The following is a 144,179-nucleotide window of genomic DNA, read 5'->3' on the forward strand; positions in this document are numbered from 1 at the left end:
TTCAATTAAAATCACTTGAATGAGCAATAAAATCATTAAAAATCATGGAAGTGACCAATGTAAACAGTTACACATGATATACCGGCATTCATAATTCAGCCATTGCGTAGCGCTCATCTATCAGAGGAGACGTCAGCATGTTATTCAAGCATAGGAGCAGCAAGGCCCGCCTACTGGAGCGGCTACGTATGCGTCGATTTGGGGAAATTGTAATCTATGATTTTACAGAAGAGCTATGCATTCAACAAGTTGGAATGACGCACAGCAACTTTTTATGAACTATGATGCTGTGAGAGGTCTGGTGGAGCCTGTTAGAGATTTTTTGGTATTATCATTTTATTTTCTTACTCTAGTTCACATTAAGTCTATAGATCTTTGTGAGTTTCGGTTTAAAGTGTTCTCTTCTTTAAATGACCTGGAGGTCACTACTGTCTGTTCAACTTTACGAGAAATAGATAACACTGAGTTTCTCAGACTTTAAACCCTTTTGCAAGAACACCTCCTAATTTAGTAACCACCTGTGAGCAGTCGTATTTTGTTTTCTTGACAGTATTGACCGAGATTTGAACCGGGCTCAGACCTTTGATCAGATATCACATCTGGACCTGGGTTGTTAGATGTTTGGGTTAGAAGCTTTACGACCTCTGTTGTTTTTCCTGACTGCCCCCTTGCCTGTCCTTCTTAGACAATAAAAACAGGAGCCGTTGTGAGGGCAGCCCAGAATGCTCTGTGGATTCTTCGGAGGAAGAGTTCTCAGAGCCTTCCCTTTTGCAAAAGCTCCACGTAAAATTCATATACGTTGTCTGTGGTTCTTTCTTTTATTTAGGTTCGAAAGGAAAATACCTATCAGAGCCAGTGGCACACAAACCATCATCCTCCTACTACTTCCTGCCATTGTCTTCAGCATTTCCACCAGTAGTAAAATCCGGTTATTGATCATGTGAAGAGAGATCTCCCCATTTTTCCACCTTTGGCTGCTCAGCTGGTAATATTTTCTTTTATTGCAAAAACAAAAAAAAAAAAACTGCTTAAAACTTTTCCACTGACTGTGATAATAGTGGTATAAATGCTTCATCATTCTAGTAGCGTATTATTTGAGAAAACAAGTAGAGCCTGTGTCGCTAGTAAATTATCCGCTCCTAATTATCAGCGAGTTTGCTCGATTGCGACCCCGTAGTAATTTGCACTCCACTCAGTAGGCTGCGTTAGTGATTATTTAAAACAGCGAGAGTGTGTTCAAAGAGCACAGCAACATTAGTGGATCATCCACAGAACCCATCACTACTATGTGCATCTTTTCTGGATCGCAACCTCACCTTTTTAGAAATCTCTGTTCTTCCTGTGCCGATGTGCTACATCAAGGTATGCTAGCAGTAGATTGGTAAATAATGTACAGCTGTGTTTGTTTTAGAAATGATCAAATCTGCAGTTAAGATTGTGCATATAAAAGGCCTTACTATAAAGAAAATAGAAAAGTATTATGGCATGCAGTTTCATTTTGCAATTTGATTCAGAACAAATATGAAATCTGCCTTTGCCAGCATTTTAGTTCACATGCAGAAGCTGATTGTCAGCTTTTGTGTGTTATTGAATATAGGCCAGTCGAACTAGAAGCTTTATCCAAAAGTAAAGTTTTAAGCATCATCTTCAGAGTAGACAGGGTGTCTACCTCACAGACTAAAACTGGGATCCAGGGGAAACGAGCAATAAGATCTGCCTCCCATTCTATGTTAACACGTTCTAGGAACCAGCAATAAAACCAGCAGTGTGAGAGCAAAGTGCTCTGTTAGAAATCAGATCTCTGATGTATGAAGGAGCTTCATATGTGAGAAGAAGAATTTCAAATTCTTCTCTGAATTTGACAGGTAGTCAATGAAGGGAAGCTAAAAAAGGAGAAGTATGATTCCTCATTTTAATTTTCTTACTGCAGCATTTTGGATAAGCTGAAGGCTTTTAATATTTATTTTTGGCAACATTCCAGGGTGACAGTTTTAAATCCTACAAACCTGTTTAATGGGTCTTCATGACATAGCCCGGTAAAAGCCAGCCCGTTGTCATGCACTTCGCTTCTTACAGAGGGTCTGGACCTATTTTTGCTTGCTAACATAGCCAACTGTTTGTCCATGATATATGTAATGCACCACTTTGACATTATAAAGATTATCGGAAAATGCCTGAGCTGCAAACGACCATCCTCCACTGCGAAGAGAGAAGTGCCGAGCTGAGCGACGTGGCTGTCAGCATGAATTCAACATTTGGAAGCGTGGTCAACATGGACCGGACAACTTTGTTCACTTCCCCCACTGAAACAGCTAAAACTACCGAGAGACTCCAATTCTAAAGAAGCGCAGAAAATCAACGTCATCAATAAGAACCTCTTCTGTATGGTGATTGGCTTGGTATTTTCCTCCAGAAATTCAATGGATTCCTCCAGCTCAATGGGAGAGAGCTCACAGTGAAGGGGAAGAGAATCGAGTGGCATTGTGCAGGAAGGCTAGGTCAGAAATAACACTCAGATCCTTTACTGTATTTCCAGAAGACAGTTTAAGTTGTTGACTCAGAAGTTTATTTTTCAAAAACTCTCTTAGTAATAAAATCTATTGAATACTATGTCTGTAATGTGATAAAATAGTTCAATGGGTAGGAATATTTTTTTAAGGCACTCTTTAAGTTGCTCTCATTTTCAACAAGGTTCTGTCTTTCTTAAAGTCATTTTCATCCAACTTGAGACCAGGGTGTATGAAAATGAGTTCTCTCTGTGCTCAAATCAGGTTTAAATCAAATTAGCTTCATTATAAAGCATATTTATAATAAGCAGAGATGACCGAAGTGTTGTAAACAACATTAATCCACGGTGACAGCAGCTACACACAGCAAAACAGAAGAAACTAAATTACCCTAAAGAGAAACGGCAGAGACATTAAAGTTTGCAAAAAGAGAAAAGAACAGAAATAAATCCTGGTAAAGCAATGAGTCCCTAAAAGGAATAGTAAAATGTTAATATAGCCAGAGAGTTAAAAGGCACAGAGAAAAAAAATCTGTCTTCTGGAGAGTATTAAAAGTGTCAGCAGAGAGGACGGATTTAATTGGCAGTAGAAAGCTGTTCTGCTGCTGTGGAGGCAACACTGCAAATACCGCGGCCTTACGAACAAACATTGATCAACAAACTGCTAAAAGCTGTTTTCTTAGCTAGGAAAAAGAAGTCCAGCAGTGATTTCAGAGAAGCACTCAGGTTCCTGACTGTGCAAACCTAAAACTCAAGCACACTTCTACTGTGAACAGCATCACACAGGGTGGCCAGATCGTTGCAGCAAATCTCCTACTTTTATTGGCTTTTTCTCTTTAAAACCTTTCTTCCTAACTTTTCTTACCGTGCTTAAATCATATTTCTGCATGCGCATTTTGAAGTAAGACTTCAGAAAAGGCTGATGGTCAAATTCTAAACAATTTCCTCAATTTTGCAAAAAATATTTTTACTCTCACTTAAGGTGGTTGTTGGTTCTTCCGAAAGAGTTAATGCGCTAAAGAGACAATGGAAACATGGTACGTTGTGACGTAGCACACACTTACCTCACTGAACTGGTCTTCTGTTTCCGCTGCTGGGATGTCTGCATCTGCGATCATTTCCACACGTTTGAGTAGCCCGGCTGTTTCGCTCCAAACCAACAGATGGAAATATGACTAATTCACATTGGTTCTGTTTTTTTTTTTTGTTGTTGTTGAGAGAGAGAGACTTTAAAGGTTTTCATAAACCATAGATAGTGTTAGTATTCCTGATAACAAGTGAGGCTCCCTGATAGCACATTACTGGCATTGAACTGAACTGCCTCACAAATGCTGTGGCACAATCATTTACAAGGTTTTGGAGGCACTTAAAGGTCCAGCATGTTCAGGCCAAAGCCAACCTGTCGACGTGCAGCCGCGTGGTTTCGGGACGTCCGCTTTCGCACAGACTCTCCACGATCCACGGTACCCACCGAGCCGAGCTCCTGTGACACCCCTCGTGGTGTTCTGTCATATGTGTGGCAAAGGACAGAAGAGAAGAGTTACTATTACGAGTTCACAAGTTCGGAGAAGGAGAAAAGTAATGATTGACAAGTTGCCAGATCACTTTTTATTTTCCATGAAATCAAAAAAACAAAACAAAATAAAAACAAGATGAACAGAAGGCTTCGCTGCGTACAACCAGAATCATGCAGAGGAAGTTTATTGTTTCAGTATGAAGCCTACTTCTTCTCCACCACAGATAGTTCCGCTGTAAGGAGCCCAAGAGTCTCTGGCGTACTTCACCCAGCGTACTCAAGGTGGACTATTCCGCCAGACATGTCTGCTCAACTGTATATTTTTTTACAGCGGCGTACTCAGTGAGCCACTGTAAACTACACATTGAACTGTTTTGCATAAAACACCGAGCTGATGAGGTGGAGAGTCGGCTCAACCAGGCACAACGTCGTGCAACTAGACTGTCACGACGTTCCGCAGAGGGTTGCGTTTTGGCGAGTTGGAAACGGGGTCCAGCTAGCTCAACAAATTTGCTAGTATGCTTTCGTATTGCAGGAGAAGAATGAAATAAGCACGAAATTCCAACCGTGTGCGGACAGTCAAGAGTCTGGCAGCTAACAGAATGCGCACAGTATGAGGGGGCATTGAAACTACACATCCTGCTCTCTGGCTGAACAACCGACTTCTGCTTGTTGAGTAGTTGGAGCTGGTTTTTCCATAAATAATTCACAAAATTCTGACCAGTCACCCAACAGTTTCATATGGAAAAGAAAGTGGGGTGCAAAGTTCGCCACAGGGTTTATGACAAGACGGGGCAGATGAAAACAAAACGACTCATTTTTTATCATGCCACTGTGACATCGTCATCGAGAACAGATTTCGGCGGTTTGACTCGACCTCGGAGGGCAACTTCAGTTGATGATTGTTTTTCTCTTTTGCCTAATACATATCATTTTAAAAAAATATCGTTTTGGCTTTTACTTAAGTCACAGGTGTCAGACTCCAGTCCTCAAGTGTCGCTGTCCTGCAGTTTTTAGATGTGCCACAGGTACAAAACGCTGGAATGAAATGACTTAATTACCTCCTGCTTGTGTAGATCAGTTCTCAGAGCCTTAATGACCTAATTATTCTATTCAGCTGGTGCAGCAGAGGCACATCTAAAAGTTGGAGGACTGCGGCCCTCCAGGACTGGAGTTTGAGACCCCTGACTTAAGTCTTCTTTTGTATTAAAATCAACTCATAAGTGAGGGTGGAAATCAGTAAAATCCACAGCACCATAAATTCTCAGAACACATTAGTAGTCCAGCAGCCTTTTCAGATTGAGTGGGACGTTGTGTTCAACCTCTACAGCCCAAACAAACCGCAGGCTGCCAAAATGGAACAGCGTCAATCTCACTCTGTGTCACCTGGCCCGGCAACCCTGACGCCGGTGTTGAAATGCATATGGTGGCTCCTGAACAGATGGGAGATTTCATTCCACCTGTCGGTGTTTATCCCTCGCGCCCGACTCAGACGCTCGCTCGCGCGCACACGTGGTGGGCGGCGGTGCTGTTGTTAATTAGAAGTTAACATCTCAAACTGCGTGTTTCGCCGTGACTCGGAGTGGGGGTGGGAAGAGTGGTGGTGGGGGGTAGGTTAATTGTGTGGGCAGAATGACTAGCATGGTGGTTGTTTGTGTTAAACTCGACTCAGAAACACAGGCTATGTTTGGGAAACGTCTAATAATAGAGCCACGGACAGATTGGAAAATCCTCTGGCCAGGCAGAATGAAACTGCATCTCGAACTGCATCTCTGAGTAAGCAAACAGGCAGCAGGAGAGGAGGAGGAAAAGTCGAGAAAAAGAAACAGAGCAAGAGAAGTAACGAGGTTTTTTTTTTGTTTTTTTTTGCAGAGTGTTGTTTGGACTGTGTTCTCTGTGTTGTTGTTTTTTTTGTTTTTTATCAGTGCAGCGTTTCTCTCTCTGTGCTCTTTGTGCGGACTTTCTGCAGGCCTCCCAAAGACACAGCTCTTTAATGAGCATATCGATCAGCGTTTCTCACACCATCGGTCCCCCCACAGAGAGAGAGACAAGGGGAGGAGGAGGAGGAGTGGGGTGAGCGAGGAAGAGACGAAAGCCTCTGAAAAAGCTTTAGACTCACAAAGTGGAGCGTTTTTTTTCTCTCTCTAAAGACCGCAGGGGAGTCGGCTTTGTGCCTGTAAAATTCAATTTACCTTTTCTTAGATGGGCTATGCTGAGCGGCTGGTATTGAGGTGCACATCTCATAAGCCGCTCCCAATGTGTGTGTGTGTGTGTGTGTGTGTGCCTGCCAGACTTTGCCCTCCCTACTTGGGTTGAAAGGTGAAAAATATGAAGAAAACATGGATCACTTACTGCCGCTACATTAATATTCATGTCCATGGTAGAAACGATGCCGAACAGCTCCACAGCAGCTGCCGATTTCTGCTCCATTTCTGAAGCTCTAAAACGGAGAGGAAACATCAAACATCAAAGTTGAAAAGAAGTTCAAGAAGCAGCAGGAGATCCGTCTGTCAGTAACCATCTCCCTGACTTTGCTTCAATAACTTGCTGTTTCTTACTGGCAGCAGTTTTTGTTTTACTCTATTGAAAAATGTATCGAGACAATCCAACTCACGAGTAAATTCAGGTGCTCCAAGGTTATGTTTTGAGTAATACACTCTTCATTGGACAAATTAACTGGTCGTAGCTCCAACTTAGTCATATGAGTGATGTTGGACCGCGTCACATGAACAAGGAAAAACCAAAACATGACAGTGGCAAATACTGCTGGATAGACCTAGTCAAATATATCTAAAAAAAAAAAAACATCACACAGAATGATGCTAATTATTAGGACTGAAACTCTTGTGTTAGTTTTAATCAAAATTTTAATGCATTAAAGATTTTAGTACAATTAAGCATATTTTTTTATATACAAATAGTCTAACAGGAACTTTGTTATCTTCATGCGTTCCTGGTACACCGGTAAAACTGACGCACAAGCGACATCCACAAACAACATGGATGGACAACAAAACCACTTCTCTTATCCCAGTGGTGGTCAATTTCTGCTTCAGAAACCAATCTGAATTGGACACTGGAAAAGACTATTGTTGTGCTCAAGCTATGCTAAACAGAGTTAGCCTGTCAGTGAAGCTATTCAAGCCTAAAAAAGCATCTCAATGCTAAACATGTAGCAGCAGCACAGACGTCCTCAATGCTAATGTCAGCGTCCACCATCCATATTTCTGAAGAGGTTCCGTGATTTATCAGGAGTTCCTGAAACACTGGAAAGATGATGGATAGAGTAGAACTTTGCTCCCATCGGATGGTTTAATAGCGTATGTTATAGATTAAAACAATAAGTATCTGCTGTTGTTTGTCTACAAACAATTATTCTTCTATTTGTCACAATTATTTAGCAGCAAAAAGGGTTTTTGAATTGCAAATGTTGCTTATTTTGTCAGTATATTGTTTTCAATTAAAATGTGATTAATTGTACTTAATTACAGTCCCAACAATTAACTCTCTTAAAAATGCTAATCGAGTCCCACCTCTCAGTTGGATCCATTTTTCTATCTGAGGCTCACATTTGGCAATTTATCTTTTAAGGGATTCAGACCCAAAACATTTATCTGATAGCACAAAACAACTTTTTCAGAAACTCATTAAGTTGTTTGTCAGCGCCGAAACATTCACTAGTTATATAAAACAAGTTGGGACTGATTCTCCTCCTGAAAAGTCTAAATTTGTTGGAGTAAATCAAAGGTGTTCTGTTGTAACAGGTGTGACATACAGTAGGTGGAGTTTATCTGTTCACACTTCCCTGCTGGTTTCTCATTATTTCTGATTGGCGCTCTTTAAATTCTGTTTTCCACTGTGACTGTGTAAAAATGAATGATGTTAGGCGTCATGGTGCAGTTAGCAACCATCTGAAATACCATCTACACACACCAGCAATAATATGGAGGCAACTGAGTGACTTACTTCTGATGTCCATGTGGAAAAAGGCAAAACCACATTTGCCAACCAGTGGTTGGCATTTATTTGCCTAATTTCGCTATTTTATTTATCATAATAAATTCCAGTCAACAATGTCTGACACCCTCAAAACTGTCCACATTGTCAGAATTGTTTCACTGATTGTTCAATGAAAGCATCAATAAATATTAATATATTTGATTAAATGTCATGACTACTTGCAGTTTAATGAGATAATTCACACTTCTTAAAGTGACCATTGTCCTAAAGAAGCGTATTATAAATCCAAACTTTTTCAAGAGCAGCCTTTGTGTTTGTAAGAGTGTTGGTGTCTTCACACCAAACGCGTTTTGAGCGTGAGGCGCGTCTGGTTTATATTCAAAGTCTGTTTTGACGCGTCAAACGCTCCATACGGTTCAAATCGCGCCGCGCTACTCTCTCAAAACGTGCCACGACGGCGCTCAACACGCCTCCACTTAGACTTTGAATGTAAACCAGACAAGCTTGATGCTCAAAATGCGTTTAGTGAGAACGCACCATTAGACTGGTGTGACGCACAACTGCATCCATAGTTACCAAAAAACAGAAGCAATAAATAGTTCCTAGAGTCACTTTTGTTGTTATCACTACTGTTCCACAAAATACTGTGATAAAACTTTAGGTCCATATCACCAGTTCTGAAATTACTTTGACGTTTCACTTTTCATCCTCTATGATCAGGTTGACTTGTGTGATGCTTCCTTTAGTCGCTCCAATAGCCGCTTTTCATAGTTTTAGAGGGAAATAAATGCAGTTTTTTCCACCAGACTCATTTTTTCTCATGGATTAACAGCATCATCCTCAAAGCAGGTACAGAAGTTCAATTAAGCCACAGTTTGTTGCTTTTCAAGCTTCATCCACACAATTCCCAACACCAAATAAACTCGAGGTCACTATCCGCAGGATTCATCCGTTCACGAAGCAGGTGCCGACTTCCTTTACTCTCTACACATTCCATGTATAGATGTACTATTTTTGATTCAAACTTGGCTAATCAGTTTATTAATTGAGCCTCAAGATGTTGTTTTTCTCGTCGCTCCCTTTCTGTTTGGGGTCATCTGATCATGTGTTGCCATGGAAGCGCGCCCAAAAGCAGCGCTGAAAAGTAACTGGTGCGTTTAATCTGCTTCACTTGGAAAACTGCAGAGAGCAGATGACTGGGACTGTGTTTGGGTTTAGTTTATTGTTTGGTTTTGAACTTGAGCAGTTCCAGTTAAATGTAATAAAAGTGTATGTTTTCTAGACGTTTACCTGGTGAATGCAGTGTATGTATGCGAGTAAAGAAAGTGCACATTTTGGCTGTCATGCTTTTTAATCCGTGTGGTCTGAAACAGAATCTCTGTCTCTGCTGGTTGACGAAGTCCATTTGCTTTCAAAAATGTAGGGTGAATCTTTTGAAAAATATAAAATATTAAAAACTCAGAGCTATGTAACTTTTCATCCTCTGCGATATTTTTTATTTTTTGTGAGTGTATTTTAGTGTAGCCTCTTCTGAGAATATATGTTTTTACTAAAATGCGTTTTTGGTAGGGCTTCCTTCCCATAGCCTGGCTCCTAATAGCTGCGATGCTCATGTTTAATTGTAGATTTTATTTTTACCTGGATCTGGACACTGGCTTAATTTTTTTCCTTGTTTCATGCCATTCTTTGATCCATCAGAATAGTAGTTTTCTGTTTTCTTCCATGTCTTCTGTGTGTGGTTTGCATTTTGAAGCGTATCAGTTTTTTAATCAAAGTACTTTGTTCTGAGGTAACATTGTTCTGAGGTTTATTATTACTCAGTAATAATAAAACCGTCATGTCCAACATCTGCTGCCTTCATTCTTAAACAATGGCCACATGGTTGATGCCATTTTTCTTTTTTTTCTTTTATAAAGAAATGATAATGATAAAAATAAATGATCTCGTTGACCGAACTCCACTATGCTTTTGCTTTGCTTAAGCTTCTGTCAGTTAATTGAAAGAGAAACAACAGGATGCATCTATCACTGTTAGCATGTTGGCTTTTATTATTCTACTACAGATAGCATTAAAAAGTGACACACATAGCAAAATAGCTTGTCTGTATCTTCCTAGTGATGTCATACTACAGTTTTTAACAATATGCTCAATATGTATTTTGGAAGGTAACGGCCAATGCCTGAGAAAGATGCCACGTCTCCTCTGATGAGTGCTAGCGTCATGGCTGAAATACGAATATTTCATGTGAGTGTTTATATCCATCACCGCCAGGATTTTTAATGACATGTGAACATGCTTATTCACATGTGATTTTAATTTCATTTCCTCTCTAACAGAAACATCACAATTACAAAATTATTCTTTTTTTAAAAAGCTTTATTGGATAGGAAAGTGGGAAGACACGCAGCAAAGGTCGCCAGGCCAGGAATCGAACTTGCGACAGCCGCGTCGAGAACAAAGGCCTCCTTATGTGGGTTGTGCTTAACCCCTGTGCCACCGCAGCACATCCCAATTATTCGTTTTTAACATTAGCTGAATATCAAAAAGGGTTTTGTGCACATTGGTAGTGGAAGCAAAAGAACCTTAAAGCCACAACTTAGAACAGATGACACTGATGCATCAATAACATAACCTTAAAGATGGAATCCAATGAAATATAAAGTTAATGTATTAAAAAAAAATTCTAATGGTATTTTATTTTGTAAAAGTTTGGATGCAAATAAATGTATGTTAAAAAAAACTAACTGGAAATTGTCCCCAACTGTCTCCAATGGGACAATCCATCAGAACCAGACTTGTGTTACAAAGACATGAAACAGAACAGCCAAACTTTAATCAATCAGCATATTAACAATGCATTGCTAATAACAATGCTTATGGTTTTATGTTATGAAGCTGAGCAGCAGATCTTGGTCTTTACTGCAGGTGTGTCATACTAAAGGAGCAAACAGTCTGGACGTGCTCATCATCTGCCACCTCTTTGACCAGGTCAGCAAGTCTGGTTTTATTAACCAGAAATTACCCAAGTAATGATACAAAAAACATTTATACAGAATCAGTAAAACATTTGAACAAAAAAAGAGGGTCTCCATTTCACATGAAACAATAAGAACTCTACATTTCCTTAAAAAGTGGTAGAGCCCCTTTTTTGTTGTTGTAGGAATTTGTGAGTCAAAGGATAAAGCATTATCAAGTCAGTGACCATGTTAGCTTTCAGTTTGAACTTTAAAAAGGACCGATCACACCGGTGAAGCTAACACGTTAGCCGCTAGCCTGGCACACTGACTTTAGCGCTAATCAATTCAACAGAAAACAGACAAAGCTTCAGCTGCTAACATTAGAACAATGTATTTTGGACACTATTAAATAAATGTTGATCGGGTATCAAATGAGCAAGTTTTATCTTGGACCTTAAGCGTTGCTGTAGCTTATCAAGGGCTGCATAAAAACAACATATTTCCATCAGTAAATCACTCTAGGGCAAAATAAGACTTGTAAATACAGAAGGCAGTAGAGATTAGTTATGGGCATACTGGTATTATGAGCCCACAGTGCAGTCATTAAACTCTGAGGTGTTCTGGGTATTTGATTCGCTGCAGTATTTGCTTTTAATTGAATTTAAAAATAAAGAATCATTTAGGCTGTTGTAAAAATTCCCATCACAACACGAAGCAAATAACTTTAAGTAACTTTTATAATAGCAATCTTAACAGGGGAAAAAAGCAGCTGACTGATGATTTCTTTGAAATATTTCTGTCCTTTTAATAAAAATGAGGATTTTGTTTCTCATAAGCACCTCCAATATTTTCCATGATTACCTTGAAAAACATAGGTGTAAGTAACATATTTTGTTTTCTGGGGACTGTGTGGCCACTCGTCAGCTGTCTCTGCTTTTTACAATAAAAATAATCAGAAAAGATATTTGCATTTTAATACCTCTAAAAAAAAATTCAGTTAAACCAAATCACTGAACTGTAAATAGAGTCCTGTGTGTTTTTTTGATGACAATTATTTTCTGGAAACAGGACAGGAGCAGACAGCTCAGAAAAGGTGAGTTTAAAGTAGAGGTAGATCCAGCCTGGCCGTCGCCCTCCTACACAGCTCCACTCGATTCTCATCTCCCTTCAGTGCTTCGTCTGGGATTCCTCCAACCGAGCTTGATTTCTCAGGATGCATTCCTTCCTGACCAATCAGTGACCAGTAAGAAAGGTTGTAAACGACGACGCTGAGTTTGTCCGTTGTTTTAGAACTGCACTCTGCCTACACAAGGCTGCAGTTTGCCAGTGGCAGCGGAGGAAGCGAACGGAGCCGTTGGTCCCCGTTGTGCCGCGCTTCCAAATGTCGAGCAATTAAAGTCGGAGCAAAAGGAACGTTTAAAAACATTTTATTGCTGGCAAAGATGTCATTCGTCTCGACACTGGTGGGAACGGTTGTGTACAGCTCGGCCAATTCCGGGTACGAGTTACAGCACAGCTTCCAGTGGGAGGTGTCCCATTACGGGGAGCATCTTGACTTTTCATCCAGAAGGTTACAATGGACCTGAGGATAACAGGGATGCAGGTTAGACTTGTCTTAATTATGATCAGGCTTCTTCAACAACAAGACAGAAACTGGGTAAAAACTGCATCTACTAGAGAGTTAGGAGGCAAAAACCCTTGATGTTCAAAAATAACTCTTAAGGCCCATCTCACATCTGGACAATCCAAAAGACTGTAGGCAAAATATTTATTGGACCAATGAGACAAAGCAGAAATCTTATATTTACACATTTCATAAAAACAGTTGGACACTGGGGTGGGATGGTTTTGGGCTTCTCTTCTATAGCTTGCCATAATTTACGGAGCCTGTAATTCTGCTCTGCAGCAGAAAATACTGAAGAACATCTGATCTGGCTGTCAGTTCTGGACCTTAACGATCTGAAGGACACCAGCAAATAACCCTGTAGGTAGATCGAAAGAAGAACAAAATTAAGTTTTTTTCAGTGGCCTAAAGTCTTCAAAATAACAAGTGTGAAATGACCATTAGACAGCAGTCAGTGTCTATACCAGGGCTGTCCAAGCTTTTTGTCACGTGTGGCAAAAAGGCCATTAAAGTAGTTGAACATTTTTGTTTGTTTTTGTACAAAATGTTATTCTATGCAGGTACAAAACTTAAAAAGGATTTTGTATGCTTGTTGTTTTAACGGAAAGGCATCTAGTTTTCAAATTCTTTTGGGCTCAACTCAATACATTTACTATCAATTTGAAGAACGGGATTTAGGTCACTTTCTTGCTAGTATTTAGCCAAGTTTAATAAATTAAACAGAAGCAAATTTGGCTGCAGCAAAGTTGCCTTTTCAGTAAAAATCTCGGGATAGACTTATGTCATTTCGATTCCCTTGTATGTCTGGACATGTAAGAGGAATTGACAATAAAGCTGATTGATTGAAAACTTATTGTAAAACTTTGGTAGTGAAAAGATGAATACATTGGCTGGTACTTACATTTTTGTCATTGTATTAAAATAATGTCAGTAATAATTTTGTTCACAGATCACCACCTGTGCTTGATGGGCCAAATTTCTATCACCTTGAATTCCAGTTGGCGGGGCCTCACAGACTCTGTCCAAGGGCCACAAAGGACCCCTGAGCCACACTTAAATCATCATCATCATCATCAATCAATCAATCAATCAAATTTTATTTGTATAGCACATTTCAGCAGCAAGACATTTCAAAGTGCTTTACATCATTACAAACACAGAAACACAATGCAATATAGAATCAATCATTAAGTCAAGTTCCATCAATAAATTTGTAATTGATTACATTTCAAATACAATTCTACACAGGTGGGTTTTTAGTTGAGATTTAAAAGAACTCAGTGTTTCAGCTGTTTTACAGTTTTCTGGAAGTTTGTTCCAAATTTGTGGTGCATAGATGCTGAAAGCTGCTTCTCCTCGTTTGGTTCTGGTTCTGGGGATGCAGAGCAGAACCAGAACCAGAAGACCTGAGAGGTCTGGAAGGTTGATACAACAACAGCAGATCTTTAATGTATTGTGGTGCTAAGCCGTTCAGTGATTTATAAACTAACAGTATTTTAAAGTCTATTCTTTGAGCTACAGGGAGCCAGTGGAGGGACTTTAAAACTGGTGTTATGTGCTCTATCTTCCTGGTTTTAGTCAGAACGCGAGCATCATCATCATCATTCATGTGTTAAACAAAACAAATCTGTAAGGATGCCAGTACTTTTTCACAGCACTGTGCTAATAGCTAACAGTATCAGATTTTCTACATAAACAGTGAAACATGGCGGCACTTTAACTATGTTGTCTCATATGCGTATCTTTTAGTCATTTGTTAACACATATAAATGTTTCCGCAGTACTGAGCAAAGCTACCAAATAAGAAAAATAAACTGAAGAGAAAATGTCAAATGAGAAGTACATTTTTTTTCTTTTTTAATTCTATGAGGATTTAAACTATTATATTGCCAAATGCTTTTGCGCCATATTGCACAGAGGAAAGGAGAATAAATCAACAGGAGAGCAGCTGGATCTCATTTAGACTTCAGTCCATTCACCTGTTCCCCCGGCGCCGTGGGAACGGAGAGGACAAAACCTCATTAACAGGGACGGAGTCCGCCCTGGTGTTACTGGAGCAGCAGAGACACCGTGTGGCGGCCAGAGGTACTGCAGCTCAGTCAGAGCTTTGATTTTCACTTTGACACTGATGCAGATTGATTGATCCAAATTCTTAGTGATTCAATAAAGATTACCAATCCTAAAACCCTGAACCTGTCCTCAGTCTCTATGACGCTTATATCAAGCTACCAATCTGCAGTGCGTGTGTGTGTGTGTGTGTGTGTGTGTGTTTGCATAACGGTCACACTCTGACTCCCCATGACTGTTATCAAAGTCAGGCTGCCTCTGTTATCCTCTTGCTGCGTCAGTCCCCCGAAGCGTTGCCATAGATACCCAGACATCAGGCCAGAGGGGGTTTCCCCTGGGAGATGAGGCGGCTTGATGGCCGACTTCATCACAGCAGCTTTCCAGCCCAGGATGAGGCGCCGCGCCGCGCTGCAAATCGTTCTCCATCACTAGAGCTGAAGGTCAGAAACTAAAGTTGTCTGCTCTCGTGAAAGGAGATTAAATCAAAACGTGACTGGCGTTCACAAACAGCGTAGCCGCCATGGCTGTCTCCCTTGGATCTTATTTAAAAGAAGAAAAAAGAATACACATACATCACTTTGCAAAGTATTCATACTTAGTTTTTTCACCTTTTGTCAAACATAATGTTCTTCAGCTGATTGGCCGACTTTGTAACTGTCTTTATGTGGCTCTGAAGGTTCAGGTCAGAGTTCAACCTGATCTCTAGTGTGAGCATAAGTGAGATGTGGAAGATAAAAACAATACCTGGTTTTATAATGTTCTACAATGTTTTATAAAATAAATATGTCATGTTTCCATATAAGAACGGCATACAAAATCAATACAAATCAATAAGGTAACGTGAAAAGTGTGATTTGACCAATATATAGCTCTGTAGTTAGTTTCAACCAACGTCCAACTCTGATTAGCTGTTCAGAAAAAACACTCCCACAGCATGGTGCTGCCACCACCAAGTTTTAAAGTTAGCTTCTGGTGGCTGGTTGCGTACGCCAAACGATTTGATTCTGTTCTCGTCCAATCAGAGCTCGTCTTCCCCATGTTTACTGTGTTCCATACATGAGTTGGTTTTCTTTCGAAGGTTTTATTCTATAGTGATCAGATCTGTGGAGTGGTCAACAGATTCTCCCACTTTGTCTTGTGAGTTTGAAATTGTTCTTTGCTCTTTTTTTCATATTCAGATGGACTGAGCTGTGCTCCATCATTCAAAGTTTTTGATTTTCTTTTTTACTTTGACATTCGCATGTTTCTGGTACGCTCGGCCATGTGACGCACAAGCGGCGTCTGCCAGCAGCAGCAGTAGATGAAAAAGCCACCCTTCTTGGCCCACTGGGGGTTCATTTTCTTTCAAAGAACCGATTGCATCGAACGCTGGAAAAGACTATTGTGTTGATGTTGTGCTAAAAGGAGTTAGCCTATCAACGAAGCTATTCAAGTCTAAAACAGCATCTCGATGCTAAACATGTAGCAGCAGCACAGAGGTCCCCAACGCCACAACTCAATTCAAAGTTTTAATGGAGTCTTCTCACTAGGAAAGTAAACTAAAGCTGAAGTAGAACTAGACCCTGCAACATGCCAATGACCCAAAACATATCAGTACATTCACCAAGAACTGGATGAAATTAACAAATGATAAGTTCTGGACTGAGGCTCAGCCTAAATATAGATCTCAGTGAGATGTGGTGGAACCTGAAACAGCCGTAACATTCAAGACAACGCTCCAAACTCAAACAGCTGAACGTCAGGAGCGGAACAAACGATCTAGAGACTGGAAGAAACATCTCACTGAAGTGATGCTACTAAGTAGATAACTATATAGCTATGTAGCTAAAATATGTAGTTATGTAGCTAAGATATATAGCTAAGTAGCTAAAATGCATAGCAATGTAGCTAAATATGAAGCTAAATATGTAGCCAATGTTTTGTTCAATGAGTAAATATTTTTTAATTTGTCATTTACATGCAGTTGAGTCACTTTCTTTTCCAGAAATATAAAAATGAAGATAACTTTAATATGTAAGCATTGAACATTGAAGAACTTTATTGACTGAGACGTTTTAGGTTTTTCAGATGAATGCATTCTGTGAGTTTAAGGAGGTCATGGAATCTCCTGAGACTTTTCCAAAGCTTTTGCAGTATTTCAGTCATGTTCTTGTTACTTGCACAGCGACAGGGACGCAGGATGTTTGCAGACCTCTTCCTCTGACAGCCAGATCCGTCAGCCTGCGGACGTGGCTGATATTTGGATTTTATTGTCCCTATTCTCTCAGCTCTGTGTCTGTTGCATTTATTACGACGTTGCACCGCTTGTCACACTATGGATTCCAAGGACATGGAAGAAAAGACAGCCTTGGTAATGGCTGGCTCTGTCCTTTGTTCCACGGCACGCCCAGAGAAAGGAGATTTCACTGTCTCTCTAATTCTGATGCAATGTCTTATTCATTACAAGACCACTGCAAGCCTTTGGAGCGTCTCTGGTTTCTTTTTGTTTCCTAATCCCTTCAGGCAAATCTGCATCTGATATAAATTTTGGACTGGATTTTTAATTTTTTCTTCTCCATCTGATGATTCTGTAGCGTTGGATGTGGTTGCGCTCGTCTTTTAATGCGTTAAAATGGAAACCGGTCCCCAGTGTTTCCCTGGTACCTGCCTGTTGTTCCCCCCGCTCTTTCATCGTCCCTCCGTTGTGCTGAGCGGCCTCTTCTTCCATCCGCATTTCTGTTTGTTGCGATAACCTGCCCGTTGAGAGCGCAGCAGAGGAAGGCAGGAGAGAGTGGAGGGATTCTCTCAGACAGGAGGATCCCGGTGTTTCTCTCTGGCCTGTTGCTAGTGACGATCAAGCTCCAGCAGTCTGTCTGTGATGCCCGACTTACCGTGAACTGAGTAGCATCGTCACACGTTTGCATAAATGCTTCTTTACTCTCATGCCAAATAGTAAAGACACATTTCCTCAAAACAGACGGTTATTAAATTGTGATTTAATTTATTAAAGGAAAGAAAGCTATCAAAACCAACCTGACTCAGTGTGAAAAGGTAATTGGTTCATGTGTTAAATGACTAATTGGCTACATTTTAATAGACTGATAAAAAGCAGTCCCTTGTTCTACACTTTGTACAAAGGGTCTGGACCGTTTTGAAGTTTTAAACTGATTGGATCGGATTTTAAACAATTGCTAACGTCTGGGTAAAATCGTTTAGCGTGTAACGCGCCAGCTCGACCAGGGAGGAAGCTATGCTATGTAGCTTGCCTGATATTGGGTGCTCTGTGAACAACCATCCCACAACCAACTGTCTTTAATATTGTTCTAGCTCCGACTTTAACTGCTCAATTATCGGAAGCATGGCCAACACGGACTGAAAGCTTCGATCATTTCCTCTGCTGGTATTGTTAAAACTACAGGCAGACCACAATTCTAACACACAGTTGAAACTCAACCTCATCCTTCACAACTCCTCCTTCTGTGCGCTGTTTGGCTGGGAGGAAATGCATCCTGAGAAATCCAGCTCAATGGAAGAAATCCCAGACCTCGCACAGAAGGGAGATGAGAATCAAGCAGGACATTTATGACTCCAGAAAGAGTAAGAAAGCTTTTCTAATGCTAGGCTGGACCAGACGTCCTCCAACAAACACACAGATGGACTGATGAGACAAAAGTGTGATTCTGTTGAAAGGTGTAGAAGACCTCTTTTTTCTTTTTTTTAAAGTTGATATCAAAAGTCAAGCATGGTGGTGACAGTGTGATCATCTGGAGCTGTTTTGATCTTTCAGCACCTGGGATTGTTTGCAGCAGTTGGTGGAACGATTATCTTGGTTTAGGGAGAAATTACTTTAGTTTTTGTTTTTTTTTGGGAGGTGGTTTCGTGTGAACTCTGGTCCAGCTACAGGTTAGCTCTCGGTTCATTTGATGTGAACTTTGGTGTGGTTCAAATGCCAAGCGGACCACAGAAAGCAGGAAGCAGACTTCAGCGCAAGGCATACAGGGTAAATACAACCAAAGCAAACCTACGTATTGCTTGTGGTCTTTTGCCAACGATAAAGCAGAAATCCTCAAAAAAAAAAAAGACCGTTAAAATCTGACGCCACTCCATTTGTTTGCATTTCGTGAAGAAGGAAGTTGAGCTCAGTGTCTTCTTCAGAGGTTTTTGTGTCGTTTCCTCCAGTGATCCTTGTAACAGCGCCACCACAGGCAAGGGGAGGAACAGGTTTTCCAAAGGGTTTGGTTTGATTGACGCGGTGCAGTGTGAAAGCGAACCGCAGCAGTGTGAAAACCCTCTAAAACATTTATGGCCTGATCAAAAGCGTGACAAGAGAAGACGTGAGTAAGGCGGCCGAACGCTTTTCTTCACCACACTGAATGGCGCTATGTTCATCTGTCAGCTCGGTGGGGTTGCTATGGGAACAACAAAGGGTCCGCTTAAGCACCAAAGATCCTCTAAATTGTTGCGAGGTCACCTTGTGAGAAGCCCCAGCAGCGAGTGAGGGGCAACACGGCCAGTTGCACCGAATGTTAGGAAACTGGTTCATCCGACATTCTCACCAGTTCACGCAGTTTATAACCTTCTATGTTAAAACTTTTCCCAAACCACTCAGCTGTCATCAGCAGATGCTCCCATCAAATATTATAAACACAGCCCTCTCCCTCCCCTCACCCCCGTCCCGGTAGGAGGAACTGTTTTCCACCCAGGAGCTCGGCAGAGTGCAGCTTTCCACGCTCCCTGTTTAATCAGAGGCTGATGGAGTGGCGGTGAAGCCAGGTGGAGCCTCCCTCTCTCTCTCTCTCTCTCTGGGAAATTAGTGCCATTAACCGATCACGTAAAGTAGCTGAAATGGGTGACAGCAGCAGCTGTACCGCGTAATGGAGAGAAACTGCAGATAACTGTGTTCCTGTGCAGTTGTGTATCTCCCCCACCCCTTCTTGTGCATATGGTGTGTGTGGGGGGGGTGTGCGTGTGTGTGTGAGTGTGTGCTCATGTCATGGTGTGACAAACCCGGCCGTGTGGTGATGAGGCCTGGTCCAGCCTGGCAGGGGAACTGATGTGACCGGAGGAGCAGAGCCACTTGGAGAAACGGCCGTTGGTTTGTTTAATGTCAAGAAATATCCACTTAACACTGATCCCCGCTCCTCTTTATCTTGTTCAGGTTGGCCTTGTGTGCAGGTGTGTGTGCGTGTGTGTGTGTGCAATCAAGCGCCGTGGCTTTATTGAACGTGCTGCACTCTGCTCACCTTTCCCTCCTGTTTACTCTCTTTAATGATTACTCTAACAATGGGGGAGCAGAAGCTGGTCGGCGTGCTTTAAAATGGAAATTTGCCAGGAAGCCCTCGTTGTGTGAAGGTCAGGAGGCATGTGATGAGAAGAGAAGGGGATGGATGGGGGGGAAGGGGAGGGGTCAGGGAGCGGAGAGCGGGAGCGCAGAGAGAGAGAGGAGAAGAAGAAGGAAGCGTGAAATCCCACGATGGGTTCCGCTCAGCATCCGGAGGATTTGCAGCAGCATCTGCTTCCAGAGAACGCTGCTCCCTACCTGCACAGAGGAAATATACAAACAGTAAAACATAGTTATGAAGAAAAAAATCACGGAATCACCTCAGGGTATGGAAATGACCGCATAATGTATGCTGTAGAAGTATATTCCATTATAGTTTAACGAAACTACAACTAGAACCTTCACCTTTTGTTCTGACTTTCTTTTTCTTTATTTCTGACTTTATCTCTTTCTGTCTTTCTTTCTTCATTGCTCTTTCTTTCCTTCTGTCTGTCTGTCTTTATTTCTTAATTTCTATCTGTCTTTCTTCCTCTGCATTTCTGTCGTTTTTCTGTCTTTCCATCCGACTTTTTTTTATGCTTTTTACTTCAAACAACTAAAAATTGCAGCAAAACAAATGCAGAAAAAAAAGATTAAAATATAAGATAATGTGTAAAACAAAAACAGAATGTGTTTAAAAAGGGGAGCAGGAAGAAGCGTAAACCCATCCAACCCTTTCCAGAGGAACATCTGATCCTGATGAACCTGCCGCGTTCAGACGCGCTCCGAGTCTAAAGGTCATAACTACCAGTTTATTCAGTTTCATCTCCGCCTGAGGGAGAAAAGCTGCTATTGTAATATTATGATCTTGCTATGCAGCCATGTATAGTTCTAAAAAAAGAAGAAGAAAAAAACATTTTTAAAAACTTCTGAGGGTTTCTTTGAACCAACACTACACTCCCACAGCAAATTACCATACAAAAGTCTCAGAGTGTGTGATGCTGCAGCGCACAGAGTGGCTTCAGAAACACAGCTCTGCTGGATGATTAAACTCTGCATTCCCTCTGACCACTTCTGTGATCAAAGTGGGTTAAGTCAGTCAGTGAGGGAGAAGGAGCCAAATGCGCCTGAAGCTCATGGGTCTTTGCATCGAAGAAGCAATAAATATATATATATATATATATATATATATATATATATATATATATATATATCGGTATTGTTTTCAATGTACATCGCAACGGCTGTTTGCTGTTATATTGCAGTAATGAATGTCGAGAAGTGGGAACAGAGTTAAGGAAACGCTTGTATTTGCAGCGTCAGAAAGATTCAGCAGCCATTCAACGAGGGATTTTTCACCATATTGTCTGAAATATGGCGCCATCTCTGGCTTAATAGCAAATATCAACTTATTTTCCCAACATAAAGTCGTCAGCGACAGCCTGGCACGTCTTGCTGTGGACAAACACAACATTTTACCAAGTAGTTCTGGTCTGCTTTCTAGTGCAAATATGTTAGTACACCTCAAATAAGACAAAACTAATTTACAAGTAACTTTTCAGCAAGGTATAGGAGCTTGTTTTCAAAAATTACTTATTGATGAAAAATGCTACTTCCATGCAGTTTATAGGCACTGAATAAAAATACACCTTTTCTCCTCACTGTCTAAAGTGAAATCAAAACCAACTTTTCTTGTTTTAGGTCAGTTAGAACGATTTCTGTTTGCTAAATGCCAGAATAATAAAAGAATGTGTCACAGATTTATTTATCCTTATCTTCAAAATCAAATGTTAATAAATAGGATAAATATATTTAATGATAGTAAGGCAAGGCAAGGCAACTTTATTTATATAGCACCTTTCAGCCAAAGACAATTCAAAGTGCTTGTACAAAAAAGTTAAAAACAACATACAACAGATTAAAAATAAACAAAATAAAAATAAAATACATTCTTGTATTTACTATTTCTTTAAACAATTAGGGGAAGCTTGGAGATATTGAAGCAACATCTACAGCATCATATTGACTCTGGAGGTGCAGGGCTTTTCCTTCAGACACTGACTGGTTTCTCTAATCATCCCACCAAACTGAGGAGAATGATCTGTTGGAGGATTTCCAACAAAACAAATCAGCCGACAGCCGACAGCGTCAGACTTATGCTCTCCCTCGCTGTGCTTACGGTGAAACATGGTAGCGTCAGCATCATGCCGGGGATGAGCAATTTTTGTGGAAGAAGCCTTGATAGAGGCAGCAGCAAACAGGCTGGGGCAACCCTGAACACACAGCCAAATTCACTATGGCAACACTACTGGCACGCTCTGGCAAGACTTGAAAGCTGATGTTGACAGACGCCCCTCGTCCAGTCCGGCTGAGACGGCGAATGTAAGCAGGACGGGCAAAGATTTGAGTTCAGAAACATACCAAAAGTAACACACAAAGTGTGGCTCTAAAGAGAGTTGACTGAAAGCGGATGAAATCAAAGGCATGCCACCGGAGGTTTGTGATACGACGCTTTGGTATCGAGCCGATTCCAAATAAAAACACGATACCGATGCCGATGCTTTTAAATTAAATGTTGATACGCTGAGCTGTTTTTGTGACTTTGAATTATATCGTTAAACCCTTAGAGCAAATGAAAGACTTTGACAAAAAAAAAACTAACTTTAACAACATATTAAAAACATCAAGAAAAACAACAAAACAGATTTGTGTGCTTTTTCCTCTAAGTGCAATAAAATTATAATTTGAGGGACAAAACAAAAAAATTTTTTTCAGGTAGAGTTGAGAACCTGAGACTAAACGATACAATGCTCGTCTATATTATCGATATTTTGCATGCTACATCATTCAAGTGCTGCATTGTGACTGATGACGGTTATGGATGTGCAGATTCAGGGAGGAGAGACTGTCAAACTGAGGATGTCTTTGTTTTTTCTCTTCATTTCTCAAGGTTTTCCTTCATCATTAGACTCGTAGACTTACATTCTTGTATTTGCTGCAAACTAAAGCTTTTTCTGTAGCATAGACACAGCCACATCAATTACTGGACTGTGTAATGTGTTGTCCTCCCACCAGACCCAGTTACTGGTAACCCCTCAAACATTTGCAAAGTCTGATTTGCTGCAAGTTTGCCCAGTAAAAAAAAAAAATCACCTGCTGCCTAAAGACAGTTTGAGTCGGACTTGAGTTATGGATGGACCAGCAGATTTCTTTCTCAGGTCTCTCTTCTTTTCCAGTGGAAACATCTGTGATGGGGAGTGACATGTCAACAGCCCAATTATGTGACTGGCCAGCTGTCATTGGCGAGTCTCCACAGTCGGCTCGGTCTGACATTCTGAGGGTTCAGAGAGACAGAAAGCACAGAGACAGGAGGAGAGCAGAGAGGCGCACAGAAATGCAGGAGGCTTGGAACATAATAAAACAGTTGAAAAGGCATATCTGATGAGCTGCAAAGAATAGATGTGCACCAAGAGAGCAACTGTGTTGGTCCAGGGCTGAAAGAAAGCAAACGATGATGCTGTAATCAGGCTAGGTCCCCAGAGGTTGGACAGCAGCGCTCACAGCAAATTGGTAGCCATCCACACTGCTGGGTTTCTGGGCCAGTGTCCTCGCGTCTGGTTCTGAGAATCAACAGGGTTGGGGAGGAGGGAGGGAGAGGACAGGGCGGCATTTATTCACTTATCTACTGGAGGGTGTAGGTGTATCTTTTTTCAGTGGGGCTTAGAGGAACTGAGAATCTGGACATCACACAGCAGCACTGAAGGCTTTGGAAGGAGACCGGGAGGATGTACAGAGTTACCAACGCTTGGTGTTGAGACGGAGCATCCAGAAGGAATGCTCTGATCTGTATGCAGCTTGGTGGACATGCTGGGAAGCAGCGGGTTTGTACATGATTGGATTTATGAGGAGTTGGAAGCTCCAGAACGGCCACCAGAGGGAGGGAGGTGACACCGTCAGGAGTGTGTAAGAGACGTGCTACAATCTGGTAGGCGCTCAGTCCGGACGGTGAGGGGAGGCCAGCAGAAAATGAGTCGCAAGCGATGGAGATAGGATTTATAACCAGTTTAGTTAAACTTCACAGCAGCTTTGGCAGTAGTTGCATTTCCATTTGATGATATTCCGCTCAAGTAATAAAAAAACCCACAATTTTGCAATTGTGGTGTTTCTGTTCATAAAGAAATGCAATTAAAATCACATGTGAATAAGTTTGTTCTCATGACAAATTATTAAAAGCCCACAGCACCACCACCTTCGTACCACTTCCTGTCGTCTCCTTCATCATTTCCGTCAGTAGCAGCAGCCGGTTGTTGATCACATTACTCGTGAAATAACCACATCTTGTGAACATTCAGCTTCTACGTGCCACAAATCTGGAACAAACTCCCGTAGAGTTCCTTTGAATCAAGGCTAAAAACTGACCTGGTCAGAGTTGTTTTTGAACCACAAGGAATGAAACGCTGACCAACATTTTGATATGTAATGACAACATGACAATGTTTCAATTGTTGATGACTTTGTATTTTGGTATCAAAGCCCTTTGAACTGCCTTGCTGCTGAACTATGCCATACAAATAATGACTTAATATAATTTATTTATGTGTTGAAGTGTATTTATTGACTCATAAGTTTATTCCCAGCAGGATATTATAAATTAAAATCCATTTAGACAAGGACTAAATTATCCATGTCTAGGCTAAAATGGTTATTATTGAGAAAAATATGAATATTTTAGAACATCTAACATTGTTTTAAAATCTTTATCTGAAGTTTAAATGTTGACCAGTTCAAGTCAAGGTTGACCAGAGCTAGAAGAGTGAGAATGACCAGGCTTCAAACTTCTGATTACTAAGAGAATTCATTTTAATATTTAAATACAGATAATATACCAATGATGCTTTTATTGTTGCAGGTAGATGTAGTGATGTAACCCAGTTCAGTTCAGTTTGACTTTTTCAAACAACCCCAATTCACCACATATGTTGTCTCAAGGCACTTCACACAAAAACAATTCAATCACACACACACACACACACACACACACACACACACACACACACACACACACACACACACACATTCCAACTGATCCTGGTTATCAAACAGTGAATTAATCTCAGCCAATTGTTAAAATCAGTTTAAAATGTTTTCTAAGGATGAAAAGTTGCTCACCACAGTGCTTTCAGTAATAACGCCTTCATAGTAACTGAACATTTCGTCTGATCAGGTGGACACTTGTGTTTAAATTTATCACTGAAACCGAATAATTCAAACTCTAAATTGTGAAGCTTAAAAGCAAAACTATGATATCCTCTGTAGCAAACCCCTGTGGTTTATTTTTATAAATTCTCTCTCTCTTCTGTTACTTAATGTCTGTGCACCTAATAAGCTTGTTAGCAGAATACTTTCTTCTCTCCAATTATCTTTGTCCAGTTGCTGCAGATTCCTGAGCTTTATGATTCTTCGAACCGTGACCCGACAATCAGCAGGCAGTGGCTCCTTTAAGCAGCTGCCTAGCAACACATGATTATGCCACAGGAAGCAAGCGAAGCAGTCTCTCGAGTTTGTTATCTAATTAGGAAATGACAGTAAACAAGAACGGTGAAGGTCGACTCGTGCACCTCCAGATGCAGAAGGATTTGTGGGAGAAACGCTCAGGAGGTTTGGAAAATCAGTCTATCCAAAAAGGATTTATTGGACTGAAACACCAGAAGTGTGTTTGAAAAACAAAAGTATCTGGAAAAGCATCTCCCTGTCAGCACCACGAGATAAACGAAGAGTGATGAACTAAAGTTCAACGAGCAATTAGTTGTCCAATCTCACACATCAACCTTATCTAACATTTATCAAAAGTTTCTCAGTTGGTTTACAGTCTAGTTCTGACTTCACATGCCTAATGTTAACCTAAAAGCAACAGAAGAAAAAGGAAGCAGTTCAAAGTCTCGTGAGTGATATAGGTTATGATTTATTTTTAATTGTGTGTGAGGGAACGACCGTGTGACCGATTTGAAATGTTTCACAGTGCCTGCTTTACTACCTCCACTATACCAGGAAACGTTTGCCAAGTTCAAACCTGCTTGTGTCAGATACAAACTCTCTCCAGCGAGTGTCTCTCATCTGTTCCTGTTCTGCTCTGAATCAAAGAGCTTCTGGGCGTCCATCCATCATCCACCTGCTGCGCGTGCCAACATAAGATATGAGCCAAACTGAACTCCGTCCTGCGGTGGAGACCGTCTGCAGCGGGGCCGCGCCTTGGACAGATCGTCATACATAGGAAAGACAAACTGCAATCTGAACTTAAGCTAACATTTGTTTTGTTTTTGGACTGTGGGAGGAAAGTGGACGATTCAAGGATGCATGGGGAGATCATGGAAACTGGAGGCAGAAAGTGTCAGCTGGGGTTTGAGCCAAACCTCCTGTGAGGTGACCACTATACAAATCCAGAATCCTTTCACAAGTCAGGCACTCCAACTTTCACTGCTCTGTTTATGTCAAATTTATTTGTGTAGCACATTTCAGCAGCAAGGCATTGTGTGAAAAGCAATAAACATTACATTTTGTCAAATACCATCATCAAAATTATCAATATGCACCAAATATGTTAATCAGTTTTCATTTTAGCCTTGATATAAAGGGGCAGTATTATGTATTTTCTAGGCACATGGTGCCATTCAAAGCATACTCAAGGAACTACGTTTACTCCAGTTGTTATAAAAACGCTACATGGATCAAACATGACTTGAGAGAAATTTTACTTCCTTATTTAAAGCCATGAAATTGAGCCTCAAGAAACTCCTGCGCTTTCAGAAGCTCCGCCTTCAGGAAGTCATCACAACATGGCTCCTCTGTTAACCCTTTAACAACGATTTTACCAGCGTTTCACTGAGAAGCATAATGAGTCCAGCAGATGCACAGTTCCACCAGGTGTTTGCTAATTGCTGCTGACTAGTCTGAAGGAGCTGAGTGGGGGAGACACAGGGGAGGGCTGCTCTGGGAGGTGGAACCTTGGAAACTGCAGCTCCGAGGAGGAGCTGCGCCTCGGAGGCGGAGCTAAGTCCACCCAGGTGCTTTGCACCACTGAATGGTTTCCATGGGGATGAAAGGATTTCTTTGACATGCATGAAAGAATTAAAGCGACACTCCAGGTTTGTTTTAGATGAAGGAATAACATTATAATGTGATGTAAAGATTTAAAAAAGTTGATTTTACATAATATTGCCCCTTTAAAAGAACCGAGTGTTTCAGCTGTTTTGCCGTTTAAGTTATGCTTTCAAAATGTTTCAACCACAAAGCAAAGGAGCCAAACAATTATAGAATGGATGTCTGTACCAATGAGGTGGAAGGACAGATCCGCTCACATGTAGAAGATGTGAGCTAAGGACTTGTTACCTCATGTAACACAGGAGAAAATCTGCTGTTTCACATGAGCGGTTGCACTTACAATTTTTTTACTCCACATGGCATTAGATTCTAACTTTATGCAAAAAACCAAACAAAAACACAACACAGTAGACTTCAGGTATTGGCCCCATGAGCAACACAACCTAAATTAGTCGACTGGTAACAGATTCATCTTCAGTATATTCTGTTTCGGTTCTGTCTTTTCTCTCAGTGTACTTCCCCTCTTCTCCTTTGTGTCTGAACTTAAGCAGAGTGTTTTATTGGAGTTATATAACTTCATACTGACTCTTATATAATGGTACAATGGAGAGGATCAGGCTTCGTTTGAGTGCCTGGGTTGATGCAGAGGTTCTGAGATCTCACACCGCACTGGTAGTCTGTTGTTCTTTTGACAATGCTTCATGCTAAGTCATGTATGATTGCACTACAAGTATTAATGAAAAGAAAGGGACAAAATATTATCCCAGACCTCAGCCATTTTTAGATCAGTGTCAAACGCTTTGGCTCTCATGACAGCGGACAGCGTTAAATGTAAAAGGAAGTACACTCTATGTCAGTTCTGGAAGTCGATGAGAAAAAAAAAAGTTTTCTACAACCTAAATTCAAGCACATAAAATATTCCACACTCTTTATTTATTGGAAAAAATGAAGCTGAAATGGAGAAGCCATGAGAGGAAATGCAAAGTGCCGGTTGTTCCTAAAGGATTTAGGATGTTGACAATGAATCCAATTCACTTCATTGACTAACATCAGAACGTGTGATGACCCCCGTATCAGCTGTTTGCTTGATTTAGACTAACATTGGTGGAAATGGCATGATACTGAGGAGGAACGTCCTAAACAAAGAACCATTGCTGCCCATCCACCTGGAAAGACTTGTGAGCCCACTTCCAAACTACGACACTCTGCAGTGATGATTCAGAAGAATCTGATGATTCAGCAGAGTTGCTGATTTTCCCAGGAGTGGTCATTGTTAAGGAAAATGATTATTTTAGTGCTAAAATACACTTAATCTTACAACACGTGTAAAGTTATATTAAGCACTCTTATTTGAAAAACAGGTTTTGTGTGACCCTTCAGAGAGGCCCAAGGAGACAAGCAGACGCCTTTCACTGTCTGCTTAAGAGACAAGGGCCATAAAATTTGCATCTCCATGGAAACGGCAGCTGGAATGTGGGAGGAAGAAACTTCAGGGGAGTCGGCGAGATTTATATCAGGACTTCGGTGTTAGGAACTTTCCCCTGTTTGGTGTGACAGAGAACAGATCACATTTGAGTTGAACTGTAAGGAGGGGTTTCTCTGGGGCCGAAAACAGGTCTCTGATTGGTTGAACAACGGAACGCCTTCTTTGCATATATTAAAATACGGAAACTCCTCTTTGATATAAGATTACTTCACGGAGCACGTCGAGAGAGTTTTTTCCATCTTTTTTCTCTCCACGTTGGGCGCCTTTGTCTGTCTGTGTGTTTTGTGTTCGTTTGTCTTCCCCTGGTGTGTTTTTATTTTATTTTTATGGGAAAATGCATATCTCTGTATCTCTGCAGCTTTGTTGTTCATTGCTTTGTTGATGAATTAAACTCTGTGATCTGTGACGTCAACACGCCTTGTTAGTTTCGTTTTACAGCTGGCCGCCGCTCGCCGAGAAGAACCCGGCTGTGTTAAGGAAGAGACGAGCCAAACGTTTTGTTCAAAGTTTTAATAAATTCTTCCTCAATATCATCCAAACAAAATCCCTCCTGTGGGCGCCGCTTACACACGCTGTTGGTTCGAGTCTTCAGGGGAAGCGGCTGTGTGTTCTTGCAAAACAAAGAGTTTCTAGGAGTTTCGGTGTTCCGGTTGTAAGTCAGAGGATGAGTGGGATGTGCTAACAACGTGCGATCAGACTTCTGATGTGAATACAAGCGACCTGTGACTTGTTCCTCAGCCTGCTGCAACATCCAAGCACTGAATGAATCTATTTTCAGACAGAGGTTGTGCAGCACCGTTACGTCACACAATACTGAATGAGATTCTGATCATTAAAGGAGCAAACATTTAGCTTTTTACGTCAGTCGTTTCTACGCGCTACGATCAAATCGCTCTAATGACAGTTGTTTATCACGGCAAAGTAGATCTACATCTACTGACCTCCATGAACAATTTCCAATATTTTATGAATTATGGAAGAATGTGCAGATTTAGTAATGTTACTGTTTTATATTTTCTGGTATTATATAGCTTTTACCTAAAGCATGTTTTTCAACCCTGGTCCCCGAAGCATGTTTTAGGTGTTTCTTGCTTCAGCACCCCAGATTTCAATTGACGGCTGATTCAGAAGCTGAACTCCAGTCAACTGAAACTTGTGCATTAAAGCAGGGAGACGTCAAAAACACACAAGACCATAACTATGTTTCCACCCAGTTGTCATGCTAATTTTAAGTTACCTTGGGAAATGTCGCAAAAATAGAAAAAAAATGAAAGTAAAATGTCACTTACGTGTGTTTCCAACGACTGGTTTGGAGCGAATCAACCAGGCTACGTAAAGTGTATTCTTTGTCAGATGGTGATTTTAGGTTTGGCTGTAATACACAGGAAGTAGAGGTTGCAAACTACCATGTTCACTTACATCAGAACGTATTGGGTAAATGTGTTTCCATCTCCTGTTTTGTGCATTGACTCTTTTTCAGAAAAGCCCAAAACGAGAATAACAACCTTTTTTCTAAAGCTTTACTTCAAAATGCGAATAAAGAACGTTGATGGAAACCCAGCTAGTGTGCTATGAGGAGCAGGGTTGGAAAAAAAAAAAAAACACTGACCCAAAAGATGCAAATTAAAAAATGTCAGCAAAATATGAACAGGGCAGTTGTTGACTAAAAGAACCCTAAATGTTTACTGTCTACACCTGAATGTTTCCACTGTGGGATGATAAGGTATATTTCTATTCCATTCTATTTTGTTGTCTTTAAATTGCCTTCAGGTGTGAGTGTGTGTTCATGGTTTGTGTTGCCCTGGAACGAATAAAGAGTGAATTGATTAATTACACACAGACTGACGTTTCTAAGATTGTATTTCTGTTAATGGTGGCTACAGCTAATGAAAACACGACATTTAGATGATAGTATTACATCAAACCAATTTTAACATAACGATACTAATAAAAACGTGTATAATACAGAATTGTGGGCTAATTGGAAAGTATGCATAATACCTACTTGAAGGTGATTTTCATTATTCAAGCTAGCTAGATAAAGTTTGCATTGTTGCTATTCACCGGTATTTTTTGTTGTTGTTGTTTTGTTTATTTGTTGTTGTTGTGTTTTTTCCCCCGGGAAATAACATAATAATAAAACTTTATTATGTATCAAAATCTCCAAAGAGCATAATAATCCTGTGACCTCAGCAGAGCAGTAGACACTCGCTCCGTTTAACGACAAGAAGCATAATCTCTCTCTCAATTGGCAAATCTTAAAATAGTGTCAGTGGGCTCCTCTTTATCAAATATAGGTTATCCAAACACTCCGGCTCGCTCCCCCTCTCCCCGGGTTGTACCATCGCAGGCGGGGAGTGAACGGGAACTTGTGCGCCGGGAGCCGGAGATGAATACTTCATCCCCTGACCCACATAATGGCGATATATGAGGCTCGGTGAAGCGCTCCCCGCTGCAGCGGCGGCTCTCCGCGTCTCGACTCCCATCTTCCTCCGCCTGGATCCGACTCTCCTCTCCTCGCCTCTGCTCTGCTCTGCTCTCCCTCTCTCCATCTCGCTTTCCAAAAGGCAGAGAGGAGGGAGGAACGGAGGAGACTCCTGCCGAGGAAAGGGCGACGGAAACGGAAAAAGTAAGTAGCTCCAGAGGGAAAGTAAATGGAAACGTTATCGCTCTCCTTGATAAGCCTCGGTTGTTATTGGCCCTTCAGCCGGCAGAAGGTGAGTGGAAGCTGTGCTCTAAACTTAGTGGCTGAGACTGACGTAATGGGAAACCATATGGTCTGTTGACACTAAAACTATTTCAAAGAATACCATGAATATGGTTTTACTTTCAACTTTTAAAAAAATAGAGTGTATTTAGTTACTGTGTAACTCAGGTTAAATGGCATAGCTAGTATAAAGTAATTTATGCATTAAAAAAGTAACAAAAAGAATCACAAAACAGAATGCCACCAAGAAGATGAAATATTAAAGTAGAAAACTAAGTAATTCTGTGTGATTTAACATGTCAAATATGAAAACAGAAGGCAGCAAACAACACGAGGCAGAGAGCTGCTACTGCATTTATATTTTTTGGCCTATTGGCAAAACAATAAGTGTAAAAAAAAAAACAAACAAAGCAAACAGGATGCAGAATGCACAAACATGGTGGCGACAGTAGCATACCGTAACTGGACAAATTTTATTTAAATACTGCCGGAGCTAAATGCAGAGCAAATAGTGAAATGAAATGTATTAGAGGCTACAAAAGACTTGAGACTGGGGTCAGGGGTCACCTTCTATCAGGACAGAGACCCTAAATGTACAGCCAGAGACACAACAGCATAGTTTGGATCAAAGCATCTTCATGTGTTAGAATGGTCTAGTCAAGGTTAAGAATCAATCTCAGAATCTTACTTTGCTTAGCATCTTGTTTACAGATGTGAGCTGACGGAGCTAGCAGAAACTATTTTAATGTCTTGCAGCTTAAAGGGGCAGCATCATGCTTTCCAGCCACATAGAATCATTTTGTAGCACAATCAAGTAACTATGTTACCTTCAGTTGTTATAAAAATGTTCTATATATCAAACATGACTGAAAAGAAATTTGACTTTGTATTTTAACACCTTAAAATCAGACGCCTGTCTCTTTAAAAACTCTTCCTGAAACTCCGCCTTCAGGAAGTCATCACAACGTGTCTTCTCTATCAACCCTCTAACAAAGTTTCCACCAGCGTCGCTCTGAGAAGCAGCTCCTATAATGAGCTCAACAGATCTGGAGTTACACCAGATGTTTGCTAGTTGATGTTGGCTAGTCTAGAGGGGTGGAGTGGGATAGGCTGCTCCAAACTGCCGCTCCGAGGAGCAGCTTCGCCTTGAGGGCGGCGCAAGGTCCACCCAGGCGTTTTGCACAGTTGAATGGTTACCATGGAGATTAAAATATTTCTCAAACATGCATGAAAGAACCATAGCAGCACTCCAGGTGCGTCTTTCATGAGGGAATAACTTTATAACATCAGATAAAGGCGAAGAAAGGTTGATTCCATGTAATGCTGCCCGTTAAAGTTGCAGCTAAATGTGACTGAGTTGAGCTATACACACTTTTCAGATTTTTATTTGTACATGCTAAATAACATTAGTCTATTATTTTCAGTATGTCAATTTTATCTTTTGGGTAAAAATGAGGTAAGATAATGCTGACGTTCATTATAGTACACGAAATCTCAATAAAATGCTAAGACTTATTGTGACATAACAAGAAAACATGTAAGGCTTTTAAATACATTTTCAAAACACCTTTGTGGATTTAAGACAGATTTTTCATGGTGATGTGATCATTTGTGAGTGGATGAAAAGAAAAGAGTCGACTCTTCTTCAGTTCTCGTGTTCTGGATATCATAAACTAGGTCCTGAATGGCTCTTCGGTTTTGAAATGCCTTAAGTCTTACATTCATTTCTACCAAAACACACAACAGATTTCACACTGTAGTTTTATTTACTTTTTGTAATAAAATAAGGTGTAAATTTCAAAAACTCCACACTCCCTCTAATTTCATAAGATTCAGAGGGAAGCAGCAGCCAAGCTCTGGTAAACAAGCATATAGCTGTGAAATAATACAATCCCAAGGCAGACTGTCAGTTGCTGTTGCCAGTTAATCTAATAAAGCTTTAATGTATGGTTTTAATGAGTAAGAAATGAACTCACCAATGGTGGAAGAATGTTAACATATAGAAGAAAGTATCAAGATGGACTGTTTTGGGGACAAAAGTTGGAATTCCTTAAAGCGTTTAGAGCCATTCAAGCTGTCAGAGAGCAAATGGGAGTGAGCCATCGAAAGCTAGCCGGGATGTTTGGATGCTTGAGTCGACTACTTCTCATTAATTTAAAGCGTAAAAGCAAAATGAAGTTATTGAAGCGCCTGCTTTTGGATGGGGAAGTGAATACTTTAAATTCTATTGTGTATCTCAGCTTTCAGTATCCACAAAGATTCACCAGAGGCAGAACCAAGTTTAGCACAAGCAACAACCTGGTGAAGACCCATTGATTCTCTCCCCCAGGAAACACAACAGGTCTGCAGACCTCAGTTTGGCTATTTAACGTTAAAGTTTATAACAGAACATTTATAAAAAGGTAAAAGCCATCACGTTGTTTGAGGAAACCCTCACAAAGCCCATCAGCAGCGCCTGAAGCACGGTGGTGGAGGGTGATGACCTGGGCTTGTCTTGCCATCACTGAGTCAAAAATGTAATTCGTTGTATTCCAAACTATTTCTAGAGTCAAATCTGAATCTGTTGTGGATGAGAGAGAAGAGCAGAACCCACCCACCTCACTGTAGGAAGCTCTGTCAGACAGGAAGTGATGACTTTTCAAAACAAACTGATTCTAGCTCTGGTTTTGCTCTGGTTTTGTGATTTCTTCTGTTGAGGTTATAGTAGATTTAAATCATCAAAAGACGTCAATGTACAGTACGTCTTGATAAATGAACACAAGCTGTATTCTCTTTCTAATCCTAGTTCCACTTCTGTAAACTTAGCCTATATTGGAAAGTTGTTCTATGAGGTTACGTTTAAAGCTGATTGGACTGTTTATGTCGTCTGCCACGGCCTGTAAGAAGCTCACGGGCTCCTTACAGGCCCCTGGCCAAGCATGAAACCAGGATTGATGATGATGGACCTATTGTTGCAGTCTTTCTGACGGTGATGACTCTGAATATAAATACCTTTCAAGCCTTATCAGAAAGGTCACTTTACTCAATATTCAGCGCACATGCCTGACTCTGATGTGCCGCGGTTTGAGTTTGTTGTTGACGTGACAGAAGAAGAATGACATTTCTGTTACATCCCGTCTCCCTCGGGAAGATTGGCTCAACCTTCCCGCCCGCCAAGTGGCTTCATTTTATTCCACAAATTTCAGAGTGCCATTCGGATCAGACGCAAGTTGTTTCATTTCTACAATAAGACTGAATAAATTCATCGATTTGGTGTTTATCAAGAAAATTTGGGATGATATGAATTTCACTTACCACCAGCCAAGAAACCTGCAATCTGTTTTGGTGGGGGAGGTTCCTGAAGCAATCTTTTACGTGGCAATGAAAGTGCCACGTTTGGCACAAAAAAGTATGTAATCTGTTTGAGGTCATGCTCTAAAAAATCATAAAAGAAAAGAAATATTGGTAATGTTTACAAATACGCTCGACATATTAATACAACTTTGACGTGCAAATACTTATGTGATGAACTTATGCTTAAAGGGGGACATTATGCCATTTTACACAATCAAGTAACTATTATAAGTTATACGTATATATATATACGTATATACTGTATATATATGTGTACATATATATATATATATATATATATATATATATATATATATATATATATATATATATATATATATATATATATATATATATATATATATATATAATGTGACTTAAAAGAAATTTGACATTGCAAATGCCTTGAAATTGGGCCTCTGTCTCTTTAAAAACTCCTGCTCTTTTTGAAACTCCGCCTTCAGGAAGTCATCACAACATGGCTCCTCTGTTAACCCATTAACAACATTTTGACCTTAACAGAGGCCCAGGTGTTTGCTAACTGCAGTCATACTTTGGGATTTCCTGATCTGCCTGCTGATGGATGCCGCTACTGACATCTGAAGGCAAACAGCCAGGTTAGGGTTAATACTAGGTTTTTATTGTATTTTTGTAAATGCAAAGAGTGTAGGAGAAGTTTGGAATTAGTGCAAAACGTTTGAGAGAACATTCTAAAATGATCTAATTGCTTTTATTGAAAACAGAAAAGCACAAAATCTTTCCCATTGATGCTAATATATTATAGCAAACTGACCAATACAGTTGTCCATAACATATTTGTTGTTATTTGGATTCGTGTGTATGTAAACTAAACCAAAAATATAAAATGAACTCCGGCTAAATGTAGTGTTAAATTGTGTCAGAAGGTATGAAAATCTCATAATGTTTCTTGTCAAACTGAAGCCGTTCTCATGAAGCGCTAACTGCTGCTTTACACTCCACTGCTGGAAAGGAAAGGCATTGTGCAAGGCTCTTGTACAGTTTGCTGTACTAAGTCTGGGAGAATAAAATCTCCTCAAATGGTTTCTAAATGTAAGTTTTAACTGTCAATGCGCACACTGTGGTTAGAAGAGGAATTACAGAGCACCTCCCACCCCCAAAAAACAAAAGTTTTAAAGTAGCTTATTGTGGTAAGAGACTGTCAGCAGGTGTACATTCATCCTTCTCAAGTTATAGGAATGAAGAAATAAAACAGGATATTGTAGATAAAAATCTGAAGATGAGACCAGTTGGACTCTTTAGCAAGATGTTGGTCGCGAACTCATCGGCAAGGAAACAAAAGTGGACACCCCAGATGATGGTTGCTTCCAGCATCTGGTTTGTATTTCATATCAATAACATAAGAAATGTTTCGTCTACTGTGAAAAAATATTGAGGCGTTCAATGCTTCTCGTTCCGGCTGTTGTCCGACAGTTTTTATGTCCGCCATTTTGTGCTGTGGAGAAAACGTGGAGTAGCTTTCACACTCATCAGATTTGTGTTGGCGCTAAAGCGGGACTTTGGTTAGACGTGCAGCCCAGAGCGCTAAAGCTGTGGGGGAAAGAAACGCTGCAGAACGCAGCAGGGAGGCATTTGTCTTCATTTGTCACTATACGATCACTCCGCCACACACATGGAATTCTTTATTAGTAAGTAAAAATAAATGAAAAAAAAACATGATCCAGCATATGTGGAACAATGTTTATAATGGCCAATTTTCTGCCTTTTCTTGTTTAGGTAAAGAAGGGATCAAGGCTCACCAGGGCTGGATTGAACCTGAAGGTACAGTGTTTTTTGGGGGGTCTTTTACCCTGCTTCACCTTCCCATCCTCTCTTGTTTCAACCTCTATTGATTACTTGTGTCCACACACTCATGAACACAATTTGAGCCAATTACTATGCATAGTGTGCGATGGTTGAGGGAGCTAAATCAATACCAGCCTCATTCTAACATTATCTTGCTCGTGTGCTCGTGGGGAGGCCTCTCCCTGTCAGTCTTTGAAAAGAAGTTGAAACCCAACGCTGTGTCTGCGTGTGTTGTTCAGATGATGGACCATCACGTCTTGGCAATGCTGGTGTCATTTAAATTGCTCAGATTGGCAGCAGCGTTCCACACTAACAGTTTGTTTGACAGCTGGTGGCAGCATTTCATCCCGTCAGCAAACAGAGAATGACACAGCGGACCTTTCTTGGCTGCTAACGATTCCAGGGCGGACGGTTTATTTCCTTGCTTGCTTTTATTTAAATTGATTTGAACATCATTTTTTAAATTTTATTTTATTTGTGGTAACTATAAAAACAAAAACACAAGGAAATTCAGGCTGGATTTTCCTCTGCTGGAAAAGAGGCTAATGTACTGCAAGCTAACTAGCGAAGATGATTCTAACGTTGGTTTGTCTTGAGGCGTGTGGGGTTGATGTGGGTTTTATTGTTCAGTCAGATAGCATAACACTAATAACACAAACTGAAGCTGACTTACTGTCTGTTTAAGACACTGGAAGCTTTTTATTTCTCTTTCAGGACCAGTTCTAAAAAACAACTGTCTTATCTTTCGATAATATTACTTTTTTTGCTTTCCAATCTATGAAGTGTCCATTTTTAAAACATTTAACAGTTGTTTTGAGTTTCAATAATTCAAACTAGAGATGCATTGATTTGAATTTTGTGTCTGATTTGTGGTCTTTGGATTTTGTAAAGGTTTGACCAAAAGATAAAGTGCCTGTTGATGATCATTTGTTGGGAATTGTTGCAGTAAGAAGTTTCTGATTTGGAAAACTTGCCTTGGATCTTTTGGAGGAATTTTGCTCGCTCTCCATGCGTGTGCCTGTGCTTTCTGTCAGGGGTCTCCAACCTGCGGCTCCCGAGCCACATGTGGTTCTTTAGGACTCCTCCACTTCTTTTTTGGCCAACTTCAAAACTTTGGCCAAAAAATGATAAAGACCTGAAATATGCTTTTAAATATAAAGGTAAAAAAATCTAATTGTAGAATTCACTGAGGGTGCTTTCTCGAACAGACTGTCTGTCTATGTGACGTGGCACAGCCAACTTCACAGGGTCCATACAAGTAAAGAAAAGTTCTACTTTTTGCTACAGAGAGCTGCTAATAATCAATTTTATTTATAAAACCCATCAAATTGAAATCTCAAAGCTTGCCGCAGACTGATAGTGGCTGCCGTCCTACGCCATCAGCCCTCCTGACCAACACTAGCAGATAAGGTGGGTGAAGTGTCATTTGCACAAGGACACAAGCGAACCGGGAATCAAACTGGCGATCCTCCGATTAGAGTGCTAACCTGCTGCCGCTCTTGCCACCGGTTACAGTAAAGCGTAATCCTAATCCCACTTTCCTTTCTAACATCAAACATCTATCAGCCTTTACTTTTCAAAGGTCTGCAGTGCCACTCATTCAGTCAGAGTCCAACCATAACCTTCACTCTATCGTGTTGGGATTCGACGTCACTGACCAACACAAAGTGTTGCACAATTAAAGAGTTCAGCTAGATGAACTCTATTTATGAAAGTCTCAGTCTCAGTTTGCCACAAACTGTTCAGGGAGAAAGTTGTCTGGTCAGATGAGAACAAAAGCAAAATGCCATGACAACAGACCTGAGCCTGAATATCTCCCACAGTGAACCGCATAGGAGTGGTGCCGTCATGCTGTGGGCGATGATGCATTTCTTTTGAGTACCGCTAAGAGTTAATGGAAAGATGCCGCTAGAACCAAACGGAATGGGTTGGATCAAAGCGCATCCATGTTTTAGAACAGTCCAGTCAAATTCTAGACTTCCATTTAACTGAGAACCTGGGGAAAAACTTGAGAATTGTTATTGACAGACTCTTTCCACTGAGCTGGAGCGATATCTCCAAGAACGACTGCTGCTATTCCTCGTTTAATGAACAGAGAGTTAAACTGGTGCATCAGTAAAAAAGAGGAACACAAATAACAAACCAGCTTATTTCCGCTATAGAGCCAAGGTATGTCTCCCAATACATCTAAAACATAACCCATGTGAAGTGAGGACAAGTTGTTTGCTATAGTTACAGTTTGCGTACAGACCGTGATGCAGTGCTTTAGTCTAAATGGAGGGCAGAAGACGATGTGCTGCTTAAACACCTCATGGTTTATGAATTCTTGCTGAGGAAGTACAAAAATGGGTCCAACTGGCTCAACTATAACAAATTACAGAAAGGTAAACAAACTTTAATTGGTTCAGGTCAGCTTCCTCAGTCTGGAGAGTAAAAATTGCTTCTTGTGCACAACAAATTGCATTCTAAATGACTGGGACCCAGCAGCAGCGGCGCTCTCCAGAAACACTCAGAGATCGCCGTTTATCTTCCTCTTCTTAACAATCTGAAGGCTTTCAGGTGAGCGGACTGGCCTCTGTGCACGCCTGCCCTAAAACGACCAGCATACACTCCTGTCCAGACCTCCTGCCGGCTTGGAATTCACACACACACACACACACACACACACCATTCACGCGCGTCTATAGAGTCCCATAAACGCATATCAGTGTGTGCTTTGGAGGCATGAAAAATGCCCTCAATATCCACAAACACTGTCCACCCTCCATCCCCCCCAAAGTCAACCACTCAGATCTCTAAAGGGTAGGGGCGCAGTAAACACACACGGTCACACACACCAACATGAAGAAACCATTAGGGAGATAATTCCAATTCTGCTGACAGTAGATAGGTTTTACTACTCACTCTCCCTATCACATAGTAATTACTTATAAGGCCACAGGGATTATGATGTCCCCGGCTCCCCGCTGTAATAGAGCCTGCGCTCCATATAACCCTTTAGCTTTGCTACCCAGTCTTTATCACCAGCCTAATAGAGCTGTCCCTCCCTCTCATTATCCCACCATATAATAACCTCCATCCATTAACTTAGCGCTCTTCTGCTGCTCCTCACCATTACTTCCCTCTCCTTCATCTTTTATTGCTTCTTTCCTCCGCTCCTTTTCTTCACGAGAGAGCCACGGCAGGGGCCCCGCGGTGGTGTTGGAGGGGGGCAAGGAGGCCCGCAGTGGGCACAGCCCTAGCCTAATGTGACTTCTGCACAGCAGTGAGTGGAAGGAAGTGGGGAGTGTTAGCACAACGGCTGGAGCGCTCAGGAACGTCCCGGCGTTTAGAGCAGCAGAGCTTGAGGGGAAGCGGTTCGCTGTAGAGCTAATTGAATACACACAGGTCTTATGTAATAAGAGATGTTCTCTGGTGCATTGTGTACGTCCTATTTAAGTCCACATCGAGCGTTCTCCTGTCAGCTCCGCCAGCATTTTTTATTTTTCTAGGCCTGTATCTATTTCCGTCTCGTCTCCTCGGTGCAACGACGTGCAAACAGCAGCCATGTTGGGTGATTAGCATGTCGCGCTCTCGCTGAATCTAACGTGCTGCAGAGCACAAGACTGTGTTTCCTTAACAGCCTTGTGCAGGTGGACTTATGCAGGGAACAGTGGCGTGAAAAAGTGTTTTTTTGGGGGTTTTTTTTGACTTAAAGGGACAGTGTTTTCTGTTTTCCAGGTACATAGTTCCATTTTATTGCACAATCAAGTAAGTCATATTTTCCAAAGTCATATTATCCAAAATGACTTAAAAGAAACTTTGTACTTTAACACCTTAAAATTGGGCTTCTGTTTCTTTAAAAACTCCTGCTCTTTCTAAAACTCCGCCTTCAGGAAGTCATCACAACATGTTTCCTCTGTTAACCCTTTAACAACATTTTTTACCAACGTTGCTCTGAGAAGCAGCTTCTTCAATGAACTCAGCAGATGCTCAGTTCCACCAGGTGTTTGCTAATTGCTGCTGGCTAGTCTGTAGGAGCTGAGTGGGATTTCTCAAACATGCTTGGAAGTATCAAAGCAACAGTCCAGGCTTGTTTTTGATGATGTAATAACCTAAACACATGATGTAAAACTCAAAAAAGCCGATTTTATTTAACACTGACCCTTTATTTCTTCTGTTTAACTGCTTTAGATCTTTAAACACGTTTTAATATCAGATAACGATGAGCTGTGTGAAAATACAGGCCGTTTTTACATAATGATTTCATCTGCGATGTCTTATTGTCTGCTTTCTGTTTTCCTTGCTGTCTTTGCGTGGATCTGCAGGCTTCTGCTTCTGTTGGCCTGTTACATTGCTGCTGAGTTTTCCCACCGAGAGACAACGGAATATTTTTCTCTTCTGTTCTCTGAAGGGGAAAGAGCAATCCAAACCGACCCGTCTCCGCAGGAAAACTAATAAATCTCTGAATAATTTTGGTACAGCGAGCTTCTCCTTTGAAGGTTCTGGATTGTATTTTATTTGTGAGTCAGAGTAAAAGCAGGCTGAATATGATGAAAGATTCCAGTTGTTAACAGTGACTAGAAAATAAAGACATAAAGTCATACACTGTAAACGGTTTTACATAATCTACGGTCAGACTGATTTCTCTGTATTTTCAATAACTAATCACCAGGCACACCAATGGACAGCTTGACAACTTGACACACGATCACAGCTCACAAGTGGAGAAATCACAGAGCCAGTAGAACGATTCCTGGTGAGATGTTCCGTCAGGCTTATGGTGACAGTCCAACGTCCCCGGTGTCCTTCTGGGGACAAAGTCCCCACAGCCTTCGAGTTGGGAACTCGTAGCAACTTGTCGTGCTCCGCTCGGCTTTCAGAATATTCCTCCTGATGTCCAGAGCTCCCGGAGGAGGGAATGTGCAGCGGGTGATGAGGAACCGTTGGACCAGATCAGTTCCAGAAAACATATTTATCACAGAGAGTCTACGCATCCGGTTACAATGCCGAGTTTCTGTGATTTAAAATGAAACCATGATAGATCGTTTCAAAAATTTGTCGATTTATGCTGTATAGTTCAAGTGAAAAAAAGAAAACAATCAGTTTAGAGAAAAATGAAAAGCGGCAATAAATTAAATCCTTTGTCATTTAGCAAACAGAAACCATTTTGTTCATTCTAACTGGCCTGAAACAAAAGGCGTTTGGTCAGATTAAATTCAGACCGTGAGAGAAAAAGAATGAGGGTCTTTTTGTATGTAAACTTCTGGTCTCAACTGTATTGTCATATTTTGAGGCTAATCTTTTGACCCACATGCAGAATACACTTCAGGATACAGAGAATGTCAGTTAAATAAAGTTTATTGTAAAAAGAGTTTGAATGTATCTTCTTTGCCCGGGGTATGGGACAGCTGGAGATCTGGATTTAGTGAAATGGAACTGATCCACCAGGGGGAGGTATTCTGCTGGTGCTGAACTTGGTTTCTAGGGTGAGTGTCGGGTCCAGGTGGGGTTGGAACTGAAGCCAGGAGATCCAGAGAGAATGGGCGGCGATGAGGGTTTGTTAGTTGTACTTCATTGGAGGGCGGACAGGTTGTAGCACAGACTTGAACAGCCAGAAGAACCAGTCGTAGGGATTTATGAACCAGGGGTTTCTTTATGAAGAATCTTGGAGGTGAAACGATAAAACTCATAAGGCACAAAGGTAACAGCCGCTGAGAACCTACAAGGAAAACACAAGGGAGGCTTGAGTAAAACACTTAGAAAACTCAGCGAGAGCACACTGAGGGGCACAGAGTACCATGAACGGCAACACTCAGGCATCGAAGGACTGGTGACAGGCTTCTCTTAAACACTGGCTGATGACAGATAGGCTGCAGGTGTGATGGCTGAACACCTGAGACCGCCCTCTGGACAACACAGCTTCCTGGCTCCATCTAGTGGATAACTAGAGACAAGAAAAGCAGCCCCACAGAAACCAAAACTCCAGCTTCCCAACATGTATGTTTGAATCTTTTTTGGGGGGGTTTTTTGCTTCATTTTTCAGGTGCTCAACATTGAGGATAGAAATCCGCAAAAGTACCTCTAGCTTTGTTTATGTACATTTTACATAAAGCTTAGACTAGTAATCAGAAGTCGCATCCTTTATTCTTGTGAATGTTTGTCACAAGCCGTCAGAAATGGGAGGATGATATGTTTTTTTTGGGGTTTTTTTTAAATACTCTCTGTTGATGTAGGACTCTGAACTTTATGCTTGTAGAATAATAATACCGTTGAGGTGAAGCTGTTGCACCATTTTGTCAGACTGAATGCGAGCCGGTTGGCAGTCCCTGCAGCTTTAACAGAAACCTACATAAATATGGAAATGGGTCAGTGGGAACTCTCCAGTTTTACATGAAGGCTTTTGGAAATATGCCATTATCATACCGCTTCCTTCTGATCACCACTCTGTGGAGTTTTACTGAGATGTGTGGAGAAGCAAAAAAAAAGCTTAAACCTCAAAAGCACCAGCACTTTCTTGCCAACGCTGTTAGGTGTCTGCGATGCATTTCATTTGCACGCATTCACCACAGAAATGCACAATTTGACATTTCAAAAATGAATGTAGACGCACTGCAATTTCAAAAGAAGTCATTTTTTCACACAAAAAAAGGTTTGCTTCCATTCGCAAACCTGCAATGGGAACACTTTTACTGCCTCACTGGAGTCACATGATCAATGACCAGCTGTAGCTACTGGCGGAAACCACAAAGAAGACGACAGGAAGGAGTTGGAGGATGATGGCACATCGTGTTTTTTAATGACTTATCATGTGAAGAAACTTATTCATGCGTGATTTCAATTGCGCTTCTTATGTAATGGAAACACTGCTAGTATAAAATTCTGTTTTTTTCAACATTAGCAGAAAATAAATAAGTTAATATAAGTTTTCACATATTTGAAATGAAAACGCAGCTTGTGATGCCTGTGATATTCCTGCTTGACTTTCTATGTAGCATTTGGATCTTCAGCTTTGCTTTGTGTTATCCGGTACTTTTTTGGACAGTGAAAAATTATTACAATTAATAACAACTGGAACTTTGTGAAGTACAGTCTGTCTTTCAGCCTGTTGTTGTTTTCCATTACTTTGCCTCCACAGTGGGATGGGTTTTTTCCCCCTTATCATATAAAGCTTTGAATTGCCTTGTTGCTGAAATTGCACCATACCAAAAAACCGCCTCGCTTCACCTTGAATCTAATAACTGATTGAACCTCCACCGTTTATCACAACTGCTAACAAACATCAGAAAGATTTTGATTTTTGGCCTACTCTTATTATTATTTGTGATGTTTTTGCAGAAGTGTGTGGAATCAGCCACACTGGAGGGTCAGCTGTAACGACTCTTTAGGATTAAATGTTACATGGAACATTCTCCCTTTCTCCAGCGACTACACACACTTGAGTTGCTACGGTGACAGTGTTTTTGCTCTTGCAGCATCTGCCAGCTGAACACACAGACACTGAGCCACACACACGCTCAAAATACTAGACATGTAGCAACACAGAAGGGAATCCAGGCGGAGGAGGGAGGGAGAGAGAGGAGCGGTGTGAGCTGTTTGCCTTTTAAAGGCAGATAAGAGAAACACCAACTGCTCCACAACAGCCTCGGCCAACAATCAGCCACAAATGATTTGGTCTCAGCTGTCTCATTAGAGGGCCCGGAGCCCGCGCTATCAGATTAAGTCTGTTAATGCACTTCATCAGCACCAATAAAGACAGAGGAACAGCAGTGCTGATGCATTTGCCATTTTGGCGTTCAATGCTCAAATGGCAGCAAGTCCTGGCGAAGAGACACAGAGCAGCCATGTTTCACCAACCGTAGCCTCAGTCTGCAGCGTAACTCGTTGGTGTTTTCATGTGCAGGCAAGTAGCTGCGACCCAGCAGAGACCCCATAGCTAAGGTGAGCATCTGTTGGCAAGACAAATATTCGTAATACATGTTACAAATCTCACCTTTGTGGAAGAGTGTCGAGTACAAAGCCACTGCTGGATGAAAACCACAGTGTTTCCCAATCAGGCTACATTTATGTGCTGTTGGATGTTGACTGGAGAAAAGTTCCACGATTAGACGGCACCGCAGAGACACCGTGAGTCAGCTGCGGTTGTCATGCCAGGCCACCGGATGGCGCTGAGAGTTTAGCATGTAGTTGAAACAGGCATGAGCTTTTGACCCTTAGCTTCCGCCTTCTTTAGAAAACAGTAACCAAGTGCTCATGTAACATATCATTTCTTCTCAGAGGTTGTGTTATACTGAACAAGTCGAGTAGCACACCCAGCACAATGCTAGCCGTCGTTGTTTTTGTCGTTTTTTTTTGCCCGTGTATGCGTAAAACAAACCCTGCAGCCGGGCGTTCTGCACTGTGCTTCATAACTCCGCAGGAGGTTTTCCCAAAAATGTTCACTCTGAGACTTGGTTTCCAAAGGCTCCCATCACAGGAGATGTGTAAAGAAATGGCTGAATCATAACGAAAATTAAACACTTTCACCACGTAAACTGTTTGCCACGTAGTGCTGCTTAACACCTTCTGCTAACATCTTCAGGACACATGTCAGCAGAGTGTGTTCTGGTCAGATGACACCAAAACGGAACATTTGGGTCAACATGCAAAATGGCGCTTAGTGAAAAGATAACACACCCCCATGAACACTCCCCTACCACTTTGAAACTTGATGGTGGCAGTGCATGTATGACGCTCTGGGGATGTTTTCCTGCAGCAGCAACAGGAGTTGATGGGTTTATCAGTGCAGCACAACCCTGGAAGAAAACCTCACAGCAGATAAATGCGAGCCGAATCCAAATTTTTTTGTCCAAATGTGACCTTTATTTGATCTTTTCACAGCAGCTAGACAGCATAATTCTGATCTCGTAAGCCCTCAAAAATGTGATTTGAGCCACTTCCAATCCATCTGATAGTTTCCAAAGTGTCTCAACAGTCATGTTGCATTTTATCCCATTTTTAAGTTGTGCACAAGATGTGCGACACCTTGGAAAAAGCTCAGACTGGACATAAACAATGGCTGAAAAAATAATATTTATGAAATTATGAAATAATTCAGTGAAGTCAGTGAAGTGAATCACTTCACAGCCCCAACACTCTTGGTGGGGACTCAAGATGTAGTCAGAGTTGTTCTCATCGAACATCTCTGACTACATTCAAACAGACTTTTCTGGAGAATGGGCAAAAAAATAAAATAAAAAAGCGTCTTTGTCGCTTTGGGATTGTTAACCGTTCCGCACACAGAGGTCTGATTGTGGTCACGTCATTCAGTAGTATGAACAACTATGCAAAAATAAATAAGTAAAAAACTGGATTTCAGCAAAAAAAAAAATTGGAAATGAAAACCAATACCTTCTGTGTGAATTTGCCCTTAGAGCCGGTTAAAGTCCTGACTCCGGACCTGACGTTCACCTCCCAGCAGGACAACAACCCTAAACATGCAGCGAGCGCTACAGTAGAGTTGTTTAGGTCAAAGCATATCTCTTTGTTAGAATGGCCCAGTGTAAATCTCATTGAACATCTGTGGCAAGACTTGTCCATAGAAACTGTCCATCCCATCTAACTGAACTGGAGCCATTTTCCAAAGAGAAATCTGTAAAGTTTCTAGAAGCAAACACTAAACAACCTGTTCCTGTAACTAGAGTTAAAACCTTTCACATTTGAATTTAAAAAAAGACAAAGTTACTCATGTAATTTTCCCCCCACTTCAAAATGATTCTCTCCTTTGTGTTATATAAGTATCACATTTGTTCTGTGGGAAGGCTCCATGAAGGGAGCTCTGACCTCAGCAGCTGATGAAGCTGTTCTCGTGTAGCCATGGCAGCATTGTTAGGTCTCTCTGTAGAGTTTCTCTGCGTTTGTTCCTTTTCATACGTGATGTGTTTGTGCTGTGACGGGAAACAGGCTTCGTGGACAGAGCGGCACAGGCTATTATTTGTCCAGAGACCGGCTCAGCTCTGGCTCAGCTCCACAGGAGAGTTTTAGTGGAGCAGCTCTCTGCAGCCCACTGGCTTTCTTCTTCTCCTCTCTGCTAGCGCAGCACTTTGGCCCAGCCCTGTGAGGAAACGTAGATCAGCCGGAGCCTCATGTTATCTCCAGGCTGGATGTCTGAGCAACTGGAACAAGCTGAGCTGTTGGTCTGTCAGCCAGGCGGGCTAAATATGCTAAGGCAGGAATGTTCACAAGCAGAGGAACAGCCTCTGCTCCTCCATCTAACACTGCTCAGAGGCTGTCTAAATGTCATGTACAATATAACAGGTTGGGCTTTAGTAAAGTGTGCAGCAGGGTCTGCTGTCCGGATTTTTTTTTTTTTTTATCCAAAACCGTTCCTTAGATACCTACAGTAATCATACCTTTTGAGCTTTTTCACGTGTATTGAAAATTGAAGTGATTTTTATTTTTTATTTTTTTGTAGGATATTACTTTTGTTTAATTAATCATCCATACATCCATTTTAACAAGTTAAACATTTTAACGCAATTAAACCTCCCTTCAGAGTCCTGCCCAGAAACTCCCCATGCATTTTGATTAAAGGGGCAGAATTATGTAAAATGTACTTTTTTTTAGCTTTATATCATGTTATAATGTTTTTTCCTTATTAAAAACATATCTGGAGTTTTGTCTTGATTCTTTCATGCACAGGCACAGCTTCTCCTCAGAAAACGTCCAAGCTTCCGAACTTCTGTCTCACAGAGCAGCCCTGCCCAGGATTCCTCCACTCAGCTCCTTCAGACTAGCCGGCAGCAATTAGCCGACTAATTTGGTGGAACTTTGCATCAGCTGAGCTCATTATAGGAGCTTCTTCTCAGAGCAACATTGGTAAAAAATGTTGTTAAAGGATTGTTAGAGGAGGGATGTTATGATGACGTCCTGAAGGCGGAGTTTCAAAAAGAGCAGGAGCTTTTAAAGAGACAGTAGTCCAATTTCAAGGCTTTAAATTACAAAGTCAAATTTATTTCAACAAAAACAACAACTTTGAGTTGTTTTTAAGCATTGGCTTTTTAGGTGCTGCGGTTTCATCCAGTGAGGGATACCAATTTGCTGAAGTGTGAACTAGGTGTCCATGGCTTTATGTAAATATTCCACAGCTGTGACAGGACATTAGGAAAAAGATGCAGCGCACGCAGAATATTTGAGAACCTTGTGTGTGAGAGGAAGCAAAGAGAAAGGTGTTAAGATGAATGGTAATTATCTCAAGGAAAGGAGAGCGCTTCCTGAGTCTACGCCAGTGATCGGTCTGAAAATCATTTTCCTGTGGAAGCGTTAATTAATGACCATCAAGATGGACTGCCCTGCTGCCACAGCAAACCCCGCTGTGAGCTGTCTCCTCAAATTCAGCTCTTTTATTTTAAACCAAATTCTTCTGCTTCCTTCCTAAAGTCAGGTGGTCCAGCAGCTCAGAGTAATGAGATTTTAGGTTGGCGTTCATGTTTAATCACCATCTGTTCAAATGTACAATATGCAGGGCGTTTTTTGTTGTTGTTGTTTTGTTTTATGCAGGTTTAATAAAAAAATTACGTTTTTATGGAAGGAGAATTTTACCGTGATGATATTCTAGAAATTAAATTTAAGACAAATATTTATGTATTGTGTTTGTATTTTGAGCATCACTCCCAGTGATTGTCTACAGTTTACTTTAAAAGCAGCCTCTTGTTCTACAGTCTGGACCTGCAGCTACTCAGACACATTCGCTTCCTGGAGGTGCGGACTCTGTTGAGGTTTTTCCCAGTCCCTTACGTTTGGATGTGATATATGTAACGCTCTAGTTCAACACTACACTTCGTGAACCCATTTATTTCATCTTTCTCGTGTGAAGGAGCATTGTCCAAGGGCGAGGTGGGCATGCAGGCGCTGCCTGGGGCGGCTGAGTCCGGCTCGGGATGGGAGGTGGTGGCCGATTATGTGAGGGTGGGCCATGGATGGTGAGCTCTCTAGCTTGGCCCAGTCCTGCTGCTGGCCAGTGTGGGTGAGTCTGGGCCAGGTGCTGGGTGTCTGTATGGGGGGGTTCGCCTCCCAACTGTCCCTCGCATGGTTGAAGGGGCTTGATGGACTGGTGGTGTGAAGCCATGGATGGGAAAGGGGAGAGAAAAAAACTAGATATAAATGAAGGGTTACTTTTATACCACTGAGATTAACTTTACCACCATATTTTTCGGACTATAAGCCGCTACGTTGTTCCCACGGCTTATAGCCTGGTGCAGGTTTTCTGTTGATTTTTCTTCAACCACCAGGGGGCTCTTTAGCAGGAAGTGAATCATCGGAAGTCAAAATTGGAAATCAAAGACGAAAGTGCTAATTTTCATCTAGAACAAGCACATGCTAGCAGCAGGCACGATGGAGAAATTTCTTCAAACTCAGATAATGCAGCTTTTAAGTTGAGGGCTATCGATCTGGCAGTACAGAAGAGGAATAGAGCCGCTGTACGTAAGCTCGGCGGGAACGAATCCATGGAGACGGAGGGCTGCGCCTTAATAAATCCAGCAGGTTTATTAGGACGCTGCCCTCTGCTGGGTCCTTATGGAAAACCGAGAGCGGCGGAGATACCAGCGGCTTATATATGTAAGTTTCCAGTGTTTTTCAAAGAAAATTGTAGGTGCGGCTTATAGTACGGTGCGCTCTATAGTCTGGAAAATACGGTAGTTTTTTTTTTGTTCTGTAGTTTTGCTTAAAAGGGCCGCATTATTTAAAAACAACTTTTATTTTAGGTTTATGTCATGCTATGCTGGAAAATGTCACACTGCCTCTTTAAACTCAATTATCAGAGCAACAAGTATCTAAAAAGCAATAAATTCACGACTTTTAGATAACACTAAATCACTTAATTAATCAGGAAAGTCTTTGCTGTTTTGCCCAGTGTTTGGCCCAGATGGTGTATAATTTCAGTTGCAGAAGTGAGCGGAGATCTTTCGCTGTCTACACATTTTCTCAGTTCTCACATAAAAAATTACCTGTCTGTGTTTTACAGAATCACCCGCAGCCCTGCCCAAGAAAAGGTGTCTCCATTCATTTTTCTACGTGTCCACAGTCTTATCCTGCAAAATCTTTATTAATAGATCGTGACCTATGCCGAGGAGCTGAAGCAGTATAAAAGAGAGGCGGTGATATCAAACGACGGGCGAGGGACTGCCGGTGGGACTAATGTGGCATTATTAAAACCAGTCTGGTGTGAAACGCTGTCCGTGTGATAAAGCTCACCGTCCACACAACCGCACACGCGCGTATGCACACACACCCAGGCTCCGGACAGATTTTGGCAACTTTAGTTGCGCAGCGAGGTCAACTACAGACTGCAGCACAGATGCCCGATTTGAATACTGCAGACTAATTAAATAGAAGCCAATTAACGATCCCTTGCTGATCTGTGTGTTCCCAAAAAAACCCCAAAAAGCCCGGTGAGAGAGGGAGCCGAACAAAGTACACCAGGTGTTTTATCTGACCTCTGCAGGAGGAAAAATAGGTCACCGTGTTTTAGAGTCTGACAGAGAAAGTTACTGCAGCCGTTTTTTTCTTCAAAGCTCATCCCGCATTCAGACCTGTACGACTGGCTTAAAAGGAAGATCGCTGGGGATTTGTTTGGGTTTTAAACCATTCAACATTCGGCAGGGTTTACAGGTTTGCCCTGAAAGGAAAAAACAAAACAAAAAAACTCCCTTACTTTCAGACCTCAAGCTATCAAAAAAAAGAAGAAAAATGCTCTCTAAGCTTGACTGCAGAACTTCCTTACCTAAGCAGGAGCTGGACGAAATGGACACATGTGAGCCACATAATTTCCCCTCAAGGAATTTTTCTATTCTTATGCTTGCATTTTTTTTTAATTAAAATGGATTTTTGTAGAGGTTGATATGTATTGATTTAGTAAACACACCTGCTTCTTTGAAGCTGTAAAACCTTGATGTGAGCAGCGGTAGAAGACAAAGTCGATGCTAGGCATGGCTATTTCTTAATCTCGTTTACAGCGGCAGGTCTCTGGGGGTTTGGCTCCGCTTGGCCTCGTTACCTCAAACAAAACTCAGCCTCCCTCTGCAAGAACCAAGCCATGGACAGCTTGCTGTTGAAACCAGTGGTTTGTATGCACAGAATAAAAAAAAAAAAAAAAACCACACATGCACATTTTGAAGTATGGCATTAGAAACTGTCAGCAGGGACACTTGGTGATGATGGTGGCAACAGTTGTAGGCAATCTGGGGGTTGCCTGTTTGATTGCTGCTCTGTCCGTTTCAGGCGTTGTGTCCGTTGTCTTCCATTTGTATTCACCGACTGATCAGAACTAATTCCTAAGCATTCCTCGTCCTGGAGACATCCCTGCCAAAAGTCCCTCCTAGAATAAAACTCAGAGCTGATCAGATACGAACTGATCCTCGCTACAAAATCAAGGCCTGAATCCCAAAGCCTCGTCCTTGGAGTCGGCCTCCAGCCGCTTTGAGCCTCTTCCTTCCAACCTGCTGGTCAGGAAAAAAATTTGTTTAAAACCCTTTGACGTATTCACCGGAGAACCCGTAGAAATGCTCTGTGTACCCCACGTTTCTGCGTTCCCATAGAGACGGGAGAAGTCTCTTGATGCGTCCCCCGGCAGACGCCTGCTGTGGCAGCCTCTCTGTTCCTCGACGTTCTGCTGAGAAACTCCAGCTGGGATCCCAGTAAGCTCACGCCTGCCTGAAGAGAATGAGTTTTTTCTGTTCCGTTAATTTTTGGACTTTAGGACATTGCTTTGACCCGACTGACAATCAACTCAAAGTGAGACCTTTCCATTATCTAAAGATATTGTCAATTGCCTTTCTGTTGCATGCTCGCCTTATATTTTCCTGATTATAGGCTGTGAAATTCTTATGCTATGAATTTCACAGCAGAAATCAATGGTTCCGCCGAACCATTGATTTTATCATGGTAAAAATGATTTTATCAATTTTTATTCTAAGAGGGTTTGATTTTTTCAGTGCTGCTGGCATTCATTCATTAGCTTTCTCTCAGCCAATCTCCTCACGTTCTCCCTCTTGTTCCCATTTCTCTTCTTTTCTTGATTTTCATATCTACGTTCTGGTCATAAAAGGCCTAAGACCACCTTTTTTTGTCTAGCCTAAACATGCAGTGTTGTTAAAAGGTGGTGGGCCGGGGTGAGTTGGTCTCTGTCTTTCAGAGGTGTGTGGTCCGAGCTAGTTTGCAACCTCAACTTCCTGTTTATTGCCATGTCAACATCTGATGAAACTGTGCTTTGCGTAACCTGGTTGATTTGCTCCAAACCGTTAAACGGAAAAACACCTAAGTCACATTTCCTTTGTCTTCTCTTTTTGTGACATTTTAAAAGTTTGCTCAAAATTTCCACGATGATTAGATGGAAACAAACATTATAGTGCCAAACGTATTCACTCACCTGCCTTGACTCACATATGATGCAACAGATGGGCGACAGTGGCCGTGTGGGTCGAGTGGTCGCCTTGGGATCGGAAGGTTGTAGGTCCATTTATCATGTGAATAAGTGAATAAGTGCTATAAGTGCCCTTGCAATTTGCCTTCTGGGAAGACTGTCCACAAGGTAAAGGAGTTTGTTTACGGGTGAATTAGCATTACCTTTCACAAGAATGAAACAAAATGATAAAAATAGTAGAATTACTTGACTTTGTGGCCAGAAACTAGCTTCTAAACAATATCTCCTATGTAACTAAATTGACCCGAAGTAACCTTAGCTAACTTTTTCATACTGCACAGTTTCATAATGAGAGAGAGGTGATGAGAAACCAATGTCAGAGGGGAAGTGCATTACAGAGCAGAGGGTTTTGTGTCAGTCAGGATCAGAGCTGGAGCTCATGTTTAACTATGCTATAGAGATGCTACAAGTCAATATGCTGAATATATATATATATATATATATATATATATATATTCAGATCACATATGTATTTTCTATTACACTAATAGATCATTTATCTTGTAAACTTTTAATATATTGACAGTTTGTACAAATCTGTGATAGCACATTGGCAATATACTCTTGAAAAATGTGAATATATTGAATACATAATGTCATTTATTTCACCGGGAAAGTGTGTTATAATGGATCCTCCTGTGTTCTGGTAGCCTGATGTGTTTGCAGTACTGCAGTGTGTATGAAGCACGTAATGTACAAAGTGGCAAAGCAGAATAATAAGACATTAAGTAGCTAAAAAGTGTACTTCATTAGCAATTATAATAAACTAAACGTGTAATTGTAGCATACTGTAACCTCACTACTAATATATAAAATGTATAATGCTCAAATATTTAAAAGACATTCTAAGTATATTTTAAGTGTAATTATATCACAAAAAAGTACACTTAAGTGTACAAAGTATAACTTTAGTTGTTCAAAATAGCATGTGACAGTACACTTAGTATACTGTGATTTACTACAATTTAATTACAATTAAAATACATTAAGCACAAAATTAGTTGTTTCAAAATAACATACTTCAAATTAAATAATCCTTAACTAACTTAACGTATGCTGATGATTAATCTGGCTTCAAGTATGCTAAGATTTAATATGCTTAGTATATTTATTTTTTGCACAAGGGAAAGACTTTTTAATTTCTATCAATTTCAGATCTAATTGATGGTCTGTAAATACTGAAACAGTGTGGCTGCATCACAGTTTGAGGTCTTCTAAGGATAAAACAGAGTTTTCTAACTACAGCTGAAATCATCATTATATTAACTAGTATTAATAGTAGTAATAATTACACACATGTTTATTATGGGGTCTCTAGTGGTGCTGAGATTTAACAAATGACTTATGACGGTTTAATATCCCGTCCTCTGATTTGCTTCATGTAAGACTCTATTGTCTCTATTGTCCCCGGTTGCCTTGGTAACACTCTAGTTGTGGCGGGAACTGCTTGTCTTCTCTCTCTACATGCAGATGGTGTTTTGTCACAGTCTAGAAAATGTGACGGTGAGGACTAAACTCATGTCCGCTTTTTGTTGCACTTCACAAAAATCACCAAACTGGATCAAGTCCTGAATCTCTCCCAGTACAGTGGCTCCTCACGGCTCACCCTGACTGGCCTGCTGTCTGGAGAACAGAGACGCTGGAACAACTTTGATTCAAAATGGACGAAGTCAAAAGAAGGATCCAGTTCCGTCAGTTTAGCTATTCCAACACATTTGTGTCAAATATTGTCTCTCTCACTGAACTTTTTCAACTGCTTCTCCTGGGTAAATAGGTAGCATAATCAATAACTGTTTCCATTATTTGAGGTTTTTTATACACTGATAGTGGGCTGGTCCCTCATCTACCTCCACAACAGCCCCAATCTGGTCTGAGTACAAACCTCGGTTTGGGTTCGGTTAAAGTGAACTCTGGTTTGGTTCCAACGCATGTGAAAGCAAACTGACCAGAGACCGCTCCAAAGGTAGGAAGCAGACAACAGCGCCAGGCATTCTGGGTAAATACAACCAAAACAAGCCTGTGTTTTGTCAGGAGCGTTTTACCAAAGACAAAAGAGAAATCCTACAACCGCTAACATCTGACGCGACTCCATTTTTGCTTGCGGTTTGTGAGGCTGTTGTGTCTTCTTCAGATGTTGTTGTGTTGTTTCCCTCACTTGGTGCATCCATTGCCACCACAGGTGAAGAGGGGAACAGATTTGTCAAATTGTTTGTTTGGTCTTGACAGTCCAGTGTGAAAGAGAACCCCATCAGCTGAAAGTGTAGCAAATGTTGTAACTTCTCGGCCTTTTGGCTAAGACAGCGGTCCCCTCCTTTGGGTGGTGATAGCGGTAGTCTTTGTGACTTGGCTGTTGCCACTGATTTAGAGGTTCAGTAAATCTTGTCCCCGGTTGAGATATTGACCACTAAGTAGTGGAAAATATCTTTTACCTTTTATTTGTATTTATTGGTGTTTATTAACTATTTATTGTTTTTAGTAAAGGTTTTAAACCTTTAACTGGTGGTGCCTCCACCATGGCGGCTAGCCATGCCGGCATGCGGAGGCACCACAGTGTTCGATTTTTATTTAAGGAAAAAGAAGAAGGAAATAGAGTAACGAGATTGGACTTTTCCAGGAAGCTAATTCAGCAGGTGCTGAAGTTTCGGCCAGATGACCTGAATTGTATCCTTACCCTGCCTTTCAATAAGGGATATGACGTAAGTTTTTGCTCTGCCGCACTTCTTAAGGAGTTTTGGACACGGTTTGAAAATGCTAAGACCCAGTTTTCAGCTTTTGACGTCGAGAAACTGACTGACAACTCCCTGAAAACGGTGATTGTCAGGATGTTCAATGAGACTGTCAGTGCTGAAGACATCTGTATGTGGCTGGGTAGACACTGCACTGTGAGAGGCCAGGCTATGAAGGTGCGGGATGTGGACGGCATCTGGAACTGTGCTTGGCGGGTCCCCATTAAACAATGGGAAGACCCCCAAGGCTTCCAGGGCCTGAAGCATCTCCCCTCAATGATAGTCCTGGGGGAGAACAGGGGCTACATTCACTATCAAGGCCAACCCAAACTGTGTCGGAAGTATGGCGAGCATGGTCATCTGGCCGAAACTTGTGAAAAAGTATTCTGTGGAAAATGTCGAGAAGTGGGACACACGTTTGATGAATGTACGAACGGGCGGAAATGTAATTTGTGTGGTGGACAGGATCATTTGTTCAGAGACTGTCCAAAATCGTTTGCGAATAAATTGAAAAAAGGAAAAGAGACGCTAACGGAAACGGTTAATGAGCAAGTGGACGCAGCTGGGTCGAAAAATTCAAATCTCCCACCAGGTCCTCTGATTGGAGGAGAGGAGGAGAGGGCGGGAAGCGGGGAGGGGAACGAAGCCCCCCCCCCAGACCGAAACATCCAGTGAGGGGGGGGAGATGCTAACCGAAGGCGGAGCTAGCTCGGACTCTGAGGAAGAACAGACGGACAGCAGCGATGATGCCCCCCTCCCCGACGCCCAGCTGGCTAAGAGGCCGGCATCTGAGTCACCTCCCGACCTTACCCCCAAGGTAGGGAAGAGAGGAAGGCTGGAGGAACTCTTCGGTTCTTTCGGAGAGGAATCCAGAGCCTTCCTTGCTGGCTCATCCAATGAGGTCTCGTTCCTAGACTTTGCTCACCAATCAACCCCGGAGGACCCAAACAAGGTAACGGCTTTAGAAAGACGGCCGACACCGAGAGTCCGAAGGGGGAATGGAGCTCCAACCCGACCTGCACCACCATGTGGGAAGGAAGAGCTCTGTTCACAGGACAGTCTCTGAACCCGCCTTGTTTTAAATAACCGCCCGTTTTTTAGCATGGGTTTAATTTAGTATTATCTTGTTTTTAATCCTTTAAAATGTCGTACTCGATTTTAGCCATCATACTCATGACTCTCACTTTCTCAACCATCAATGTTAGAAGTGTGAAGTCGCGAGTTAGAGCCCAGAGTGTTTTATCCTTTTTAACCTCCGTACAGTCAGATGTGTTTTTACTACAAGAATGTTCACTCCCGTTTTTAAAGAATTACACCCGGTGGCAGGACTTGTGGCCACGGCCGTCTATATGGAGCGGCTCCAATGAAAATAAAAATGACGGCGTGGCCATTTTAATAAACAACCCGCACATCTTGGTGAAGGGGAGCACCGTGGTGAGAGAGGGACGAGCACTTTTAGCAAATCTGACTTTTAACGGACAGGATTTTAACCTCTTAAATATTTATGGCTTTAATGACAAACACGACAGGTATGACTTTTTAGAGGAACTGCAGCCCCACATGCTGGGAACAAAACCTTTAATAATTGGGGGGGATTTTAATTGCATTTTATCTAGAAAAGATAGGAAAAGAAATAGACAGGATTTTAAGGTAGACAAAACATCACTTTTATTACAGAGAATCGTTAGGGATTTTAAACTAGTGGACTGTTTTAGAACTATGCATCCTGGAGAGGAGGGCCACACCTGGTTCAGTGGTGATGGCTCTATGGCCTCTCGCATTGATTATTTCTTCATCAGGGATTGCGCCCTAACTGATGCTAGATTGTCACCAGCTTTCTTTTCTGATCACCTCCTTCTGTCCTGCACGCTTTCACTTCCTTCAGGTGCGACGACCGGGAGAGGTCTGTGGAAACTCAACCGCTCCCTGCTGGAAGACCAGGTTCTGGTCGGCCAGTACCGGGAGCGGTACCACGAGTGGCAGACCCTCCAAGACCTGTACGAAACACGAGCACAGTGGTGGGAGATGGTGAAAGGTAGGACCCAGACTTTCTTTCGACAAGCAGGGAAAAATAAAAAGAGAAAAGAACAGAGATGCATGATGGGGCTGCAGAAAAGATTACAAAGATATTATTTTCTAAATCAAAAGGGAATGGATTTTAATAAAGAAATAAGAGAAGTAAAAAAAGAAATGAGCATTTTAGCAGAAATAAAGAGTAAGGGAGTAATATTAAGAAGCAGAGAGAGAGAAATAGAAGAAGGAGAAAAATGTAACAGATACTTTTTTAAGAAAATTCTAAACAATCCAAGTTTTATCTCTGATTTAAAGTCAGAAAATGGAAACATTGCTTCTAACATAGAAGAAAAGAAAAAAGTAATTGAAAAATACTATAGTGATTTGTACTCAGAAAAAATGGTAAAAGGAAAAAATATAAAAGAAACTTTAAATTTCCTTGAGAAAAGTATAGAAGAAAGTAGTTTTTTAGAGCAGGATTTTACCCTTTTAGAGCTTTTTCAGTCAGTGAGAAGTTTTAAAAGAGGAAAGTCTCCAGGCTCAGACGGACTCCCTATAGAATTTTATTTAACCTTTTACGATATTTTAGCACCGGATTTACTTACTGTTTTTACTGATTTTAGCAAACTAGACACACTCCCCGATAGTTTTAGAACAGGAATTGTTACACTTTTATATAAAGACAAAGACAAGACAGATCTTAAAAACTGGAGACCGATTACCCTTTTAAACGTTGATTGTAAGATTTTTAGTAGACTTTTAGCAGCCAGGATGCGTCGAGTGTTGGGGGATCTAATCCACCCGGATCAAGCCTGCGCCGTCCCGGGAAGGAGGATCACGGACAGCCTGGTACTGATCCGAGACACCATCTGTTTTGCGAGAGACAGACACATTCGGCTGATAGTCCTAAATCTAGATTTCGAGAAAGCGTTTGATCGGGTCTCGCACCAGTACCTCTTCCAGGTACTGCAAAAAATGGGTTTTCCTGGGAGGTTCGTAGCGTGGGTGGGACTGCTGTACCGAAACATCTCCAGCAGATTCATGGTTAACGGGTTTCTGACAAAAGCAGTGAAAGTGAACTGCGGTGTCCGTCAGGGTTGTCCGTTATCCGCCCTTCTCTATGTGGCCTGCGTCGAGCCGCTGGCGCAGATCTTGAGAAGGGACCCACAGATTTTAGGTGTAACGATACCGGGGAGTGGAGGGCAGGTAGCGAAATGTCTTTTATACATGGATGATTTTAACATTTTATGTACAGATCTTTTATCAATAGATAGGATTTTTCAATTAACCGATTGGTTTGGGAAAGCATCAGGGTCAAAATTAAACAAAGAAAAAACAAAAGCAAAATTTTATGGACCATGGAAAGAGAATGAAAAATTAGGATGTCAGTTTCAAGTAACGGAAGAAGAACAAAAAATACTGGGAGTAAAATTTGACAAACATGGAGAAGGAAAGACAAACTGGATTGAAATAACAAGAAGAGTAAAACAGCGACTGGGATTCTGGGGGATGAGGAACCTTACGATAGAAGAAAAGATTTTAATAGTTAAAGCTGTGATTTTACCAGTGTTTTTACTCACCAGTGCTGTTTTTATCCCTCCTAAGAGAGTGTTTTTAGAACTACAACGAGCCATTTTTTATTTCATATGGAACTCTAAATGGGAAAGGATAAAAAGAGAAATCATGTACAAACCCAAAGAAAAAGGAGGAAAAGGAGTCCCAGACCTTCACTTGTTTTTAGGCAGCCATTATACGAGCACGCACCTGAAACAAGCAATGAACCTTTCCAGCAATAACAAAACAAACACGATGACCAGATTCTGGTGTGGGTCCTATCTTAGAAAACTAAAAATGATAAAAAGTGATTTTAGAACTCCAGTAGCTTTTAACCTTCCTCCAGCATATGCTTTTATACGGAAATTTTTAGAACATTTTAGATTGGAAGGAGAGGAGAGCAAGATTTTAACAAATCATCGTCTTATTATTTCTGTTGTGCAGGGCCGGGAACCAGTGACTCCAGTGCGCGGCCTCCTGTATGGAGATGCCTCCACCGTTTGGCGCAACGTGAGCCATCCCGTCCTTTCAAACAGACTCCAGGACCTGTCATGGATGGTGGCTCATGGGATCCTGCCAGTCAGAGCCGTTATGCACTCCCGCGGCATGTCTGCAACGTCCATCTGCCCCCGACCCGGTTGTGGCGCGCCGGAGTCGGTGAGGCACCTGCTGTGGGAGTGCAGCGCTGCTGTGGACCTGTGGGCAAAAGCCGGCTCCTTGCAATTCCCACACTTGCCAGCAAAGGAGGTCCTCCATGGGCAGCTAGTGCTGTACGGGGTGAGCCAGCAGAAAATAACGAAAAAGGACTTTGCTGAGATCTGGCTCACCCTAGCCACCATCAAAGACGCCATTTGGACCTCCAGAAACTTGCTGGTGAGCAGGCGCAGGCAGATGCCCCCCGTGGCTGTGATCCGGATGGCGGCAGCAAAAAGAACAACATCAAGGGCTGCAGGTGGCGCGCCAAGGACACAGCCACCAAGAAGAATCGCCTGCGCCTCCGTGGACGAAGGAGCCGGCGCTCCACGAACAGAGGTCCAAGCAGCGGCGGCCTGGCTCTCCGGGTGAGGCAGGAGGGAAGGAGCTTCAGGGCAGGTTTCCCCTCTGAGCACCAGCGCTGTTTGGAAGGACGGGACGGCTCCGGACTTGGGAAGGGGTCACCCCGGTCCTGCTCAACTTTTAACGCACAGAGATTTTGTGTTTTATATTCTTGTTCTTAGCTTCTTTTAGTCTGAACTGATGATTTTGTAAGTTATTGAAAATTTCTGTATAACTGAAATAATGTAATTTTTTAAATGCTTACAGTAACAATAAATACTTTTCGAAAGAAAAAAAAAAAAAAAAATGTTGTAACTTTGCTCCCCAATCGAAGCAAGTCTACTGGACTATCAGTTGTGAAAACAGCCTCAGACTAGAGTTATCCCTCAAGCCGGTTCTGCTGCTCATCAAACCTGGAGAGACGGTTATGAACATAAAGACGCTTCTCGCTGTGCTCCGGTTTCCAGAGCGGGTCTTCCCCGTTTAGAGTGCGAATCGCAGGGAGGGCGGAAACACAGCCTAATTAAAAGTTGTAACTTGGAAGCATGCTGATTGTGAATCACTTCAGAGGATGCTGGTGGGCTTACTGTTGATCTCAAGCTGCTCGAGCAGCTAATTAAAAGAAAGAATAAATAATGATACGGCAACCTAAATTGGTTACAGATTGCCGATTAACGCGCCCTGCGAGCCGGCTCCCGCTCCTGAAGCCAGCTCCGACAAGCCGGGCTCGGCTTGTCGGAGGGCGGCTCCTCCTTTGGTTTCCATCCTTGTTCCTTATTAACAGGGAACCGAGCGGTAAGCAATCATGTGCAAAAGAAAAAGAAAAAAAAAGACTTGTGTGGGGAAAAGAGAGAGGAACCCAACTGTTTCTATGGCAACCTGTCCTCGCTCTTTGGAAAAGAAAAAAAAGAGGGAGATTTTATTTTGAAGGACGCTCTTCTTTGTCTTTCCTCTTTGTTCTTTATTCGGGCGCCTGCGAGGTGATCAAAGGTGTGACAGGTAGATGAAGCGCAATAATAAAGCAGACAGAGTGGGGGTGCAGGGGAGATTGGGGAAGGGGGGATGTGGAGCTCAAAAGGAAAAACTGCTGAAATACTCTTCTGTTTAAATCACGGAAGTCCAATTTGAGTCTAAAGTCCTTCCCGCGTCCTGAAAAGCCGCCCGACTCCAGCGGTCACGGTTAGTGTCGCTCGCCGTCTGCGTGACACAGAAGGTTGTTTTCACGGCCACAATTTAAGGCAGAGGCAGTGGCAATAAAGCCCCGCGATGCATTGTGAGTTTATTCTCCAAGCTTCCTCCCTCTAATCAGTGATAAACCTCCACCCCCGTTCCTCCCTGGAAAGGAAAACAAAAAACAAAAAAAACATGCATGAAGGCACCAGAAGTGGGTTACGTGCAGGAAACAGAAAGCTTTGAGGGATGACAGGGCGGGAGAAAAAATATAATAATAAAAAAGAATACAGGCGCCTGACATCACAGCAACAAAGATAGGAGATTTAACAGGAGAGATGGCAGATCAGTCTGCAAGGCCACAGCTGCTTTTTATGAGGAGGAGATGAAGAGTTCAGGTTGGAGGAAAACAAACAGATTGTTGGTGAAAGGTGTGTAAGGACAGCTGCTCCGGTCTGTCCTGTGTTATGGTAGGTTGTGTTAACTTTAGCTGTGTGACAAGTTGGTTCAGAGTAAAAAGAACGATACCTAAATTAGCTGGTTAAATAAAAGTCCTCAAAGTAATAAAGTTTTCCTGGAGTGAGAACGGTGTGTGAGTGGAAACTCACAGAGTTTAGCTGGAGATCTGACAGTCAGTCAGCCAGTGACTGTATCTGAGGTCAAATACTGAGAAATTGGATTTTCCTGTGTTACCAAGCTGGAAAAGGATTCATGGTTTTTGATTTCTTCTTGCAAGTAAACATCCTCCCAGCACTGTGGCACGCTGTTTCACTCCTGCTGCTGCAAACTGAAAACCAAAATACAAATTCACAGCAAGCTGCTGCATTCAGAGGTTTCCTACTTAGTAGAATTCAGAAATGCTTTATTGAACCCAAAGAGAAATTAAATGATGTCATAACTCTTACACTGCACTGCAAAAACTGAAAATCTTACAAAGAAATTTGGGTCTATTTTCTGGGGCAAATATCCTAACACTGAAGAAGACACTGAGTGCAACAACCTTCTGAGGAAAAATGTCAGATTTTAACGATTGTAGGATTTCTCTTTTGTCTTTAGTAAAGACCACGAGCCATCTCTACTGGCAGCGCTAGACTGGAGCGTTTGTTTTGATTGAATTTATCCTGGAAATGCCCTGCGTTGTAGTCCACTTCCTGCTTCCTGCTCCAAAAGGAAGCGGTCCAAGCGTGTATATGATTACTTGGCGTTTACATAATGCATTGGAACTGCACCAGAGTTTGCTTTTTTCGGTCCACATCACAATTATATCTTGCATTCACACCTCCCCAAATAAACCGAACTTTTTAGGCAACCAAGCTGGATATTAATGCCTATTTTGTCTCCTATAGCTGCTAAAATGCTCTAAAGTATTTATTGTAATGGAACAATAAATCAGAATCACTTTGTGTGTATACATTTTAAAGTTTTGAAATGTTTTCAAAACTTTAAAATTTTAAAATCTAACGTCTGCCCTTAGCTTCCTCTTTGTACTCATCACTATGCCACTGTCATCTAATTAGATTAATTGGGGTCATGAGGATGTGTGTGTACTTCATGACACATAAATGACGTGACATGAAGAAATGATGCCACACCCCCGTGAAATCGTTAATATTGCTAATTCTTGTTCAATATATCACATAAGTGTGTTTGGGGGGGGAAAAGATCAGCAGGGCTGAAAACACAGGCAGACGTTTTCAATTTGATTGTAAAATTCAAAAGTGGGAAACAGAGGATGGTGAGCAGAGCGTGAAAAAAGAACTATTCCCTCCACTGACAGATAGCTGACAGCCCGCATCACAGCCGGATGGATGAAGAGTTCCTCCAATCATCTGTGGAGAGACAGGCCTCCGTCTCTGGGGTGAGCGCTAGATGACACAGGCCAGCGTTTCTCTGGCTGACTGGATCAACCTGCTGAGCGTCTGCAGGAGCAAGAAACCAAAGAAAGAAAAAAAGAATCAGTTTCTGTGCTGCTTTAAAAGGACTTTATAAAAGGCTGTTCTGCTTAAAAGATTAAGTTTAAACATTACTTTAATTTATATTGAATAATTAAAGGGGCAGTGTTGTGTCAAATTGCCTTCTTTTGTTTTTACTTTACATCTTGTTATGTCATTCTCTCATCAAAAACATAGCTGGAGTGTTGCCTTCTCTTATGCATGTTTGAGAAATTCTTTCATCTCCATGGCAACCATTCAGCTGTGGAAAAATGTCTGGGTGGATCTAGCACCGCCTTCAAGACGAAGCTCCTGCTCTGAGCTGCCCTCCCCCACTCAGCTCCTTCAGACTAGCCAGCAGCAATTAGCAAACCCCCGTTAGAACTGCACATCTACTACATTATAAGAGCTACTTCTCAGTGAAACGCTGGTAAACATGTTGGTAAAGGGTTAATACAGGAGCCATGTTGTGATGACTTCCTGAAGGCGGAGCTTCAGAAAGAGCAGGAGTTTCTTAAAGAGGCAGAGTTAAAATACAATGTCAAATTTCTTTAAATCCATATTTGATTAATACAGCATTTTTATAACAACTGAAGGTAACATAGATACTTAATTGTGCTTCAAAATGGCACTATGTGCCTGCAAAACGGATCATTTTGCCCCTTTAATAATTGTAGATACTGACTTGTAACTTTTTTTCAGAATATTTAAACCCTTTAACATTTTCTCATATTTTTATCCCATAGAGCAACACAGTGGAAAATTACCCAATAATGTACTTCAATGAAACCGGACTTCACTCTTCACTCCCACTGTTCACATTTTTTGATGCTTTTTTCCCCCCCAAAAAATGTTTTCTACAATTGAGATCAATATGTAAATTGATTAATGATTTAACTGCCCTGTCATTCAAATAATTACAGGGCCATAAAAGCAGTTTGACAAATAAATGACTGTGCCAGTAAATGAAACAAAATAATAAAAAGAAGAGATACGTTTAATAATTGATCGATTAATTGGATATAAATATTTATTTCTACTTTCATTTTTGAGTGTTGTAATTTATCTTTTATGCTTTAATTTTTTACTTAAACCAGTATTTTCATGTCACACTCTTATTCTTGAGTGCTCTGGTTTTTCATTTGTTTATTTATTCCAGGTAAATTTTCCACTGTTGATTTTTCCAAGTCCTTTTTCTTCCATCCAATATTTAAAACATCTTCATCCCCCTAAATATACATGTTATTTTTTCTAATTATTTCTCTGTCCTTCCTTGAACTCTGATGTATAATATACATTTTTATTTATTTTAATTTGCTTTGTTATACCTTTGCTGCCATTTATGGTGTTGTTTTAACTGATTGTTTTCATGGGAAGCATTTTGTAACAATTGTTTTAAAAAGTACAACACATACACAGCATTATTAACATTAGTAATATTTTTTTCTTTTCCTATACTTCTGTTGTGTTTTTTTTTCTTTCTTTCTTTCTCGCCAATGATTTATCACAATAACAAAAAAAATCCAACGTTGTCAGATGACCTCATGTGAAAAAGTTTCAGTGGTAGTTCGGCTTTTGAAGGCTGAACTACCACTGGAGTTCACTGGTAGTTCAGGCTTCCACTGAACTACCGCTGTTCAACAGGTGTGGTGTGGGTCAGTGCTGCAACCTTATGCTTTTTAAAATACATTTATTGCTTCAGATGAAGCAACAATTAGACTGAAAGGAGAATGCAGCATAAAGTTGGAGCTCAGACAATGCAGAGTTTACCGAGTCATCGCTTTTGGACCTTGGTGTGTTGCCGTGGAAAACGCTCACGTTGCATAATGGGAGGAGCCAGAGCTTCACACTGTGCCGGGATGCATGTGGAAATACTAACAGGCTTCTTCCTCCTGCTGCTCTGTTCTGCAGGGCCCAGCAGGCTGAGATGACAGAGCGTCCAGGCGGCCTGAAGTTCCTCTGACTCCTCAGCAGAAACCTTCAACAGAACCTGAGGTCCAGCTTCTCCCGCTCCTGTTTCCTCCACCCCACCGTTTCCTGAACCCCTCCTCTGGTCATGGCGCTCCCCAGTGCCAACGAATTCCACTGGCAGAGCCTGGCGCGTCTGCCCTGCGGCCGCGTCTACCACTCTCTGTCTGAGGTGGGGGGGCAGATGTACATGCTGGGGGGCTGCGACGCTGCGGGGCGGCCGTGCCCCGGACTGGACCTGTACTCTCCTGAGGTACCAATCAGTACCACCTGGATGCTTATGCTGCATAATTAGACATATTTGGCTTTTTTTTTTAATGTTCTCTAGAAATGAAGTGCGCCGTATTAGATGCTTCGGTATGATAATCATATTAGGAATGATTTCTTTTTTTTTTCTTTCTTTCTTTTACTAAACTTGATGGGTTTTTTATGCTTTTTCTTTTTTTTAAATAATAGAATGTGTACAGTACATTCTGAAACTTCTGCACTCTTACTCTGTTAACCTAAAATCCTCTGGGTGAAAACTACAAGCCCAACATTCCTACATGTGAACAATTTCTGGCAGATGGTAAAAATATTGTTATAAAAGTAAACCTTAACACTTTTGATGTGATAATATAATTCAGTAACTGCTGCTGCCTTAAACCACAAACAGCAACATGAGAAGGTGACCGTTAGGAAATGCAGGGGCGTAGCCGGAGGGGGGTTTGGGGGGCCTGTCGCCATGCCTGCCAAGGGATTGGTTGTTTCCACAACTGTGGAACAAGCAGTTCCCCTCCAAAACAGGTGGTGGCAGCAGTGACAATATTACTCTATACTCTTATATTTATTAACATAGCAACACTTTAAAGAATATAGCATTTGAAAAACAAAAAGAAAATAGTTATTTTGAAAACACATGTTTGGAATCAAAGTGGCTCAGTCTAGCCTCCACAGGAAATCTTTCTTATTTTATTATTATTCTTATTATTATTTATTTATTAATTAGGGAGAAATGATCCCCTCGTTACCTTGTGTTTTTACCGTTTTTACCGTTTTGTGTGTTCAGGGGGACCGCTGGATAGGCTTGGCCCCGATGCCCACCCCCCGCGCAGGCGCGGCCGTGGCCGTGCTGGGGAAGCAGATCCTGGTGGTGGGCGGAGTGGGAGAAGACCAGCGCCCTCTGAAGGTGGTGGAGATGTACAACACGGAGGAAGGCAGGTGGAGGAAGAGGAGCGCGCTGCGGGAGGCCCTGATGGGCGTGTCCATCACTGTGAAAGGTATCCGCGGTTACGCAGTAACTCCTCTGGATTTATCTTCTTACTAGTTATGAATCCTGTGAAAATAAAACAGTTTCCAAAGAAGAAAGGAGCGCAGCTCTTCAATCAGATAATAGTGAAAACAAAAGGAAAGATGTCCACAATTTTCTCATTTTGTCTAATTAAGGAGCTGCTTTAATCAAGTCCAATTTGATATGATTAAAATCAAATTGCCCAAACAAAAATCACCACCAATCATCTCACATTTGTTCAATGGGCTTGTTGCTCATCAGAAATAAACTTTGTAACATGGTAATAACTGCCATGCTAAAGTTTAGCCTCTTCTGTTCTATAAAGAAAAGTGCAAATGAACAGGTTTATGTAAAGTGATGAGAAAAAAATTAAAGGGGAAGAACTGGATGAAATATGGTGCAGAAGTGGCAGGCGCTGGAGGTCTTTGAAGCCCCGCTGGCAGCAGTTAAAGCTCTCAGTCTTCTCGGATGAGCATGTTGAGGCTTTTCACACCTGCAGTTTATCCCGTTCATCCCAGCAGATCCTCCCAGACTCTGTCGCTCCTGTGAAGCTGCCATCTTCAATTCATGTCGAGCCAAACAACCCAGATTTAGCTCCCGTGGAACATCTGTGGACTGACCTGGATGGGAGGGATGCTTTAAATTTTTTTTTTTTACAAACGCTTGTAAATCTTTGATGAGCTTAAAAAAAAAGAAAGAAAGAAAAAAAAAAGGAAGCGTAGGCGTAACATGTAACGATGGGTCAAATCCTCCTGACCACAGAACCGTCCGCCGTCTGACCAAACGATCGGTGCAAACAGATGAAAACAAATACTCCTTTTCGTGTTGACTAAATGAAGCATTTGTTATTAATATTTTTGAGAATCTTTATTTATATTACATAACAAACTCCAGGTAATTAGGTATTGTTTTTGTTTTCCCCAAATAAATCTAAAGTGTTAAAACTTCTCCCGCCCTGTCAGTTTATGAAAATGTGTCGAGGTTTCATCTTCATAGTTAACACCTTTTCCCGCCGAACGCAGAGACACTTGAAAAATGAGCAAAGTTAAAACATAACAACGCAAATTCTTCCTTTCCTCCGCTGTCTGATGATAAATGCTGCGTCCTCTCTTGCTCCAGCCCTCTTCCCGCTTTTCCGTTCTCGTGCCTGACGTGTCATTCCAAAGTGCCAGACGTTTGACTGTTGCATTTTTATTCGGCAGCAGAGCCTCCTGTCCTCCTCCCGTCTGTCACAGGCTCTTGCTTTGTCACGAGCCAACTCACCGTTTCCACCGGCGAGTTGAAATTTATAAAAAAAGTTGGAAGCGAGGGAACAGGTTTTGTCCGATGTTAAGTATTTTCATATTGGCCTCCGGCGCGGTCACCGGAGGAAAAACCTGCTGAAAACAGCCTGTTCTTAATTTATTTATACTTTAGCGTCCATGTGACCAGAACCGGATGGATTTCAAGACAACGCAGCAGACCTGCTGTGTCCAAAATGCTGTTGCCACAAAACGCTGCGAGACGACATGCAACGGTTCCAAAATCTCCTCTTCAGCCATCTGTAGTGTGACCAAGTCAGAAAAATGTGAGAATCCTTCAGGACGCAGCAAAGAAAGAAAGAAAGAAAGAAAGAAAAAGAACTCTGGATGTTCACTAGGGTACCAGGAGACCTGGGCCCAGTTAAACTGCTGGCCTTTAACTGGCCAGCAGGCCTTTAACTGGCCACCAGTGGAATCCACTAAATTCCACTGGTGAATTTAGTGGATGAATTTGTTGAATGTGGACAGGATGGACAGGTTCTGTGCCAGTGTGGGAATGTTGAGCCGTCTGTGTTGACAAGATGAGAAATCCATTTTTTTTTTTTTAGAGACTTTGTGTTTATTACTGCAGATGCAACTTGTGCAAACCTAAGAAAACATAAATCTAATCCACAAAGTTCAGATGTTCAGTGGTTCAGCATATATTTTTTGGGATTAACTGATTAATAGCTGGACTGAAAAACATGCTTAAAAGGACATTTTTGTTTGTTTGTTTACATGCCATATTTTCCGGACTATAGAGCGCACCTCACTATAAGCCGCACCAACAAAGTAAAAAAAAAAAAAAAGGAAACGTACATATATAAGCCTCACTGGGTTATAAGCCGTTGGTATCTCTGCCGCTCTCGGTTTTCCAAAAGAACGCAGCAGAGAGAGCGTCCTAATAAACCTGCTATTAAGGACACACGATTATTTTTGAGTTATCAATTAATCAGTATTAATTGTTTCAGCCCTATGCAACACTATGCACCATCAGTTAGAGGCAGGTTGTCCAGGTCCTGAAGAAAAGGTCTTTGACCCGGCTCAGTGCAGGCAGGTCAACTTTATTTCTAAGGTACCATTCATACACAAGGCAATCACTTACAGAATATCAAAAGCCAAAACATGACTTGCTTTTAAGAATGTGCCTTAAATAGATCTTATGTCAAATATAACATTGCAGAAAAAACAACTTACTGTTACAGGAAAACCATTTATCTCCCGACATCGATGGCCGTGCTAGCTAGCAATAGCATTCACAACAGGCTATGCTAGTTACTGCGTAGCAGAGACCAAAAGGAGCAAGGGGAGCGACTGCGATTGTGATTGACAGCGCTAAGACCCGCCCCCTGGCTCTGATCGGTTGCTTCTAGGTAGAAGGCAGAGGAGCTCGATTGTTTTGTGTCATTTATAACAAACCATCACAACATGGTGACAATTTCAACATGTAAACAGTTTTTTTTGTTTGGTTTTTTTTAAAAGTTACTTTACATCAAAAACAACATCGCAGAAAAACCAACGCTGCTGAATTGTCTTTTCAATATTTTAGACACGCTCCATGGAAACATTTGTGAATACGTTGATCTTCTGGGGGGGGGAAATCTGCGAATCCGTGAATCTGCCAATACTAAATAGGGATTTGTTGTACATTAATGTTGTTGCATTCTTTTTTTATTATAATGAACAGTTCTGATCAACTAAAGAGAAGTTTCCTAAAACGTCTGTCTGTGGTAGATAGCCGTGCTCTGGCTGTTGGAGGAATGGCCGCTGACCTGCTCCCTCGCAGCGTCCTGCAGCAGTACGACCTCAGAAAGGACGTCTGGGCGCTACTTCCTCCCATGCCGACTCCTCGCTACGACGCCAACTGCCACCTGCTGGGCAACAAGCTTTATGTTGCAGGTAACTCTCCAGAATAAACCAACTTTCTGCTCTGTTTTTGGCACCTTTTCCAGAAAAGAAAAAAAAACACGCACTATTGTTTTCCTGCAGGTGGTCGCCAGTGTAAGCGACCAGTGAAAGCTTTTGAGGTGTACGACACAGAAGCACGCTCCTGGACCTCGCTGCCTGTTTTGCCGTGTAAGCGCACCTACGGGGGTGTGGTGTGGGATTCTGCTGGGAGGCTGTGTCTGCTGGGAGGATTACGGCAAGGAGGAGGACACCAAAGCTCCAAGTTCACCAAGAACGTCAATATTTTTGATACCAATCAAGGTACAGAAACACATGTGTTGTCTTCAGGGGGTTTTGTTTGCACCCATTGCAGTGTTTTGGCCAGTCACCAATCTTTAAAAAAGCCTGACCTTTAAAATCGCCAATTCTGATTTTGTCCGATACAAATATTTTTTTTTGTCTGAAATGTGGCTAAATATAGCAATAAAGCCCCTGAGTTAACAACAGTGGGGCGACTGTTGTTAACTGCAAACATGCAGACATGACCTGGTGGGCGGGGCTAACAGTCAAACCTGTCAGGGGAGCAGAAGAGGACAGTGGTTGATTTTTAGACCTTTACTGAGTTAAATAAAACCAGCTTCACACATAAGTATCGGTCGATCACCAGTCTCCCAAAATGAAGGAAATTGGCACAGATAAATCAGTTGGCCAATAAATCGGTGAACTGCATATGTGCCATACTGATCATGCAGTTAACCCCCAAATTATTCTTACATCCTGGAAGATTCAGTGGTTAAAGTAATATTTCAATTTTATGAATGTATATATTTTTAATGACCAGAAGTAATATTAATAAAATGTCCCGGTTTGAGTACTTAGAACTTGAACCCAAGTAAGAGTAGCACTACTTTAGCATATTTTTACTCTGATCTCTGGTGTTAATACAGTATCTATGACATGATGAAACAAAAATCGTTTCAAAAAATATAACTTCTTAACACAGAAAACATGTTTGTAGGTCATCTGAATTTAACAGCAGGTTTTGAACACATCTTCACCACTTTTTCTGTAATGTTCAGTTTGAATCGACTGGAGAAGTGGGATCGTGTTGAGCATTGTTGGCGTTTTGCGGCCGGCCGTGATAACCACGTAGAGCAGCAGAGTTCGATCAGCAGGGCTCCACTTCCAGGAGTCGGTTAGCTTGCTGAGAAGTTGTGGGTGGCAGCCTGTCTCCTTCGGCGTTTTCTCCAGAAGCTCAATATAAAGCCTTCTCCATCACTCTCTGTTTATTCTGTGCAGGGTCTGAAACTGACGTGTTGCTGAGAAACGCTGAAAATGACTCTTGCCTTGTGTTTTCTTTTTATTGACAATTGCAGAATCTTTGGGGCCTGCTGACGCACACAGCATCATCTCAGAGTAGCTTGTCAAAATTGTGTTATAAAATAGCTGACCTTAGCTGGGGGCTCAAACATCGTCATGTTAAGGCTTTTTTGTTCATGGTTGTAGCTTCATTCAAATTCTTACAAACGTTTTCAGAATCCCCAAGGTTCCATCTGTGACTCACGCGCTCACATCCAGGTTACCTTGTGCGTCTCTGGGTCGGTAAAATCCTCTGAAGTGCATCAGCAACCTGCTGCCCAGAAGGTGCCACATTTATCAGCATTAATTCCACAGAAGAACAACTGGACGGCCGCTGCAGTCCCAGAGAAACGTCAGCTCGAGTTTGGGATTTTCAGTTTAACTGCACGAGACGCAGGAGAGGTGGAGACGACGTGTCGGCAGCGGCTGAGGATGCCGGAGGCACATTTACATTGTTCTGCTTAAAGCTGGAGGATGTAGCAGAAGTACTGCTAAATATGAGGAAAAAATATATATATAAAAAATGTGGTTTTACATATTTGTTAAAATGATCATTATGTGGTGATAGTTTGATTTAAGACAGATAATCTGAGAAAAAGTGGGGGGGGGAATCAAGCTCCTCAGTCAGAAACAATCAATCAGAGCCAGGGGAGGGGCTTAACGCTGTCAGTCACTCTCATGTTCATCGCTCCCCTTCATTCCCCCACTTTCACCCTGCTTTCTGCTACAGCTGCTTCACCACAACATAGCCTCCCACCAATGCTAGGCTAGTTAGCATGGCCACCGATGTCGGTAGATAAATAGCTGTAACGGTAAGTTGTTTCTCCAATGGCACAGTGAACACAGTGTAGTGTACTCAAGTTTGATTGACAGCGCTAAGCCCCTCCTCCTGGCTCTGATTGGTTGTTTTTGTATTGCATTTCTTCAGATAGCAATAGCAGCACTAGGAGGAGGTGGAGGAGATAGATTTTTTTCACAAATTATCTGTTTCATAGCATACTGTCACAACATGATGACAGTTTTAATAAATATGGAAAAAACATATTTTGGTTAAAGTTATATACTGCGACGTGACACACATGTGCCATCGCTATGCTTTGAGTCTGAAATATCATTGGTAAAAAACGAGAAAATGACACAAACACACAAAGAATATTCATAACGGTCATCATAGCGGATAAAATATCCAGTATAAAATGTCAAAGACAGAGAAATTCATTTGGTGCTCTTGTATCTTAACAGGGATTGACAGAAACAAACCATTTGTAGATTTGTATCTGGGGAGGGATTACAGTTTACGTCTCCAAACATCCACAATTTTGTCACCTCTAACTTTGAGAAATAAGATAAGAAACAACTGTCCTATGAACATTTTTGCAACAAATTAATTCACACCCTGCTTTGGTGCAATCTGGTTTTGTAGACACGACTCAAAGCGTAGTAATGGCGCCTGCTGGTGGACGTCACTAGCTATAGCAGCTCGTAGGCGCTGTCCAGTAACAGATCTATGCCTCATTAGACATCAGGGACAAAATTGAGACAATTATACGCCTAGCGATGACAACATGCTTCTTACAGGAGGCTACCTCCATTCTGGAGCTCTGTTATTAATAATAGTCTGGCACCAGTAACTAAATGGTCGGTGTTGGCAGATGAGAAAGAAACTACTAGAGTAGATAAACCACTTAGTATTGGAGAAGGTAGCAACTTAATGAGGAAAAATGGCTGGTCACCCGCTGGATTGCCTTCTTCCTTTAGTGGCTATTAGCACAGAAAGGCTAGCATTAGCATTGGCGAGGCTAATGACAACGCAGATATTCAAAACACTGCTTCTGGATTTTAGGCCGATCCTGTTCACTTTACTTTGGTTGTATGGTTTATTCTCAGTCTCATTCTTTTGACCTGTGATTAAAATGTTGTCATTTATATATTTATATATATTTATATATATATATATATATATATATATATATATATATATATATATATAAATATAAAACCTCAACAGTCAAAGCTTTAAGCTAGATGGTTGAAGGAGTCACTTCAACTTTTCCTTCTGTAGCTTTTTTAATCCAGGAATGGAGGCATTTTTTTCCTTTTCTTTACATCTTCTGTCCTTAAAGAAAAAAAGTCAAAGAAGAAATGGGCTTCTTTTTCAGTCAAAGTGTATTTACAAATAAATTTGACATTCTCCTCTCTCGGTAACGTTTTTAACTCCTACTTACCGTACACGAGGAATGAGGAGAAAATCCCAGAGGAGATGACATTGATTAGGACTCACATAAATCTGATTAATGAGTAAAGCTCTGGGCACAGAGCCGTATTCAATTATTTAGCCGAATGTGCCACCGACTCCAACAGCTTCCCGTCCCTCTGATCCAAACCACGAGCTGCATTCATGCCGTTTGCTGTCAGCGTCTCCCCCAGTCCGGCGTCATCAGCTTTTTAACATTGAGTTTTCCCACCGTCGTTAAAAACGGCGATGCTTTGAGCATAGAGCAGATTGAGCCCACGCAAGAGAGTGTGTGCACACTGTTTGTACACAACAGTAGTGGGTGTGTGTGTGTGTGTGTGTGCGATGGGGGGGAGCTCATGACTTTTCTGCTTTGCAAGATTTTTGCGAATTGAACGTGACGTCATCTCTGGGAGGCGTCACTGTGAAGCTAAATATGTTTGCATTGTTCTCTAAAATAGCATTCTGCATGTACTGTAATAAAATGAATATATGGTTGTAAAAAAACGCTATTCAATCATACATACATTATAATTGATCCTAGTTATCCTAGTAATCTGAATAGGCTTGTTAACACAATAAGTCGTTAAAAAACATGCAGAGCCATCTTCCTCCTACCACTTCCTGTCCTCTGCTTCTTCATTTCCGTTCCAGTAGCAACATCCGGTGGTTGATCATACGACTCATATGATGTAAAAAAAAGTATCTCCATTGCAGTTTTGCAAAATACCCTAATTTTGATATGAACAAAAAAAAAAACAACTTCATCCTAGTGCAAAAGATTTCCATCAAAAAATTAGTTTTTTGGGGGGGTTCAAATTCGGTATGTTTTCATTAAGTGAATTTATTTTCGAAATGTCAATTTGCACAATTTTAAGGTTAAGGTAAAATCATGGCTGCGACAGACTGGCGACCTGTCCAGGGTGACCCCTCCTCTCGCCCGAAACGTTCGCTGGAGAGACACCAACACCTCCTGACCACTAGGGACAAGAGTGTAAAGAAAATGGATGGATGGATGGAAAAATCATGGCAACAACGAATGTAAACAGTTACATAAGATATATTCGTTATTCGGCCATAGTGCTACTGCTCATCACCTATCAGCCAATCAGAGGAGACGTCTGTGTCTCATTCAGGCATTGGAGCGTCAAGCCCCGCCTCCTTGGGAGCGGCTGTTCATGCAACGTTTTGGGGAAATTGTAGCCTGTGATTTCACAGAAGTTGTGGAGCTATGGGTTCAACGCTTTCAAATGAAAACTCAAGTTTTGATGAACTTTGAGAAGCAGTGAGAGTTCTGGTGGAGCCAGCTGCACAATATCCAAGGAGGCCAGAGCCGACACATAAGCACATTGCTGCTGACATGATGTGAAAAAAGTGTTTCTGTTGCAGTTTTGTAAAAAAAAACAAAAAAAAAACACACATACACATTTCAGTTGAAGAAAATTGAAATACCACCTAAACTAAACACAAAAACTTTGTATCAAAAAACTCCCAATTTGTGCAATTTAATGACCAATTAAAATGCACCTAAGAAAGAAGGTCACTAGAATCATTGACAAAGCTCAACTTTATACTTAGGCAAGGTTAGAAACGTGTTTGAGAAGCTTTCACATTCATAATGTTATCATAGTGGCTCACAAACATTCTGCAACTCAGCTCTAGTGTCAAAGATAAAGACATCTGTTCATTTTGCTTCGACCTGACACTTTCTCGCTGATAGTATTCGCCAGCGACATAGCTGTTAGCATTAGCCTCATGGTAAAGAGCGAGAGGTTACGGTGCAAACAGGCTGGTTCCTTCAGACTCATGCCTCCCACCACCCGAAACGCCCCGGAGTAACAGGTGGACAAATTGAGGGGGGAATGGAAGAAGAAATGGGAAAGAGAAAATCAATAAGTCATTCCAGACAGCCGGGCATCCAGTCACACTTTGGGATCGGCCGAATGGAAGCCGAATAAAGCAGAACACGGCGGCGATATCGTTAATATATGATAATAGGGGGTGGGGGGGGGAGATTGACTTGTGTGTTTGGAGAAAGAGAGAGCAAGAAAAACGGAAAGAGGAAACGCTTCCCAACACACACAAACGTCCCAGCATGCCCGCTGACGAGCGCACAGCCGCAGTCGCTTTCTCCAATCTAATTCTGCCTGAGATGAGATGGGAGATGAGCTGCTGGGGGATGAGGACCGTTTCAAATTACAAGATCCAGAAACAGATTACTTTATTATCCATCTGCAGCCATATTCCTCCACGCAGACACACTGCCGTGCAATCTGCCGTGACACATTGATATTGTATTACTGTTCCATCTCTAAGCATTAAGACGCACGCCTGTTAGCGGATGTTGTATTCTGGGTTACGCCCAAAAAAAACAAAACACCCAAAGTCTATTTGTGGAGAGGAAATTGTCGCACTTTTTGCTTTTTGAGACCAAAATCACAGTGGAAATGTTTTCCGATTTTCCTCTTCTGCAGCTTGTCTACTTTATGAGCTTAGACTGGGGGAAAAAAAACAACAACTATAAAACACTTTGGTCATTTTTGTTTTTTTACAGCAACTTTTTCAGAGACAACTTGAATGTTTATTTCCCGAAGCTTACTGTTTTAAATTCAGCCAGTAACAGCTGAACAGTTCAGAGATGAAAATGAGTAACCTTCATGGATTTGAGCGCTTTCCCGTCAGCAGGAAAATCGACTGCTGAAATAATCACTTGTACTCAGTTGGAGGCAGACGGTGATAGATTTGGAGAAATTGAAAAGATTACATCACTCGGTTCAGCGTAAAGAACACTGCCCAGCTTGAAGAAAAACTGTTTATAGATTAAACTGCATAAGACCATTCTGATTATTGTCACCAAAAACACCCAAATCTGCTTAAGTCATTTTTTTCCGTTAGATTAGTTTAAAAACATGCATAAAAAAGACGCCTTTGTTGAATAAAAAATAAATAAATCTACAGTTAAATAATTAATACAATTAAAAAACTTCTTACTACAAATTAGTATGTTAAAGAGAAAAAACAACCCACACATCTATATGTAATCAATTATATCTAGATAGAAGTGAATGTTGTTCTATAGATTTAGCTCAGACTAATGAGAGAGAATCAGGTGACACTTTACATGAAGTGGTGTGCTTAAGTCTGACAGGAAACTCATAAATATGACATAACGACTGTTATGAACATATAGGAGTCTTCATGAATGTTCATGACTCTGGTCATGAAGTGTTCTTTGGTAAATAATGGCACTTTTAATGCAAAGTTGTCATTTTTTATTGACTTTTAATGCAAGTTTTAATGAACTTTTGCATTAAATATTTCATTATTTACTGAATAATGCCAAGCCGACACTTTTAATGCAACTTTGCGTTAAAAGTGTCATTATTTGCCGAATGGCACTTCATGAAAACGTTCATAAAGACTCCTTCATGTTCGTAACAGGTGTTATGTCATGTTTATGACAGCCTCATGTGAGGCTTATGTACGCCCCTTCAAATAAAGTGTTACTGAGAATCGTTTCTGATGAGAGGCAGACTGCAGAGCAACAGGTTATCAGTGTGTGTAAAGTCTCACATGGTCAGTGGGTTGACCGGAAGTTTTGTCTTTCGCATTGACCTGCGCTCACATGGATCCCACTGCAGAGTCTGAAGGTTTTTATTGTGTCTAACTCACTGACACATCCCTGAAATCCGAACCAATCATCTGCTCACCAGTTTCTTTTTGTCGTCTTTATGTCCTGAAGGAAATAGGATGAGTGGCTATAATTTGTTCTCTTCGACAACAACAACAACAAAACTCTGAAAAGCTTCATAGTTAGTGAGCAAAAAAAAAAAACATTCCCATATTTAATATTGTATTTGTATCAACTATGAAATGGTTAAAAAGGACAACAAAGAACCGGACGAGAAATGAGAGATTACAGCAGTCTTTCTGTACCATTAAGTCATAAAAACCCCACTGAGGTCGGAAACATTCTGTTCAAAAGCATCATCTCTCAGTCAGAGGTATTTGAGATTTCACATGTGACAGGCACAATCCATCAAAGCTCAAGAACTAATCACCATCCTTCTCTAGTTTTAATCACCAGGGAGAATTACAGAGGAGAGCTGCGGACGAAATTAAAACCAGGCAGACTACAAAGCCCGGTCTTCAGAGAATTCCTCATCTCCTTCATGCTTTTGTCTTACCTTCTCTCTGCCATCATCCCCCTTTTCCTGCGCTTTATCTCCATCTCTCTGTTCTCCTCTGTCGTCTCTCCTGTCAGAACGGCGTCATGCATGCTGCCGTTTGGCCTGCGTCACACAAAGACCGAAGATCGTAATGTGAAGACCTGTGTGGTTCTTGGTCCTGCTTAGCAAACTGATGGAGCTTAAATTCTAGAAGATTTGGGACATTCTTATAAAATAAAGATTTACGCAGAGATTCGATAGGATCAAATGGTTTTTCAGACACGTGGCAGAAATCCTGTGATTTACAGTATTTTCCGGTCTATAGAGCGCACCATACTGTGAGCCGCAGCTACAAATTAAAAAATAAAAACTGGAAACGTACATATATAAGCCGCTGGTATCTCCGCCGCTCTCGGTTTTCCATAAGGACCCAGCAGAGGGCAGCGTCCTAATAAACCTGCTGGATTTATTAAGGCGCAGCCCTCCGTCTCCAAAGCCGAACCATGGATTCGTTCCCGCCGAGCTTACGTACAGCGGCTCTATTCCTCTTCTGTACTGCCAGATCGATAGCCCTCAACTTAAAAGCTGCATTATCTGAGTTTGAAGAAATTTCTCCATCGTGCCTGCTGCTAGCATGTGCTTGTTCTAGATGAAAATTAACACTTTTGTCTTTGATTTCCAATTTTGACTTCCGATGATTCACTTCCTGCTAAAGAGCCCCCTGGTGGTTGAAGAAAAATCAACAGAAAACCTGCACCGGGCTATAAGCCGTGGGAACAACGTAGCGGCTTATAGTCCGAAAAATACGATAATTAGAGAATACAAGGGAGGTTTGAATACTACAAAAGTGGGTTGATGTGCATGGCTGTCATACTAAGGTTGCCACTCGAAGTACTTTTATACCAATTTAGTGGTGGAAGTGTGATCTACGCGTTGATAATGGAAGAGCGTAATCGGCCGATGTTATATATATATATACAGTATATATACAGCTCAAAAAAATAAAGGGAACACTTAAACAACACAATATATATATATATATATATATATATATATATATATATATATATATATATACATATATATATACATATATATATATATATATATATACTGTATACAGTACAGACCAAAAGTTTGGACACACAGTTGTGTCCAAACTTTTGGTCTGTACTATATACAGTATATATATATACAGTATATATATAGATAACGAAGTTACTTTAAAAAAGGAGACATTTGTTTTATTTGGATTAACAAAACAGGTTTTTGTACAAACCACTGACCAGAATTCAATACTCGTTTCCTGTGTCATTCCGATTTTTTTATTTTTTTTATTTTTTTACCCATTAATGAATTTGTGCAGTTCTTTTGGCTCGGTGTGTATATGTATTTGGGTCGCTCCGACATGTGGTGTCAGTTAAACGCCGGTGACCCCGCGCCGTTAGGATGCCGTGTGCAGATATTCTGTTTTAGAGCAAGCTGCCCAGCTTCTCCATGTGCTGTGGCTGACACAGTGGAACAGGAAAGGGGGAGAAAATCGAGGAAAGAAAGAAAGATTTGAACGGTTGAAACAAAGTCATTGTGTTCAAAACTCACTTTACCTGCTGCATCAATTTGCACTAAACTCTACACCAACAAATCAGCTCTCATTACAAAGGTAGAAGGTGGAAGCGCTGTTTGCCGACATTACACTCATTCACTGAAAGCGCCTTTCAGTGCTACAGATAATAAGTGCTGATTTTCATTCAAATGCGTCCACTGATTGCACATGACATCACAAAGAGAAGCAGCTTTTCCCCGGAGAGGAGCGGAGCAGACAGCCAGCTGGGAGTTCTTCTGGTTCTCCTCGGCAGAACCGAACCAGACTGGAAGACTCAGGGACGACTCCCCATCTGGCCTCTTATCTCTCTCTCTTTTTTATTTTATTGTTTTCATTCCCTCCACACTTTGTCTGCCGCTGCTGTTTACTCTCTCGCTGCTTGTTTCAGCAGCAGACTAGAAATTAATCAACCGAAAAGAGGGATGGATCGCAGAAAGAGGTTAGAAGAAAAACAAGGACTGAAGAGCACGAGTGAGATAAACACACAAAGAGGAAAATCTTCTCTTTTTTCACTCCTGCTCTATCGTTCCATCATTCTAATTCTCACTGACTCCCTTACATCCTTAATGAAGTTATCTGTCTTCCCTTGTCACGATTTTCCCCTGCCTGGCTTTCCCTCAGATAAACAAGATTTGGCAGCAGCTATAAGTCTGAAAGTAGAAAGAAAAACTTTCCACCGGATCTGTTGGGAAAGGAGAAAACTTCATTTTGATGGCTACATTTTCATTTTATTAGTTTTTTTTTTTTGGTTTTTTTTTATCATCTGGAGCCTGTCAGCTGGCCGTAAAGGAAATGTTTTGTCATTGTTCAACGATGTAGACTTAAGGAGATTAAATATCAGATGTAATATCTTCCACACCTGCGGCTCTGTTAAATATTTTTAATGGGGTTACAGGCATGTTGGGATTTTAGCGTTCAGTAGCTGCTTCAGCGTACGACAGATTTCAGTCATGCTTATGACTGCACCTGCGCTTTGCTCCCATTAGTGGGGCTGTGGCAGCGTAGCAGTACCCTGCTAATGCTTCTGATGATAGCTGGTCTTACTAGAGAAGCAGATTCACCTATTTGTGATTTTTCTTTTTTTTTTTTGTAGAGTGTATCTAAAACATTCTGAACATCGGAACAAGGTACGGCTTGGGATGAGGAAATACCTCAGTGCAATGCTGTATATGGTATTATATTGGCGAGCAATCCAGGAGGGCCGTTCATTTTTCTCCGCTTTGTCCCCAGGAGTGGACATAAGGCAGACTGTAAATCACATGTCAAACTCTGAAACTTTCGAGGCCCTCCAGCAGTGCCGGCCCAAGCCTCCATGGGGCCCTAAGCGAAATTTGGTGTTGGAGCCCTTTATTTCTGCTAACACTGTGGATTGCTGGAATCAACTGTTAGGTCTTTCACACACCTGCTATAAACTTATTGCATCTCTTTTAGTGCCGTTTACATTATTTCCTATGCATGCATAATATACGTAGGATACATTTATTGACTAGTTGATTTCTGGGCGCCGATTTTCTTAATTTTCGGGGATCATGATCGGCCGATACCTACATGTGAAGCCCGTCTTATCCCCTAATCTCATCTTCGTCAGCAAAGGTTTCAAAATCAGCCTCTGTCCTCTTCTGCTCTACAGTGAAAGGTTTGACTGACAGACCAGCCTACCAGATCAGATCTGCACATTTACAGTTAACAATATTCACCCCACTGTTGCAACTCAGTGACTTTCTTGCTATATTTAGCGACATTTCAGACACAAAAATTGGTATCAGCCAATAATCAAAATCGGCAGGTCAGGTTTTTTAAAGACCGATAACCAGGGATCGGCCAGAAAACTGCAGTCGGTGCAGCCAAACTTAAGATGGAAAACATACACACATATTCATGACATTCTATGATCATATTAATTTCTCTTAAACATATAAGCTAAAAATTTTTATTTACACCAGGTTTGTTTTTCTCCCCTGAGAAAGTGGACCGGTACTGGGTTGATTCTGAGCCTTGAAATGATTTTAACAGAAGTTTCACATAACTTATAAATTGATGTAAAAATATTGTTTGTTTCAGTCACATAAACGATCAGCAGCAAACAACATATCACCAGATACAGCTTAGAGCAGCTCATTGATATATTAATGCAGTAGCCATGTAGCCTGATGGAAAACATTTCGCTAGACAATATTGAGAAGTTTTAATTATTCGTATCAAACATTTTCAAACACGCCGTTTTGAAGCCATAAACCTCCAGAAATATACAGAGCCGAGCGAGAGAATCAACTGCTTTCAAGTTAAAACTCAGCTTCACACTAAGACGCTAGCACAGATGTTTGGCTGTTGAAATGAACCGTTCAATAAAGCAAATTTTGTATTAGCAGATCAAATCAATTCATGATGAAATTGTGTGTTTTTGTTATTATAATGACATAGAAATCGGTACTAAAAAAAAAAAATCAGCTCCACTGAGAGGCCCCCTGTGTGGCACTGGGGCCCTAAGTGACTGCTTAGTTTGCTTATGCCTTGGACTGGCCCTGCCCTCCAGATGAGTCAGCTCAGTTTTACACAATCAGATCAAATTCGCGCAAAAAATCAGCAGACCTCTATATTTTTTCAAACTAATGCATAATTGTGAGATTAATGAAAAATGGAAAAATGTTTAAACCCATCGGGTTTCAGTGACTGCTGACTCCCACCTGGAGGTGGCAGTATTTCTTAATTCTACTACACTGCTGCTGATATGACAAGTAACAAAAGTCGTACGCAAGTGCAAACGTGGCAAAACTCCTTGCCAATATCTCTGCACCTTAAGATCTGTGATTTTGATTGCAAAAAAAATATATTAAAAATCCCAGAAACAATCACAAAAAAATTTTAAAAACTCAACGATTTGAAACGATGTTCAGTATTATTTGATTTTAAGAAGATCTTATCCAATGCAGAGACAGCTGTTAATACTTTACTTTAGTATCTAGTTTATATACTTTGGATCAATATTATTAGACCACCTTTTAGACTCCTGTTCTTCCAACCCAGAAATGGACTTAGACCAGAGGATTCTTATCTAACAACCCTGAACAGCAGCACCTAGTTTACATACTTTAGATCAACATTAGATTATTTTTCTTCTTTTGCTCTTTCCTTCGGTTTGTTATTTTGTTTGTGTTTCCTTTTAATTCCTGTAAAGCACTTTGTATTGCCTTGTTGCTGAAAACGTGCTATATAAATAAAATGACCTTACCTTTACCAGTTCGTTGAAGGGTTCTTATCAACGCATTCTGGCACAACTGGATCTTGAGAACATTCATGATTTTGATTTGGCCCAAAATAAAAAGTGAGTTTGACATGTCTGCTGTGGAACGTATGAGTGAAAGCAATCAGGGTTCTCGCTTGTAGTCTTGTTTAGGGCAAACAGCTTCTACTTAAACTCAGCAGAATGGGAAACCTTTGTTGCTGTTTTAGGGAACTCTGCCAAATCAAAGCTCACAGATTATGAAAACAGAAAAGCTGCCCACCTTGTAGCACTGTGCTGCCTACGTCTCTGTCAAATTTTAGTCCAATTTATGCTTCATGGACCATCCTAGTTTGAAGTGTTGTTCCTCCAGCATAGTCCAGACGCGTTCAGCAATCTCTCAACAGGCATCATCTTCACCACCACATCGCCATCTTTGACTTGACCTGCTTCCTTCCTTTGCCTGTTTGTTCTAACCTTTTTTAGTACTTGACAGGTGTGTGTGTATATATGTATGATTGTGTGTGTCTGTGGGAAACAGAGTGTGCACACCTCTTCTAACTGCAGCTGCCTCCTGGGTGACCTGTTTGTGCAGGTCACACTGAAAACTCAGCAGCGTCCTGTCTGGCTGAAGGTGGACTACACTGCCTCAGGAATTCACCTCGGCTACTTTGTGTGACCTTGCACATACACACAGACACACAGACACACACGTGCCACATGTTTGCTCACTCCAGCTGTCTTTTCTCTCTCTCTCCTTGTTCCATTCCAGGCGCCTGGCTGAAGTCCGAGGAGACGGTGGCGTTGAAAACTAAGAGAGCAGACTTTGCTGCCGCCTTCTTGCGCGGCAGGATGGTGGCTGCAGGCGGACTCGGTAAGACGGAGACAGAAGCTCTGCTGCTCAGCCATCACCAAAATCACCGAACCACGATTGTATGGAGAGTTACCATAAATCAATAACTTGTGACATAATTATTTAGATGTGTCAATTTGCTAAAACTGGAAATAAATACAGAAATAATTTATTAAATATCAATACATGTGCATTGAATACATTGAATGTTTCAAGTTCAGTTTAAAATCTAGATCGAATTATGTTGGAGTTGAACCTGGTTCTAACTTTTTTACAGAACAGTGCAGGGATTTTCCCCCCCTCCATTTTAATAACTTTGCAGTTTGTGTTTCTTTGTGTTGTCTTAAACTCAAATTGAAATTGGTTTGATGTTCTAAAACACAAAAGTGTGACAAACATGCAAAACAACAGGAAGTCATGAAGGGAGTGGACAAGTTTTCACACTACTGTACTGAAACGCAGTGAGTCAGAATCTACAATAACTGAAGAAACATTTTTTGTCATGAATAAAGTCTCCATTTTTACTATTAAATTGAATTGAACAGAAATAAGCTGGTAATTAGAGTCTATTTGTTCAGGTTAACCCCAGCCTTAAACATATGTATATATATATATTGCAGGCAGAATTCACACATTGCATCATTTGACTCAGGAAGGTGGATAAAGTCAAAACAGCAAATGAGCTCTGGCACAGCTTCCTCCAAACTTTCACAATAAGAGCCTGAAGTAAAATATGCTGCACTCTAATTTTCAAGTTGGGCTGCACAGTGGCGCAGTTGGTAGAGCTGCCGCCTTGCAGCAAGAAGGTCCTGGGTTTGATTCCCGGCCCGGGGTCTTTCTGCATGGAGTTTGCATGTTCTCCCTGTGCATGCGTGGTTTTCTCTCCGGGTTCTCCGGCTTCCTCCCACAGTCCAAAAACGTGACTGTTAAGTGTGTGTGCATGGTTGTTTGTCCTGTATGTCTCTGTGTTGCCCTGCGACAGACTGATGACCTGTCCAGGGTGACTCCGCCTCTCGCCCGGAACGTAGCTGGAGAGACACCAACACCTCCTGACACCACTAGGGACAAGGTGTAAGAAAATGGATGGATTTTAAAGCTAGTTTAAATGGATTACAGCATCCTCTCCTAAGCTCATAACCATCATGAATTTACACACAAAATCATGAATAATAATTAGATGTTTTTTTTGTTGGCAGATATGGACGCATTAATAAGCGTTTGTCTCTACGTGCTACCTTTAGGTCACGAACCCTCGGCGTTGGACACGGTGGAGGCGTTTAACCCTCAGAAAAAGAAGTGGGAACGTTTGGCTCCCATGAACTTCCCCAGATGCTCCGCCTCTTCCATTGTCATCAGAGATCGCCTCCTGGTGGTGGGAGGAGTTAACCAGGTTAAAAACAACTCCACACACGCTACACTCCAACGTGTGTGTATGCTAAAGGGATCTTCCTGATTTTTTTTTAAAGTAATGTTCTGTGAAGGTCTTAACAGTAGAAGTTCCCGTTTCTTGAATAGGAAGACATTTTGGAAAAGTGAGTAAATCTCACAGAGCAGGAAGGCCAACAGCCGGGAGGATTAAAGCCATTTAATGCAACGCAAATTGAAAACCTTAATAAAAGCTTTGTGATTTAACTGGCTTAGCAGCTAAACTTTAGCCATATGCAGTATTTTCAATAGTGTGACGTAAAGAGAAACATGAAGTGAAGAAAGTGTTATGGATTTTAAAGGTCCAACATGATATTACTGTAATCATGTGCACACTTCAACATATTGCACACGCGGTACTATTTTGGGATAAATGATCTTACTAAACATTACATTAATGTTTTCATCATTATCTAACATTAGATTCAAACAGAATTGGCTGAAAACTTCACCTTTTTCCCAGCAAAGCATAAAATCTTCCTCATAATAACCCCAGGGAGCCACCAGGGAGGGTTTCTGTGTCTCAGTGGGGACTGGATTTATAGTTCAGGTATTCTTACACTGCCATGTCTTCTTTGGTACACCGGCCAACTTTGGTTATTTTAAAATGCTTTTTTAAATTGTATTAATCTTAATACAGCCACTTAATGTTGCTGAAAAATGTTATTTGAAAACTAACGTTGCTGAAAGAATCACAGATTAATACAAATATTTCTTTGAGCAAGGCTTGAAGCAGAATCAAGTCTTCATGTCCTGACGCGACCGCGTGCGCGCCGCTTTTCTGGATTTCTGGACATCCGATGTGACGCAACGCTGTTCACGATTTCAATAGTTCTACTTATTTCTGTCATTATTATTGAGCTTTTTTTTAACCTATTGTTTTATCTGCATTTTGTCCTCCTGAGTTGTCGCTGTAAGCAGAACAGCTGAGGGAGAACGCGGCTTTGGTTTGGTGAAAACTTCTGGTGTTAGTTGAGTTTTGAAGACATTGCTCCAAGAGGACACATTGTGCTGTTTCATGCTTGTTGAGGGAGGCTTAAATTCAGTTTGCAGAAGAAAATAAACAAAATGGAAAACAGCAGGCGAGCAGCAATTACCCTCCTTCCCCAAATATGATTATGAATTACTACAGATAGTTAAGATAGATTTTACAGAACCAAAGTCATATTAACTGATCATTTTTGGCTTTTTTTTTGTCATGCTGATCAGCTCCTCCTTATAAATTTTCCTTTATGGCCATTAAGAGCGTTTTTCAAAATTAAATAGGATTGCTTTGTTATAAAGAAGTTAAAACACATTAATTAAGTTGTTTTTATGATCTTTCATTGAATATTTTGTGATTATTACTTTCATTTTGTTTACTTTTTTTCCATGTGGGTTTTAATTCTGCTAGTTTAACCTGATGCCAGAAGAGCTGAGTCTCAGCAGCAATAAGGACACTATTAAGTTTAACATGCAGTACGTTAGAAAAGCATAGTTCTTCATATTTTGCCCTGGCCTATTTGACGCCCATCTTAATTTATGATTATTTTATGTGATTTACAGTGCAAATCTTTACAATTATGTGTGGTAGCATGTAAAAGCGGGATGCAATATGAAAACGTTTGTTGGGTAGGAATACTTTTACAAGGGCCATGAACAGGGAGGAGTCATAAAGTAGAATATTTTACCTACAGACCCATTTTAAGAAATTTGAATATTATAGAAAATCTCACTAATTTATTTATTAACTAAAATGCAGCTACTGCGCTATATAGGTTAATTCCATACAGATTCATGTTTCCAGTTCTTTATTTTTGTTCAAATTAACAACAACAACAAAAGAATAATTAAAAACGATGAAAGTCATCATAATTTAATGATGATTTTCTGCTTCTGAAATTGTTTAAAATCAGATCATTACATCAGAGCAATACTAAGATAAAAAATTCTTAAACATATTCAAAAGTTCAAAATTATTTTAAAAGCACCTCGTCTGGACACATATTGGAATTTATTGAATACTGGTTTTAAATATATATTATGGCAACATTCATATGTTTGTTTTTCGGTATACCTTAGATACTTTGACAAAGTAGCCGATTAGTACTTGTGTCACTACGAAACGTTTTCCGGCCACGACAGCAGACAACCTTTAACTCCAGCTGGAGCAGCTTGTCGGGGACTTCAGCGAGTCTTCACTCATTACAGAGCCGAAGTATCGACCGCGGTGTCCGTGGGGAAATATGCGTAGCCCCTGACTGCCCGTCTTTTTCCTCATTTCTGCCTCCGTCAGGTTCCCAGCTCGGCCCATGAGATCCTCTACGTTAAAGAAGAAGAGTGTCTGTAGCGCGGTGCGACCGACGGCAGGTGATTGCTGCGGAACTCCGCCTCTTTCCTCACTCAGACTCCAGTGCACAGAAAGCAGCATGCGATGTAAGAGGTAACACTGCCCCCTGCTGGAAGTAGCTGAGCAGCGCGTCTGAGCGCACAATGGAGCGCCTGACTCCATCTTTGGATGGAGATTTAATGCCTGTAAAAGTGGAATTCTTCTGGAAGTTTCTGCCCCCCCCCCAATGTTTGGTCGTGTAGACAAACCAATATGGGAGATTTGTTTTACTGCTGATATGTATTTCATCTTGTGTCTTCGTTCTTTACTTTATGTGATTTAGGAACTATAGATAAGGTGGATTTTACAAAATATTGTATCTTAGTGAGATGATGTGACAACAATATTTGTAGATTATTTAATCATACAGATAATACAGGGCTTTTTGTTTGTTTGCTTGTTTGTTTAAGTTACTTATAGTACTGTGAAAGGGGCAGTATAATGTAAAATTTACTTTTTGGAGCTTTATATCACGTTATAATGTTATTCCCTCATCAAAGTTATACCTGGATTGTTGCCTTTTTTTTTTTTTTTTTTCATGGATGTTTGAAAAATTCTTTAATCTCCATGGCAACCATTCAGCTGTTCAAAATGCCTGGGTGGATCTAGCCCCGCCTTTGAGACGCAACTCCTCCTCAAAGCTGCAGTTTCCATGCTTCAAGTTTCCACCTCACAGAGCAAGCAGCCTTCCTCCGACCTCCCCCCACTCAGCTCCTGCAGACTAGCCAGCAGCAATTAGCAAACACCTGGTGGAACTGTGAATCTGCTGAGTTCATTACAGGAGCTGCTTCTCAGTGAAACGCTGGTAAAAATGTTGTTAATGGGTTAACAGAGGAAACATGTTGTGATGACTTCCTGAAGGCGGAGTTTCAGAAAGAGCAGGAGTTTTTAAAGAGACAGAGGCCCAATTTCAAGGTGTTAATTTAAAAGGTAAAATTTATTTTAACGATTTGACATATATAGATAGAGAGAGGAAGAGCATAATCAAATAACATAGTTACTTGATTATGCTTTAAAATGGCACTGTGTGCCTGGAAAACACATAATACTGCCCCTTTAAGTGTAGTATTATAGTCTTAGTTCCTTTAAGATAGCGTTTTCTTATGATATGACTCCTGTGTGGTGTACTACTTCCTGTTTGTGAGTTATGATCATGTATATGAAATTAACCATGCGTGAAACACTGTTCTTTTCAGAAATTTCATTGTGTATCATTGGGATTTAATGTCATAAGACAACATAAATCAGTGGATAATTATTTTGTGGAATGAAAGTGATATGCTTTTTATTATCATTCACGTTTATAAATCTGAAAAGTGTGGCGTGCATTTTTATGTATCCATTCTTCACGGTGGATATCATCTTACTAGAGGTCAGAATGTTACACTTTAGTGTCATCTGATCAGAACATCGTCTTCCACACTTTTGCTCTGTTCATTAAGCCACATGTCTGTCTGCAAACTGTAAATTTGGACTTTTTATGGCCTCTTCTTTGTCTTTCTTTCACAAAGACCAGATTTGTGAAGTGCACAATTAATGGTTGACCACTGAGTGTATTTTTCCATCTGACCTATAGATCTGTTATTCACTATCTGCTGTTCCATTACAAATGTGCGACAAACTTTGTTGCTACTCTGCTAATGTCGGAAAAAGACCAATTTCGCATTTGCGGTGTTTACATCAAATAAGAAACTCAGTTAAAATCACACTTGAAGAAGTTTGTTCATGAGATTTAAAAAACATGCTGTGTCATCGTCCTCCTCCCTCGTTCTGTTGTCTTCTTTGTCCTTTCTGCCAGTAGTGAAACCCGACTGTTGGTCGCGGCTGGTGTGATGTGAAAAAACTATTTTCATTGCAGTTTTACAAGACAAACAGATTTCGATGTGTTTGAAAAACCACTTCATCCAAACGCAAAAACCTCTTAATAAAAAATGTGACGATTTTTTTTTTTTTTTTATCGGCGTTTCCATTAAGCAAATGTATTTTTGTAACTCCAATTTGCGCAGTTTTAAGGTCAATGGAAATGCAGCTACTAAAAACAAACAAAAACTAAGATATTCATTAAACAGCTGTGTACATACAGAGATTAAATTACGCATATCTGGATTCTGTACACTAATGAGGTGACTTCAGAAGACAGCTGCGGCTGCATTGAATTTTCTTTGGGGGCATCACAGTAATAGCGTCTCTATTGAAGTCCCTGCCACACTTTGCAGTTTTTTATTGGTAAAACAGCTGCAAATCAGACATCCTTTTCCTTTAAAGTTATAACTCAGCACCGCTCTGTGTTGGTCTGTCAGATGAAATCCTAAAGACGTGAAAAGGTTCATATGGTGGGTTTGCCTGTTCAACTCGTGCCTGTTGGATTTTGGACTCATTTCCAGGCACCAACTTGGATCCTGTTTGACTTCCAGGTCATTTTTCTGCCTACAGCAATACGATCCCTGTTCAACGCTGTTTACATCCTGTGTGCAAGAACTGCAAGACAGTTCTTCTTTTACTGCAGACTTTGTTTGGGACCCACTTAATGGTGTGCACTGTCAAATGTGCATGTCTTTTTTTTATTTGTATGTTTATTGTGCTGACACACAAAAACTAAGCCATGTTTTCCTCTGCTATACAATGACATGTAATGCTGACTTCATGACTTTCTTTGTAAAATAAATTTTCTTATTGCACTTAGCTTCCACTAGATGGCAGCTACACCCATCCATCCATCCATTGTCTGTTCACCCTTGACCCTAATGGGGTCGGGAGGGTTGCTGGTGCCCATCTCCAGCTACGTTCCAGGCGGGAGGCGGGGTACACCCTGGACAGGTCGCCAGCCTGTCGCAGGGCATGGCAGCTACACACGAGTCCTTATTGGTCTTTGTTGACTCCCCAACACATTCTGGCTCTTTCACAGTTGAAACTACTCTTACTTGAATACCCGACAATTGCACTCAATTGAGAGGAACGCTACTTTAACATATTTATACTCTGGTAAAAGTAAAAAGTAGCCGTTCAAGACAAGAGGAAAAAAATAAAAAGTATTTGGTAAAAAGTCTACTCAACTGATCAAATTATCAGTCACTTAAAATGTAAAAATTACGTCATCAGACAAACCAGAATATAAAGTTAAGTGGAAATTTTGGTATTTTAAGGACAGAAATGTCAATAACTAAAAAAAAACAAACAACAAAATCAGACAAAAGAAAACCTTTCCAAATCAGTTTATTTCAATATAAAACTTATGAAACTTTAACACAAACTGTGTCTGGTGAATTTTTGGCTAAAACATGTTTGTTTTTCATTCAGTCGGTAGAGAATCCAGACATTTTAAAAGTAAAAAGTACAGCACAGTAAAATTACTCCTTCGAGTACTTTTTTTTCTTTTTCGAAACGTTACTCAAGTAAATGTAATTGAGTTAATGAAATGTAACACAGTGATGTCAATAGCGCTGATCTTTTCTTTATTGTGTCACTTGTTGATGTGTGGGATGTAGAATGCAGCAAATGAAATTTTTTTTGCCACACACTGACTCAAATGTGCGAGCACAACTTTTCCAGAGAATCCGCAGAGCTGCACTTTGTGTTACATTCTGCATCAAAGGTGATGTGTGGAAGACTCAGTGACTAACCTGCTAGAAGGTGGGGAGCTCAGTCCAATTCACTGCATGTAGAGCTGAACGGGTGGCCATTCTGATCCCTGACCAGCAAAAACACGGTAGGTATGAACAGTTTAAAACAGATATTTACAACCCAAAAAGTTTGACCCAAATCATTCAGTTTAAAAGACAGTTGTTCCTGTTACTGACCAAATGTATGCAAACTTTTGAATATGAGGAAAGTTACAAAAAAAGAAAAAATAAATCAAATAAAATTTTCTTGCGATGCTTTTTGGCATTTAGCATATAGAAATAATTTTGTTAATTTTAATAAAGCTAAAGCAAGAAAAGTTGAGTTTGATTTAACTTCAGACAGAGAGAAGAAAATATGTCTGTCTTTTTATTTATTTTATGTAAATATCTGCTTTCAGCTGAATGACTCCTTCTGGTTGCCCCCCCCCGCCCTCCCACCCCACCCCAACCCCCTAACCTGTAAAAGTGAAGGAACTTATCTGTGAGGTGGGATCAGTTGTTTGTTTTTTTTATTCTGCCAATTTTTTTTCTTTCAACGTCATCCTACAATATAGGCCATTTCATTTAGTTTTCCACAAATATGTTACTTTCACTTTAAAACATATACTTCTCCTTTTTTTCTAAAAGGTTGCTGTTGTTCCAAGGTCAAAAAGCTTGAAATAGAAATAAAATTGTGATTGTCAAACTGTTTGTTTTGTTCTTTGAAAGAATTTTGGGGCTTACGACAAAATATTTCAGTAGGAACAAAGAGCGGGGAGAAAAAAGTAAGTGGTTTAAGTGGATTTGTAGGTTTATTTTTCTCTCCTTCAAATCCACATGAACGTTAACATTTGTGCAGAGCTGCTCTGTCGCTGATTGATCAGACAGGATGTGAGTTTGGTAGAATATCAGCAAAGATTTACAGCTAAAATGTTACCGTTCTGCAATCAGTGTCAATCATTTCAGTGTGACACAGATTTAAAATCTTTGATAAATAACTGACACAGTTTGGATCTGTCAAATTATGTGAGAAGCACCTTGTTGAACAGTTTGTACAGGGTGACTGGAAACATGTAACCGTTATAAATAATTAACTGCGATGTACACTGAACTTCCTCCAGAAGCCATTAACAATACTTCCAAAAATAACACATGAATGAAACTTCCATTTGCTTCTCTGTGTTTTTCCAGCTATCAAATCATTGTTGAGTTATTTTAATCAAACATTTCATCATTTGACCCTAAAGAAACTTTGTACAATTTTTTTTTAGGTTGTGAGATCACTAAAATCACTACCTGAATATTTTTCTGTACATTGAATAGTTGATATGGCGTGAAAACACACCAGCAGTGTCTGGTGTTGTGTCCAGACCAGCTGATATCTCTGACTTTTCCAAGATTTGGTGTTCTATTAATCGTGGAAATTGAATTTGTCCACTTAAAGACATGATTGATACTGCATTCTGTCTCATTCTTTCTAGTTTTCCTCCTTATAAGGAGAAATTATTTTAAAGGGATTGGCCCACGGCTGACGTCACGATTCAACCTCAAATTGCGTTGTTGAAACCTTTTTTTTTTTCTGTGGAAACATGCAACACCGGTTTGAAAACCCGATGGGGAACCATAGTAGCACCTGTGGTTCGGCTGTACCCTCTGTGCCTGGAGATTTTCCTTTGAATAAAAAAATAATAATAATAATAATTAAAACAATAAAAATAAATAGTTATTGTGTTTTTCTATTATCTAAGACTCTTTACTATCAACAAAATTGTGGAGCAAAAAAAAAAAAAGATCTTTCATGTAAAAACATGTTGGACGTAGCCCACATCAGTGTGAGTCTGTGGGGGTGGGCAGTCAAAGCCTAAATGTTATTGGTCAGTTTACGTTTGCTTATTTGGCGGCATGGCTTTTTATTTTTCCTGTAAGCTAAAAATGAATGAGCAGATTTTGAGTTCTAAAGGCGGAGGAGCAGACCCCGCCTGAGCTATTTGTGTGTGGTGGGGTCGCCGGTTTATTCCCTTTTTTTTTTTTTGTTATTTCACAAACTGAAGAGCTGACTGGTCACCCGGTTGGCCGACCGTGACATCTACATATCTGCGAGCATCGCGATAAAACTGCTGGGGAGTTAAACAAATAAAATTAAGTCTAAACGTTTGCCAAAAGAGTAGAAGTTAAGCAAACATCATTGCAGCGTAATTGTTTTAGTGGGCCATGCACATTACGCCCAGGTAACCTGTATTTGTGTGGTTTAGTTTTGGGCTGGTTTTGTGGGACATGCACATGATGCTCGTTGGACATGTGGTTGTGATCTTGTGGGTCAGGTTCAGTGATAGTTTATTGCGTACCCTCCGATAACATCTTTAGGCGCACCTGGGGAACCAGAATGAGCTCCGAACAGCGTTGACGGAAAAGGACTACAGTGACCCCGTTTCATGGAACAGGGGTCCTCAGACTACAAGCAGCTAGCATTGTTTTAGCCCGGCCTTGCTTGCCAGATCGTTGGCTACTTGGTTCTGAGTCCCATGTCTTCCTCTGGATCTCCCTAAGTCAGACCAAAACTCCACCAAATCTCTGAAAAGCTCCTACGATTGGTTACCACAAGGCTGCCCTTCATCTTCTGCTCTACCTCTCTGACATCCACCGCTCATGTAGCTCCATCAGATTCTCTGCCCTCCTAAGCCTCCACTGCTTCCTCATCTCCCTGCCACCGCACAGACCAACGCCTCCGGATCCCACTCACTCCTCCCTGGAGGTCATCGCCATCACACTCTGTAAGAAATGGTTCTCTCACCTTTTAGGAGGCGAAGTCTTTTGGTTCATCTCATAACTCCAGTGCTCCCACTCCTCCACACCAGTTGCTTCCCCAGATCAAGACCGTGCTCAGTATCCACCTTTGTAAAATCTTTTTTAAAAATGTATTTTTTTGTTTCCTGACAGCTCTTTGGGTCAGAATGCGTTAAAACATGCTCCATTATGTGCAAGGTAGCAGCTGGAATCAAATGAGTAGTTCTGAAATCACATCACAAACACTGTAGACCAGAACTTTTCAAGTTATTCAATGTGATCAGCTGTTCAAGAACGAGTTAGGAACCTGGAACCATGTTCTTTGGCTACGTGTAAATCCCATTGAGAGACAAAGTGTCATTTTCAAGAGGGACCAGTTTTAACCAGACATAACCAATGTGTTGAAACTGACAACAGTCAGTCAAATTCACACAACAAAAAGAAATGAAAACTCCCTGGACTTGTTCCCGTAGAATTCCAACCGGGCCCATGAGCAAACAGAAGAAGTTGTGATTATCGATTTTCTGCTCTGTTTTAGAGTTGTAGTCTGCTTGTATTTTTAGCAATGACAGAGGAGGAAGTGAATGAAGCCGTTCAGTCTGTGTCGGCCACTCTTCCAATTACTGAACATCAACAACCGCTTCGTTCAATGCAGTACTTCTCTCTTCACAGTGGAGGATGGTTGTTTACAGCGCAGGCAATTTCCAGTAAGTTTCTTAGCATCAAACCTGGGCATTAAATATGTCACAGACAAACCTTAGCGATTGGGTAATGTTTGAAACCTCAACAGAGTCCACTCTTCCAGGAAGCAATCGCTTCCCAACGGCTGAGGTTTTTTTTTTTTTTACTATTTCTGTAAAGGGTCCTGAGTGTTTTGAAAGGTGCTTTTAAATAAAATGGATTATTTATATTGACCTGACTGAAAAGCTGTGGTGTGAACATAATGGAGAAATATGTGTGCAAACATCTATGAATGGAAGCAATGTTATTGAAAAAAAAAACACGAAAATTTTTTAGAACAGTGTTTGAGACTGAAATAGTCAAAAAGCAACTTCTGCTAAAGACAAAGGAAAAAGTCCTTCAAAATACCTTCTTTGAGGTATTTAAGTTATTCTTGTGAGTATATATGCAGTTACTTCTTTCTTTCTTTCTATGACTATATAAGAAATACGGACAAGATTTGTTGAAGAACCTGCCAATGTCATTAAGGACAGTTTTTCCACAGAGACAGACAGAAATACAAAACAGAGCATGGAGTTGGACATGTGGAGCCTCTGCAGGTTGATGTTCCAAACCAGGAAGTGAGGTAACGGAGAGAAAAAAAAAGGCCCTGTGAACACCTCAACAGAGTGGCTGCCCTTGGCAACACCGAGGCGGTCTGTGCCAGTTTTGGGCCACTTATGTCCTCAGGCTCTTTTGAGCCCAGAAGAATGTCAGGGGGGCAGATTTGGAAACCTTCCCTGAGCTCAGGATGAATGGCTGTCCCCAGCTATTTCTCCTGAGCTCTCCATGTTTCCTCCTCTGCACTCAGAGCAATGCAACTGGTAGCTGGGGTTGGTTGGAGATTTCGCACCGACTAGTCAGAGCGCAGTAGGCATCATCCAATCCCCTTCCTCCATCTGACTGACGAGAGTAAATGATCGTCAAGCTTCAAAACGATCTTCAGAATTTCATTATTTGAGGATTTAGAATAAATCAAAAAAATGTTTTATTTTATTTTATTATTATTATATATTACGGGCTGCACAGTGGCGCAGTTGGTAGCACTGTTGCCTTGCAGCAAGAAGGTCCTGGGTTCGATTCCCGGCCGGGGTCTTTCTGCATGGAGTTTGCATGTTCTCCCTGTGCATGCGTGGGTTCTCTCCGGGTACTCCGGCTTCCTCCCACAGTCCAAAAACATGACTGTTAGGTTAATTGGTCTATCTAAATTCTCCCTAGGTGTGTGTGTGTGAATGGTTGTTTGTCCTGTATGTCTTTGTGTTGCCCTGCGACAGACTGGCGACCTGTCCAGGGCGTACCCCGCCTCCCGCCTGGAACGTAGCTGGAGATGGGCACCAGCAACCCTCCCGACCCCATTAGGGACAAGGGTGAACAGACAATGGATGGATGGATGGATGGATTATATATTACAGATGTTTCTAAAAACAATTCCCCAGTTCCAGTTTTGATTTTATAAGGCAATGTTTGACATTTCACAACTTGTCTGAGGAGGAAGTCCTTCTCCTCAGACAAGTATATATATATATATATATATATATATATATATATATATATTGTCAGATCAAAAAGGAAAGTTTTAAACCTAATCTTAAGGTTTCTGCCTAACAAACCAAACTGGCAGCGGGTCCCACAGGAGTGTCACTTCTGTTAATACGTGAAATCATGAAAGAATTTCTGCATTCAGCATTTAAACAGCTGTAAATATGTAAATAAGAAGCCACATCAAAACAGTGTTTGATACTGAAGGTGCACGAGAAAACAAAGGGACAACATCCGCTCGCCAATGCTTTCTTTTGGACATAAGCAGTACAAGATCTTGTGATGGTATCTAGTTGTAACTCACAGACTATGACAGTCTGACATAATGGTGATCCTAAATTGATTAGCCAAACAAACATGTGCCTTGCAAACTACGCAACAAGTTGAAAAACCTTGAAAAACAAGTTCAGATCCAACATGACCTCTGGCAGACAAAAAAGTATTTATTGTTGCACCACTACATGGTGATGTAACTACATTGAATAATAGTTATTTACAAATGATTAGCAGTCAGAATATATATATATATATATATATATATATATATATATATATATATATATATATATATATATATATATATGTTTTTTTTTACTAAACTAGATGTATCTGTATCAAAGTGCAACAGCAAGAACCTGAACTCAGAAGTTCTTTAAGGAGAAAAACCTGAGAATTCGTTCCTATTCTGCTCTAGTTTCCTGTCAGTCAGGGATTAGGCATGTCAGGGTAATGGATCATTCAAAACCAGCAACAGGAGTGGGCATGCATGGCTGTCAGATGCTTGAAATAAAAATAAAAAATCCCACTTATGTTCTTCAGGTACATTCAAAATGTTCATCTTACCTGAACGGCTAAATGGGTTTAACTATTTCAGGTGGCTAAGCGCCCCTGACCCAGACCCCACTTTGTTCCTCTGCTGCTGTGCCAGGGTAAAGTACTTTTACTGTGTTAATGTGGAAAAAGCACAGTGAGGTATAAAGGTTTGAAACACTTCCTGGATGCAGTCAGCCATTTTAAGACTCCATATCTAAAATAGCTGTACGTGAGATTTATAGTCCAAAACAGGAACTGCAAAATGGCAGCAAAAAAAAAAAAGGCTTCACAGCAGCAGAGAAGAAGTGTTACCTAAAGTGCATCATTAGTGCTTACTAAGCCTGCATCCGGACTGTAGCATTTATTGCTGTAGGACATTAATACTTTATGAGCCAGAACAGGCGGGACTCCTCACATATTCAGGACAAGTCTTTACTCACATTATCATTTCTAAAAGTGATTCACAGAAAGACTGTGAAAGAATTATAATCTGCAACGGACATCAGTGTTGATACTTAGCATACTCACTTTCTATATGCTGAGTGCAAATCAGAATGCATTATAAACCTGGGCTCATATTCACAGAGATTCCCAGACTCATGTCAGAGCGCTCCCATGTTAGCCTAACAATTCCTGCCAAGGAGTCCTAGCTTTAGAGTGATTCACTTAGCTGCTGAGAAATTCCCATCTTAGTGAGGAGGTGTGGTTGACCCCGTTGCTGGGTGTGGTTGACCCCGTTGCCAGGTGTCACACTGTTTTTTACGGGACGTGATTGGTTCCTTGTCACCTACATTTGTTTAATGACAGTTGGCAAATAAACTGCCAAATATGTAAGACACATACTTTTTTACAACAGTTACATACATGCGGCTTTAAGTACATATGGGTAAGAAACAAGTAGGGGATGAAATTAATGTTGATGCATTAGTATTCAAAATAGGACTCCTGACTACTGAAGGATCAAAGTTTCTTTATTTCAATTCGCATATAATAAATGCTATGAATATGACACTTTGGCGCCGATGATTAAGATATTCTCTCAAATCTAGAACTTGGTGTTACACTTGTGATCTCATTCTGCCTCAAGTTGCAGCTATCTGATCGAAGCTGCTTCCTCAACCGGAAAATAAATGATAGCAAGTTTACCGTCAGACTTCCTGACTTACACCAGAGAATCTGATAACGAGGTGGAGTTCACCTACACACACATGCGCACCCCCACACACAGCCACCCACACACACACCCTCCAGTCTGCTCCTCTCAAATCATACAAAACATTTTTTTAATCAGGTTATAATCAGAATATGAACAAAAGATTTCTTAGCGCTTAAACCACAGGAAGCTACTTGATGTCACTGCTGAGGGTTCAAACATTCAGCTGAGATGGATGGATTTGCATGCTGCTGAAGCTGAGTAAGAAGGCTTCTGTGTCGCAAGAGGCAAACACAAAGCCACCGACTCCCTGAGGATGAAGCAATTACTGATGATCTCCAAGGAACAACACAAGACAACAGCAGGCAGTGAAATCCAGCAACAGTAGTGCAACAAGCTGATGAGGCACCTTTTCCTGTCTTGTCTATTCTTAAGACTCTATGTGACACACCAACACAAAATAGTGCCTAACTGTGAAGTACAGGAACAAGGACACATGGTTTTCAGTCAATACTTGAGGGGATCCGTTTCGGTGGCCTTAGGATCTCATCTCTGCTTTCTGCGGATGACGTGGTCCTATTGGCTTCATCAGGTCGTGATCTGCAGCTCTCGCTGGAGCGGTTCACAGCCGAGTGCGAAGCGGCCGGGATGAGGATCAGTGCCTCCAAATCCGAGGCCAGGGATCTTGAGCCGGAAAAGGGTAGAGTGCCTTCTAAGGGTCGGGGGAGGAGGGGGGGGGTCCTGCCCCAAGTGGAGGAGTTCGAGTATCTTGGGATCTTGTTCACGAATGAGGGAAGAAAGGAGCGGGAGATCAACAGGCAGATTGGCGCAGCATCTGCCGTGAAGCGCCCGCGCTGTACCGGTCTGTCGTGGTGAAGAGAGAGCTGAGTCAAAAAGCGAAGCTCTCGATTTACCGGTCGATCTACGTTCCCACCCTCATCTATGGTCATGAGCTTTGGGTCATGACTAAAAGAACGAGATTGCGGATACAAGAGGCCAAAATGGGTTACCTCCGTCGGGTTTCTGGGCTCTCCCTTAGAGATAGGGTGAGAAGCTCAGTCATCCGGGAGGGACTCAGAGTAGAGCCGCTGCTCCTTCACATCGAGAGGAGCCAGTTGAGGTGGCTCAGGCATCTGGTTAGGATGCCTCCTGGACGCCTCCCTGGTGAGGTGTTCCGGGCACGTCCCACTGGGAGGAGGACTGACAGGAGTCTCTCCATGACTCTATCACTCTCTGTCCACAATGATTTGGAATTTCGGCCCAGTGATCCAATAATAATTTCTTAGTGGATAATTGGTTGTCCTGTCCCCATCTGTTTCATGGATCAGTAGGCTTCCAAACATGTCCTCCGACGGTTTTTTAGGAAATCCTGTGTAAGTATGAGGTGCCAGTGATACTTCTGAGGACAATTGGCATCCAATCTGCCATGTAACCTGCTTGTGCTCCTTTGACAGCATAAATAAAGGTTTTGGAATGTGAGAACTTACAAAGTACAAATGGCTTCACATTTCACAACAGCATTAAAGTGTAACAGGGTTTCCTCCAGTGTATTTTAAGCCTGGCGGGCCACCAGGCTCCACTTGCTGCCCCACCAAGCTAAGTGTTGTTTGTATACATTAATAACTGACAGAAAATACGGATCAAGCTAGATATATAGCTGACGCTTTGAACTGGGTGCAAGGGCGTGCGTACCAACTGTAGATCTGCCCGCTGGCCTGCACACACAAATTTTTTACAATTATGATGCCTGCTTGTGCATCTTTGAATTTTTGAAACTTTTTTGAACACAAAAAACACAGAGTGCCTTTGCTGGACTGCCCTATTATCCCTACCGAGGGGCTTAACAGGTTTTCTGGAGTTAACTATATTAACGTGTTTTATTTGTAACTAATGGGGAGGTTGTGTTATGTTTCCTCTAAAGAGGATGGTAGAAATTTAGATAACAACTGTATTGAACTCTGACATTATCTACGGGCAAAGTCATGGCAATTCAATTTTATTTGTATAGCATATTTGTAGCCACCAGGCAATTCTTTGCATGATTAGATGGAAAATAACATGGCAAACTAGGGAAAATGTGAGGTCACATTTTCTGATAAAGGTTGTGTGACCTGCCGTTGGTTATATGACGGTCGAATATTATGCTAAATTAGATTCAGATTGGAATGAGGAGACGACAGAAGTCTAGCAAGCAGCTGTACTGAAACTCTGACGTTATCTAAGCAGCTCACGGATTATGATGGTTAGCTAGCTAGCGTTGCTATGATACCAACGGCTGCTCGACTCACCATCACGCGCCCGACAAGCGCTCTAGCCACCTCGAAACCCCAGAAAGGTTCGCTTAAAAGTGTTAAAACGAGCTAAAGTTTCGTTTTTAAGGAGCTTTACAACGAAACGTTCTTCTAATCATGATGTAATGCAAATATTTTACATTGCCATTTGATTACGCCAGTCTGCAGGCTTTTCCGTGACGACACAAAACTAACCTGAGATCGAAGAAGGCGAACTGAGGCGATGGCGGTGTGTTGTCAGGTATGACCCATAAACACATGACATGAGATATTACTTATGCTCACCCAGGGTAGGAAAATATGGTTGGAAACGAGTTCGACCATGCCCGCTGTTTCTCTGTCGCCCACTTCTCATTTCATGACTTTCTATCATAATTATCACGTAACAAAAATCTAAATTCTAACTAAATGTGACTTTGAATCTCATATATGACTTTGTATTTGATAATTATGACTTTGAATCTCATCGTTATGATTATGACTCTCATAATTATGACTTTGTATCTCAGAATTATTCAGAAAATTACATTTTTAGTCAGAAAATCGACTTTTGTTTCTCGGAATTATCACTTAGAAAGTCGAAATTATGACTCTGTCTCATAATTATGACTATCTAAAAGAATTGACCATCTCAAAATTATGACTGAAAGTCGAAACTGTGCTGAATCTTTTAATTATGACTTTCATCCATCCATCCATTTTCTTACACCCTTTCCCTACTGGGTTCGGGAGGTGCTGGTTCCTGTCTCCAGCTAACGTTCCGGGCGAACTAATTATGACTTTCTATCTCATAATTATCACATGTCACTTAGAAAGTCGAAATTATGACTTTTTATCTCATAATTATCACATGTCACTTAAAAAGTCGAAATTATTACTTTTTATCTCATAATTATCACATGTCACTTAGAAAGTCGAAATTATTACTTTTTATCTCTTAACTATTACTTTTACTTAAAGTCGAAATTATACTGAATCTCATAATTATGACTCAGTCTCATAACTGTCACTTATAAAGTCGAAATTATTACTATGAATGTCGAAATTATGACTTTGTATTTCATCATTATGCTTTTGCATATCAAAATTATTTTTTCTCTCATGTTACAAATGGACTAATCCTGTAATTGGACTTGTTTCTTTGGTATCTACTGTTTTTACATTGCTTTTTGTTTATTTAACCAATTGACGTTCTAACTTGATCTATTCAAACTATTCTCAAACCACTATGTCGCAAAAAAAAAAAATATCTATTTTTAGGCGGGTGTCAGGCAGGTCAAACCCGCTTGAGTCTAATTTATGTCCCATGTTTGTGGATTAGTGACTAAAGGCCGCCGGTCTCGGATAGAATGTTCCGAATCTGCGTGAGTGCCCATTCATTTAGTGAATGTGGGTCTATTGTTAAAATAAAACTTGGGTTTGAGCGGCTGGTTGTAAATTAGTCGGCTGCCATCGCGGAGTTTCCACTGGCGTTGGGACTGCGCAGCCTGATGTGCGCAGCCGAGACCAGACCAGAGGAGCCCCGGCATGTCCCACACTGCAGAGGCCCGCGCTGTGGCCTCTTGGCACCCCCTTCCTGAAGTATTACGGAGGCGCATCCATGCTTCCGCGGGCGAGCGGCGCTTGGAAGGTGGGGAGGTTAGAGGGGGGATGGGGGAGTGCACTGACTGGACGGGCGCAATGGGACGGGGGCGCAACCTCCGCCACGAGGGAGGAAGGGAGGGAGGGATGGTTTAACTATTAGCCACCACCAAGCATTAAAACAGCTGTGCGGAGCCGGTGCCGTACATAAGGCGTGCGCATAGCGGAGGACAGCGTTCAGGCGGCCGCCCGGAGGCTTTGTGCGCACTCTGATCTTCGCTTCCCCTCTTCTTCCTCTCCGGATCTCTGATAGTTTTAAGGTAAATTTCTTTCTTGAGATCACATTTCATTCAACGGACTGTAGAGCACAGAAAGTTTAATTTGGTGAACATTGTGTGCCGTTTGGCAAATACAAATAAAATCGGCATGCACCTTAATTATAAAGAAATTATTGAGTGTTTTGTGAAGATAATGTCATGAGTTTTGGACCCTGCCGGCGATAGCGGCGGTGACACTGAAGCCGGGCATCACAACAGAAAGCCCCTCTGCCCCGGTAAAAACGAGCAGTTAGAACAGAACAGGAGGGCTCGGCTATTCAGCCCTTGACCAGGAGAGCACTAATTTACGCCTTTGCCATGTTGGGTTCGGGCAGCGTTGGTCCTGACTACTAAGCAGAGGATTGCTTCAGCGCGGAAAGCCAACAGGCTGTGCGCGAATGTCGCAACATGCAGCCGGAGAAAGGCTGTTCAAAGTCAGAGAGCAGTGCAGGTCCGCAGACATTTCTGATATAAGCTGTTATTTGTGGATTGATTGATTGATTGATTGATTGATAAAAAAAGCGATCTAGGTGAATGTTCGGTTTAGCTCTGAACAGGACAGATCTGAGGAAACTTCTCAAACCTTATGCCTTAAATTCATTGATATCTTCAATATCAAACTGTATTGGTAATAGACAAGAGTTGTATAAGTCAATATATTTAGGTTTCTTTTTCTTTAGTTTGTTTTTTTTAAAGGGCACTAAAATGCTCTACAAACAATATGGATGACAAAATTGTCATATTATTTTCAAATTCTGGACAGTTTTAAAGCAATTTCTCCTGGATAAATTTCACAGTAAAAAGTTTACATTTTGAAACAAGATTACAAAATGGTCCTCTTTGAAGTTCCCTCTACTCCGTGGGTTTTCAAAGTGTGGGAGAGCTAGACACCCCCCAAGGGAGCAAACCGGCAAACGGGAGATAAAACCCCAAACATTTACCTCTAAGTAGGGTTAGCAAGAAGTGCAATTAGCAATCAGCAGATAAATCAAATACAGGTACTAGTAATGTTTCAAATTGCCATGTACACCCTGATCAAATTTCGAATTATGCTTTACATTAATTACAAATGAGCTTGTTTAGTAATTTATTAATCATATTGTTCAACAATATGTATTTTATTTAAAATACATTCAACGCTATTAGCATAGACTGGAAATAAGCCCAGGCGTCATAGGCACTTCACTAACCACGCTACACACAATGAAAATAATAAATAAAAAGAATTGGTCGTTGGTAGTTCAGCCGAATTGTTAAGGACCCTTAAAACATTAGCCAAAAATAATTAGTAGTCCAATTTCAGGATCATAATTAGTTTTAAACACAAATTTATGCAAAATAACTCCACAATGGAGTTCTGTTCAGTGAACATGAAAGTGAAATAATTGACAAAACAAGACCTAAAAACAAATCCCAGCATTAAAATGAACAACTTTCAACAAAAATCATCCAAACAACCTGAATGTTGGTAACTACACATCATGCTTTACGTCCCAGTTTTGGGACAGACTTGTAACAACGCCATTGGTGTCTGGATTAATGGATTACATATAATTGGCTTGGTGAAGTTGGCTAAATGTTCGCAGTTACTTTTTTTGGTTTATGTTTTTGTTCTCATGTGGCGCCCCCTTCCCCTAAACCACTGTGGTGCCTCCCAGGGGCCACACGCCCACACTTTGAAAAACCCTGCTCTACACTCTAAAACCTGCTGGGTTAAAACAATTTGACTCTTTTAAAAGTTTATTTTTAAGAGGTTGTTAAAGTGACTTATGTCTAGCTGACAAAGATTGAAAAGAATAACACATAACCTGCATTACTAAACTAAACTCTAATTTGGTTTAACAAGTTTTTGTTTTTAGTTTGCATTGATCTTAATCATCTGGGGGGGAAAAATCACTCCTTTTTTATTCTCAAAACAATTATGTTGTTAGAGCTGTTTATGTGTTCAAAAATATAAAACAAAAGTAAAATAGAATAGAGCAGAAAAACCAACCTATTAAGAATGAGTGTTAATAAAATCCAAAGAAAAAACAAGATGCTCCAATAAGACTAAGCTCAAAACAGCATAAAATCCAATAAATATTTGATCAGAATTAGAATCAGCATTATGATCCAAACATTTAGGGTTTGAGATTTGGGATGGGCTGATAGTTGGTCGTTTTTTTCAGTTTAAACTGAAAAGCTGTTAGCTTCTCGCTGCAGCTTCTCTTAGCTGGACATAGCTACCGTAGCTTCTACTAACTACATAATGTGAACATAACCATTCTATAGAGTGGATCAAAGTCACTAGCACCACCTCCTGGCATTGGTATTACTGTACAGCATTACTTGATCATTTCATTCCTGTTTCGTCTAGTGGAAAAGGCTCAATAAAGTTTGATTGGGTCATTGTAAAATTGAAAATGGCGGCCTCAACATATGTGGCCAAAGGTTTTGACTCAGCATTTGGTTTAAAGTGACCAACCTCTGCCCCAACAGGTTAAAATAACTAACCCAGTATTTTCTATCCCAACATGAATATTCTTGGAGGTTTAAACCCTTTACACATACTTGGCTGTTGTCAACCCTCAAAGGTGAGGTTTCTATAAGAGCTATGATCTTCAAATGCCATGTCGATATTATGGTCAACTCCATCCCCTCCGTCACTGGTTATGTATTTTTAGCAACATTTTTGAAATCTGGTACTGGATGTAACTGGTTTAGTCTCAACGCAACAATCCCAGAATACCAGAGATCAAAACCTGAACTACCAGAAATTCTATGTCCTACACAATGCTTCCATCAAAGCAACTGCTTGAACTTGCTGCAACCTTGTCACTTTTGTTTCTATTCTTATAATTATGTTTTGATTGGACTCTATTATGCGACTCAGTGTAATTATTGTAAGGGATTAGGCTCATGACTTTGAAAAAGAAATCTGAAATACCAACAATGTTTCTTTGAGTACTAAATAATTGATGGATATGTTCTTTCCCGCAGGTGACTGGCAACTCTGGTTTGGGAGGTGCTTTTCCGCAGCTGGTAATTTGATTCTTGTACAGAAGATCTTAAAATATCCTCTTTGAAAGGCTTCCAGCTATCACGTGGCGTAAAAGGAGACATTTCCAGGCTGGTGCTCCGAGGAGGACCCCACATTGATCAGTCTCTGCAGAAATCAGGCTTCTTCAGTGTTTCTTCAGCTTGTTCTGGACTGGTGGGGGGTTAAGCAGTGAATTCCCGAGTCTACTGTTTTCTTTTCTCTTTTGTTTTGAACCATGATGCCTTTTCTTTTGCCGGCCCACCCCTAGCACCTTGCAGTGAATGGAGAACATACTGGTTCTGCTTCCGAAGCACCGACAGGAACACGGGCTCTGCAGAAGCACGGCTGCATGTGCCTTGCTGGACGTCTTTATCAATAGATCGATTTTCTCTAAATCTTTAGTAACCACCCATAGTCCCTGTTAGCCTATTTAATGGGATAAATCAACTGGACAGATCAGGTGCAAAACCAGACCAAGCAATAAGTTCCAGTCTGACCTTCCCCCAAATATTAGCCTAAGGCACGCTTACATTTTCTTGCTGAGTGCACTGTCTGTCTAAGGCCTCCGCATGGTACTTTGGTCAAAAGAACAAGATAAGCTCCCTGACATCGAGATGTCCTCGGGGGACATTGAGATGAAGAAGGAGGGAGGTCCCCTGACCCCAACCTTCCTCAATTCTAACTGCTCTGTCCACCCGCTGATCCTCACCAGAGGCCCAGAAGAGATGAGCCCACAAACTGGAGGCGAGTTCGAGCTCACCGAGGTCACGTCTTTCACGGAAAGGATCGGTGAGACCGGGGAAAACGAGGAGAGGTCAGAGATCGTGGTGGCATTAGACTGCCGGGCCAACGCCAAAGGCCAACGAGAGGAGGATGCTCTCCTGGAGAACGCAAGCCAGAGCAACGAGAGCGACGACAACAGCATCAATCAGAGCCCTGAGCCACCAGTGCCGCTCAAGGAGACCTCCATTTCCATCGGTCTTCAAGTGGTTTTTCCCTTTCTGCTGGCTGGCTTCGGAACGGTGGCAGCAGGAATGTTGCTAGACATTGTCCAAGTAAGTTACACTGCCACACTATAATCAAAAAGGTTATCATCCTAAAATGAATTAGAATTTGTTTTTGCACTAGGTAAAAGACCAGATTGTGTTCTCCTTGCATGCGGTCTCTTTCCAGATACTGTAGCTTTTTACCACCAGTCCAGATCATGTATGTTTGGTTAGTTGACCACTCTAAGCTGCCAGGACTTGAATAGTCCTTAAGTGTGAGAGTGTGTGGTTATCTGTAGTGTTTTTCTCTGTGTTGACAAGTGTTTTACTAGTGGCTAGCCCAGGATATACTAAGTCTTTCATCCACTTACTATTGGAAATAGGCAACAGCAGCTGTAACCCAATAAGTATAAGAGGGCATACAAAATGGATGCATGTTTAAGCTTGGAAGTATATTGATTAAAACAGTTTAATCTGATCACTGAATTATAGTAGATGATAGAAAATCTATTTTTACATTCTAACTATATCAAGTTAGACTGGATGCAACTACCCTAGCTTACAGCCAAGGTGAAGTTGATGGACATCTTTTGTAACCATTGTCTTTTTAAAGTAGACAATACACACCTAGACACACAATGAGAAGGGATTGTCAGTGGAACATTATAATCACCTGGCTTATTGAGGCATGCATCAGTCATTGCGCTTGCTGGTTTATCTAATGTCCCTCTTTAGGAGATGCTTGGGTATTTACATAACCTTTTTCTGCTTTACGCCCATGTAGTCTTTTCTCCAGGACTTGACCATGCTGGTAAAAAAAAGTGTTTTAATGACCCATCACACAATCTTTAGTTTGCAGTTAGATGTGCTGGGAAGGTGTTTTTATTGGGATAGGCAGTTGGAGCTAGATCCAATCAGTTTCTCTCAAAAAACATATTTTTTTAACCAGAAATGTCTTTGAAAAAGTGTGATTCAAGCATTACTTGGGCTCTTTCTGTTTGATATGTTTCAATTTTCCTGCGCAGGTCAAAGTCATTGTGACAGGTCATTTTTTTGGTAAAAAGTTAGCTTGTAATGCAGAAAAGCTGGAGGTGTCAGCCTGCCAGGAGACCAGTACATTGTGTACACGCATACTGATGGCAACATGGTGGACCCTCAGAGACTTAGCACAAAGAGGAGGGTGGGGGATGGAGGGGGACAGGGCAATAAAGTTTACTCTCTTTGAGCACCTGAAATGGCAGCACAGTGCAACAAAGCTAGAATCTGAGGGAAAGCAAAGTACAGTGTGGGTGTCAGGGCCTCCATTATCGTGTGGTGAGGTATACTCACTTAACCAGGAATGCGGAGATTCGAGGGCAAAAAAAAGAGTTTTCATGCTGCTTCAGCATAGGCACCATGCTGTTGGAATTTCAGAAAGAACTCACAAAGAATGTTGTGTCGTTTTTGACTACTTTGTCACACTTTTTCCTGCAGGCAGTCCTGCAACTAGTGTTTGTTCTGAGTTTTCCAGTGAGGCTGAAAACAACTAAAACAACCATCCCAGTGAGTTCTCCTGAGCATCAAGCAGCAGATCGCCTCACTGCCTAATTCCTTCCTCAAGACGCTATGAAACGCTAACTCAGCTAATCCTGCCTGCCCTTGGTGGAGGGTGAATGTCTATCTCTAAGTCTCTGTCTCACTGGTTTGGTCAGACAGCACTTCTTAGGAATTATAGTGAACTTAAACGCTCCAGAGCCACAGAAATGTCAAGTTCATTCATTTTCATTGACAGACTATAGTGATTTAAGCTTTGATACACAGATGAGTATGTAGTTCTTTTTTGTGTCAGGCTTCTTTTATATGTGGCCTTGGTTGCTATGACCATCCAGAGTACCTCTGGCCTCATTCCCACTGAAGGTTGGCCCCAAAAGAACAACCCTCTCTGGTATAGAAGAGGAGACTTCTGCATAGTTTTGTTCAGTGGCCTGGCAGCGACATGACCTAAAACTGTCTGTTTCTTTGTGTCTGGGCTACAAACTTCTGACTCCAGAGTCGACCGGTTCAGTTGGGCAAAAGTCATCTAACAGTAGCTTTCCTATGGATACTAGGTGGCATGGTTAAATGAATAAATTTCAGTCACAATTATTATTGTACAAAAATTAAAGAAAAAAAGAAAGGTTGAACCAAACGGTTTGACATATTGTCGTGGTCATCTGTCTAGTCGTCTGTCTTTGGCTGTAAAGTGTGGAGTTTGGTTTTGTAGCCATAAAAACCCCAAGACCAGTAAAGCCTCAAAAACAACAATCTAAAAATAAAAGCACCAGCAAACATGAAATCCTACTTTGCGAAGGACGCTGGCCAGCCCTTTGCTTCCCATTATTTTGGTCCAACCACATCCACTTACCTGGTTTTCACTCGGCAGTCAACAGGAAACCAGAATGTGGGTTTAATTCTTAGTAAACCATCTGACCAACAGTTGGCCTCAGGGTTGTTTAGAGAAACTGAAAGGATGATGATGCAGTTGTGTGAACCTGTCTGGTTATTCAAACGGTGCATGATCCTGACTGTGTAGTTCAGATTGGCCTGAAATTTTGGTGTTATTAACATTACCTGAGCTCTTGGCTATGAAGTCTTGCTGGTATCTATGACCGCATCATGTTTAGGATATGAGTCACTGAGACTGGAAGGATTAGTCTGATGTCCCTAATTCAGGCTAATCTTTTACTCTGTTAATGGTTCCAATGAATCCTTTCTAAACTGATGTGCTGCCTATTTTCTATTTGTTATATTGAACAGATCACTTCAAATTTCTCTACATCTGTGATGCAAACATTTCAAATGTGAAGCTTTAATCTTGTAGAACAGTTTAAAGCTCACTTTGGTGGTTTTGTACAAGACAAGGGGTCCGCTGCACCTGAATTTGCAAATATTGCCACTCCAATAATTGCTTTCAAATTTTCCCACCTCACTTTTTCTCACAAGCTGAACAGTTGTTCTTTATCAAAAATAATTGTCCATGTGTGATACCATTCTTTTGCACCTGATCACAGTATTGCATACTGTTGACCTTCAGACATGATATAGTGTTTTTATGCACTTTTTTCACATTTCATTGTTACAGTTACGGATTTAAATGTATTTTATTTGGAATTTGATGAGCTAGGCCCAAACAAAGTAAAATGAAAGGGGAAAAAAGCAGGGTGATTTTTGCGAGTGTCATGTATATTTTTCATGTTTGTGCCTGTTTTCTACGTCTAGGGATTATATAGAAATTTACACAAAATCTTCTTTACAAAATAAACTAAGCTCACAAAGACAATACAACATTTCCATTGGTCTTTAGATTCCTATATGATAGGGGTGGGCATTTATCATGATGTTTATATTTTATCGTGGTAAATTTTTTATCATGATAAGAATTAAAATTTTTCTTTGTCACAATATTTTCCAATTAATGATGTTTAAAACCCGTCAAACATGTAAAGATTAATACTTTTAATATTTTCTCCACTGTTTGTTCATTGAAATTATCAATAAACACCAATAAATGTGAAAATACTTGAAAAATATTTGAAACATTTCAAGAGCGTTATTTGAGTTTACACACAGTCACAATCATACAATTGCCTATTAAAAATGTAATATCGCCACTTTTCTCATTATCACAATAGTACCGCAAAATATTGTGACAAAACTTTAAGTTCAGGTTGCCCACCCCTGATTAATGGATTCAAAAGACTTCTGAAGAAGAGTATCCTTTACTTATGACTTTGAATGGTGAAACATTTTTGAAAACTAAAACGCTAATCATTCTTGTTCCACTTAATAATCGAGCGCTACTTTGTCCAAACAAATCCAAATAAAATGCAATATCATTGCAGATCATTTAAAGGAGACATTTTATGACAAAATGTGAAGAAGGTTTAGTGTTTGGCACAATTTTGCAAGGCAGAGTATATTTGTCCATAAGGGTTTACTTTGACTCCATCATTAATTCAGGGAACAGGAAAACGACACAGACGCCATGCGGTTTATTTTCTGTGACGCCGATGGAGATGCGGTGACACCGTCACATTGCACACCAATTGCACACATTGCAGGACTGGCTTCTCAGTACAGCAAGTGCAGGGATCACAAATAAAGTGGGGCCATGTTACTCAACTGGGTAACCAGACCCTCGTGGGGGTTGCATACCAGAGCTCCTATAAGTCTCTACACAGAGGTACTGGGTCTGTCCAGTGCAGTTCCTAGAACTGAGGAAGGAGCTTGTTTGGCTTACAGTCAATGTTCTGGGAAGACAACATATATCAAAGAGGGAGTCAATGAGGGAGATAGGGGAGGTAGACAGAAGTAGATTGAGAGAGCGCTTGAGAGCATGCGGCTGTGAAAGAAGAGAGAAGTGCTTCTAGGCTGCTGGGTCTACAGGGGGCAGCGAGCCAAAGCCAGGGGCTGGCTGTTGGAAAGGAGCTCAGCTTGGCCTGGCGACAGCTCCGAAAGGGTTTGAACCACACCGAGGATCTGGTGCCACACCTACTGCACACGCAAACACATTGACAACACCACGTATCAGCCATGTGCATCTACTGGGAGTAACCTCCAAGAAGTGCAGAGCAACTGTACTTCACTTTCGTTTAGCTTTCCGAGAAGGAAGTCTTCTCGACGTCTGACTTTCCTTTCCTCTTCTGTTCTGTTTTAGCCTTGCAGAATATTGATTGAGCTTAGAGCAAACTTGAGTGTAAGTGCAGGAGGCCCATGGGACTGGCCTCAAAGATAAGCACTTTTACTGCCTGTAGATGGATGGCATCAGCATCAGTCTTCTGGCCAGAATAGACTACAAACCTGCTATCACTGCATGAAGCCCTAATAGAGGCAACAGCCCGGCACAACTGTGACAGGCCCAGGGAGTTACAGGCAACCCAGCTCTGAAGGACTGGCCTGCAGCCAGGCAGGAGGTTATCGAGAGTCAGGCCCAGTAATATCAGCTAGAGGTTTCATTAAAATGCCAGCCAGCAGACCGAGTCACGTTTCCTGACACATGCTTGACAAACTTTATGATCCTCACAATCTTAACACGACTAAACTGTCTTTAATATTTAGCTGTCCAAGTCTGTAGCTTTTTTTTCTCATCCATAAGATCCATTTGAGTAATGTATACAGAAAAATATGAATTCATTCTAAGGTTTGGAGTATGTAAGGAAGTTTATACAATTCCTGTGGAGTGATATCAGTAACACGTTACTGGCATCTATTCTAATCGGACCCCTTTTTTCAGTAATGAGTAATCTAACGCATTACTATTTCAAATCCAATAATCAGATTAAAGTTGCTTATCCAAATCACTGTGCATTACTGTGTGTTACTATTTTCTTTTGTAATTTAATTTTATTTCCTCTGTGCGTGATCGCTGTTTATGCAACAGCATCAGCAGCAACAGAGATGTAAACAATGGAGAGATGCACATTTTGTTGCTGGAAAAACAGGAGCTATTTTAAGTTTCTGTCGACATGTAAGATTTTTATAAGTGGCTTTGGGCTTGTTTTTTTCGAACGTTGCTTGCAAATTTAAATCGTATGGCTTGTTTTTGAACGTGAAGTTGCTCATTTGAGCTTGAAAATAAGAAGAGCCACATAATAAGCCCCAGATGTCGCCTGACATCCAGGTAGTTTTAGTCAGGGTCACCCTGTCCATCCTTTCCCGAATGATCTGTCCCGCTGTGTCTTTGTTAATGTCAAGGCAGTATTTGCTGTGAATGACGTCGCACTTCACATTGATGATAGTTATGCAGAAGTTAAACCAAGGCTGAGGACATCACAGGTTTTATATCCTGATTTGACAATAACTTCACAGTCTGTTCACCACCTCCACTTCCTCCACCATGAACTGGTCACCACTTCATCACAGAGCAACACAGACACAAACAGGGTATACATGTGTGCACGCACACACTCATACCTAAAGATAGACCAGTTAACCTGACAGTCATGTTTTGGACTGTGGGAGGAAGTTGGAGTAACTGGAGAGGACCCACCAAAAGTACCAAGGTTGGGATTCAAACCCAGGACCCTCTTGTTGCATCAACATCCAGTTAATGAAAGAATACTGCTAAACCTGTATAATGGTTATGGCTGGTACTGTTTGATTCACAAGTAGGCTTAGTAAAGTATCTATTAGCTGAGCGACTTTAGCTCAAACTGCAAAAGAAGTCAATGCTAGTTCTGATGGAAAGGTGCCAGAATACAGAGTGGTTTTACATTGTACATTTTATTGCATATTGAGCTACATATTGGCAGACCAGTAGGATTCCTATGCTAGCCCCTGTCTGCCTATGAAGCCCTGAAAATGGTTGGCCTCATCTGAAGAATCATGTTTTTCATGGCATGATCTGTATGGCTGGGTTCATGTGTATTCGCTTCCCTAGGAAACACATGGCAGCAGGATATATTATGAAGAAAAATGGCCTCACTGCCTGCATTCTTTGTGCTGAGGTTGGTGAATGTTGATTGGTGCTTACAATATAATATATGGTTTAACAGTTAGATAAAGTTATAATCATGTTGTTAGGCTCAAGAAGCTCATCAGTTTTTCAAGTCACTTTATGCTCCATCAGATGTTTTGTTTAACTGAATCAATTTAATCTGTTTTAAAGAATAGAATCTTTTAAACCAGCATGGTCATAACAAATGTACATATCTGTGGTCTTTGCAGCACTGGACGGTGTTCACAAAGGTGTCGGAAGTCTTCATCCTTGTTCCTGCGTTGTTGGGGCTAAAAGGGAACTTAGAGATGACGCTGGCCTCCAGGCTTTCAACAGCGGTAAGGACCTAAGCATATTTTATTCCACTACGTTACTTAAAGCTAACCTACAAAACCAAAACCTGCTGCCTATCATCGCACAAATGATTTGGGTCTCCAGATATTTGGATTTGTTGACCTGACCAGGTTACTTTCTCTCCTGAAGTAACCCATTTCCTCATTTTTAGAACCATTAAAGTTGATTGCTCCTGGGTCAGTGGCCTCTTTGTTAGAAAGTAGATTTTAGGAACTGCATTCTTTACCTCATGGTCTCTGATCTTGTGCGGCATCGTCTTGCTATGCAAGACTGAGCTAAGTTGGTGGTGGGGGGCAAATAACGGTTATTCACATTTGTGAAAATTCTTTAACTTAACCTGAACCAGTGAAATAGATTCAAAAGTAGGAATCAAGCTAAAAAACTGAATCAAATTTCTCATATTTGACTTCCATAGTTTGCCTTGCTGGTGTTGCTCTGGACAACACTGATCTGAACTGAACATTGTTCAGTTCAGATCTGGTGAACTGGTTACATTAAGAGGTTATGAACAGTAAAGTTAACTAGTTTTAAATTCAGTTATGTTATTGTAGTTCATATTTTAGAGAAGTTCTGGTAAACAGTTTAAAGTCTTTATTCAATAAAAAAAAACATTTTTACCAAATGTAGCTAAGTATTAGCAGGAGTTGTCATCATAATAGTAGATTATCTAGAAACAGCTTGGAACTTTTTATGTCTCACTTATTGCACGACAATAAGTGATGGTATTCGAAGCCACACCGCTGAATATCTTAATTAGTACCAAGTCAATCATATGTCTATCTTTTTTTGTGAGGACTATCTAAAGGAAGACAAGAAGTATTGCGGGATAGACAACAACATGCCGCTGTTTTAAGTGCCTTCACTTGACAGGAAGGTTCTATGGTCAGATCTCACCCGTGGCCTTTGTTGGGTGGAGTTTTTATGTTTTCACTGAGCGTGAGTGGGTTTTCTCTGATTCTTCCCACAATCCAGAAACCCACGACTGACTCTATGTTGGTCATGTAGTGCTGGAGACAGTGCCCAATTTAGCCCAAACAGGACTGGGAAGTGGGTACAAAAAAAAAGAATGGATAGAAGAGGCTAAAGCTAATGGTTCTTTTTTGGAAATCTGTTTTGTTCTGTTCTGAATGAGGAATATGCTTTTAGCATGGCTAACCAATAGCAGCTGTAGCATATATGAGTATTAGCATAGCACTGTATGCATGTACACCAATCCCCACATTCTTACCACTGACTGGAGGGAAAGAGGCGATGAAGCTGATTAGCACTGCAAGCGCATTGTGTTCTGTTGCTAACATGTTTAATCACATGTGGCAGCATCTGTGTCTATAGTCGAATGACCGTACTAAAAAAAAGGGTTGCAATGGAAAAAGGATGAGTCAGACGTACGATTGGGGACCGTCTTGATCTGATTTCATTTTTCACTCAACAGAATTGACCCAATGATTGTTCAACATAATAGGCATAAGTGGAATATTTGGGTTGTGATTTGATTCAGTTTTTTTCAGTATTTTACTCCATTTAATGTCATACAAATATGGGACAAAAACATGATTGATATTTTTATATTGACCTGTCTATCGAGCGATAGATCAGTAGCTTTATTGTACAGAAACTAAAAGTAACAAACAGAACAAGCCCAGTTGTAAATGTAATAGACTAACCAAATTCAAAACTACTATTATTTTTTATTTATTTCAAGTGTCATGGTGTTAATATGGACATAAAAAATAACATTGAAAAAAACATAAAGATGTTCAAATGCACCAGAACAGGACCAGCGTGGAGCGGAGATTGCTGCAAAAGCAGAAATTGGACTGTAGCGCATAGCATTCTGGGTAAATACAACCAAAACAAACATGCAAGAGTAGCATTAGTGGGGAAAACGTCTTGTGGTCTTTTGCCAAAGACAGAGAAATCCTACAACCGCTAAACTCTGATGTCACTCCCATTCTTATTTGCATTTACTGAGGAAGGAAGTTGTTGTTGTGCTCAGTGTCTTTTTCAGAAGTTTTTGTGTCATTTTCTTCAGAGGTTTTTGGAGCAGTGCCACCACAGACGAGAGAGTGAACAGGTTTTTCAAAAGGTTTGCTTGGTTTGACACAGTGCAGTGTGAATGCGAACCGCAGTAAGTGAAAATGTAGCAAATGCTACAAATTTGATCTCCAGCTGAACTGAATCTACTGGACCTTCAGGTGTGAAAACACTCTTAGACTCAAGATTTTGTTAAGCTTACTGACGTTATGGTTTCCCACTGTAAAACATATTTCTCCTCATTCGGCCTGGCCTCAACAAACCCATGCCACTTTAGCAAAATTATCTTACCATTTATCTGGAAAAAATGTACATATATCGATTCATGTGATGAACACTGCCTTGACAGTAGTGAGCTTGTAATGAGCATGAACATGTTTTGCTGCCTGGGCAGTGCAGAGCAGTAGCAGTAGCAGAAACACATATTGATGGGGAAATGCAGACTGATGTAACACCAGGAAAAGTGCAGATACCAACATGGTTGGTTTTACCAACATGCTAACACTTACTGCAGCATTTCATGAATATTTCACCAAACTCAGCCAGTCTGTGGGTTATGCTGAAGCCTGACTGGACCCTCTTTGCTGGCTGGGGCCCAGCAGGACCACACTTTTTTCCATGCCACCTCTCATTATGAGCAGATTAAGACCACTGCAAGTTTCATAATGTGCTTATTACTGGAAATAATGTAATCCCTATTAGTGGCTGACTCTTGGAGTACATATTTCCTTTTATTAGTTCCTTTAATTTGATTCTCTTTTGATCTCTTTTTTTCTTTTGATATGTTAATTATTTTAATGGAAATACAATGCCTTGGAAGACTTTTCACATCCATACACTTTGTCACATTAGCACTGCAGAAACTTTAAAATATTGCATTTAGGATTTTATGTTATAAATCAGCAGAAAGAAGAGAAAAAAGATGCATGTTTTTACCAAAAACATTTTGCAAGGAAAAAATACTGACTTTGCGTTTTTATTCCTTCCTACTTGTAGTAAAAGTTAGTAAAACTAACTTTTAAAAGTATTACTACAAGTATTTGCCAGCAAGACTAGCAAGTGAACACAAGCTTCATAATACAGTAGACAGACACCATTTAGTCTAACTTCGCCTTGACTACCGTTGTTGCCATCATCAACTTTATCACCATAGCGACCCAAAAATCTCCAGCATCTTCTAAGGCAGGGGTAAAACTCCAAGCACCACAAAGAAACTGAAGTCAGTGATGCTGATTGGCCAAATGTTTGTTTTCCTTGCCAACCACACTTGATTAGCTTCAGAGTCAGTTGGTGGAAATGTTGTATAATTCAGATTATATTTAAGATACACTATTTTTGAAAACAGACTTGACTGATTATACAGTTTTTTTAATAATGTTTTTAGATTATGTTTAGATTAGTTTTTTCCATCCACATCTGGCTGCCACTGGTACATGAATGTTTCTTTTCAAATTTTTACAAATAAAACTTAAAAACATAGTGAGCGCTTACATCTCAACCAACTTTACACATACCCAGATAAAAAATTTTGGCTGATATTTTTTCAATACAATAGCTCAATAAGATTGGACAGAGAGCCTCTGTAAACAGCAGCTTTTAAGTTTTGCCTCAGTTTCTTAATTAAATTAAGAAGTGTCTATTTCTGATACGGCCACCTTGGGCAACTGCCCAGGGCAGCATCTCGTCAGGGGAAAACATGATCTTCTTTCCTAAACTAACCCTATTTTAAATGTCTTAGAGCTATAATTCTGTCCTGCATTCTGTGTTCCTTGGTGACTGATGTTCTCTAGCAAACCTCTGAGGCTTCGTTGAAGAGCAGGATTTAAACCACACAGGTGGATTCTATTTACTTGCAAAATATCTTCTACTTCACAGACATGTTGTGTTTTGTGTTGTTCTGTCACATAAAGCTCGTGGTTCTAACACAAAATAATATGAGAGAAGTTTATAGGGTGTGAATACTTTTGTAAAGCAAGGCCTGAAATGTAAGTCATGACTTTTGGCTTGTGTTTCAGAAACGAGTCCTTCTTCAGTGAAAGATTGTCCATGCCCCAGTGTCTAAAATCTTCAAGAAATCACATCATCACCATGTAAAGCCACACTTTGCTTCTGGTGAAATCTGTCTGCTCAAAAACGTGTTTGCCTTTTTTTCCCCCTTTGCTAAATTCTCAGCCAAGTCCTCTTCTGTGATCTTGAGACAGTAGATTTGGGCGGACTGTGGCATAGTACACGTAGTTCATGCTCATCCAAATAGCCTCCACTTTTATCTGTCCAGCCTGGAGCTTCTTATCAGTGCCTGAGGCAGTGTGTGTGGCCTGTAAGTGACGGCTGTGCACCTCAGTCCACGTCTTTATCCAACACCGACTCACATAGATGACGTTCTTGGTTGTTTTGGTGTGAAGCTACCGTGACGACACCTCCATGACACCTCCGTGACATACGATCTTGTGCTTTTTGTGTCCATGATCTTGTTATGCTGTTTAATAGGGCGGTGCAGTGTTGAAAAGCCCATCATATGCAATGCTTTGCAAAAGTATTCACATCTTTTCAAATATTTCAGTTTACAATAGTAAATGGTGAGGTAATGTTTCTTTAGGGAGGATTTGATGTGGTAGACTAAAATAAGCACAGCCAGGTTTGGATGAGGAAAAAGAAGGATGCGATTGTTATTTTCTACAAATCCAATTTAAAAAGTGTGAAATGCTTTGTATACCACCTCCTCTTACAGTGATATACCCTACAACAAATTTTTTCTACCCCTGATGCGATCTCCAAATCATGCCCTGCCTCTTCCGTAACACCTCTTATACATGTATTGTAATTCATTCAGTCTAGTATTAGTTCACACACACATACATTTCTGACATCTCATTCAGTCTAGTATGTCTGTTTTCTTTAAATGATATGTATGTATGTGTGTGTGATATTTTAATAGTGTATATGTACAACTTTAGTCTTGTGGGTGTGTGTGTGTATGAGTTTGTAGGCGTGTGTGTGAGAGTTTTTGTCCTAAACAGCCCCTCAGAAGAAACTCTAGATATTCTATATCTTTCTTATAATAAGGAAAAAGTTCAAACAAAGTTAAGTTAGAAGACCCTTTTAAGGTTTCGCATGCTGGTGATAGTCCAGGTCTCCACCTATGCCTTGTGAAGTTTCTGGAAAGCGGCTGAATGATGTTAAAAACACTGCAGACATTAAAGAGCATTCTCATAGCGTCGCTGCATTTGTCCAAATGATATGGTACTGCAACAAGGCAGGATGTCTTCCACAGCACTCACATCTTCTTGTGGGTCAGTTTAAGGTTTAACAGGCAGTGAAGAGTCTAACAGACCTACATGAGCAGAAAGCTACAGGTCAATGATCTGTTAGCCAAGGGGGCAGCAGGGGGAGATGCTGAGCGTGTTCCTGAACCTTTTGAACCGCCTGGAGAATGTGTTCCAGTGCTGCTGTCTCTAGACCTTCCTCCACTTGAAACATTCTTCATCCCCTGACATCACATCTCTTTTATTGCTCTGCTGTCGCCTCCTTGTTGTTTCTAATCCTGACTTTAAGGTTCTTTTGTAAACTCCACCAAAATTTCTTGTCTCCCCTCCCTACACTCACTTAGCTGTTCATTTGGGTAACAAATGGTCATGATTTAAGGTTTTTTCTCTAATTTTTGAGAAGAACATCACGATTCTGGTGAGAATGGTGTCACTCCAACAATTAGTTGTAACATAGATGCTATGCTACTTCTAAAAAAAACATTTTTACTGATCGTCTTTGGCAAGAGGAGGTCTTGCAAAAGAGTCCCACTGCATTCCCATTCCCTTCTCAAAATGTAAAAAAAAAAGAAAACAAGACACTTTTCTTCCCATGTTATACAATGGGGAAAACTGTCAATAGCTCTTATATCTTGCTGAAAAGTTACTATGTATGTTAGTTTAGTGTTGTTTCAAGTGTACTAGGATATTGACACTAGAAATTGGACTTGGTAAGATTTTATGTTTTGCAGTGTGCTAGTGTCCCTTTCCAACAACTTTTTGTTTTTTCTGGTATACCAGCTGAGAAACTGCTGAAACATACTAAACATACACACTGTCTGTAGCTAAGCAACAACTGAACTGATGAAGTCACACACAGCTGAATGTGTGCTGTTGCTAAGGAGACAATGGTACAGCTTACCTTGTTATAATAGCTACATAATTAGCTACACGTCTTCTGCATGTTTCCACTGGTATTTTGACAATTTATCTTTGATTATTAGTTTCAAATCTTTGAAGTTCGAAAGGCATTCTAATCTTGATTAATATTTATATACTGCTTCCAGTCATTTATACAATAAATAAGTAAGCTAAGCAGTTATTCAGTTAATCGGATGAAAAATTCAAAATTGGAATGGAATGAAGAAATCTCCTTTCTCATGATTAATGTTTCTTGTCCTTTTTGAAGGACAATTTTGTTTACTGAGACTTTGTCAATCATTTTATTTATTGTCTTGGTCGTGTTTGGTTTTTAAGTTCCTTTTGATTTATTGTTTTTGATTGTTGTGTTTTATGTTGAATATTTAAAATGTCTTCCATTTCCAGTGTGATATGTTAACTGAAACAAAAAATCTGTATTTCCTCTTATTTTTTATGCACTTCTTGTTACTGTGCACTATTTTATTTTTATATTTGTATCATGTTCGAATAAATTTCATTTCATTTCATTTCATTTCTGCATTTTCTGCAGTGTGGGGTGTTGTATAAAATTAAAGTTAATGCATCTTGTAGAGGGCAAGCTACAACAATGTTAAAGTTTATCGTGATAATTTCTGGGACTTTCGCCAAGCAAAATTTGTTATTGTGACCGGCCCACATATAACGTGAATCAGCCGATTCTCTACTTTGTCATGTTCTACCAGATAAAAATCCCAGTTTGGTGTTTAATCTAACATGTAGTGAAACGTATGTGTAGGTTGTGGATGAGTTCACAACTAGTTCTCATAGTTCCAGAACTCCCCATCGCTCTCCACCCCTTTCCCCTTCCTGTGTATCTGTAAGCGAGAGGTCAGGATGGAAGAGCAGGCCGTCTGTTTGTATCCTCTCACTGTGGACGGCGTTTGGATCATTGCTCTCTGAACACACAGTGGACCACTGTGGCCACGGCCACTTGACTCTTGAGACCATCAGTGTGTGTGTTTGTTTGAAAAAAAGAGATGAGATAAGTGGAGACGGCATCAGGATGGGGGATCAGATCAGAGCGTCTTTGTCATGACTACTGACACTTTATTGTTCTCATGGGATCAGCAGCTTGTGCTAGCTGTAAACCACCCAACAACACACACACACACGAACACCCCCCCCCCCCCCCACACACACACAAACACTGCCAAAGATCCCTTGTGGAAAAGATAATAAGCTCTGTGTCTTTCTCCTTTTCAGGCTAATATTGGTCAGATGGACACAGCCAAGGACATGTGGAAGATGATCGTAGGGAACTTGGCCCTCATCCAGGTAAATGTAGCAACGATGTGCTTAACCTCACGATACAGGATATATGTTCTATATAGTGGGTTTACTTACATCCACCTGACTGTTGAGGGGTGACTGACCACAGGTTGTTAACTTCCCAATAGAACCAGTGACATTATACGCAAATATCCCATATAATGCCTATTTGGATAAAATAGACATTATTATACGCAGTTCTTTTTTTTTCAAAATGACATGGTGACTTGCATTGCTTTCCAAAGGTACTCATATCACTTTAAGTTGTTTTGTGTTTTTTTTTTAATTTTGTCAACTTACAATTATGAAACTGTAAATGTATTTTATAGGATGTTTTTCTTGCGCAACACAAAATAGTTCAAAATTTAAGAGAATTAATACAATATTTTCAAAAACTGTGGTGTCTCAGCATCCTTTACTGTGATATTTGAAACAATCCTGTGCAAGCAGTGGCTGTTAGTCTTTTCCTACCTAGTAAACATTGTCAATATTGACAATGTATATACAGCTGCTCTGTGAAGGTATAAGTGGCAAGAAAAAAACTCATGCTTGAGAAAAAAAGGCTTAGAAGATTAAGTTTGTAGTTCGCTACAAGACATATAGGGACAAAGCAAACATGAAACAAGGTGTCATGATTATTCAAGACCAAAATTTGACTTTCTGGTTCCAGATACAGGACCCGTATATATTTCCTCCGTTATGTGCGGAAGAAATATTTCAAAATACCTCACACTGTATCTCATCATGATCACAACATCGACATGGTGAAATAGGATGATGGCACCATCATTCCGCTGGGAATCTTTTCTGGAGCAAAAACTGGAAGAAAACCTGTTAGAGGTTTCAGGTTCAGACTGGGACCGAGGTTCAGTGTCCTGTAGAGAAATTCCTGTAACCGTACAACCACAACTTAAGGTTAAAGCATGTTTACGTGTCAAAGTTAAGGTTAAGTTCAGTTGACAATTGTGGCACTTGGGGGGGGGACATTTGTTGCTGTAACAGCATGGTGCGAGTAAGAACCAGTTGTCTCCATCGCAATCCTCGGTACAATGTAAACATCGAAGTCAGAAAACAAACTTTATCTTGAATAAATATATCATTGAGGCATTATCAAATAAAGCAAGCGGTGTTATCGCAAGATAATAATTTTATGTAACTCATTTCAACTTAATGATATTTCTAAGTAAGTTATTTCTAGGCTAACCTCTTTTTCGTTTTTTTTTTTCTTGTTCAGCATATTTACTTTCCTGAGTGGAGCATTTCAGCTTTCCCTCTAATGCTTCACTTGAGATTTTTAGAAATTGCTTTGGGTTTATTTCAAGTGCAATGGAGATGGAAAAGAAAGGGGATAAAAAAAGGGGTAATGATGGGACGAAAAGTTAAAAGGGACAGAAGGAGAAAAGAATAGAGGAGGCAAAGGAGGAGGATAAAGAGAGCACAGTAACACCCTAGAAATCTGCTTCTGGAGGCTGGCCTATAATAACAAAATAAATAGGGTCTCTAGTTTTGGTTTCTGTGAAGTGCTCTTCACTCTGCTGCCACATGATGTAGCTTATGATTATGTAATATTTAAATGTCTGTCATGTTTCCTGGAACCCTTGGAGCGTAACCTCAACACGCTTCAAGGAGGTGAAATCTGACAGGGCGACCAACAGGTGCTTGTGTTCTCTCACAGCTGCTGATTTTAAAAAAACAAATGTATTTTTTGCCCACTAGTTGTGGTAATTGCATAGTTGTGAGTATTGTATGGGTTCAACTCTTTGCTGGGTTCACGTTGATTGATTGAAAGCTTCTCCAATGAAACGGGATAGTCTCATGCATCTGCACTTTAAATGTTAGCTGAAATGAAATCTACATGAGCCATTTTAATGTGTGTGTGTGTTTGCATGCAGGTCCAGGCCACAGTTGTGGGGTTCCTGGCTTCCATAGCTGCTGTAATCTTTGGCTGGCTCCCAGAGGGACAGTTCCAGCTGGGCCATGCAGTGCTGCTGTGTGCCTCCAGCATGGCCACTGCCTTCATCGCATCGCTACTCCTGGGTACGCTAGCCGCACGGGAACCTGCTCGTTGTGTTTACTGTGTGAAAGCTGTGTCGTCAGACCAGTCAGGCTTATTGTTGCTCTTTCTGTCCCTGCCAAGAGAATTAGACAGTTATAGTTCCTCAGGGAAGCTTCTGTTTGAACCTTGAGCGTGTCAGAAAAACACTGACGAAGGTAAATGCTTCGAAGGGTGGTCTTGTGAAATTGTAGATCTTTCTGACACTGAAACTCATTTTAGATCTTTATTCCCTTCTGATGTGTTTGAACATTTTGTGAATTGCAGCTGTAAAACAAGCCAGTCTACCGAGGGAAAATGTGAAAATAAAAAAGGTGAATTAATCTGTGATCCCTTAAACTGATGCTTTGTTAAATGGGCAGCGTTGTGTAAAATCCACTTTTTATAAGCTGTACATCATGTTGTAAAGTTATTCTCCCATCAAAAACATACATAGGGTGTTGCCTTGATTCTTTTACGTTTGTTTGATAAATCCTTCAATCTCCCATGGCAACCATTCAGCTGTGGAAAAACAACTGGGTGGACCTAGCCCTGCCATCAAAATATGTGGGAACTAAGCTCCTCTGAGCTGCAGCTTCCAAACTTCAGAGCTTCCTCCTCACAGTGCAGCCCTCTCCCCCACTCAGCTCCTTCAGACTAGCCAGCAGCAATTAGCAAACACCTGGTGGAACTACTCATCTACTGATCTCATCATAGGAGCTACAGTACTTCTCAGTGAAACACTGGTAAAAAATGTTGTTAAATAGTTAATAAAGGAATCATGTTGTGATGACTTCCTGAAGGCAGAGTTTGAGAAAGAGACAGAGATCCAACTTCAATATGAAGTCAAATTTCTTTTAAGACATATTTGATATATACAGCATTTATAATACCTGAAGGGAACATGTGCTATAAAATGACATAATGTGCCTGGAAAATATGTAAAACTGCCCCATACAAAAAATCCTTGATTTTAACTTTCACCACTTGAGTTCACAACCGCCATCAATTGACGTGAATCTAACTAACCTCTGAGGAAGTTCAGTCGTTCAAGTAGGATTTTCCTAGCAATAGCGTTGCTTTCAAAACACTGCAATGCCCATGCCGCCCAGCAGATGGTAGTAACACTGACGTGAGTGACATTAAAATTCAAAACTAAACCATTCTGATTGTTAAGGTAAAAGGTTCTTCAACAACTTTCCTTTGACACTGTAGCATATTCTTTCAGATTACAGGATATTAGAAACATTCTCAGGATGAAGTGAGACTGATCTGGAGAAATCCATCAAAATATGCACACATGATGTAGTTTCTGCTGCAAATAGCCAAAATGGGCATGTTGGCCTGAATGTCACTGCTAGAGTAAAAATACAATCTCCACACACTTTATGAACATCTCACTTTAGACAGGTGTTTAAAAAAAACAGCAAATCTCTCTAAAACCTCAGTTTGCCATGTTTGCTTCATTTTTCTAAAGACATACTTTCACCTCCAGAATTTCTTTGAGTGCCCACTGCCAGAGGCCAAATGACTTGTTGAAACATGAAGAATTCTGCTCTCTAGGAGAGAATCCTTGAGGAGAACGTCTCAAGCTTGTGACCTTAAGTTTAAGCTTCCCTAAAGGATGAAGATCACAGGCACAACAGCAAATCTACTTTTAAATAGCTCAAAAAACAACAAATTTAAGGGTTTGGAATGGCCTAGTCAAAGTCTGGACTTCAAGCCAAACAAGGTGCTGTGGCATGACCTTAGATAAGAGATTCATGCAGGGGTGGAAATTAAAAATTTTTCACCAGCCACTGTTTTTTTTTTTCCTATTACAAACCCAAGCAAGTACAAGCAAATGATAGAAAATGTATGATTTATTCTTAACTCTATGAAAACCAATTTACTGACAATAAGTTTACCATACAGATGTACATATACAGAATAATTTAACATGAAGCATGGACACCTTAACAGGGTTGTAGTGCAATAAGTTCATTTGAAGTAATTACTAACAGCAAACTTTAACTACACAACCCTAACATTCTTGCAATCATATCTTGAACATTTCCAAATTTTGATAGTATTTATTAAAGATGTGTCTGGTCATTTTTTAAATATTTTTAAATTGTATCATTAGCTGTTTTCTAACTGTTTTATTTGTTTTCCCTTACTTATTATGTTTTCTATTGAAATGAAGAATTATTACTACAATATAATCTTAGTTATATATAGTCATTTTCATGTCATTAATAATGAACGTGCTCATTATTAATCCCGTCATCATTCTTGTGTTACTCCAGAGTTTTTCTGACACCTGGAGCTTAGTGTTAGCTTCCCCCTCACACACACCTGCCTTCCTACATGCATGAAACTTTTTCTTTATGAACATTTTCACTCCTTACCGGGCAGCAGCAGCTAATCTGAACTCTTCCTCAATCTGTCCCTGGTCACGTCTCTCTCATCATCCTCCTCCAACGATAATAAAGCCCCTGAATCGCTAATTCCCTCTCCTTGTCCGCTACTGAATCTGTTCCAGCGGTCAGAGTTTGTGTGGTAAATTTATCGGTTAGTTTGACGCATTTTTCTGAATGGGCTAATGCACTTTTTAGCTTTTGTCATAGTTTTTGTGACCCGCCCGTCTCGTATCCGCTCATTTTCTCGGACTCCGGTTAGCTGAAATGGCGCTATTTATAAACTTAGAGGGGAGGGGAGGGCTAAAGAGGACTGAGGGATTTCATTGGATAAGCCCAATGTCCGTCAATAAAATCAACCAATGGGCTGTCGCGGTCGATACAAATTAGATTTAATATAATTTTTTTGTTACATTATGACAGCATAGGGCCGCCAGATATGGACATTGTGTACATCAGTCTGGACTCCAGACAGTCAGTCCTCCCCTGGACAGAAGTTCAAACTGAATGCAGCTTCTCTTTTTTTCTGATTAAATTGTCAACCCGCTACACGCCACTTCATACTTTTACCCACATTTGGCCAGTGGCAGGTGCTAATTTCTACCCCTGGATTCATATTTGAAAGCCCTACAGTGTTGCTAAATAGAAACAATTTTGCAAAGAAGAGGAATCCAACATGCTTCTACAGTGATGGAAAAGACAGTTCTCCCTCCTAAGACAGTTATTGCTGGCACTTCTTTGCGACCGTTGCCACCAAGGATCATAATGATGGCATGTTTATTATCTGTTGGAGTATATTGGTTGTTCATGTTAGTTGTATTGTCTGTTTGACACAAACCTTTGATTGGTTGGTTGGTTGGTTGGTTGGGGAGCTAAAAAGTAATATCTTCCTGGCTCTGACTGGTCGAACTCTAAACTCCACAGGTCTCATCATGATCGGCGTGATTGTCGCGTCAAGAAAAGTCGGCATCAACCCAGACAACGTGGCCACACCCATCGCCGCTAGCCTCGGAGACCTGATTACCTTGTCCCTGCTGGCAGGCATCTCAACAGGGCTCTACAAGAAGCTAGGTAACACGCGCTACACACCTTACCTGTAAATAATGTCACAGTTAAAGTCTGCCTGCTTCATGTAAGCACTCTCTGTGACAGAAACTCTGTCACAGAGAGTGTGAAATTAATGAATCTCTCATCACTGATGAGAAATTAATTAATTTTGACTTTCTAATGATTAAAGATATTCCTGTCCCAAGCTGCAAAGATTTTACAGCTTTAAAGAATGTCAATAATATGAATTGTGTGTCTAAGTTTGCTTTATTGTGGCCTAACCTACGCAATTCCAGTTATTTCTCATTTCCCTTTGGTACTCCATCTGGATTTTCACCCATTGAGCTCGATTTCTCTCTATAATTCGATTGTACATTAGTCCTCTGATCCTGGGAATGCTCATTATGTGATAGAAGGCTGACTTTGTAACTGTCTCTATGTGTCTCTGAGGGTTCAGGTCTGAGTCCATCACTACAGCCAGATTTCAGACAGTTACCAGGTGCAATAGCTGAAGCTACATGCAAAAAATCCTGCATGATACTACCACCACCATGTTTACCAGGTGGTTAAGAATTTTTATTTTTTAAAGAGCCGATTTGACTCCTTTGTGAGAATTTCCTGTTATTTCGGTTAAATAGCTCAGTCTTGGTTTAGTCTGTTGAGCGGCAGAACGTGTCGGCCATGTGAGCAGCAGAAATTTACACCCACAATCAAATGTGTGTTTCTTTCTTACTTGGCATTGTCAATCCACAGTGATGAAACTATGGCTTTATTAATTCAACAGTTTTGTATTTTGTGGCTTTTAAAGCAGCACACATTATGAAACAGCAGGGATTTATTCTTTCTCATAGTCATTTAGTTTGTTGCAATTTCCGGCTTAGATGAATCCTTCCACCACTGACAGAGCCAACTGCCAGGTGGCATTTAAAGGCAGAAATCCTCATTAAAGCACAGCTTTCCAAACGGCTTTCAGTGAGGAAGCGACAGGGTGCAGCAGCGTGTGCAGCTTGTGTAAAATGTGGCTCTGCTCCTGCCTGTGTGGGGTAAATAAGGATGAAAGCCCTCCCACGCCTAATCTTGCTGTGTTTTTGGGTGAGAATCTCCACAGTTCGCCGTCAGCACTGCGGCGGCGACTTGGCCGGCGACACACCCAGCTCCAGAGCTACAGTTTCCACACCGCAGACAGACTAACAGACAGACCCACAGAGCGTACTGTAATCCTGTAAGTCTTGGATCTGTCAGAGACTGTCCCAAAAAACAAGCTCACTCCCTTTAAGCGCTGCACTGGGCTGCTCTGCTGAGCATATTTGGGATATTTTTTGCTCAGATACACAAACACAGCTGGTGTCTGGGACTCTTGTCTACTCGGATGTTGTGTTTTTTGTAGGGGTTTTTTTTAGGCTTTGGAGTCTCCTGCGGTGTCAGAGGAGTAACACTGCATCACCAAAGATGCAAAAGTATTTGCACTTGTGTTTATATCACAAATTTCAATGTATTTTTGATATTTTAGGTGATTTACATAAATTTGTGCAGAATTGCGAGGAAGAGATGTTTTTCATGGAGTGCCATTTGTAAAAATGACAACAATTAGCAGCAATAATTTGGCTCATTTAATCTACCATAAGAAAAAGACAATGGAGGTTCATTTTTCAGTCATGCTTTCATTCAGTTATAAATGTCACAGTTTCAATTTAAATATTTAATAATTAAGCTAAATATTTAGCTCCAAATTAAAATTTTTGTTAGCAAACTAAATATTTGGCTAGTAAAACTGAATATTTAGTTAGAAAAATAAATATTTAGCTCCATGTAAATATTTTTTAGCAAAATAAATATTTTAGCTCCAAACTAAAAAAATTTTATTAGCGAACTAAAAACAAAGCAAAGTATTTAGTTAGTATGAAACTGAATATATAGTTAGATAAACAAATATTTAGCTCCAAACTAAACATTTAGTCAGCAAGCTAAATAAGGTAAATATTTCATTAGCAAACTAAAAAAATTGTTATAACTCTAAATATTTAACTCAATGCTAAATATTTAGCTAGGAAACTAAACAAAGAAATGGTAAAAAAAAAAAATAGTATCAGCTGCCTGGTCTTGAAGATCAATGTGTCTCCTCCCATTCAGAGTACAATGACTACGCCAACCCGCTGGTGTGTGCGGTGTTTGTGGCGATGTGTCCTTTGTGGGTCCTGATAGCCAGGAAGATCCCAGCTACCAGAGAAGTCCTCTATTCAGGCTGGGAACCTGTCATCATTGCCATGGCCATCAGCAGGTAGGCACTACAGTGTGATTCCATTGATCTAAACTGGGTGATATAACAACAGGTACATAAAAACTCATCTTTCTTTTCCATTTTCTTTCAGTGTTGGAGGTCTGATCCTTGACAAGACTGTGAGCGACCCAAATTTCGCTGGCATGGCTGTTTTTACTCCAGTTATCAACGGTAAGGCAATGGAGACAAACAAAGAAGACATGCAGTAAAGCCCTCTCTACTATGTGAAACGGCTCACTCCCCTGTGTGCGTGTGCGTGTGTGTGTGGGTGTGTTGACGTGGAGCAGGTGTAGGAGGCAACCTGGTGGCAGTTCAGGCCAGTCGGATCTCCACCTATCTCCACATGAACGGGCTGCCCCTGGGGGACCCCAACCTGGCGCCCAGGAAGTGTCCCACACCCTGCTCTTCCTTTTTCGGCTCCAGTAAGTAACAAGGCAGCGCTCCGCGGTTTTCTGTACACACCTTTCACCATAGATGACCAATCAGGACGCATGCACTATGCAGCAGGTTCATCATATCCAGTGCTGCTTTTATTAACCATGAAAAAGTATTTATAATGTCTCACTCACCTTTTCAGTGAAGCACTTCATCCATAGTTTTCATATCACCACTAAGGGGAGTTGTCATACAGTGAACTATTAAAACATTTGTTCAGATGCTCCAGGAAGGAAAGATTGCAAGAAAACATTAAAGGAATGAGTATCTGCATCATCATTAAGAACCAGCTAACCTGTGATTTATGTTTTTTCTTTAATTTTGAAATCTGTGAGGTACCTTTAGCCTTTTTCTGTCTGATATAACATTGTAAAATGTGTTCAGGGTCATTTTCTTTGTATTATTTACTACAAAATATTAAATTAAACGGTTCTGAATTATCCTGTCAGCATGTCATCATAGAAAACACCCAGAAGAAAGCTCTCTGGTCAGATGAGACCAAAGCTGAGCTTTTTAGCCTTCATGCTGGAAACTTTGTGTGGCAAAGAACTTGAGCACACAAACCCTGCAGTGTAACATGGAGTTGGTATCACATGCTGTGGGGACAGTGACGGTATAGTTACTTTGAAAAGTAACTTTAATCGGATTTCTGATTACCCCTTGAAACGTAACTTAGTTAGATTACTGATTACTTGATTTGGAAAATAACATTGAAAATTACATTGAGCTTTGCCAAAACTTAATTAATTGCAAATTATTTTATAATGGTAACATCAACAATGTATCTCCAGTTATAAGGTTGAACTGAAGGGGAAATTGTTTAAAGGTTGCAACAGTACAAAAAAACTTTAGTAATTTTGTGTTTTTGTGTGTTCCAGTATTGACTGGAAAACTATAAATAGGATTTTAACCCGCCCCGGCGTCCAGGTTCTGCGTTACGGCCCAGATGTCCTGCTGTACAGACTTGTGACACTTCTCTTAATATTAATAATTATAATGGCGTTTAGTGGCACAATTTTACAGACACGTTCATTTGTGGCTGTTTTCACGATTATTGTGATTATTATTATTGTTCATATTAGTCTCGATGTTTGCAGTTTTCTGGAGCGCAACGCGAAGCTCGAGGTAATTCACAGCAAATATATTAACTTGATATTAACAAAAACACAGCGGGACGGATCAGCCAGGAGACGATGGACAGGGAGAGCCTGATTAAAACTAACTGGATGTCAGACAAATTCTGAAGTTTATGCGCAGCCCGTGACTCATCAAATCTGCAAGTGACTTTAGAAAAAACAAGCCCAATGCTGCTTATAATAATCGGACTTGGCGAGCGAAACTCCAAATAGTTCCTGTTTTTACAGCAACAAAATGCGCATCTCTCTCTATTGTTTTTGTTTCTGTCGCTGCTGATACTGTCACATGGAAACGGTGGTCACTCCCCAAGACACGTAGAGGAAATTAAATTAAATTACAAAAGAAAATAGTAACATAAAATGATTTCGATAAGTAACTGTAGTCTGACTACTGGATTTGAAATAGCAACGCATTAGATTACTTTTTACTGAAAAAAGTGGTCCGATGTCAGTAACGCATTACTGACATCGGACGTAAATGTTCCTGTTCTGGAAGAATACTCATTTTTTATTTATATATATATATATATATCCATCCATCCATTTTCTGTTCACCCTTGTCCCTAATGGGGTCGGGAGGGTTGCTGGTGCCCATCTCCAGCTACGTTCCGGGCGAGAGGCGGGGTACACCCTGGACAGGTCGCCAGTCTGTCGCAGGGCAACACAGAGACATACAGGACAAACAACCATGCACACACACACTCACACCTAGGGAGAATTTAGAGAAACCAATTGACCTGACAGTCATGTTTTTGGACTGTGGGAGGAAGCCGGAGTACCCGGAGAGAACCCACGCACAGGGAGAACATGCAAACTCCATGCAGAAAGACCCCGGCCGGGAATCGAACCCAGGACCTTCTTGCTGCAAGGCAACAGTGCTACCAACTGCGCCACTGTGCAGCCACATATATATATATATATATATATATATATATATATATAAAAACCCGTCAAATATATACATACAGAAGTTGTAGATGTGCAAAGCTCCAAAGCCGTATCCCATCTGTGTTGGTCTATCAGATAAAATGTTTCATTCAATTTGAATGTTGTGGTTGTAAGGGGATCAAATGTGTAAAGGACTATGTTTGTATTTCACTGAATGCAGAAACACCATGAAGCCATCTTCAGTCATGTTATCCCTTCTCTTCTCCAGCTGTGAACTCTCGATCTGCCCGTGTTCTCTTCTTCCTGGTTGCCCCGGGTCACATCATCTTCCTCTACACCATTAACTCCCTGAGAGGGGGTCACACCACTCTGACCCCCATCTTTGTCACCTTCTACCTGGTAGCTGCTCTACTGCAGGTACACACACACACCCCTCATAAATATATCCCACTGTGAAACAGATAACGGCCTTCTGTCCTTCATAAACAAAAATAGGGTGTTTATGAAAGCTGTATCAAAATGAAGACTGAACAAAAACATTTTAATGTCCAGTGAGCTATTTGAATTTGCAATGAAAAATTACATGCTTTATTTAACCCTCCTGTTACGGAGCAAGCACCCGTCGTCTACCCAGAGCGTAAACAGTTAGGTGACCTCTGCCCTGCGGTATTACTGTTGCTTTTAACGATTTTGTCCAGCAGGAGGATATACATTTTAAAACTGATGTTTCATTGATGATTAAATTCACTGGTTGCAAAAATTGAAAGTAGAAAAATAATCCAGATACTTTGTGGTTGATTTCCAATAATTGTGTTACAAAAATGCTTTAGCATCTTGGCAGGTTGCTGAGTCTAGGCCCAACGTGCTTAAATTGTCTCTGCTGCAGGTCGCAATCCTCCTGTACCTGGCTGACTGGATGGTTCACTGGATGTGGGGCCGAGGCATGGACCCCGACAACTTCTCCATCCCGTACCTGACCGCTCTGGGCGACCTCCTGGGAACCGGCTTCCTCGCCCTCTGCTTCCACATGCGTTGGTTCATCGGGGACAGAGACTCCAATTTAGGCAACTGAATACATGCAAACATAACGCACAAAAAAACCCCTAAAACTTGCACATACTGTAAGCTTGCATGCAAAAAAACTTGATGAACTTGATGAACATCACCCATATGCCTGAGTCTGACAGCGGACATCTACAATAAAAGGGCTGATGTCCCGAAGGGCTCTGGATGACGAGTTCTTGTCAGAATCTCACCCTCAGGATATCAGGACGCTGTTTTACTGTCGGCACAGCAGCAGCATGTAAATCCTGAGTCTTGCTGTCACCACGGAACACAGACCTCTTCATCTCAACCCCCAACATGCAAAAAAAAAAACAAAAGAAAAGAAAAAACTCTGACCAATGATAGATCCAGCCTCACAGGCTCCAACGCTACTTAATCTTACCTAACACCTGAGTCCTACCACTTTTATTAATATTCTTATTGTTAACAAACGATGCACTTGGTATGATTTGATATCTGTTCTATGTACACGGCAAGTCCTCATTATTTTCAATGGGGACGTAAGCCCTTTTGTTTAAAAAAAAAAAAAAAAGCACAAAAACCCCACACATCCAAACAAGCCGAGAACGAATGCTTAATCTCCAAGTGCTGTTGAATTAACTCTAAAGTCATGTCTTGTGTTTTTGGTTAAATGCATTTTTTCTTCTCTGTTGATGTGCTTCATTACTGTAGCAAACGAGGCTCTGGTTTTACTTCAGGGGACTGGACCTAAATTCTCTTTTAGCGCAGACTCCAGGTCTTGGTTTGAAGATGCGCTCCCAGTGTTTGCTGTCCCTCATAAATTTTGTCAAAACTTAACAGACTGGAAGATAGTCCATCAAGGTTTTGCTCATTCAGTGCAGTGAGAAATATTTTCACCTTTTTCCTAATAATATCAAACGTGCACGTTCAACATCCTTAGAGTCCACCACCACTGGTTTATCTTTAACCCCTTTTAGATTCATTGTTGTAAAATTTGCCTTAATGTGCCTGTTGATGCATATTTCACTCGCACCACGGATCACTTTGAAAGCACTTTGCTGCCATTTAGCATTCAGATTAATTCCCAATTATACCTAGTTTAGGCTTGTTTGCATACTAAATATCTTTAGGATACAAATATCTACTTAATTTAGCACCTGCTTGACAGAAAACACAGAGTTTATATTTTTTTTAATGATAATCGGTTCAGGCAGTAGCAGGTTAAATATTGGAACAGCACGTGTTTGGTGCCTGTATTCAGAGAAAAATCCAGCCTTTCTGAGATAAAACATGGATATGTTTTTGTTTGAGAACCTGAGAGTTTAGTGTGGAATGCTTACGGTCAGGGAAGAAGCTTTTTTATGAGATTAGGTTCCTTGTTTGTTTTCTTTTCCAGGGAAATCCTATAAAACAAAGAAAACTCAATACGATGCTATGCATAGCAGTTAATCTTCAGAGTTGATTTCAGTGATGGGCTCAAAGGTTCAAAGGTAGTTTGATGGAAGCGTTTAACTGTCAGAGCTTGGAAATAAATTGAGAAGGAATATCTCTGTCATGAAACGGTGCGGTGTTGAGGTGAGGCAGACGCTTGAGACCCAGGTAGAAATGAAAATGATGATTTTAATGGTAAAGCACAGTCCACACAACGAGCAGCAGGCACATGGAAACACTGACCTAGACTAGACATTGACAACGACAAGGACCCGACGAGGAACAAGGAACACAGGTGGAGTTAAATACACGGGCGGGTAATCACAGAAACGAGACACACCTGGGAACAATCAAGGGGAGGACAGGACAACAAAGAGACTCAAGGACATAGAAAACTCTAAATAAACACAGAAAAACACAGATCATGACAATCTCCTTTATAAATGGGGAAAAGTTATTGTTATGACAAGATGCAAAGCTCATTATGACAAGGTTAATATCTCATTAAAACCAAAATATCTTCTCTTTTAAGTAATAAAGGTCATAACAACATGTCTTTTACATATCTAGAGGAAAATCATAGTGAGCCCCTTCAGGCCTTTTTAGCAAGTTGTAATTTGTCAGAGGAGCATTTTTTTTTCTTCCCGTTAAATTGAGTAACTTTCTTATTATAGCTTGCATCTTGTTAAAACAAGAAATGTTCTCATCAAAGCGAGAAACTTTCACAACTTTCATTGCTCCTGAATTTATTTCCTAGCTCTGGCAGTTAAAACATTTCCGTAGATCTGGGTGTTAAATCGTGCCTTTCTTAAATTGCTAGGACATGCTGACACAGTGGTTCATTAGTCTGACAGCAGATGAAAGATTCCGAGAGTCTATATTCTGTGTGGAAACATAGGCCATTGTTGGTGGCATACTAATTAGTATTTGTTTTTTTTACTTTTAAGTAATTTGGTCAGGCATGGGTTGGTCACCAGTATCAAAGCAGATCTACATTTTAGAAAGTAACCGTTCAAAACCACAAAGATTCCTCATCGTACCGTTGCCTTGTGCTTAAAGTTCTTCTGCTGTGTAGAGCAAGGAGAAATGCAGAGCTGGAAATCTACAGTCACATAAGTAGCAGGCAGTGAAGATGTGGGAACTAAGCAGCTCGACACATAACTCTTTTTAAAGCAACACTGTTTTAAAACTCCAGCTGTAAAAGTACATTTTAGCTACAATGTTTAAACAAAAGCAAATAGATCATTTCAGTTTAAAATGATCTAACTACAGTGAAACTGTCATATTTATATTTTATTTACCATGAGAATCTTGTACCAGCTTCTGGCTAGTTTAAAGGTTGGTTTTTTCCCTCTGTTTTTGAATTCACAAAATGAGCAACGTTTAATTTTTTTCAGTAGCTTTTTTTTTTAAAACACCAACTTATAAAATCCATTTGCTCCAATGAAATTGCCTGAAATAGCTTTACTGTGCTACGGGAACAAAGAGGAAGAGTCCAGCAACGAGCTAGCTAACAAAGCTCATGTTGCTCTATAGACAATGATAATTCCTTCTGCTGCTATAAAGCTCTTAGCAATATAAAAGATGGGTTATAGACTGTTAAAAGACTGCAAGACATCTTTAAAGTAACTCATGGGACTCATTGTATTCTTAGCAACTGCTAGCTAGAAGCAGCTGGGTGTTTTACTTTTTAGAAAACTTTTACCTCTTTCAATATTGTTTCTACTAAGGTGATGTCACTCTACACAACATGCTAACACGAGGGTACGTTAAAAAATGTAGTAACTCAGAACTCCAAACTGGGGGACTTTTTTTGACAATGCTAAGTCGTTAGCATCAGCAACAACCCATGTTGTCAAAAATAAACCGCTTTTGAGAGAATATAATAAACCTTGACGCATAAAAGATACTGATTATTTATACAAAGAACTTATAACAAGAAACCAGTGATAGTGAAGTAACATTTTATTTATTTAACTCAGTGATACAGTTAAATAAATAAAAGTTGTTTTTTTTGTTGTTGTCCTATTCGATGAACAGTGCCATTTTTTGTTGTCTTTTTTTTTTTTCTCGTGTAAAACGTTAATAGGATCTTCTAACATTCATCTGTATGGTATGGGATAAATCTGAACTCTTGGATGAAGTTTATTTAAGGACAAGAATCTTCACTAGTGTTTTGCTGTTCCACTTTAGCATATATATATATATATTCTTCTTCCCACCCTACACAAACGGCCTGTCATCAGATCAGCTCTTCCTGTCTTTAATGGCCTGTGGTTGTTATCTATTTGGACAGGCTTCCAAGTAGAAATTATGTTGGAGGAGAAAGCATCATGTGATGTTTTACTTTTAATTGTTTGTTGTTGTTTTTCTTAACGGGGCCAGCAAAAAGCACAAGCAGAGCACATAGTGCGAATGTGCAAAAATTGATTTTAATTGTTAAAAATCCTTTGCTTTGTGGTCTTAAAGATATATTTTTTTTAATGTCAGGTGTTTTGAGCTTGTTTTTTTTTATTTTTTATATTCCATTTCTTTGTCCTAATCCTTTTATCTCTCAGAGATGATTGTTTTGTGTTCTTAAATGAAATCGAACATACAACTACTTTAAACAAAGAGCAACCTTTTCTGTGCCATCCGAATGCATCAATGTACTGTAGTTAGCAAATCCACCACCAGATGGCACTGCAAGGCTTAACTTACATAAAGAACTTGTTCTCCGTATTCAAATTGCCCACCCAGAGACATGGCTGCCACTTTGCCTTTGGCTTTTCATCCTTCCATCTATCTCTATTTGTTTGTATCCTTGACACTCTTTATCAAACCAATGCCAGCATTTTTTCTCTTCTTCAACGAAAAGTTGTGTATACTTCTATAAAAAGGCAAGAAATGCTACATCTATTTATTTTTTAGAAGCACACAAAGCAAATTGTACATACTATATTTATTCTATATGTAAGGTTGTTTATTTTGTCATTTTCTTTTGGCTGAGTCCATTTGTCATCAGTGTTGTCAGATTTCCTATCTGCAAATGGCCATTGGCCAGCATTTTGGTTCTCATTGTAATATGACAGCAGTGAGCTTAATGACTATCACAGTGCCTAATAGGAGTCGTCACATGAACAGATTACACACAGAAATGTCCCTCCTGTAATGAGGAACACATCCGTCGATGAAATGAGACGGTCTTAATCTGTCAGAGCCAAGCTCAACTTTTAGAGTAACCAATCAGGAGTTACGTAAGCCACAGAGTAGTGTTTGTTTAATTAGATTGGATAAATAAATGATGTACAGTGTGATTACTGCAATGTGTGAGTGTGAAAATGACTGCGGCCACGGATAGCAGAGGTGTGACCATCGCTTTTTGTTCATGTGGCACAGCAGACATCTGGGAAACACTAGAAGTGAGCTTCCAAGATAGAAAGTAGACATTGTTCCAAAAGCAATCTAATAACACTCACCACCCAGCTTCTGCTTTGTATAACCAAGTGCTTTAAACTATTGAGCCCTAATAGGGAATCCCACTGACAGGCCGCCAGCATCCGCAGCCAGATCAAGCTGTTGAACCGTAATGTCCACATTACCGTAATGTCCACTCTATTCTACCTGTAGGGAATACTGATGTAGACAAATGCAGTCTTGTAATGTCTGACGTCTTTTACATGTTTGTCTTCTAAAAAGCCCCCCTTCTGTGAGGCAGGAGGAAGGCTTTCTCTCTGCAGGACATTGTAATTTGCTGGAAATAAATAAATGACTATATTATTTCATACAGTTGCTTTGTTTGTGTTGTTCTTTTGTCAGATCCGGATCTGACCAAATGACATTTGGTCAGCATCACTGTGCCGACATCATAATTATTCTGGTTGGAGCAGACGGCACGCTCTGTATTTGCTCCATTGTACTTCGTGATGAAAGCCAGGGATTTCTATCAAACTCATGAGATGGGATTATCGATGTCATGTTATGTGTGATTGATTTACGGACCATGTGTTTTGTCGTTTCAGTTCTATATTGTAATTGTGTTTAGACATTTAAAAAAACATTCTTGAAATGTAGTTTCTGATCAAAGATAATGTCGTTCAAAATGGCAATTTGTGCTCCCTTACATTTTTGTTGGGTTAACTTATGAATATAACAATTCAACTGTTTATTGGAACAAGCGCTCAGGTCTGGTTTGTCTCGTCAGCAGGGCGGGGCAGCAGGAGGGAGACACGTGCTGCTTAAAAGCTGTTAGAGCACACCGCTTTGAAGAGTTAACTTTGATTTATTCTTTTGACTCACTTTAGATTTGTTTTAGCTCTAATGATCGGTATCTATGTAAATGTTCTTTGGTACCATTTATTGTTTTTGTTGCTTGGGTTTATGTAATAAAGGCTTGTTTCATGTTTTCTGATTACTTTCCAGGGTCCGTCCTGTAAATCACTCAGGGTTTTAAAAGCCTGCTAGTTGATGTCACTGTGTAACGCTGATGGTCGTATATGTGACCTAAATAAATCCACCTAAAATGTCCTTTTATTGGTTAAATTCCATCCAAACGTCACGTATCCTTAACTTTTGCTAGTAGTGTATCCCAAAAGAATTCAATGTTTCCTGTGTGACTGTAAATAACTATCCATTTATCCTGTTTGGGTTTTTTCCCCCATTTACGCCTCAAGAAATCGGTTGTTGGAGACATTCAGGAGGCCCGTTCATCCTGGTAACAAATCTGGCCATAACAACAGAACTAGTTGTTACAGAGTCCGTCTGCCGGTTGGTTGGAGGCTCGGTCCTCATAACTGAGACTTGCTCTCATCCTGCAGCCCTGCTCACCATGTCATCAGCTCATTTTACTTTTCTACTTTCAGCTAATGTTTTGAAAATGTCACATGTTTCTTAGCTAGTTGACATGTTGACTACGCTTGGTTTCCACAAGAAGCGCATCGACACAATGACATAAGTAGATGTGCTTTATTGACTGAGCAGCCAAGGACTGAGGTAGGTTACAAGGAAGTTCAGAAACCCAAAATGCACACATGTACATAATTAGAACTCTTTATTTCTACACAAGTGCTCAATGTAAATATTGTTTTTATATAATTAGATACTTGTAAAATAGCATTTGGATTAAGTAGGCATATTTAAGGTTAACAGTGTAAAACATGTCAGTATTATACGCAATAAAACAGGAATAACAGAGGTTAGCTTCTTAACCGGAGATGAGCAGAGAGTTAATATTGTTCGTTTGACGCCCTGCAGGTGGATGCAAATGTTTCTCTCCATTCTGCCCTCCTCCCTCGTCCTCCTCCCCTTTTCCTTTGGGAAGGTCGCTGGGGGTCAAGTGGATGCTGAGGCCGTCAGCGCCAGCGGCCTGCAGGGCCTGGGGTTGACCTGCACAGGTCAGCAAAAAGGTTTAGCAAATGAGCAACACCAGAACAGGAAATGAACTGAGTGCAGAGCAGACATACCAGCTTCAGCTTTGCTGCGGATACCAAGACTATCCACCACCATTTTCTCCAGGACCGTGCGTGACACATTCTAAGGGAAAATCCAGAGAGTCTGACTCAGTGATGAGGATCAAAGAACAGACAGAAGAGGCTGACAAATTGTAATCAGTAATCTGAATGGACTGATAAGAGTGATGCACTGAGCTCCCAGTTTTCCCTTCCATGTGTCGAGAAGGGACAAGTGGATAATCTGATTATCCTCTCGTGTGTGTGTGGTGTGTTGAGAGCGATCCCGTCCACTTGGAAGGATGTCGGAACCGCTCCAATCTCAAATCTGGGGCGTTCGTCACATTGGATTGTCCTGGCCTGATATCGTATTGTGTGTCATGTTCCCCAAGGACAAATGACAATGCTGCCTGTTGCATGTGACAAGTAGCCAATCAGAAAGCGAGTTGATGGGAACACAGACACAAACTGAAGGCGACCAAAAACAACTGTCACGGCGCACCAGAAAGTCCAGCGGACATCAGAGACATCTTTGTGTTGTTTTTTCTCTTAAGTACAGTCCACAAACTAATCGCCATTGCTTCTTCTTCGTTCTGTTCACTCTGAACTCACGTTTGGTCTCCAGAGGTTTTCTAAGACTGAATGTTGGTGAGTGAATTTGCTCCTGCCATGTGGCTCGACACCACACACACGACAAAAACCTGTCATACTTAAGATTTTTGTCACCGTTCGCCTCGTCTCTAAGGTTTTGAAAATCGGCCAACAATTTCAAACTCTTGCAGTGTCAGCCTGGCGTTCCAGAGAGCGGCGCAAAGGCGCTGGATGGCATTTGGTGGCGGTCATTTGAGGTGGGGGATTGCACCGTGCAGCGGCCTGGCATGTGGCTGGCGCAACGATGTTCAGGTGACCCTTAACCTTTACGTCTTGCACCTCAGGCACTGTAAGAGCCATATATACATTTTTGGAACTTCACACAAAATGTTATTTCGTGTTGACATTACACAAAATATTATAACATATTTTATAACATATACACATTTATAACATAAATATTATAACATATTTTGTGTTATTTTGAGTTTCATTTGTTGCCATTTGAAAAAGATAAGCATCTGTAATTATATCATGTTTAAGCTTATTACGTGGTGCCTTCTGATTGGTTAGTGACTCATTCGTTTATGAAAGATGAAAGCATTTGCTCATTGTAGAAGTCTGGCACCTTGAGAGTAACACAGTCCTTTGACCGTCACTTTCTATTTGTTTTGATTCTGTTTGTTATTTTTATTTCCTTTTATTAAGTCCAGTAAAGACTTAGAGATAACCATCGGACTCAAGACCTCCTTTTTTTTTTTAGAAGAAATGTGTTGCGTACAAAAGAGCTTTAAAGGACTAGACTAGTGAGAGCTTGCCGCACTTACATGCACAAAGTTTAAACATTAGTCATTCTCTCACCTCTATACGCCGTTCCTTATGTACAAACACACAATACAACCAGCTGACGTCATTTAAAAGAGCCACTACTGTATAAATGAAAGACCGGAAACGACCCACATGGAAAGCAACAGGAAGTGAACTGGCAGGTCAAACACTAGATGGCGCTGTGAAGCTTATGAAGAGCATCTCTGTCCCTCCTTGTGGGATAGTGGGTTTGTTTGTGCGTGTGTGAGCACCGTGTTGCGCAGCTGTAGCAGCAGGGTGAGTGAATCTGTGAGTTTGTCCTCCAGCAGAGACAGACGTGTCCTCTCCGCCTCGTCCTCAGGCCTCTTTGGAGACACACACGCACGCAACCCCCCACACGCACACACACCGCTCTGTGTCCTGTCCTGTTGGTCACAGTTAAAGTTGTAAATGATGTTGAACTTCAAATACTTATTCCCTCCATCCCTATTAATGTCCCGTTTTATAGTCATTGTCATGCTTAATGACGTCGTTATCAGAGCTATTTAGGACAAATAGCTCTGATAACGCTGATTCTAATCAGGTTGTGATCACAACTGCATGACCTTGAAGGTCATGCATGCAAATTCAGAATACCAGTAATAGATCTGGCATACTGTGACTGCCCTTAATACATATAATTATCTTTGAATGTTTTCCTGGTTAAGATGCTACAGCTAACAGAGTGCTGGGTACTTTGCAATGAAGAAGAAAAAAGGGCAGCCAACCATATTTAGGATTATTGTGATCAATACTTTTGCCTAAGTTTGGTTTTTAGCTGACTTTAGGTAATAACCACTCACCTTTACCTTTCCAAAGCCGCCGCATCCGTTTTTCTCCCCTTGGCTTGGCCTCGTCCCGCTGCAGCAGTCTGTGCCGTGTGAAGTAGAGCCGGGGCGCTTTAGGAGCTCCAAGCGACTCGGAGAGAGAGGACGATGGACTGTGTTGTTCTGACATCTGGAAGATCACAGGTGGCATCGAATCCCTCTCTACACAAACATTCAGCTATGAACAACAGAGCAGGACGGTGACAGACCCTTCGCCGCAGCCGGGACTGCGTGAGGCGACGCTCTTCTCCTTTGAGGAGCAACAGTTTCCCGTCTCCTCCAGACTCCCGTCGTCTTCCTCTTCGTCAGAGGCGGCTCTCCCTTCCACCGCCCGCTGCAGACCCTCTGCATCTGGGGGAGAATGAGCTGGAGTAAAACCTTCAGGCGTGCCGTGTCCGCAGCTGTCCGCAGCGCTCCAGCTGTCTCACCACTCGGGTCCTCAGGTTGACTCGACTGGCTCTCAGAGAGGCAGGTGCAGCCGATTCTGCCGGAGACAGAAACAACGACAACGACCATTTAGTGGCCAAGGGCAGAAATGTTTTGACATAACGCATCGATCTTTCAGAGAGTCTTGCTCACTTCCGATCACTTCACTTGGAGAAATGTTCCCTGATTTCAAAACTTTTGGCTGAAGTCTCCAGTGTGGCAGCAGAGCCAGAGAGATTTTATCTTCCAGATCAACAACAAAACACCTGAAATATTTGATTACACATGATAATGTGCAAAATCAGGTCCATGAGGACCAGGAGGAAGTTGTGAGACTGTCGGGCCACAGCAGACGAATCATTCATAATTTGAGTGAAGTTGGTTCGTTTCACTGTTTACATGAAGTCACTCAAAACACAATCAGTGTCACTGCGGAGAAAAAGTTACTTCCATTCATCTGCTTGGTGTGTAAAGGCACGGTGTGGATTCTCTGCTCAGCTTGTTGAGCCAAATGAAAATGAAATAAAATTGAATATACTGTGTGCCATTAATATCATTTTGAAAACCGACGGGTAAAAAAAACATTATAAACTGATTGAGAGAAAATGACGGACAACGATCAAGTCTAGCAGGGTTTCTGTCAGTATATTATAAGCCTGGCAGCCCACCAGGCTTTACTACCTCCCTCTCACCCCCATCCACATCAGGCTAAGAATCATATTTACTTTAAATATGTTTTTTTTTTTTTTTACACCAGTAACAGTGACATTAAAAACAGATTTAGCTATATTTGAAGCAGTGAACTGGGCGTGAGGCAGTGTGCACCGTTGGCCTTTGATGCCTGCTAGTGCACCTCTGAATTTTGTATCTTTTACCGTAAAAACTGTGTTTTTATGTTGGGCTGCCCTGTTGCCGCCACCACTGGCCTACTGCAGCCTCTGAGGCAACCTGACTGCTTTCAAGGAGTGAGGACTTGTAGAAGTCAGAGAAGGATAGAGGCAAATGAAGTGTAACTGGATCTTGAAACACGCCCAGACACAGAACTCTCCTGCTCACCCGACCGAACCCGGCGCCGTACCTGTACCGCAGCAGCTCCGTCTCCAGCTGGGTGATCTTGGACTGGAGCTGCGGCACCAACCGGGCCTGTTCCTGGATCAGCCGGACCTTCTGCAGCCCCACGTTGAGAGCCTCTCTAGCTTCCTCCGCCCGCCTCCTGTCAGCATCACAGATCATCACAAATTTCCAATAAATTCACTTTTTTTTTTTCTTTCTTACATTTCTGAATATTTAGAGCACCTGATCTGGCTGTTCTCCCTCCTCAGGGACGACTCCGACCCCTGCAGCTTGCGAACTTCCTGGTACGCCCACTGCAGCTCTTCCTCCAGACGCTCATTGAATTTGATGGCCTCCTCTAACTGCCCGTCACGTGACGACCGAATCAGTTTCAGTTCCCTCAGCAGGGGGTCTCTGATGTCCCACCTCCTCTGTCCCTTCCTCGTCCCGTCAGACTGGCTTTTAGGCCTGTCGGTTTGTCCCGGTTTCACCTGCTTGAGCTCGCCGCAGGGTGTGGGAACAGAAAGGGTGGCCCCTTGGCTGCAGGGGCCGGCGGGGGTCCGGCTCCTCTCCCGTCTGAGAGCGACCTCCAGGGCCAGACAGCGAGCGTCGCTCCCCTGCAGAGCAGAGCGCAGGTCCTCAACCAGTTCCCTGAGAGCGCCGACCTCGTCTGGAGAAGACGCTGCGTTAAGAGTTCAAGTTCACTATAAGTCAGCGTGAAGAAATTTCACTTAAGAAAATTTTTTTTAAAATGGAGATACCACCATGACTTGTCCAATAAAAGCAATTCATACATTTTAAAAAATAAGGAAAACTGAACACTTCATTAATGACTGAAATTCTCCCCTGGTGCTTTTCGCTGATCATTTACAAAATATCTGCAACTGACATAAAACTAAACTGTAACGTCACAGGGAAGTTGAATTATTCAGCAATTCAAAAAAAACTCAATTAAAGTTTCATTACACATAAAATGATATCTGCAAGTCAAACTTCTAAACGATGAACAGACTGAACTTATATATATCACTTTGTCAATCACTTGAGGTCACATTCACAACTTGGGGTTTAGTGCCTTGCTCAGGGGACATCAAGATCTAACCAGAGAAAGACAGAGAAAACTACAAATACAGCAGTTTGTTGGGGGATCCTGCTGTATTCCAATCAATCATAGCAAAAAGTGACATTTTTGAAGGTTTGTTTGCGGCTCTCCCCTAAAAGTTTGGGAATTTTGCACAGAATCCACTTAGCCTTGTAAGGGTTCACAACAAAAGTGAGGCAGTGGCGAAAGCAAACGTTAACGGGCCAACTGACGATGAATTTGCACTTATCCATGATAGATGCAAAAAATCGAGCTATCTAGCAAGCAAAGGTATATTAGTAGCTAGTAACATGTTCTGTCACCTTGAGGCAGAACATAATGTCTGCATGCAAATCTAACTTCTGCTTGAAAGGGAAGTCTTGCGAGAATAAAAGAATCTACATAAATGAGAATATACGACACCAACGTTTTCCCCAGTGTATTAAAAGCCTGGCGGGCCACCAGGCTTTACTTGTGCTTATTTGTTTAAGTCTTTTTAAAATGTTTGCATTTTTTAAGGCTTTATAGTTGGTGTTCAGGTATTAATCTTCCAATCTTTCAATAACTTGATAACACATAATTATCAAGTGATATTTTCAAATTTCCTGTCAACTTCAAACATTTGTTTACTCAAAAACTCGTCGGCCGTCATGACCAATATGTTATACGGCACACTTCTATTCACATTAAAGAATATAGAAGTGTTAGAACGGCCCAGTCAAAGTCCACACCTAAATTCAACTGGAGGATTTGAGCATTGAAGATCCAAGAAGTTCTCCATCCAAGCAACCTGAGCTGGATCTGAGTTGTAAATAATAACAATTCTGGGCAAACAGACTCACTGCAGAACAGAGACATTCAATAAATAGTCTCCCAGGAGCAAGAGTAGTTCTATATGAATCCTGCCACACTTTTCCGATTTAGTATTTATTTATTTAATGTATTTTTTGTTGTTGTTGTTGTTTTTAGATTATTTGAAACAAATGTGTAAAATCATGTGCTGGCCACATAAAATTCAAATAAAGGTCATAACATTTAATATGTTTTTTATTATCATTATTATTATTATTATTATTATTATTATTATTATTATTATTATTATTATTACTATTACTATTTTTAAGTACAAAAGTTATTATTTTGACGGGAGCCCTGGAAGGATCATCTGTATAAAAATCCAGCAGGTCTCCTGCAGTGAGCGTACCTTGCTCACGGAGTTCCTCCTCGGCTCCGCTTCTCACGGTTCTGCTCCTGGTTCCGGTCTGATCTCGACCCAGGTCAAAACTGACACACTTCCTCCGCCGGACCCGGGGCCACCGGAGCCGGATCTGCCTCTCCACCAGCTCCGTGTCCTGGGAAACCGGCAGACGCCAGGCGCGACCCCCGCTGACTCCGGGCGCAGTGCGCACTCGGAAACACCCGCAGAGCCGCGAGTGAAAGTCTCTAAACGAAAGCCGCTCGGGTAAACCTGAACAAACATCCGCGAACTCCGCGCGCTGCTCCAGCTGCTCCGCTCCGCCACCGCCGCGTCCATCCTCCGCTTCCGGCGTCCTCTGAGCTCCGGGAAGTCCCAGCACGACGCAGAGAGCGGCGAAGTCCTCCCCGGACACCGTGTCGTCCCGGCTGGGATGGGCCAAGTGGTGGAAGACCTCCTGCAGGTACTGGTCGATTCCGGTGGCGAGGACGACGATCTCGTTCTCGGCTGCCGGATCGGGGCAGTGGTGATGGGCCAGGGCGCTGCGGAGCCACTCGCTTTTACGCGCCGCCCGCGGAGAGGGCTGGACGCGTGGAGGCGCCAGCGCGGTGCGCCGCATGGCCGCACTCACTCACCGCACGGTCAATCTTAAAAGTGATTTGATCCGGCAGCCCCGCAGACCGGGGCTCTCAAACGCATCTCGGCGCGGGCTGGGAAGCTGCCGCGCTTCCGGGGGCCTCAGCGCAACTTCGATTTCCTCCTGAGGCTCTTCAAGTTCTGATTTGATCCCTGCGGGTGGAAAAAAAAAAAAAAGCAGCTCCGACTCCACCCTTTGTGTGCACAGTCCAACCGCAGGACCAATAAAGCGTCCAGAGCTGCTGGTTTGATCCCTGTTACCAAAGCGGGTCGAATATCATCTAATCCAGAGAGAGAGGAAGAAAAAAAAACATCTAACAGTCCTGAGGGAGAACAAGACAATAGAGCCAATGGAGCAGTGAATCAATCCTCAGGTTTCCATGGTGACTGGTTCTTACAGTAAGATCTGTAGAGGTTGAAGGCATTTGGTGGCACCTGTCCTCTGGATCAAACAGTCAGCCGAGGCTTTGCACCTTTCAGACACATCCTGC

The 144,179-nt window shown here is 41.0% G+C and overlaps 3 protein-coding genes and 1 long non-coding RNA gene across 17 annotated transcripts; 2 read left to right on the forward strand and 2 right to left on the reverse strand.

Annotated features, from left to right (window-relative positions):
* Positions 1 to 30,340: 30,340 nt before the first annotated feature.
* klhdc8a (kelch domain containing 8A) lies at positions 30,341 to 86,273 on the forward strand. Of its 3 annotated transcripts, none has more exons than XM_028003197.1 (9): positions 30,341 to 31,170; positions 36,249 to 36,293; positions 64,097 to 64,406; positions 65,202 to 65,412; positions 68,438 to 68,602; positions 68,693 to 68,911; positions 81,947 to 82,048; positions 83,269 to 83,417; positions 85,728 to 86,273. In XM_028003197.1, exons 3-9 carry the CDS (start codon positions 64,242 to 64,244, stop codon positions 85,779 to 85,781), a joined length of 1,065 nt encoding a protein of 354 aa, XP_027858998.1. In that variant the 5' UTR covers positions 30,341 to 31,170; positions 36,249 to 36,293; positions 64,097 to 64,241; the 3' UTR covers positions 85,782 to 86,273. The 3 variants fall into 3 exon arrangements, with proteins under 3 accessions (XP_027858998.1, XP_027858996.1, XP_027858997.1); XM_028003195.1 differs by having other exon boundaries at positions 30,341 to 31,082; XM_028003196.1 differs by lacking the exon at positions 36,249 to 36,293 and having other exon boundaries at positions 30,341 to 31,082.
* On the reverse strand, positions 41,640 to 42,301 carry LOC114135693 (uncharacterized). Its single transcript, XR_003593641.1, has 2 exons — positions 42,097 to 42,301; positions 41,640 to 42,018 (listed from the first exon to the last, which is right to left on the reverse strand). It is a non-coding gene; the product is annotated as an uncharacterized LOC114135693 (long non-coding RNA).
* A 12,432-nt stretch (positions 86,274 to 98,705) lies between the features above and the next one.
* slc41a1 (solute carrier family 41 member 1) lies at positions 98,706 to 130,777 on the forward strand. Of its 4 annotated transcripts, XM_028003394.1 has the most exons (12): positions 98,706 to 98,763; positions 98,881 to 98,960; positions 103,597 to 104,691; positions 111,307 to 111,414; positions 118,870 to 118,941; positions 120,828 to 120,972; positions 124,291 to 124,437; positions 126,544 to 126,691; positions 126,783 to 126,862; positions 126,979 to 127,113; positions 129,419 to 129,567; positions 130,037 to 130,777. In XM_028003394.1, the coding sequence occupies exons 3-12, from the start codon at positions 104,206 to 104,208 to the stop codon at positions 130,220 to 130,222; spliced, it is 1,656 nt and encodes a 551-aa protein (XP_027859195.1). In that variant the 5' UTR covers positions 98,706 to 98,763; positions 98,881 to 98,960; positions 103,597 to 104,205; the 3' UTR covers positions 130,223 to 130,777. The 4 variants fall into 4 exon arrangements, with proteins under 4 accessions (XP_027859195.1, XP_027859194.1, XP_027859196.1 ...); XM_028003393.1 differs by having other exon boundaries at positions 98,730 to 98,960; XM_028003395.1 differs by having other exon boundaries at positions 98,730 to 98,960; positions 104,349 to 104,691.
* A 5,760-nt stretch (positions 130,778 to 136,537) lies between these two features.
* On the reverse strand, positions 136,538 to 143,816 carry LOC114135815 (EF-hand and coiled-coil domain-containing protein 1). Of its 9 annotated transcripts, none has more exons than XM_028003414.1 (9): positions 143,062 to 143,816; positions 141,020 to 141,446; positions 140,802 to 140,936; positions 139,726 to 139,784; positions 139,507 to 139,648; positions 139,274 to 139,427; positions 138,704 to 138,856; positions 137,049 to 137,118; positions 136,538 to 136,971 (listed from the first exon to the last, which is right to left on the reverse strand). In XM_028003414.1, the coding sequence occupies exons 1-9, from the start codon at positions 143,669 to 143,671 to the stop codon at positions 136,790 to 136,792; spliced, it is 1,932 nt and encodes a 643-aa protein (XP_027859215.1). In that variant the 5' UTR covers positions 143,672 to 143,816; the 3' UTR covers positions 136,538 to 136,789. The 9 variants fall into 9 exon arrangements, with proteins under 9 accessions (XP_027859215.1, XP_027859216.1, XP_027859214.1 ...); XM_028003415.1 differs by having other exon boundaries at positions 139,726 to 139,781; positions 143,062 to 143,815; XM_028003413.1 differs by having other exon boundaries at positions 139,280 to 139,427; positions 141,020 to 141,458; positions 143,062 to 143,813.
* Between the last annotated feature and the right edge of the window lie 363 nt (positions 143,817 to 144,179).

Source organism: Xiphophorus couchianus, chromosome 20 (assembly GCF_001444195.1).
Source record: "Xiphophorus couchianus chromosome 20, X_couchianus-1.0, whole genome shotgun sequence".
NCBI classification, from domain to species: Eukaryota; Metazoa; Chordata; class Actinopteri; order Cyprinodontiformes; family Poeciliidae; genus Xiphophorus; species Xiphophorus couchianus.

Coding starts and splice junctions, on each gene's coding strand:
- klhdc8a (XM_028003197.1), top strand. CDS start 64,242: ATGGCGCTCCCCAGTGCCAACGAATTCCACTGGCAGAGCCTGGCGCGT. Junction 64,407..65,201: donor TGGACCTGTACTCTCCTGAG/GTACCAATCAGT, acceptor TTGTGTGTTCAG/GGGGACCGCTGGATAGGCTT. Junction 65,413..68,437: donor CGTGTCCATCACTGTGAAAG/GTATCCGCGGTT, acceptor TGTCTGTGGTAG/ATAGCCGTGCTCTGGCTGTT.
- slc41a1 (XM_028003394.1), top strand. CDS start 104,206: ATGGTACTTTGGTCAAAAGAACAAGATAAGCTCCCTGACATCGAGATG. Junction 111,415..118,869: donor CCTCCAGGCTTTCAACAGCG/GTAAGGACCTAA, acceptor TCTCCTTTTCAG/GCTAATATTGGTCAGATGGA. Junction 120,973..124,290: donor CATCGCATCGCTACTCCTGG/GTACGCTAGCCG, acceptor TAAACTCCACAG/GTCTCATCATGATCGGCGTG.
- LOC114135815 (XM_028003411.1), bottom strand. CDS start 143,671: ATGCGGCGCACCGCGCTGGCGCCTCCACGCGTCCAGCCCTCTCCGCGG. Junction 137,119..138,703: donor TGCTACAGCTGCGCAACACG/GTGCTCACACAC, acceptor ATTTTCCCTTAG/AATGTGTCACGCACGGTCCT. Junction 136,972..137,048: donor CCGCAGCAAAGCTGAAGCTG/GTATGTCTGCTC, acceptor TGACCTGTGCAG/GTCAACCCCAGGCCCTGCAG.